The 141,638-nt window shown below is 50.4% G+C and overlaps 3 protein-coding genes across 11 annotated transcripts in view; 1 reads left to right on the top strand and 2 right to left on the bottom strand.

Moving 5' to 3' along the window:
- CD81 (CD81 molecule) overlaps positions 1 to 31,535 on the bottom strand; it is a 34,881-nt gene extending 3,346 nt beyond the window's left edge. Inside the window, exons 1-8 of the mRNA XM_082316734.1 lie at positions 31,402 to 31,535; positions 20,322 to 20,436; positions 7,764 to 7,861; positions 4,695 to 4,769; positions 1,831 to 1,938; positions 1,267 to 1,368; positions 845 to 934; positions 1 to 140 (exon numbers count right to left, since the gene is read on the bottom strand). The exon at positions 1 to 140 is cut by the window's left edge and continues 3,346 nt beyond it. Of these exons, the coding sequence (XP_082172860.1) occupies positions 78 to 140; positions 845 to 934; positions 1,267 to 1,368; positions 1,831 to 1,938; positions 4,695 to 4,769; positions 7,764 to 7,861; positions 20,322 to 20,436; positions 31,402 to 31,467 (717 nt within the window). The 5' untranslated portion in view covers positions 31,468 to 31,535 and the 3' untranslated portion in view covers positions 1 to 77. The remainder of the gene's footprint in view (positions 141 to 844; positions 935 to 1,266; positions 1,369 to 1,830; positions 1,939 to 4,694; positions 4,770 to 7,763; positions 7,862 to 20,321; positions 20,437 to 31,401) is intronic.
- A 9,428-nt stretch (positions 31,536 to 40,963) lies between these two features.
- TSPAN32 (tetraspanin 32) lies at positions 40,964 to 72,622 on the bottom strand. 9 transcript variants are annotated; one of them, XR_014228934.1, is made up of 9 exons: positions 72,509 to 72,622; positions 70,315 to 70,429; positions 68,885 to 68,982; positions 62,199 to 62,273; positions 49,409 to 49,510; positions 47,812 to 47,904; positions 46,110 to 46,193; positions 42,474 to 43,840; positions 40,964 to 41,106 (listed from the first exon to the last, which is right to left on the bottom strand). XR_014228934.1 is itself a non-coding variant. In XM_082318822.1 (9 exons), exons 1-8 carry the CDS (start codon positions 72,572 to 72,574, stop codon positions 43,745 to 43,747), a joined length of 729 nt encoding a protein of 242 aa, XP_082174948.1. In that variant the 5' UTR covers positions 72,575 to 72,622; the 3' UTR covers positions 41,121 to 43,597; positions 43,717 to 43,744. The 9 variants fall into 9 exon arrangements, 8 of the variants coding, with proteins under 8 accessions (XP_082174948.1, XP_082174950.1, XP_082174947.1 ...); XM_082318822.1 differs by lacking the exon at positions 40,964 to 41,106 and having other exon boundaries at positions 41,121 to 43,597; positions 43,717 to 43,840; XM_082318824.1 differs by lacking the exons at positions 40,964 to 41,106; positions 72,509 to 72,622 and adding exons at positions 71,046 to 71,207; positions 72,092 to 72,150 and having other exon boundaries at positions 41,121 to 43,840.
- An 8,067-nt stretch (positions 72,623 to 80,689) lies between these two features.
- ASCL2 (achaete-scute family bHLH transcription factor 2) lies at positions 80,690 to 81,208 on the top strand (the record flags this gene model as incomplete). The annotated part of the gene is made up of 1 exon (XM_082318801.1): positions 80,690 to 81,208. One exon carries the CDS (start codon positions 80,690 to 80,692, stop codon positions 81,206 to 81,208), a length of 519 nt encoding a protein of 172 aa, XP_082174927.1.
- Between the last annotated feature and the right edge of the window lie 60,430 nt (positions 81,209 to 141,638).

Below are 141,638 nucleotides of genomic sequence, written 5' to 3'. Positions count from 1 at the left end.
TGGTCACTTGGTGGCACTTGGGGTCCCCTCTAGCGCCATCCGCCCTGCTCCCCCCTTCCCCTCCCTGGCTCTCACGCTCAGTAGACGGAGCTGTTCCTTATGCCACAGCACAGCACCATGCTCAGGATCATTTCGAAGATCTGTCGGGAGACACAGGGCACCAGTGAGGCGCCGACCAGTACGATGCGGGAGCTCCCCCTGTCCGAGGTCCCCCACTCCACATAAACACTCTCATGCCAGAGATAAGGGCCGAGATGCTATGTCTTTGCTGCTGTTCATTAGGAGTTGGACAATTTGAGATAAGATGATGTTCTCCCCTCTCTTGCTGGCAGCAGTCGTGGCACGTTGCAAGCCTCCCGGCTGCCAGCTACACAGCAAACACTTCCAAGATCCCTCTGCCATTACAGCCCAGCCTTTGCGCAGGAGCTGGGTTACCAGCCCACGCCACCCGCTGCTCACTGGGGAGCAAACCCACCACTGCAAAGAAAGCAAACCCCTTCCTGCTGCAGACCCCAGTGACAAAACGTGGTTGAGAAACAAGCGGTTTTGCAGGCAGCGAGGAGGCTTGACAGTGCTCTGCCCTTCTGGATGGGGTTGCAGGTGCTCCTGCTTTACCGCGCTCGCTGGGCACCTGCCCTAACATCCCGACCCCCAGAGGGATGACGAAGCCCTCGGTCTTGCTACATCCCTGAGCAGCTGGGGTGCAGAGGGCTGGCGCTGCATGCTGTGCCACAGGGGCATCTGGAGGGGAGGGACAGATCCAGCCCAGCTGGAACAGGACCAGGGCACCCCGAGGTAGCTTTTCCCATCCCACAACAGCAGGGCACCGAGCAGTCACGCTTACCATGATCACGGCGACCACGATGGCAGCGATACCGATCAGGTACAGCTTCCCAGAGAACAGCTCATCAATTTTTTTGTGGCAGTTCGAGGGCTGAAGCAGAGAAACATGCTGGTCAGAGAGCCCGCTCTCCCCTCACCCACCCCCAGCACCCAGAAAGGCAGGTCTGCTTCCCCCCGGTCCTGCTCGCGTTCCTGGGTCCTGGCTGTAGGACTTCCCACCAGACTTCACCCCTCTGCGCCTGCCAGCCCCGTTAAGCAGGAACAGCAAAGGAAGAACTGCCGGGAACCTCTGACATCCCTCTGCATCATCCCCAAATAAATGAAATCTCTACCCTTTATTTAATTCCCAACAAATCCCCAGATTTCACTGGCAGCTGAGCTTCCTCGCAGGAGCTATGCTGAGTGAAGAGCAGCCATGCCTACCTCAAGAAGGCTTTTCAGGGAGGGCTCCTTCTTTGGGCAGAGGTCGTCTCTCCACAGGTGAGTGACAGTTCCTATTGCATTATCGGGACCACAGCAGTCCAGCTACATGGAGAGCAGAAAAAAAAAACACCAAACAAACAAAGAAACAGCATTAGCAGACAGCAAACACTAGTGAAATGCTCCCCCACCATTAAACATCCTTGAAGCCACACAAGACCGAGGAGGCATCTTGGAGGGGGAAACAAGGGAGGGGGTATAACTCTCCAAATTTTTTTTCTCTCCATGCAATGCAGCTGCTTCCTACAATAGTCCCAGACAGGTCTGGCATTGGTACCCTGGAGGACAGTGCTTATTGCCTCTGCCTCAGTGTGCAGTGCAGTCGCAGTGGGGAGGATCAGTCTATGCACAGCGACAGTCGCTCCTCACCACTTACCCACTGGCAAACCGCACGCAGAAGTTAACCGGGTGTAATTCGCAGCACGCAGGATCCTATCCGTTAGCGGTTGCTTTGGCCAACTGCACGTAGCCTAAGCAGAGTGTGCAGCAAGACCGCCGACGTCTTACCGTTTCATGAAAGGTCTTCACTACAGCTTTCCCGTTGTTCGTCTCCGATTCTGCCATGAGTGCTTGTTGAAACGCTTGATCGTAGAACTGCTTCACATCTTTGGCTATCTAGGAAAGACAGGCGAAAAACTCCCTTTTAGCCAGAGGAGGAAGAGGAAACCCATCCAGCAGATGTGCCCTCTAATGGCACTCGCAGGTGGATCAGCAGTTTTTAAATAGATTTGGACCCCATTTATTTGCACAGGTGTGTGAAAAAAGGCCTGTCTTTCATAGGGCTCAAGTCCCTCCAGCCGTAGCGTGTTAAGAGCAGCAAATATCAAGAACCTCACCCACCAGCCAGCAGGTTCCAGCCAACACTATCCAAGTGCTCCACAAGCTCTCTCTAGCAGGCAAAGACAGCCAAGGCCTGGAGAGTGAACCACAAGATCTGAGACAGCCTTCAGCCCATGTGGATTTGCTGTTGGGCTCAGGAATGCAGAAACGGCTTGTTGTGAACCACCCAACACATGGAGGCAAAGCAAGCAGGCAACACGTTTCCCACCGAGGCTGCAGAAGCAGGACACGCTGGGGAAGTCAGGAGGAGGTGGGGGGCGCAAGCAAGGCCATCTGCAGGCATGGGCACCTTGACTCACTGTCTAGCTCAGAGGGGATGGCAGGAATTTGGGAGAGACTGCTCACTAAAGCCTAGTGAGGCGGCTCATTTGGGTCAGGAAACAGGTGCTTTTAGATGGATGTCAAACTCTGGCTGGGTCCCTACCTGGAGCTGGGCACTCCCATCCTGTAAATGGTTATATGAGAAGTCTCATCCGTACTCTAGCCCTGCCACCTGGGCTGGTAAACTGCAGCCACCCATGGGGGGTCTGCTCCACAACGCAAAAAAACACTCATTTTCAGGGAAACTGGCCTTGTGGCTTCTCCTCTAACATGCTCCAATAATTTGGGAGAGACAGATGAAAGGAGGACATGCGAGAGAAGCAAAAGAAAAAAATACAAGCAAGTACGAAAGGGAAAACGCTTTCCAGAACATCTGCTCTTGGCGGTGCAGGCTGGATTAGCACATGAAAAAAGAAACTGCGGCAAGAAGGAGCATGATTTCAATCAATTATCCCAGCATTTCTCCGTCACTGCTCAAAAAAGTTTGCTTTGGAGGGCAATGTTCTCTGGTACATGGGAAAAAATAAAATAATAATCCTACTTCTTGCCTCCCCATCCTGTATCTAAAGCATCTCCAAGAAGGCAGGCTGAGGGAGAGACTGCCTCCAGCTTTGTGGAAGACCATCCTGCGCCTGCATGGTAGGAGATGACTGTCCCCCCAAGGGGCTGCAAACCCAGGCGGAACGGAGTCCCTGCTGAAAGCAGCTCCCAGTGGCTGGGATCATTCAGCGCTTCCCTCCCAGCCCGTGTTGCTCTGGAGATGGCCCCTACCGAGGCGGGGAGAAGCAAGCCGCCTGCCTTGTGAGCGGGGACTTCCAAACAGCCCGTTCATCATCAAGGCTGCAAAAGCAGCTGAGGCCAACAGACTGCCACTGTTCATTTTAAACTGCAAAATTAATTTTAGGGGCTGAGGTAATTGCTCTTCTATTGGCAAATCCTAAATTTCTCAGCTTTATGCTCTGATGGCCAACTGCCTTCTCCCCAGCACGGAAAGCAACAGCCACGGGGTCCCTCCTTACTCAGGCTTCACTTTTTTTGCTGTTGGTTCAGTCGCACATCTTGGACTCTTCAGGATTCACAAACTAACATCTGCAGGAGGCACAGCCCCTCTGCAAAGGTTAATTAGCTGGCCAAAGTTGCTAGGAAACAGCACCCTGCCTGCATAATAATATGTTTAGCCACGGAAGAGTTTATTCCGGTGAAGTCATGCTCTCTCCGCTGAATGACTACAAGGGTGTTCCCATTCAGGGCTGAGCTGGTCATCTGTGGCCTACATGCATGTGAAAGCTGAGCAGGCCACCACCTACTTACACAGCTGGCTTACAGCTCTTAGTAAACACATCTCCTGCTCTGCCAGGGAGTCTAACCTTGGCTTTAAGCACAAGCAGTCCCCATCTCTCCTCCAAACCCTCGATGGCTGAGTGATCAACACCCAGCCCCCTGCTTGCTGCAGCACGGCCATGGCTCCCATCCACTGACAGTTTTGCTCTTCGAGACCAAACTCTGCATGCGTGCGAGCACATGTGACCATAGTGAAGGGAAGGTGAGCAGAAGGGGAAGGTGAAAAATTGCAATTTTCAGTCCTACCCTTTTGCTAACCCCCTCCAGCCAGAGGACCTCATCCGAGCAGTCCCTAGCAGGGTGCCTGGGACAGACAAGTGACTTCTACCCCTCGTGCGTGCAGAGCATATTGACCAGCAGCAAGTTCAGTCCTGGCAAGCGAACAGCCCACAGCGTGTTATATGATACTGGCAAAGAGCAGGAAGCATCAAGCAATCCTGTTAATGCAGACGCAGGCTCTCCCCGTACGGTATTCCCTCGCTTTGGGGCCACGTGGCTGGGTTCACTCTTTGCTCTTTGGCACCTAGGACGTGCAGATGGCTTTCCTTCATGACTTCATACATGAATCAACTCACACTGTGACTGACAGTGTGGCAGCAAGGAGGAGACCCAAGCGAGACAGGGCTATTTTTATTCCAGACATTGCACTATATACCGTAAGGGACAGCTGTTACCATCAAGTGCTCACATTTAAAGTTCATCAGCCCAGCCAAGAGGAGTTAGGTGACCTGCCTGGATCACACAGCTAATCCAAGCCCCCATGACTCAGTCTGGGAGCAGCTCACGAGCAAAACAGCTCATGCCGGGATCTGCTGCGGTTCTGCCCCTGCCTCCCGGTCCCACAAACACAAGTTTTGGAGTTGTCTTACTTGGTCTTTGTTGACAAATCCCCAAATTCCAGCCGCAACTTCGCAGGCAAACAGGATCACCAGGCAAGTGAAGAACTGCAAAGACAAATCAAGAGAGGGACACTTAACGTATCTGGCTACAGGCAAAACCAGCAATTAGGTGGGTAGGAGTGTGGAGCGGCACTTCTACTGACGGAGATCAGAACAAGGTGTTGCCTGACTTCAAACCATTTTCTCTCTCATACACGTGCTTAGCCCAAACACATTTTCCTATAACTCATCAGATGCCACCCCACGTCCAGACTTCCCACTGGGATGGCTGGGCACGGATTAGCTTCACACACAGGGACTGGCAGGGATGAGGATGCCCTGTGCACCACAAGTCACATTGCTCCTCTTCATGCACCTGCAGGACCGTCCAGACAAGCTTCTTGCTCTGCCACAGATGCTCCGAGGATGGGAATTAACCAGGCAGGGTTAAAAGCACATTTCAGCTGCTGAGGAGCTGCGGGGCGTCATGGTGTGATTTATGGCCAGCTCTCTTGGCATCCACAGCCCTGCAAGGCTACTGCAGTTTTTTGCATAAATACTAACACTGATGTTTTCCCCACAGTCCCACCCTGTTCGTGCAATTCCAGCACTCCTCCCTGCCATCCCCCCAAAGCCTCCCTCCATCTTTTTGTTCGGATCTGGGAACACGTTGTGATGGTCTGTCTGTTAGACTGGGAACGGGAAGCTGTAAAGCTCATACATCAGAGTCAAGTGGGAAGGCACGGACAGGCATGCTCCACACACAGCCAACATTACCTCCGCGACATCACCCTCAGTGACTTCTTCCTGAGAAAAGCCCCAAATTGGGAGAGTTGCCATGGAAGTAAAGAAGCAAAAGAGGTGAATGCAGTCAGGGGAAGATATAAAGTCACGGTATGGGGTGGGACAACAGCCCCTGGATCCCGGGCAGTCTCTGTTCCAGACATATTCAGGACATTTTCTTCAACCACAGAGGAAACGGGAGTTTCCAGAATGATGCTATGACCTGCCTCTCATGTGCAAGAGCAAAGGGTTATCAGCAAAATGGAAACAGGACTATTGACCTGATGGCAGGAAAGGACTTCCAACATCCTTGTCCAGTCCCAGAACAATGAACTGCTATTTAAACACCTATCTATCCCTGATTCTTCAGGAACACCTTTAGGGGACTGGGTCCCACATTCCCCCCAGTGAATCACATCACCATAAATCGTGGGTGCGAGGCCACTGTAATTCTCTGGTTCAGCACTAGGGCTCACTCTTGCAGTGGTTACCCTCCAGTGAAGGATGGCTCATTTATCCCAGATTTGGAGGTACAACTTCGCACAGACTCAGTTCTGCGAGCTGGCTGCAAAACATCAGAGATGCAGCTTGACGCTATGGGAACATGGTGGTGTTCCTGGCCTGGTTCGGATGTGCCCCTGCCCCTTCCTGGGGAGCAGCGCTGCTCCATGCCAAGCGGCTCCCTCCCGCCTTCCTCGGGTCTCGCCACTCAGCTTCCACGCTGCCTTCAGCACAGGATTTTGATAGCCTGGAGGTTCCTGGTACTTTCCCCTTTTGCAATATGCCTACAGTCACTCCATTAGCTGGCTGCAGGAGAGGGGGGAGCGGCTGCTTCCCTGCAACTCCCTAAGGACGCTGCCTGGAAATGTCCTTGGAGCACGGTGGGAGCCTTGGCCAGTGGAAAGCGTCATCGCGAGGTGTCTCCAGCCTTCTCTTGGCAAGCCAAGGTGTGAGCAAACACAGGGAGCGCACAGCAGCTAGAGCTCCTAATTTCAGCTGAAGCAGCCGGTTTCCCTGTCAGGCCTCAGGTATGTTGTACCATCTGCCCTTCTAATCCTCTTTCCAACTTCAAGAGGGAGTGAGGGGTAATTCAGGTTCTGTAATCGCTTGCGTTAACAAAAAAAAATAATCCAAAGCTGCCAGACCTTGCTACAACAACCCCTGTCGGATTTGTGCACCAGCTCCTCCTGTTCTCAGCAGCAGTGATAATGCCTGCAAACTCCTGCAGCAGCTCTCATCCACCAACATTCAGAAACGCTTTATAAAAGCTGGTGAGAAGCACCCCCTTCCTACTGGAAAAGAGAAGCAACTAGAAGTGAAGCCATCTGCAAGAGTGAGGGAAAGCAGCTCCATTTCCCTCTGTCCCAGTTGAATCCACACCCATGGGTCACTACACCACCACCAAGAATCTTCCAGCCCAGCGAAGCCAAGTGCTGGAAAGTCCTTCCAATTTTTTTTTAATGTCTTTTTAATTTTTTTTTTTTTTAATGTTTTACCCCTCCAAATTTTTTGGTTTTGCATTGACTTTAAAGCTGAACCACATGTGAGAACTTGCTTTAAATAAATGGGTCTCCCTTACTCCTAAGGCAAAAGTTTTTGGTGTGGCTACAGTTTATACAATTAAGCTTATCCCGTGCCAGGAATCCTGAGCTGCTGCCTCACATCAAGGACGCCCATAGCACTTCAGTAATGGATTTTCCAGGATGCACCTAGACGTCCTCACTAAGATATTGTGGGAAGTCTTCGCTGTTTCCTTGTCCAAACAGATAAAAATAGTAGATGATTCCTTAAAAGAACTGGGATCACCACAGGCAGCCTTGAAACAGAGTGAAAGGGGAAGCCGTAGGGGACATCAGGTAAGAAAGAGAGTTTAGCGGGTGCTTGGTAAGACAGCCAGACCATGGCAGGGAAAAAAGCATGGCGGGGGTTTCACATACAACAGAGAAAATGAATCTCCGAGAATCCTGCTGTTTGCACCTCTTCTGCTATGCTGCTGGCTTCAGCCTCTGTCCTGCAGCCAGGCACAAGCAGGAGGTTGCAGCGTGCCTGCCAGCTCAGCCGGAGCTCCAGCACGCCGGGCAGAGATGCCCTCAGCCAAACAGCGCTGCCTTGCTCCTTGCAGAGGTCACCTAGTTCCCACCCACGCGCTCACGCATCCTCCCAGCCCCGTTTGTTGCAGAGGTCTCCGGCAAGGGAGGCACAGCTGCGTGTCGCCCGGCAGGGACACGGCAGGGACATCATGGTGCCAAGTGGCGTCCAAAGCTTTGCGCCTCTTACCGTCCCCAGAAGGCACTGAGACTCCTGAATAGCGCCGTAGCATCCCAGGAACCCCACGAACATCATGACAGCTCCGACCGCAATCAGGATGTAGATTCCTGCAAGGGAGAGCGAGAGGCAAACGTGTTACTGCAGAGCTTTGTACGTCAGCACCCTAATGCCCGGCCGGGCATGCTGGCTCCCTGGGGCGGCTAATTAAGGGTGTGCAGAATTAAGGCCTAGGAGATATGAATAGAGGTGATGGCAGACACAGCAGAACATCATAACATACATGAGTCAGATCTCAAAATGTTCGAAGCCGCTAACTCCAAAACTTAAAAACCCCATCACCCCCAAAATCAGAGGAAACACAGAGAGCTCGGGCAGTAATAGGCAGAGGACGTAGAAGGCAAGACAAAAGCTTTACAGCATCCTCAAAGCTGCAGTACGGGAGTTCCCACGGCATACATACTGTTTTAAATATTTAAGCAGAGGAGTTGAAAATTATTAGTTAGCATATGTTTTAAAATAAACAATAAGGCATATGGTTTGTTTATGTTAAACATCATACAAATGTTTATCTGGCTAACATTTTAAAGACAGACAAGCTACAAAACTAAGGGAAAAGCACTCCTTAACCATCTAATTTAATATAACCTGGCTTTTGTTTGTTATAGGTTCTTCTCCAGAGAGGGAGACATTTTTTACTTCAACTTATTAAATTTGCACAGTTAACTTACTCCATAACTAGTTCAAAGCTTGGAATCTAGGCATTGGGGGGGAGCTCGCAAAACAGAGGGATGAAAGTTTATTCATCCAGGAAACAAGAGCTTAGCTCAAGGCTCGGGTCTGCTGCCGCTGGTAACCACCATGGCCTCACCAACCATGAGATTGGTGAGACCATGGTGATTACTTGGCCAAATGCCACCAGCTCAGATAAATTTGTTTCCTTTTCCAAAAACATAGCTTTCACCTCATGTATCCCGTATATTTTGTGCATTTTTGGTTAACTAATATTCTCAAGTGTTGTGATTCTACTGCTTTGTAAGTGAGTCCTGCTTTCCATCCAAAAGCAATTTGACACATGCAAAAAATAATCAAAGAAATAATTACAAACGAGGCAAGACTGCAGTCACCATTTTCAACTGACAGTGAGGGAAAAAAAATCAGGATGAGAACAAATGTACATGGGGCATGCCAGAGTAAGAGCGATACAGCGCATCTTGCTAGCGCTTGGGAAACACATCCCTTCAATTAAACATTTTCTTTTGCTACGAGTCAAAATGTTTTTATAGTTCCAATCAGTCTGTCAACTCCCCTTTAGGAACAAAACTAAAGCATAAACAGAGCTCAAGATTAAAACTGCTTGTACATGCCTGCCATCTTTAAGGTTTTTCTTATCTTTGTAGCTTTTAAACAATCTTCTGATAATTAAAGTGCAAAGTCCAAAGGGCACGCACTGAGAGCAGAGTTAAGCCAAGTTAAAGCCTTCTCTAAAAAACCAGATACCTAATACAGTCTTGACTTGTTTAAAATCCCCTTACAGACACGTTAAACTTCTGAAAGAGTCAACTTTGGCTCCCACTTCTTCCCTCTTTAAAACAAAAGTCACCAGCACCCAAACAGCACAAGGACCAACGCAAGGGCCGACTCAACGAGAGGCGGTGACGGAAACACCGCCCCAGCAGCCCCGGCGCTGGGACCCTCCGACGGCGCTGGGACCCTCCGACGGCGCTTCTCCCCGGCCCCGCGCTTGCACAATGCCTCCCACTATATTTAGGCGCCGCAGGAGGGAGGAAGGCAGCTGCAGGGGAAGCGCCGGCACAATGGAGCGCGCTGACCCCGCAGGAAGCCCCTCTTCACAAAACCTGACGGGCTCGGCAGCCGGAGACACCGACATCCTCGCGGCAACGCTGCCAGCAGGAGGAAGAAAAAAGCGCGAGTTGCACCTCCTGACGTGTATTGAAAGGGCTTCAGCAGCACCCCGGAGCCACAAAAACCCAAAGGGCATCTGGGTTATTGAAGCTCCCTAAGAGGGGACGGGACACCTTCTTGCTTGAAGGTGCAAAGAGAGGGGAAAAACAAGCAAAAGAAACCCCCCAGGAGAGTTTCGTGGAAAGGACAGGCCAGCAGTTAAAAGTTTTGTGGGACTGCCTGGTGTAAAATTAGGTGATTTTATCCCAACAGTTGGAGATGACGTGGGGTGGAGGGACCGGCGGTGGCAGCCGGGCAGAGAGCCAGGGTGGCAAGCAGCGGGCTGGGGTGTGCGCAGGGAAGAGGGGCCCCAAAGGGGCTAGAGGTGATGGGAAGGCATGAATGCATCCTGTAAAATGAAGGCTGTCTGCTGGATGCCTGCCAAGCTCCAGAGAGGCTGATGGAGATTTTCGGATGCTACATAACTGCTGTTTCAAGAAGAACAATGTATCAGTAGTGGTCTCTCAAAAAAAGTCTGCTTATTGTCACCAGAATCCGCTAATGCCCGAGAACCACCTCTCACCACTCCAGCTTGTACCAGTGATGCTGCTGGTTCAGGTTTTCAACCCAAACCGTGGCAGGTTTTTCCATCTTACAGCCTTGGGTGGCTCCGCTAGAGAGTCTTCATCACAAGTGCCTTTGGGAAAATCAACCTTGCTCATCCCTGAGTGCAGCAGCTTCTGATTTCTCCTCACATTAGGTCAGCAGAGCAGAGACAAAGCTGGGCTGGGGGCAAGTCATTTCAACGTCTGAGAAGTCACCATTCATGCTAACCACCTGGTGGATGGGTAACAAGCAGATGCAGCACATCTGGAGACCAAGCAGCACGATGCTGCAGGGACCCCAATGACCAGGTCACTCCTACGGATGGACAGAAGACTTTATTCTCGAATTCTTTAAAATAAAAACTGAAGGCAACTTCCAGGCTGAACAAATATAGTCAGGAGATCACAGAATCATACAGCAGCCCACATTGGCAGGGACCTCAAAACATCATCTGGTCCAACCTTTTGTGAAAAAGGGAGCCTAGATGAGAGTATCTAGCACCCTGTCCAATTCTATCTTGAAAATCTCCAGTGATCAGGACTCTACCATGGCCCTGGGGAGCTCGTTCCAGTGAATGATTGTTCTTACTGTAAACAATGTCTTTCTTATATTGAGATCATCAGGAAAACGTAAGAGCCACTGGCAGCTAGGAAAGTTTTTCTCTGAAAACTAGGAGATAAAAGCCCAGCGAGAACCTCAACTGATGGAGGAGACTAAGAGGGAACAGGGACATTTGCCGTTTTATAGAAGTCTTCTGGAGGTCTCTGTACTTGCTTCTTGCTGGGATTTGTGCAGCTTCAAAAAAACAAAAGCAAACCTGACCTGCTGAACTCCCACCCCAGACAGGCTGTGCAGACCTTAGACAGACAAGCGAGGTCCCAGCTTCCCACTTCTCTCCTCACTCATGCTTCGCCAGCTCCTCACCAGAGCCAGCACCGCTGTCAAGCAAGCAAACAGCAAGAAGTAAGGGAGGGAAGGGAACAAGACATTGCACCATGTGAGGTTTCCTGACCGGAGCTCAGCGGATGCGACCAGTGGGGTGGGAGCAGCAGGAACGCGCAGCCAGGCAGGGGAGAGGGCAGCGATGACTGGCCTGAACTCTGAAAACCACAAAAAAAACTAAAAGCCTTTCGGGATAAAGGCCAGCTTCATTCCCAGGCACAAACAAGCGGCTGTTATGGAGTTGCCTTTTGTTACTGAGGGCCGGAGCACTACAGCCTCCTGAGAGGCAACAGAGTGGGACTCTGCCCCGGAGTTTATTTAAAAACAAGCACAAAATATTTAATGCCACAATAGTGTCTTGTACGATGAATGCAAGCGGTGTTTCTCCACAGAAATGCCATGCTGAAGGCTGCAAAAGCAAACGAAGGCAACCAGAGCGCCCAACCACAAGCTTTGGATGGTGTTTGTTTTCCCACACCTATCTTTCCCCTCAAGGGATGGGGCCGGTGGGGGGGTCTCTGCCTCGAGACTGGGTGCCAGGCAGCTGGGGGGCTATTTCTCAGCAATCACAGCCCAGACGGGAACGACCAAGCCCTTTTCCCAGAAAGCAGCCTGAAACATCTTAGCTTTCATTCCTGGCAGGCGGCAAGGATGACGGCCAGCATGGTTTTGGGCTCTGCGTCTGTGAGCAAGTCACCTGTCATCCCCATCCTGAGTAGCACACTATCCGCCTTAAAGCCAGACGAGACTTCCCCCCAGCCCAAGCCTCCTCACTATTTAAGCATCAGAGATGGGATTAACTCCTGCTAGCCTGTCCTGGGTGGGAAGCTCTTCACTGAAGCAGCATCCACTCCAGGGCTCCACCCAAACTGGCACAACTCTTCATGAGCAAGGCTCCATCTGCCTTTCACATGCCACTTCCCAGCTCGTTTGTATTGCAGCTTTCTCAGGGGTTTTAAAACAAGAAATGCTGTTTGCCATAAACAAAAAACAAAATCAGAGAGGTAGAAAATGTAAACTGCAGTGCCTACAGTCATGCTGCTCCATCCAACAGCAGCAGAAGACAACCCTGGGAACAGCCAGAGCTGCAGCAATAGGTACAGCGAGCAAGTAATTTCTAGGTGTTCACAGTACCAACATGCCTCCACATCCTTGAGTGACGTTACAGTGTGATTTCTAACCCTACGGCACAGTTCTCGGATAAGGCAGCAGTAAGCACGACTGCTAAAGCTGCCACATGTAACCAGCTGCCCACGAAAGCAAGCCGTGAGCTGCAGGATCTGTATCCTGGAGCTGGGGAAGTCACGGGAGGACTCGCAGGGACGGACAGATGCTGTCAATATTGCCTGGAGTCCTCTATCTTCCTTTTGAGATAGAGCCTTAAAACAGAAAGCTTTAGGAAAGAGGGCCAACCAGTCTTAGTTTCACCTCCTTGTTACAGAAAGATTCAGGGTCCTGTCTGAATTCAAAGCAGGAGCACAGCAACCGTGATAGGACCTCTTCACTCAAGAACATCAGGATGTAATGCATCAGAAAAAACAGCAGCAATGGACCAAACATCATCCCCCCCTTCCCTGACACAACCAGGGCACGTGCTGCTTTGGGCTGTGGGGACCTCCTAAAGCTTTAGCCACATGGAAAGCCCCCAAAGATCAGACCCAGGGGACCAATAGTCAGTGAGCATGTCACTCTGGATGGTGCTAGGTGAGAAAAAAAAAAAAAAGCAGCCAAGAGACCAGCTTAGCTCCCAGCTCACATGGATGATACCTCCACGGAGGGCCCTTTGCCTCCAGGCCAGGTAGGAAGCGGGATGCTCAGTTCTGGGAGCAGGGAAGGGAGAGAAAAAGGAAGTATTCAATGTCAGTACTTGCTCTGGCATTAAAGCAGCATAGCTGGTGCCTGCAGGGTTGTAAAACCCATGTCCTGTCCCTGCTGAGAAGTAAAAAACCAAGTAGAAAAGACAGACTTAAAAAGAAAATGAAATAATGAAAAACAAATAAAAGGAGGAACAAGCACAGCAGAGTCCCTCTAAAACAAGCAGGGAGCAGGGCCAGCCCTGGCCAGCCCTCCTCCTGTGTCCCCCCATCCCCATCGGAGATGCTGTGGAGCTCCAGGCATGGGCATTCCCAGGCAGCGCCCTACCTCTCCCCCCGTTCCGCTCCTCTCCCAGCAGCTTTAACTCATTAAGCTAATGGAAGCCAGTCTCTTCCCCCAGGTCACCATGGCAATGTTTCCAAAAGACAAAACAGAGGGAAAAAAAAAAAAGAAAAAGAAAACCCCCCAGCACCACACCATGCTTCCCAGGAAGCCCAGGCGGCTCTCCCCGGCGGCTCTCCAAGCCGTGCCTGCCCTCTCTGCCGGATGCGCTTTAAAAAGGGGCCGAGAGCAGAGGGAAGAGAGATTTTCGTGTTTACCCTCCCGACAGACAGGCTCCCGGGGGGAGACTCTGCACATCCAAGAGTTCTGCAAGCCTCGGCAGGAGGGAGGGCGGGCTGCGGTGCCTACCCTGCCGTGGCTCCTGGCCTGGAGAGGCTGAACATCACGGGGCTCACCACCACCCCTGCTGCAGGGAAGGGTGGGACCATCAGACAGTGGTGGGAGGGAGACTCCTTCCTACGCCACACCACGAAGCCTGGAAGAATACCCTCTCTGTGCCAAGAAGTCCGGACTACGATATGCTTCCTTGTGACTTGGGTACAAGATACAGGCAGGGAGTGGAAAGTCCCTCCAGGACGGGGGTGGGAGTGGGAAAGGGGTGGCTGCACCAGCCAGCCAGGGAGGGACGGTCTCCTGGACATTTTTGCCTAGCTGCCCAGTAGAATTGGCCCAGCAGAGCCGACAGTGTTTTCTTGGAAGTGGGGCTAGAGAGAAGGGGCAGAAAAAGAGAGGGTTTGTTGGAAGACGACAACTAGGAAGCCCCTCCATTCCCCTCCACCCCCTTTCCGAACAAAAACATTGCTGCTCCGTGGCTGCTAATGACTTCCAGATGCAGCAACAGTGTCACAAAGCATGGAGAGCTCTCCTGAGGCTGCATGGCTCACACGGGGAGATGAAAGGCTGTACATGCTGCCCTCGTCTGCAAGAACAAGGCAAGAAGGAAGCAAAGGACACCCCTCTGTCAGAAAAGCAAAGGGGAGGTGGAGAAAACCCCAAGCAATGTCCTTGTGTGTGCACACCCATACCCAAACAGACTCCACACAGAGATGCCACAGTCAGATTTCTTCTCTTCTGCCTACTTGGGAAACGCTGGAAAGAGGCTTTAGTTTCATAACGTCAGCGTGTCTGAGAGCTGGGAGGAGGTCTGCTGCACACCTCCAGCACTGGGATGGACAATGGTGACACAGCACAGGAGACCCAGGCTGGACGTGCCAGCCCATCCTCTGCTGCCCCAGCCCACAACACTTTTGGACATCTCTATGTGTCCTGGGGTCTCACCCACTGACAGAGCCCAAATCCCGCTGGAGGATTTCTTGTGGACTCTGCGTGCCTAAACATGTGACAGGTTTTCAGAGGAGAACTGTCAAAGCTACAGGTTTAAACAGCTCTGAAGAGCAAGAAGCCACCTTTGGCACAGGTCCCCAGTGCCAGAGCCAACAGGAGGGGACAAAGGAGGAGGACAACTACATTATTTGTAGTTGGATAGATCTGAACCCAAAATAACCCGATGGCACCAATTTATGGCCTTAAGTCATAACCAATTTTAGTCTGCCGAGTAAATGAATCTTAGGAGCTGGTCACAATGAAGGTAGACTGAATTACAGCTAAATACAAATTGCAATACAAATTGTACAAAAAACAATACAAAAAAAAGATTGTTTGTATTGTCAGCTATACGGTGTAAGCCAGATACTTAGAGGGAAGTACTGACAGTGTTTCACCTCAAATCTACTATTTTAAAAAGAATTCCACTATTAGTGAAGGATTTGATCTGAAAGTGATTAGAGGAAAATCTAGAACCAGTAAATATCAGCCTTTTTTTTTTCCTTAAGGGATTAAATAATTAAATTGCCCTTAACTGTAAATAAGTTTATTTCCAAGAGAGAAAAATGCATGTACTTCTATTTAAAAAAAAAAAAAATCCACATATATATTATTTTTTTAAATAATCCATATTGCTCACTGTAGCTCAAGGCCAAATGCAAACCTTGGTTTCCACTCCCAAGCACACAAGCCTGGCCACAGCTTGTGTCTCTGCTGGTAAACCATCCCGACACACAGAGCCTTGAAGAAGTAGAGCACAAATGGGTGAGAGAAGAACCCAGTGCTGAACCAGCCGTGTGCATCCGCAGGGATTGCTGCGGCCCCTCACACCAAAACAGAAGGTGGTAAAAGCCCACCAGTGTTTATTACAGGACCGAGAGCCCAGGACTCTTGGGCTCTTCTCTTGCCCTTTCACAACAAGTTTAGCAAAAGATTAGCTGTTGAATCTAACCCCACAATATACAGAAGTTGGCACCACCTTTGCAAGATGCCTAATATTTCTGGAGGGATGGGGACAAGGGTGGGAGCATGAAGAAAAACCAAGAACTCCTCGTTGCTCACGGCAGGTCCGTGCTCACTGTGGCACCGCTGGCTTCCACAGCCTGTGCACCACACCAGAGCTCAGTGCAACCCCCTCTGCAACAAAAAACATCACTGCTTTTTGTCCAAGGCAGTTCTGAAAGGGCTAATTAAGAAAAAAGCTGCTCTTATGGATAGAAGGGACAGCTCCTCCATGACCGCCTAGCCAACACAAGTCAGTCTGGATGATGTGTTGGGATGCTCTGCACTGCTGGCCACATCTAGGACCCACGGCAAGATTGGCTGAAGCATCCTCATATGCCGTAGGTACAGCGTCCCTCAGGCAGGTGTCCCAATCCCTACCCATGTACACACTGCCACTTGGCAGTCCCTCCTCTCCGCGAGGGTCAGACCCCGCTGAGGCCTGAGCCTCACAACAGTACTTCCAAAAATCCCGAGGACAAACAGCGATGGACGCTGCGCTGACTTCAAGGACAAGCATGCAGATGTGATTGCCGTTCAACTCCGTTGTGTGCTGATTTGTGAGAAAAATTTCAAAGCATCCCTGTGCTTTCTGGCCCATTTCTTCCAGCTCAGTCTGCGTAAAAAGCAGCTTGAACTCATTTCCAGGGCAGAAATTATTATCCTGGATTGTACTTGTACAGAGCAGGAGGGCGAAGGGAGTCTGTGATTCACCTCGTTAGAGAGCCTGTGCTCCCGTCAGCCAGTCTCCCGCCCAGCGTTACCGCAGCACACCGCATCACAGGCACGCTCACCGCCTTAAAATTAGCCCAAAGCCACTGCTGCCCCCAGCTGTCCCCCCCTTGTCTCCCACAGGCTTTGCTTCCTGACCTGCCTGGGAGCCGGACCCACAATCATCAGCCTGGTTGCTAGGGAAAAAAACCCCAAAAATAAAAAAACCTGTTACCTTTCTATCAGGGCAGCGATACCCAGCAGGACGGTGGAAAAAGGGAGTGGCAGCAGCAGCCTCAGTGGCCAAGTTTAACCCGCCACTGCATGCCTGTCCGAAACCTTACACCCCTCCCAAGGTGCCGCCGTGCTCCGGGGAGGAGACACTGGCCAGCAGAGGATTTACTAATAAAACATGAAAAAACTAAGGAGCAAACCCACCCCCCTCCTCACCCCCAAAGCTACATGGAAAACTGCACCCCAGCTCTGGATGCCTTTGCGCTCTTCCTCGCCGCTGGCCCTGCTCCAAGGGTCGAGCTAATTAGAGCCGCAGGTCGCGTCGCCCTGTCACTTGCTGTGAGCAGCCGGACACAGATTTCCTATTTTGGATCTGGAGGGCAAAAGCGAAGCTGAGACCATCCGGCTGCCGCGCTCCGCTCCTCGCCGGGCAGCTTCAGGGAAAGCAGGAGAAGGGCAGGCAGCGGCAATAAGCGCCCAGAGATGCTCCCAGCGCACAGGCAGCCCAGCAAAGGGCGAAATGTGAAATCCATGGGTGGGGAATTAACAAGAGATGAGTTTTTTTTTCCCCACCCTGCTGAAAGCATTTCACCCACAACAGCTGGCTCTGGGCATCAGATAACCAAATACCTGAAGGATGGGGATCCTGGCTTTCCTCTGTCCCATTATCTTCACTATCATCTCACCAAGATGGGACAAAAGCAGTCCAGTGTCACTTGCCTCTTCAGGATCCCCAGGGGCTCTTAAAACCAGTGACACCACAGCACCAACTTATTATGGAGAGATCAGACTGCTCCTGTTTGTACTGGTATCTGCAGAGATGGACCAGCTCAGCCTTTTCCCATGGGCTCTCATAACTCATTGAATCACAGTTCTGTTTTTTTTAAAAATGGTACTTTATGTGTAGGGTTGATAAATACCTAAGAAGTGGTTCACCAGTTGTTAGCATCCAACTTATCAATGCCTCTAGCTATCTTGAAGGATGTTTTCTGACCTGCTATCAACACCTTGCCTGGCCTCCAGACACGCAGAGCACTTCAGACGCAGTGTTATGCAAGGGCAAGAGGCAAGACAGATTTTAGTTTTTCAACTACAAATAAAGCAAATAAATGCATATTAGACCATAAGCCTAGCTCAGATGAAGAGCAAATATCTTCCTTTATAGTGACAAAAGCATGAAACTACAGTGCTCCAGCTATCTCCATCCCTGGTACCGCCTGGTCTTTACAGCACTGAAGCAGTTAACTGGAGCGTTGGGTCCACAGCCAAAATGGAAGTGCCAAAAGCCAAGACTGCAACAAGTGGTTAGGGGATCAGATGGTTTGCGAGCCGTGCTGAGGAAAAGCCCACGAACAAGAGCTCATTTAATACCCTCCCAAGCCAGCCCACAAGACGACTCGTTGGATGCAGTGCCAACATGCCGGGGGGGCAGTACCGCTTGCAGGAAACCCCAGCCCCAGGAGCTCCCCCCTCGCAGGCTGGATGGGTGAGTGGGGGAATGGTTGCCTGTGCCTGCGGGGGCTGCGAGAGCAGCTGCCTGCAGCCGTCCGGCTGCAGGGGAAGCCGAGAGCAAGGACCACTCGTCTCCTCCTGCTCTCTTGTGTGGCCAGACCCTCTCTGTCCCAAGCAGCTCTCCCCTTCGCCAGCAGCAAACTCTGCAGTGGGGCCCAGAGGAAGCCCAATCCATGAACAGGAGCTGCAACCTAGAGCCCTGAGTGTCAGCTTGCCGTGGTGAAAACCTGCCTTATTTCTGAGGAGAGATTAAGCCCTGCAGCAGGCTGCAGGGAAATAAGCATCAGGCCTGGTACCCTGGTAGCTGCCCTGCTCCCCACATCCTCCTTCCCCCACTTCCCCATTGCCATCAAATCCCACGCACCAACCGGCTGTGTTAATTATTTTTCCTCTCCTGTAACACACAGACACCCTGGGAAAACAGCGTTTACAAAACAGCTTTAACTTTGGGGCAGAGGAAAGGACACAGAGAAACCAGGAGACACCAAAGTGCTGCTTTCCCACTCCCCCTCCTCACCAAGTACAACCCCCATGGCACAAGTTTTCCTCCTCTGACAGTTTTTATTGCTTTCCCCCTGTCCTGCAGCACCACGGCAAAGCCTGGCCAGCCTTTAAAAGGCTTCTGACAGATCCCGGGACCAGCGCTCCGTGCCAGACACCAAAAAGTGGTTTGCAAGGGGGGCAGGGGTGGAAAACCCAGCTCTGGAGGCCAACCCCCAAGAGGTTCCCGCTCCCGAAGCAGGAACATCGTGTGCATGTGTATGTTGGATGCCAAAGGAGAAAAAGGAGGGAGTATCTGTTGGGGGAGCGGGGGGAAGGGAAAAAAAAGGAAAAGCAAAAAGAAATCCCAGCCTTCAGACTCCAGAGGGCTGGCTGGGAGAGGCAGCAGCTGAAAGAAATGCTCTGCTGTTATTACTGCATGGAAATTACAGCCGCCAGAAGGAATCCAGGCTGATCTGTTGCTGAATATAACTTTAAAAAGACAGCCAGCATCAAATCATGGGCCGTTCATGAGCGTCAGAAAGCCAGCGCGGTGGTGGGACCCGTGGTTTGTTCCCTTCTAAATAGCAAAGGCCAAGGACAAAGACAAAACAAAGAGGGGTGGAAGAGCAAAAGATGCCCAACAGGCAGGAGGGGAGGACTCAGCACCCGTGCTCCAGGTCCCCCGGGTTTTGGGAGAAACGTGTTAACTAGGGACACATCAGTTGTTGGCCCCCAGAAGAAAGAGGATGTTTGGGCTGGTTCCTGGGAAGGAGAGAGTTTAACTTCTTAAGTTCCCTTTTCTCTTTTAAAAATTGAAAATCTACAAAGGGGAAATGCTGTAAATACAGCTCTGGGTGCGAGGCAGGGGAGGGGAGACAGCAAGAGAGGAAAACCCACGCTATTTACAGCGGGAGCATCTACTGTAACCAAGCACAGCCAGGGAGAGGGCTCAGGCATGCCGTTTCATGGGCAAGCATGGAAAACCAAAGGAAAACCCTTTCCAGAAGGTAATTTCAGCTACAGGTGAGAACAGGACATTGGATCAGACAGGTCCTTGCCCCAGCCCCAGCAGCTTGCACTCCAAGCCGGCCCCTGCCTGGCAGCCAGCTCCCCCTGCAAGCTGCTCCCCCTCGTCCGTGAGGGATCGTTGGAGAACAGGGCAAAAATAGGGGTTTTCATCTTCCAGCAAGCCAGCATGCTGTCAAATTAATACAAATCATGCTAAGCTTAGCCATAACACAGAGAGGCTCCACCTGCCCCTCCTGGAGAACATGAGTCACGAGCTCGACGAGCTTCACTTTCCACTGCCAGCCACTCCGTCGGCTACTTTTATATCCCTTTGGATAGGAAACGAGACACACTTCCAAAGACGTCCCCGCTCTTCCCAAACATGCCCTGGGGAAGACTGCAGCAGAGAATGGCACTGGAGAAAACCCGCTATGCTGTGACATGTCTTTTTGCACTTTTAGCCACCGTGACTTTGGATTCTGCACTTGGCCCACAGCCAACATTTAGTGAACGCTTTGACTGGCACGGCAGGGGATATTTTGGGGAGTATGGGGGGAGCGGGAGGTATTTTTACTCTGACCTCCTTGCTGCTCACCCAGAGGTTTCTGCCCTGCTTTTGGGCACGCCACGGTCCACCCTGGGGCATGCCGCCCACGCAGCGATGCCAGCACCCCCAGATCTACTTACCAACGTAGAAGGTGTTGGGGGCCTGCTTGTCCCCCAGCTGCAGGTAGAGAATATTGGTCGTCTGCGAGTCATGCCGGAGCCACAGGGCCACTCCCAGGATGATGCCTCCGGCCAGCTGGGGAAAAAGCAGAGGGAAGCAGGGGTTATCCACTGCTATGGCCACGCCGGACCCAGAGCAGCCATTTTCAGGCGTGAGCAGAAGGCTTGCTTTTCACCTTTCTGCAAATTCGTATTTACTCCTTTCACGTACAAGAACATCCTTCCTAACCATCGTTCCACCCCTGCAACGTGCTTTGCGCCTCATACCACGTGAGCCACGCGACCTTCCCTGCTTTATGAGAAGACCCCTCATTCTGGGGATGGGCAAAGCCCTTTCCAGTTCCGTGGGTGATTTCTTTCCTAAGAGCTATTTTATTACTCTGTTAAAATGGAAGGCTCAGCCTTACCCAAGAAGCACAAGATGTGTGACTGAGGCTCTTAGGAGAGCTTTTCAACAGAAGTTAGGATGAGCACCAGTTACTCCCTTTTCCCAAGGGGCTGTTATCACCCCATTTCATTTCTCTGTGATGTACAAACAGGGTTTTGTTTGATCTGCTGAGAACTGGGTAGGAAGGATAGGGAGACTGTGGCTCAGAAAGCATGGGGACCATCAGTTTTTCCCTCTGCTCCCAGTCTCATGTGCACATTATTTCCCATCCAGGGTGAGGCTTCCAGTCTGAGCAGACCTAGTGGGAGAGAGCTTTCTGCACCCCCAAAAGCTGCTCTGCCTCAGGGGAGACTTGTCCAACCAACACAACACCAAAAGGCAGTAAAACTGGGAGTAATGCAGAGCAAGAGCAGAGACATCGTGGCTTTGAACTGCTGCCGCACCCACTCACAGGGGATCCAAAACTCCTTCACCCCCCCACAAAACACACTCTTCACAATGTCCACATCTTGACATTTAGCATGGCGTTTAAGAGCACACAGATGACTAAGAAACCACACTCAGTGGGACTTTGTAACATTTCCAGCAGCATCTTTATGTTATATCCCATTACTCCCCTCCCCATGGGTCTCAGGGATGTCCCACGTCAGGAGGGCACAGACAAGGATTCGCACCAGCTGCCCTCACAGCATCGCTTTGATTCATATCTAGTCTTCTTCCAAGGTGTCCCATGAGCACGGGAACCCCTGTGGACATCATGTCCACTGCTCGGTTCACTGCCCATTTAATTTCATAACGCGACAGAAAAAGAGAAACCGTAACCCAGGTCCCCGTGGGTGGGCTGTGAGCTGGGACCGCGCTCTCCTGCTCCCCTGGCACGTATGGCTTTCCTTAACATCCTAATACAGGGATTGAAGCAGAGCAAAGCCTCGGTTCAGGCCAAGGCACAACCATACCGCTTTTGGAGGCTACCATGAAGATGCTCAACAGAGCTGAGCAGCTCTGCGAGCCAACGAGGCTGAAGCCACTGCCTTGCCCATGCTGTTGTCCAGCAGAAGAGCGGAGCACTCGCACACGCACGTGCGCACACAGACACGCACGACGGAGCCCCCAGGACAAGGACAAAAACGTGCTTCAAACACGGGAGGAGATGTTCCGCGTATGGAGCTTCAACCCAGCTTAGCACTGGCATATTTATGTCCAAATAATGGGACATTTTATGACTGACTTCCTCACTGTTTTCTCTTTCAGGGAGGGGCTGGGACTGGCAGCGGAGGATGGGTGCAAATCGGGGGCACTGCAGCAGAGAAGTGTCACTGAGAGGAACTCAAGCCAGAGCATTTACAGCAGGACTTGCTGTGTTCTCCATGACACCCCCCTTCCATTTAAAACCATGAGAAAGAGCGGAAAAAAATAAACACACATGTAAAAAAAAAAAAAAAAAAAAAAAACAAAAAACCCAAAAAACCAAAAAACCCACCAACAAAAAATTTAAGAATTCAATAGCGCCTGTTCAAATGCCAATTTCATTTTGAGTGTCCTAAATCCTCGAAGCCATTCATCTTAAAAAAGGGGCAATAACTACCAAAGAGTATGGAAGCAGAAACATGTTTTTTTTCAAAAGGGTCTGAGTCAGGTCAGCTACAGGCATGAGAGGCACCATGAAGGTCACATTAAAAAAAACAGAGAATTTGTTCAGTGAAAGTGCAAAGTCTCCAGCTGTGCAAGCGCAGCAGAGCCTTGGTGAACGCACAAGGACTGGGACCTGCAAGACAGGCTGTTGGGAGGAGTCCAGCTTTGCCTCTCAGGAGATCAGCTGGTGGTTTTCCTCCTTGCTCATTTCTGCAAATCCCAGCCAAGAGATTTTTACAGGGGTGCCATCAAAGCTGGGGCACAAACACACAATTTGTGCAAAGCTCACAGGGCAAGCTGAGCTCGGGGCTTTTCCACTTACCAGAGGGAGAAAATCCCCACCAACTCCCTGAAGAGGGAGGGAAGATTTTACAAGCCTTTCTCCAATTTGACACTAAAATAATCAGCTTTTAACACTTCTCCCACAGCGACCAATGCAACTTCCCCACTGGCATGGTCCCTCATCCCTCTTGCGCTTGGGAGAGCCTGAGGTTCTCCAAACACGGGCTAGGGAGAAAAGTCACAAAAGCTGGTCCGTGCTCAAATCCAGCTCCAAATAAGGCAGCTCATGGCTTCTCTAGAAAGTTACTCAAATCCAGCCTGGCATGGCTTGTTCATTGTCTGAGGACATAACAAAGCCCATGCTTATCCTCTGGGGAGAAGGAGAATGTCCCCAAATTAATCAGTGCCACTCTTAAAGTAAAGGTCTCAGTGGCTCCCAAGGGAGAAGAGACCCTGAGGAAGATTGGGGGTTCTGTGCTGGCTGGGAGAGGTGAAGAAAAGACTGCAGCCCTTTGTGGTTTGGTTTTCCCTCTGCAAGGAAACATTGCTCTGCCCCAGCACGCTGCCCTCCGCGGTACCCACCCCAGCAGCCCCTGCCACCCACGGCGAGGCTGGGGGCACACCAGCGCGAGGAGCGGCAGCTGCTTTCCAATCAAATTTGCCCCCAAACGGCCGACACAGAACCGAAAGCAGGCAAGCTATCCTCAAAATATTTCTTAATCATTTGGGAGCGTCAGCTGAAGGGATAGCCGACTCATCAAAGCCACCCCAGTGGTGAGGTCTGCCTACGGCTGAACCATCTCCAGATGTTCCCGGTGTCAGCCCAAATGTGCCCCAGGAACACTCCACATCCATCCGTCCGTCCGTCCGTCCATCCGTCCGTCCCTCCCTCCCTCCCGCATCGCCTGACTCCATTTGCTTTTCTAACAGAGCACAGAGGACCTCCGAATGGAAGTTTTAATCCAACAGCAGCTGGATTTCTTAACAGAAAGCAATGTTCGCTTACTAATGAAAACAGGGTTTAGGCTACGATGAGTAAATTTTTCCATGAAAACCATACATCCTTCCATCACCAGGAAGCTTAGAATGTAATTAAGCCATCTTTCTTCCCAAAGGAAAGAAGACAAGAGGGAGAAAACCTCACTGGCTTGCCACAGTAACCCTGCTTCCACTGCACCGTGCTTGGGATCATTTCATTTTTAACACAACAACTTGTTCCAGATATAAGCTCGGTATTTTCTTCTCTCCCCATCCTACAATCGCTGCTGTTTGCCAACACCAGAGCCAGAAAAGCTCCAGCCACCGATGGCAGCATCACACTGGTCTCCAGGCTGCATATCCTCATACATTAAATATCCCTTTTTTTTTTTTCCCCTGTAGGTATCCGTGATCTCGTGCAGGTTACCTCATTGCTCTGTGCTTCCCCAGCTAGTGAGTCAGTAACGTTTCAGAGGCTGGGGCCATCACTCGTTGCAGATATACCCCAAGTGCCCAGCACAGTTCCCCATTTAAATTTTTGGGGACTGCTTTAGTGAAAGCAATAATCTAAAAGCTGCAACTTCTTCAATGCCAGCACTGCATCACTTAAAACTGCTTTCCACAAGCTGACCTCCCCAGGCCAGCCCTTCCCCTGCCGACACGAAGGCGCTTGCAGAGGTGGATGCTGCTGAAACAAGCAACTGCTCAGAGTCCAACTCAGAGCATCCAGATAATTTTCCAGCATTTTAAGTGCTACTAACTTTCTCAGCTACTTTTACACTTGCACTTCCCTTTGCTGTGGACTGTTTTAAGTTCTCATTCTGCTGCCTTCCCCTACCTGCACTTTTGCATGCCTTTGTTTAAATAAAAAAAAAAAAAAAATCCCACAGACATACCCCACCAAATCCCAAAAGAAAACCACCCCTCCACGAAAATAACACCTCCTCCATCTTCCTTGCCCCTTCAAAAATCCACTGCGAGCCTAGAGGGGCACCCAGTCCACAGCACAGTATCCCCGCTGCATCACTAGCGCTGCCCAGACGGGGCTGACCCCGGAGATCGCGCCCCAGGCAGCCAGCCGGCACAGCAGAGGTGGCGCGGCAGGCTCCAGCATTTCCTCTTTACCGCTATTTTCCAGCTTCCAGAGATTTATTGCTTCTTCCACAGACAGCCAGACTTTTCCAGCTGGATCCTGCCTGCCCAAGGCTTGCTTTTCGCAGGGACGCCAATCTCGCTTAGCACGGCGGGGGGAAGCCCCCATCGGATGCTGTCTAGGGGAGAGAAAAGGCAGCCCCCCTGCCCCCTGAGAGGTACCCCATGGGACAGGGTATCACTGTCTGAGCATCGCCATGATGGCGGGTGTGCAGCCCCAGTTTGCTGCCCCATCCACTGTGCACACAGTGGGGCTCCCTCCTGGATTGAGCCTCACCGACTGATATGCCATTCACCCTAAAGTTTCCCAGATCCAGCTGTGGGGCAAGGGAACAAGCCCGTCTTTCACAGCTTAGTCACTCCTCCCCTCCACAAGAAATTCCAATGATTTAGGGGTGAAAGGAACAGCCCCGTTCCCCCCTTTAATGCAGGGCACCCCATATCTGAGCTGCTCCCACCTTCGCCTGCTGCTCCCCAGATATTTGCGTATGCCAGGACGTGCATCACCCCCGGTCCCTTCCGCTGCCCCCAGCCCTCTTCCTCCTGCTCCCTTCCCTCTGTCCCTCTACAAAATAGGTTTCCTGGAGGGGAGGAGGAGGAGGAGGAGGAAGGAGTCCTGGCTATAGGGCGGCTTGCCGGGCATGTCAAAGCGAAGCAGACATCCTGCAGCTCAAGCCAGTGGAGGAGGGAAGCGGAGGTGCCAGCAGTTGCACAATGATGTATTTTTAGCAGCGTCGCTTCCCGCAGCCACGGCCAGTCCTGCCACCGGGACGCTGCTTCCCAACCTGCACGAGCCCAAGTGCCGGGAGAAGCTCCTGCCTTGCTGCAAAAACGCCGGCGGCGGAGCCCATGCCGCGACGCCTGTGAAATACCACAGTTACTTACAAGAAGCAGGACGCTGCCAAGAAAGCTTAACCAAGTTCAGCTGGTTTATGATTCAGGTAGATGATTAGAGATTTTTAACAAGTTTCCACGCTGCACAGGCTTGTGGCTTCCCTTACACCGCCTGGAAGCTGAGCCCTTTGAGGGGGCGGCACCCACACCCCACTCGGGGAGCCCGCAGGGCTCCCCACGGCTCCTCTCCAGCGCAACCTGCAAAGCAGCTGAGATGGAGTAAAACTGAATTCCCCTCCTTTTAGGCGTGGGGAACTGGGTCACATAAGGACAAAACGACTTCGCAAGGCTGAAGCATCTTGCCACTCAAGAAGCCCCTCGCACGGCCAGGAATGCATTGCTAATTTGGGGTTGAATGCTTTGCTGCCAGGTCATTTGTGGGTCTCTAGGTGGAGCAGCAGATATCATAGTCTCCAATACGTGCAGCGTAAATAACGAAACATCATTTTGTCGCTGCACCTAGCATGAATGGGGAAAAAAGCGAGGGGCTAGAGATTCATAACTTGATGGAAATTACTTTTGGAAGGGCAATACAAGCCCTTGCAAGATGCGTGCTATGACCTTACAGGTTTTGCACTACCACCTCGAGGACCGAGGTGAGGAGCACACGACGGCTGGTGGCAGGCACGCACATACAGGCAGCGCCGAGCCTGCCCGCACCCTACACCTTGCTTTCTGGAAAGCAGAAGTTGAATTTCTTTTCCCTTGCAAATAGATGGGCCCTGCGGAAGCGCTGAAAGGGCTCAGGGTGCAGCAGGGGCCTGAGAGCTGAATGGCAGCCCACGAACCCAGGAACTTTGATGTTGCAACAGTCTTCATGTTATGATGGCGGGACTTCACGCCAAAAATTCACTTAAAATTTTAAGGTGAGAAGCACTACAGACCGCCCCTGCGCTGCTTGTCAGGGTGGACTGTGGGATGCCCTAGAGCACCAACATGTCAGGATCTCCGCAAGACTTTTTCGGGAGTTGTAAGCAGGGTAAGTGACTTAAATCAGACACACACAGTTGCAGTTTGACAGCCACACAAACATAAAAGCTTCTCCGCTGAGCTCGGCACAGGCACTTGCAAACCGCAGCAACAGATAGGACTCTTCTTGGAAAGCGCAGGCGAGGTTTTTCCACTGCCTTCCGCAGCAGTCGCGCTCGACGGCCACCAAAGGCCAGGCTGAAAGCTTGCAGGCAAGGCCTGCCCGGGAATTGCAGAAAGGGCGTCTGCGAGGAGCCCAGCGTTCTGCAGGCAAGAGGGATAAGGCAGCCTGCAGCCCGTGCTCCGCGCCCAGCAGCGCAGCCGCCGCCACCTTCCAGAAGCGGCTATTAATAGAGCTGCCGGCCAGGGCGAAATTCTCCGCTGATGCCTATAGTTACCAGCCCCACAACACTGCAGAGCTTTTCAAAACAAGATCCAGAGGAACACTCCCAGAGGAGCAGCATGCCAGAGGCCAAATAAAGCTTGATGGATGGGAGGAGAGTGGGAATCCAGCACCAAAATCCAGGAGCAGGGTCCTCCAACGGGGAGCACCGAGCCCGCAGGCTGCTCCCCGCCTGCCACAGCCTGATCCCCACTGCAGACAGAGGTATCACTATACATTGACATCTACCAGCAGGGTTTAATTGCCCTCAGCAGAGAGGAAAACAATTTCCGATATTGCTTTAAGATTAGTTTGGCCCCATACTTAAGCATTTAACTACAATGGTAATACAACTGCTTTCCCTTTTTAATAATACAGTGAAAGGCACTTGCACAGTACAGGATCAAAGTGTTTCTCAAGGCATCATATGTGGGTCAATGCTCTTGCAGGAGATAGGCATTACAGTGGTTGATAGCAGAATAACTCAGGAAAACAGAGCAATCCCCCCTCCAGCCACCAGCGATGCTCCCTCCTTGCGACTGCAGCCCAGCCCATTAACCAAAATTGGGTACCCCTGTAGGGCAGGGCACCAGTCTTTTCAAAAGACCTGCTTGAATAACCTTCTGCATGCAGAGACTTCAGAAGAGGTTTCGTAGGTGATGGTAGGACTGTGTTCACTTGACAGAGCGCCCAGAAGCACATCCCAGAGAGCCATCAGCAGGAAAACTTGGGTCCGGGTACTAAGCCTCCTAAGAAAACCTCTCCCTTGCCCTTGAAAGACAGGTATTAAATAGCTGCAGGGTCAAACACACATGGAAATACACTTGCCTGTACATCATCCCAGGATACCGAACCCAAAGTCGGTGGAAGAAGATGCTGGGCCTGCATTACGTCCTTGCTGCTTGCAAGGCTCCTGCGACTCACAGGGAGACCAATAACCAAACCAAACCGCAGCGGAGCGGCCTGCTAGCCGCTATCACTAATAGCATTTCAGCAGTGCGCAGTGCAAGCCTGCACCTGAAATAAAATACAAGCCGCTTTGTGAGTCCAGGGAGTCATTTCAAACCTGTACTTCAGAGCTGCGTGCCACAGGAACAACCAGCTCTTCCATTCTCTGTTTAAACCTGTGAATAGCAGTACCCAGCTGCCCTCGTCGTCACAGCAAAAGGGTCACGAGGTGTCCAGCAGAGTTGTCACTATGGGACCACCACCACAGAGAGCTGCCACCTCCCTCCCCCATCACCAAAGCCAAATCTTTGTGCATGCTTTGCGGACTCCAGGGGACAGCCGACAGATTTTTCCAGCGTCGCACATGAAAATACTTGACCCCTTCCCTTCCAGCCACCACTGTAGAGAAAGACTTCCACTTCCACCTTCCATCAGCTCTTGCCCTTCCTCCTCTTTGCACCCCGACTGCGCCACATCCCCTCAACACAAGCAAGAGAAAAAGAGTTATATGCTGCCTGGAAAATGGCATGAGGAGCAAGCTCTTCCTTTTAATTAGACACCTCTCTGGTAGGGCAGTCAGCGGTGCTCTAGACCTGGAAGGCTGCCACGGGCTGTATTAGCTAATAAGCTGGGCGATCCTTCTCCGAGCAAGCCAATTTCTCCTTGGTTATGTTTAATTACATTTTAAAATAGCTCTCTGGCTTCCTTTGGCCTCTCCAGGGACTCTTTGCAGCAGTGGTCAGTTCAGCCCCATGCGCTGTGCTCTGCTATCGGATTCGGATAATTCAGGAGAGCAGTCGAAGTCCGGCCGTCTACTGAGAGTGGGATGGAGAAGCAGCTCCACCCTGCCTCCTGCCCAGCCCAGCCCCGCTCCAGGCCGCAGGCTGAGCTGGGACTGCCCATCGCACCGGCCAAACCACGCAGTAATGGGTACCACCAACGCAGCACGATGCAGCCTCTGCCAAACTTCGGGCTCTGCCTCCTGCTTGTTTTCATCAACAGCACCCGACCTCGGCTGGGTGCAAGGCAAATGATAAGCAAATGAGCGCCAGGAGGCCAGCAGCCCTTGCATGCTAACCAGCTGGCAGGACACAGGGCTGCAAATGCCCTGTCTTGCACCTCCCTGGGGTCAGAGCTGGGGTCCCGACACGGCCACTCTGCAGCAAGGGTGCTCGGCACCACGTCCAGCCTTTAAATGCCACCCTGTAAAACGGACCTTCACGCTACAGTGGCGACCAAGGCATCCCTCCCCAGCTGGGGATGCAAGGTTGGCTGCGAACCGTGTTCACTTGGTGGTAAACCTAAAATTCTTCTCGACTACTGGTTTAAAAAACAACACAAAAGGGCTTGAAAACTGTAAGACCTGGTGTTCAAGCATGCTTCAGCTGGCCAGCGGCGCAGAAAGCCTCATTAATTCTAACGAAGCCCAGGCTCCCCACCTGCACAGGAGGTGGTCCGAGGGGACTGGCCGCAGGCAAGCCCCACGCTGGGAGGCGTTCTGGGGAGCCGGTGGGTCCCAGCTCACAGGCACCCCTCTTTGGGAGGAGCTGGAGCATCTCCCGCCAATGCTCGCAGCGAGCAGGCAACAGGCTCCCTCCAAGGGGTAGGGCAAGGCACCAGAAGTCGTAACAGGGAAATTAAACGGACCAGCTATTCCTCTTGGAAGCAAAATGCCCATTCATAAAAGATAAGCTGTTTTGCAAACACACACTGAGGCGAGCGAGCAAGCTCGCTCAGGAGCGGTGGCTGTGCAAAGCCCCCCGCATCCTTCCTGCCGCCCAGGAGACCCTTCCTCCCTCGCATCCACACCCGGCGGCTTCAGCGACAAGAATGGCAGGAAATTGGGACCAGAAGGGAAGAAAAAGCCCCAGCGTAAGCATGATAACTCGGAAGGAACAACACTTCAGAGGAGAGCCTACCCGCCTCCGTCCTGCCATTTTAAGGATGGAGGAAGAGGTTAAAAAAAAAAATACCCAGGACTGTCCAGCATTCATCTTGCAGCTGGCAACGCACCAAGTATCAATTAACACCGTTGTCGTCAGAGCTCGTCATCTCTCCCTTGGTCAGTGTTGTACCCAGAAACAAGGCAAAGAGGCCTGAAGTCAGGCCAGATTTGACAGTGCTCGCTCCCACAAAGCGGTAAGTCCTACACCTCCCAGAAGTGGGGACGCTCCAGGAGCTTCACTGCGCACCCCTGGGGAGAAGGCGTCAGGCGGAGGCTCCAGCCGGGCAGAGCAGCTCCCAGTGCCAAGGCAGGGTTTGCTCTGGAAGGCATTGCTCCCCTCCCCACCTCTCCAGCCCTCCTTGCTGCGTTTGCTGTTACAAGCGAACATTAAGAAAAAACCCAAATTCCTCATCATGAGAGCGGAGTGTCAGACAAGGGGCGCATCCTGACCACACAGCCAGCGCTCAGCAAGCGGTGCCTTGCCTCCGTGGAGAGGGGCTGGGCTTGCTTGCGAAAAAAACCAGGATTTTGGGGAATGGAAAACAGCCTACTTAAAAAAAGCAGCCTGCTTGGGCACATTTCGTTGCTCCCAGGCGCAGGAGCGGGGAAAGAGCGTTTCTTGCCACGCCAGCCCCTCGCTGCCGGAGGCTGTTTCTAACCGGGACAAACCCGGTTTGCAGGGAAACTGGGATACGCCGCTTTTTGCTAAATTAGCCGCATGTCTGGATGGATTATTTCATGAGAAACTTGCTCAAGAAAGGCAACCTCTCCAGCCTGGGTAAAATTTGCATCCTAAAATAACTTCCCAGGCGGCGGAGGCAGCGGTCCCCAGCTTGGGCACGACCCAAAGGCAGGCGTGAGGCCGGCGCCCAGGGCGGTGCCAGGGGCGCCGAGCCCCGTCCGCTCCCTGCCCGCTCTCGGGGCCGGGAGAGCAAAACCAGCCTCGATCGCCCGTATTTTTTTTTTAACACCCTCTCCCCTCCGGCTCCTCTGCGGCGGACGGCTGGACCAGCGCCTCTCCTCCCTCCGCCTGGCAGCATCCCTCCCTCCCTCCCTCCCCGGCTGGCTGAGAAACGCCGCTTTCCCCGGCGCAGACCCCCAGCAACAGGGGGTTGGGGAGCGGCAGCCCCCGGGGGGGACGCCGGCCTTCCGCCCTTCCGCTCGGAAAGGAGACGTATAAACGTCTCTCTCTCTATATCTCGATATAAAAATATACATCAATAGAAACGCATGTGCAAATAAATAAATATATATATGCACGCATAAAAAAAAAAGCCAAGGATAAGCAGACACCCCCTCCCCCCCAAAAAGCAACCCCTCAGGCATATCCCAGGCAGCAAGTCTTAACACTGGGCGGAGGGGGGGGGCGAGAAAGAGACGCAGGCAGACGAGCCATATTGGAGCCCCATTATTTAAGGCGCTGGGGTGGCTCAGCCCCCTCCCAGCCCCCCGCCGCTGCCCCGGGGCTCACCCAGAAGATGAAGTTGAAGACGAAGAGGAGGTATTTGATGCACTTGGTGCAGCCTTCCACCCCCATGGCGGCGCGGGCGAGGACGCGGCGGCGGCGGCGGCGGCGGCGGCAGCGGCTCCCCTCGCTCTGCGGCCGGGCTGGGGCGGCGGCGGCGGCGCGGGCGGAGAGAGCCCGCCCCGCCCCCGGCCACGCCCCGGCCACGCCCCCGGCCCCGCCCCGCTCCGGGAACGGGAGGTCGGCACACACCGCCCCCACCCCTTCCCGAAACCTGGCGCCGTCTGCTGCTTTTTCCCTTTTATCTTTCTTTTCCCCCTTTTTCTTCCCCGCCTTTCTTCCTTTTTCCTTTTTTCTTCCCTCCCTTTTTTACTTTTCTCTTTCCCGCCTTTTAATTTTTTCTTTTTTCCTTTTTTCTCTTTTCCTTTTATTTCCCTTTTTCCTTTTTTTTTTCTTTTTTCTTTTCTCTCTTTTCTCCTTTTTTCTTTTTTCTTTTTTCCTTTTTCTTCCCCTTTTTTCTATTTCCTTTTTTCCTTTTTTCTTTTTTCCTTTTTTCTTTTTTCCTTTTTTCTTTTTTACTTTTTTCTTTCTTCCTTTTTCCTTTTTTCCTTTTTCCTTTTTCCTTTTTTTCTTTTTTCTTTTTTCCTTTTTTTTCTGTTTGTGTGTGTTTGTTGGTTTTCCCCTTTTCCTCCTCTTTTTCCCCACCCACCGGGGGCGGCTCACAACAGTTTCCTACACATGACTGGCAGCCACAGGGAGGGGTGTTGGGGGGCTGTGGCACCACCATCTCCTAAACCTGACCACCATCTCTTAAACCTCAGCACTGTCCCCTAAACCTCACCAGGCAGCCCAAGGTGCAGCAGGCTTTGTATTTCTATATACAGAAGTTTTAGGGTGCATCCATGACGGGACCCCTCCCCCCAAAAAAAAACCCCAAAAAAACAAAAAAAGAGAAAAGGATTTTTACATTAAAACTCACAGTTTGAAATTCAGAGATTCAAATTTTGTCATGGTTTAACCCCAACCAGCAACTAAGTCCCACGCAGCTGCTCTCTCACTCCCTCCCCGGTGGGACGGGGCAGAGAATCAGAAGGGTAAAAGTGAGAAAACTCGTGGGTTGAGATAAAGACAGTTTAATTAGTAACGCAAAAGCTGTGCGCACAAGCAAAGCAAGGAATTCATTCACTGCTTCCCATCGGCAGGCAGGTGTTCAGCCATCTCTGCTGCACTGCTTCTTGCAAGGCTTGTCCTCCATTGGTTCAGGTGGTTCCTGCTATAGTGATTCCCATAACTTGCAACTCAGATCCTGGGTTACAACAATTTAAAGGTATTTCCCTTACAGTCTCCACCCTGGTCCCTTTGGACCAGACCATTGGTTCAACATTGCAATGAACTCCTCCCCTTGCCACTGTTACAGGATGTCCTTACCCATGGCTGCAGTCCCTCCAGGGGTGTACCTGCCCTGTTGTGGGCTTATCCATGGCCACACACTTTGAGGTGCTCCAGCATGACCTCATGCACAGCCACTGATGCTTCAAGGTGTACCTGCTGCAGCATGGACTTATCCACAGCTACAGATGCTTCGAGGTGTACCTTCTTGAGTGTGGACTTGCCCTTGGGCCACAATCCCTTCAGATGTATACCTGCTGTGGCACAGACATAACCATGGCCACAGACACTTCAAGATGTACCTTCTCTGGTGTGGGCTTATCCACAGCCACAGACGCTTCAGAGTGTCCTGCTCCCGTGCGGACTCATCCACAGGTTACATTCCCTTCGACTTGAGTTTGTACTGGAGTTCCAGCCTGTCTGGTGCACAGAAACAGCAGCGATGCCCTGCCCATCTGCCAGCCCAGGCGCATGGCCGTTGCTGTTATCAAAATGTTCCCTGGAACAGCAGAGTAAGATTATAAGCAGTACAGCAAGCAGCGAAAGCAAAAAACGGCCACTAACGAGCCCTAGACTCTAATATACAGTGGGGCAAGCAAGGCCCATGGCAAGCACAGGAGTCTGTTCATTAATAGCTAAACAGCAATAACAGCTACAAAACCGATCTGGCACATTCCAATCAAACCTGTCGTTATCTTGAACCCCTCAAGCCCCACGTTGGGCACCACAAAGGACTGTTGTGGTTTAACACCGGCCAGCAACGAAGCACCACACAGCCACTCGCTCACTCCCCCGCAGTGGGATGAGGGAGGGAATTGGAAGAGTAAAAGTGAGAAAACTTGTGGGTTGAGATAAAGACAGTTTAACAGATAAAGCAAAAGCCGTGCATGCAAGCAAAGCCAAACAAGGAAATCATTCACTACTTGCCATCGGCAGGCAGGTGTTCAGCCATCTCCAGGAAAGCAGGGCTCCATGACACGTAATGGTTACTTGGGAAGACAAACGTCATCACTCCAAATGTCCACCCTTCCTTCTTCCCCCAGCTTTATATGCTGAGCATGACACCATATGGTGTGGAATATCTCTTTGGTCAGCTGGGGTCAGCTGTCCCAGCCATGTCCCCTCCCAACTTCTTGTGCACCCCCAGCCTACTCGCTGGTGGGGTGGGGTGAGGAGCAGAAAAGGCCTTGACCCTGTGTGAGCACTGCTCAGCAATAACGAAAACATCTCTGTGTTATCAGCAGTTTTCAGCACAAATCCAAAACATAGCCCCATACTAGCTACTACGAAGAAAATTAACTCTATCCCAGACAAAACCAGCACACATTTCCTTAATCATTTCCCCCTCCTATCTTATCCTAACCTCTGATCTGCTGAACACTTTTAGCCTAAGCTTGCGGCTTTATTACTGCAAGCAATTGCATCAGGTTCAGTAGAACCACGCAGGATGTTCTTCCTCGGTTATTGGGTTGCATGAGCACCTGGGGGGGCTTCAGGGCTGCCCACCAAAGAGATTTGGGTCACACGTGTTGACAGTTCAAGTAAGCCTCACATTATGGCTTAGAAATTTTAGTTAAATTTTAGTTAAAAAACCCCAAAGTTGGGCAACAGAAGCACGATGAAATTTCCCAGTCTTGTGGCCAAAAACCACTTTGGCCCACTTGCTCATCCCTAGAAATACAAATTGTTCTCACCCCACATTATGCTTCCAGCAAGCTCATTCGCTTCTTCTAAGGGCAGGACGGTAAGTCACATAATCAGAGCGTAAGAGGACTTCTGGTAAAGGCAGCAGCCAGCAGCTCCAGCAAAGGTCGGGACCTTACCATGCTAAATATGAACTCAGCACCTGCCTGCAGCGTCGTACGTGGAAACCTGCCCTCTTTCTGCCTGGGCACTTTCCTCTAGCAAAAGCATTTCAGGGAGCAGCTTCTGAGCCAAACATTTTCACACTCCCTGGAGTCTTCCCTGCCATGTATCCTGTAAGTATAAGTGTGCTGTTAGGTAAGCACACATGTACGCTAAAAATGAGGCAACTTGTTCCAAAATTATCCCATTGCCCGCAGGGATGAGTTGGTCCAGGGCTCTGTCGTGTTCATCAAACCCTTCTTTGCCCCTCAGTAACAGCCCACAGCGCTCTGGGGATGAATAGAAGTTGGTCCTGTTCCCCAGTGACTTATGCTGAGTACATCCCCGATTGTGGGCTTGCAATGGATGCATAAACCCTTTGTCTCTAAGCCATATTCACTCATCCAGCCTTACCAACGAAGCTGGAGGTTCACGAGGCTATTTATGCATGTCACTGCTACCCCAAATTATCAGCACGAGCCATCTGGTTATGGCAATAGCTGTAATCCTGTGCGGCTCCTGCTCATCAATGCAAAGGATAACAGCAGGATCCCGAAGCTGCTCACTCACGTAGCATCCCACAACATCTTTTTTTCTGCATCTTCATCCTTTCCAGCTATAAATATGGAAACAAAAATATCCTCCCCACCCCAGCCTAATGGAGAGGTTGAAGATAGGAGGTTACATGAACCAAGGAACCTCTTGTGCACTTAGGTGGCTGTTTCCAGAAAAGCTCTTGGAGGTGCCGCTTGGAGAGTCTGTGCGAGGGAGAAGAAGGAACCAGCTGCAAACTGATAAGGCCTTCGGCAGCAGCGGTCCCACTGGCTATTAAGGAAAACAACTCCCAAATCAACTTTTGTGCACTGGAGAGCGGGCAACCCCAGCTGCAATCACGGCCACAAAGTTGGCATTGAAACTACTTCCAGGGAGCTCAAGATTGCTTTTTTTTTTTGGTCACTGTTGCTTTTCTTTTCTTGCTTTCTGCCTTTTTTCTCTCTTCTGTTGAGAAGTGAAAAAAAAAAGGAAAATGAGAAATAAACCTTTTCAGTCCTGTTCCTGGCACCTTTCTTCAGGCTGCGTTGGAGCCACGTGCTGCCCAGGGCTCAGGTACAGCTGTGGCTCTGGCAGGGGGAGCAGGGGCACAGCCCCACCATCTCCTGCATTGAGTAGCTCCCAGTTACAGTCTAAACTTGGTTCACCCATCTGGCCATACCAAAAAAGTCCTTTCCAAAACTTGGAAGTGGAAAAGGATTTCAAGCTTTGTCCAGATTTTTTTGTTTGCTTTTTTTTTTTTTAAGCAGCTCAGCTGCGTACATGTGAAAACTTTGACCTTAATGTACAGGAAGAAAAAAACACCACCGTGGCACAGTGTCAAGATAACATATACTGTTTCCCAAGATTACGTGTGATTTCAGATGTTGTATATTCATTTGTCATGCTGTACTACTTGCTGTACAGTTCATAAAGTACCAGAATGCGTTTCAAAGGCTCTCAGCGGCTTTATCAGCTCTTTATAAAATGCTGCTGTATAAATAAGTAAAACTAATTTGCACAAATTCAGTTCATGTATCGGTGTCACATGCCGGTATCGAGTGTAAGCGCTATGAATAGGGCTGATGACTTCCCTCCTTAGGAGGACGGGCTGGGTTGGAGTGCTCAGCAGCACACCATGCTAATGCACAGTCGTTTACAGAGCAGCCAGCTGCAGGCAGGTCTGTGAAGAAGCTATCTACCTCCCAAGCCTTGCACCACTGAAAGAAAAAAGTAAACTCTAAAAAAGTTAAAAAAAAGCCCCAAAACCCCAAATAAAAAAATCCCCCTGCCCCCGAGTGGCCATTTCAATTTGTTTTCACAATTGGGTTTACAGGCAGAGCGAAGCAGCAGAGAACGGAGGCACTTGCAGTGTTTTTCCTCTGTCTGCTTGTCTGGGTTGGGGTTTTTTTTTTTGTGAACCTGTTTCTAAAAGTCAGTGTCATGCTTGTGGGTTTTGGCGTAGCTGACATCTATGGGTATGACTCACCAGTCCGTTAGAGCAGATGGGGTTTGAGCTGCCTCCCAGCCTCGGGGTTCAGCCAGCAGTCCCCCACCAGCAGGGCTCGGTGAGCCCAGGCCCCCGGATTTTGAGCCTGCTTCTCCCAGGGAGATGCCTGCCAGCCTTCCAGCAGCTCCACCTTAAAAAACCCTTGTGTTTTATAAAAAGCAATGGAGAGGGATGAGGGGAGAGGACAGACCAGTGTCTCCTCACCTCGTATGCGTGCCTGGAGAGCTGGCAACCAGGGTGTGAACCGATAAGCATCAAGGCAGGCTCTAAACACCTAACACCCAGGGTCTCCAGGAGATGTAGGAGAGCATATGGGAGTCCCGCGTCTGCCGAGAACTGTGGGATGGCTGCTGATGTGGTACTCTGGCTGCATGGCTTAGAGTTGCGTGGCAATCCCCCTTCCCTCCTCACAGCCGGAGCAAAAATGATGGGCAAACCGTGGGAATAAAATGCATGTCATTTTGCGGGTGAGGTCCTAGTTAGCTTTTAACCACCTCATCTTATTTTCCATGGAAAATATGACAGAAATAGCCTGGATTTCCAAGTTACCTGCTGTGGTAAAAAAAAAAAACCAAAAACACCACCAACAGCATCACCAAAAATCTTTAAGTACATTTTGGAGATGCATGAAAAGAAGCTCAGAAATTTATCCTGCAGGGAGGCTAATAGTCCCAAAGCACATAAGAATAACTTCCTAGGCAGCCAACACCCGGCAATACTGCCTTTCAAGGCAGGGACTGAGCGAGGGCAAGCTGCAAGGCATGGACTGGCCTATGGCAATGGGAAGGTGGAGATCCATCGCCCTGGGAGAGACCTGCCTGCACCCCTGGGGAGCCAGCCAACACCTTCATTTTGAGTAGAAAAAATAATATTAAGAAGCTCATCCACGTATCTAAGGGGACATCTCCAGAATATATTTTCTGAGGGTGCTGTTCATCTGAAAATCCCTGTGCCCAGCTCTGCAAATTCAGCTGAAGCACTGTGATAGCCCAGGGGGTCACATTTGCCTTGCGTCTTTTGGGCGGGGATGAGGCAAGCAGAGACCTGTAGCTGTGCCTGAAGTTTCTGTTTCTAATAAACTCAACAAATGGTTCTCGTCTGTGCGGTCTGTCTCTCTGCCATCTTTAAATATTTATGTCAATGTATCTATGGTGATGGGTCAGGTTATATAAGGAGGAGGAAGGGGGGGTGGTGGGGAAGGACAGCATCGGCTCCCGCCGGAGCTATGGCAGAGGGAGAGCAAACCCGAGCGGGTTTCCCCATCCAGCCCAGACGCTCCCTCTTCTCAGCTCAGGCTCTGCTGCTTGCGAGCCTAGAAAGTGAACGTTCATTTTTCTCAGGGCATCAGAGAGGACCAAGCTGCAGCTGGGCTTAGCTGCACTTTGCGAGATGCCATGTGGGAGAGCAAGAGCCCAGCCCATCGATGCAGAGAGCTTCTATTGTATAATCAATGTATAATTCATTAGTAGGTGAATAAAGACTGGAATAGCTTATTGCTGATGTAACGGGGCTAAAAAGAAAGCGAGCACGTCCGTGAGCAAGCTGGTGCACACGGGGGCTGAACAATAGCATTTAGTGATGCTGAGGGGAGAGAGGGGGGATTTTGCCTTGGGATAACATAAACAAGCCAGCTAGCCAGCTGCCAGCGACTCCAGGGAGAGCGATGCAGGGATATGCATCTTCTGGCAAAAATGCTGGGCCGGACCTTTCCTTTGCACTTGCTGGAGTCCAAGGGAACAGCATCTGGTAGATGGGAGGGTATTAGCTGTGGGTGGGCACCTCCGGGCTCGGCCGAAAGTATTTCTCTCAAGATGTGCTGATTCCTCACAAGCTGAGTGACCGCCCTGTATCTCCTCCAGATAGAGAGATGGGTTTTTTTTTCCTCACGACCCTCCTGGCAGGGGTGGATATGCAAATTGCCTCCAGGCATTAATTTGTTTGCTGGACGCCCAAAACGCCCGGTGACTAAAGATAGCACTGGACTTGTGCTGGGAGTGAGAGGGACGGCGCAGCCGGACGTGCAGCAGCCTCACCAGCAGGCCTGCAACTGGTCATGGGTTTGGCAGCTAGGGCTGAAAGCTGCAAAACATGCACCACGTGGGTTTTTTTTTCCCAAAACAGCCTCCGAGGCTGCTGCAGGGCTCCTCCTCCTTGCTCCCACACTCTCCCCCACCGTCCCACCCGGTGCTGCTTCTCCCAGTGGACAGGGTTGATGCTTGCTGCCGGTTGCTCAGCCTCCCAGAAGAGGAACTACACAGTTAAGAAAAAAAACCCTTTTCACCCCGATATAGCATTTTACGAGAGAGAACTGCAACGACGCTTCATGTGAAAGTTGCAGGGTGTGTGTGATCCGTGTATTCAAAGCAGCTTCTGACATTACCCGCCTCCAGCTGTGCTGGCAGAGATCTCCTGCGTGGAGCATCTACCACCCCTGGCTGCATTTCTAGATGAGAATTATAGCCAGCTGCTTTTGCAAATGCATTGCTTCTGCACCTGGTTAAAAAAACCATGTCTATCAACTATTTCTTAAAAAAATATTTCCTATGTCTGCAGTTCGGAAGTGCCACTTTACCTTGGCAGGAGATGGCTTCCTTACCACCCCAGCGCTGCAAAGGTCCACTCAAATTTGCCAACTTACAAGGCTTCGGAAGGACTTGCTCAGCAGTATCTCCTTCAGGAGCTTGCTGCAGGCAGGAACCAGAGTTGCCCAGCAAAGGGGCTGTTGCATGAGGAAGCTGTATTTTGACGGCGGTGAACTGGCAGGCACACGATCAGCAGGGCAGGAAATAGCAAAACATTTTGGAGCCAAGCCAGCACACCACGAAGCTGAAAGATCCCCACTCGCCTCGCCACCAAAGCCCTCTAGAGAGTCAGTAAATTGCTTAACCTGTGCTTTTTGCAAGTGCTCTGGGCTCCTCAGGTTTTTTCCGTGTGCTGAAAAACCCAATTTGCAGAAGCCCTGAGCATCTTTGGCTGCTGTGCAAAGCTGCACCCTGCTCACCTGCAGTTCTGCATGAGAAGTACATTGAAAAAGCGGCTTCTGCTGCGCTCGGAGCAGGCGCTGGGAAAGCTCCCCTGGCTCATGAGCAAGCTGTGGTCGGGCCACCCACGGGCACGTGGTAAGCCCCATGTAAGGCCTCAGGGGAAATTAATGCTCATGCTGGCAGAGCAGGACCCAAGCAGTGCATGGGCAATGAAGGATGGAGGGCAGCACAAAAGGCTTCTTGCCACTGCCATGGGCTGATGCTCCCCAGCCCCGCCGGCAATCACCTAGCCTTAGGTTGCTCCCTCTTCCCACGTCCTCTGATAGAGCTGGGGGTTTGTCTAAAATAAAAGGAAAAGGGTAACACATGAGCACAAGCTAACGCATAGCCATAGAGAGGCCAAACTGCAACTGCCCAGGTGACCTTAGAAGAACTAATTGATAATTGCCAGAGGTAATTGACAATTAATTGGAGCCAATTCACAGTTAAATATTTAACTTTTCACCTTTGGTGTCTCTTTAAATTTTTTTTGTGACTCTTGTCTATGCCTACATGAATAGTATTTCTTTCCCACTGGAGTTTGAGTGTTGACATGCTTTTAACAGCCAGCTTCTGCTTGTGCAAGCCCTGGGAACGCTCAGCGGGTCTGCAGGTGTTTCCTAGCCTGGCTGCTGGCTTTGCATCCCCACTGCTGAGCTCCATGCTCTTATCCCGACAAAATCTCTCTCTTGCTCTTCTCAACACTGGGTAAATCTTGGCAGCGCTTACAAACAGGTTCCTGGGGTTTCGCTCTGGTTGCACAAGAGCTGTAATTTCCCATAGCGAGCAGCAAATTAGGGACTGGTAAGTGCAAGGTAAGTGCAACACTGACTGTAGGACAGGGATTTTTTGTTGGCACAGGTGTAAAAAAACCCGCTCGACACCTGCCTGCCTTGCAGCTTCCATCCAGCCACCCCTGGGTGCTGCCATTTCTATGACTACAACCCAAATGGTAACATTGCACTTTTCCGCAACAGGTTTCTAAAAACCAAGGAGTCGAAGGTATCCACTTTCCTGCTCCTGAAAATGACAACGGGATGCCATCGCAGCGCGGCAGGAGCCCCTGCTGCTGCACACAGCACGAGCTCTGGTAGAAGAGGGTGTCCGGCTGGGCACTGCTCCACTACCTGCTCATTAAAGGTGCAAATGGGAATAAAGAATCATGAGATGGCCAGTGCGTACATACAGAACAAGGTTTGCTTTTTTTTTTAATTATTGTTTGTTGGAGTATTTTGTACCAAAAAAATTACCTAAACTCCATGGTTGGCTATCAGAGGAAGAACGGGAACTTCCAGCTCCTGGGACAAGAAAGTGCACGCTTCCAGTCTGCTGCTTATTGGGAAGAAGAAAGGATGACTCTCCAGGCACATTATCCGCTTGTGAGATGGTTTGGTGCAGGTCATGTTCTCATCCCTGCCGCAAGCAACAGAAATCATTACAGAGGTGTGAAAACAGCAGCTACGTGCATGTACGCCTATATGGCCAGTGCTGGAAAGGTGTCTGCTTCTGCCAATGAAGTTTCGGTGATCACAAGTGATTCAAGGGAAACAAGAGCTAGGGGCGGGGGATACGATAGCCCTTCAGGTTTCTTTATCATATATATGCTACTCCTGGCTGTAATCATACCTTTACATTAAAAATTGACCCAGGAAGGAGGAGCACCTACAGCTTTAGCAGTCCTGGTGGTGAAGCTTTAACAGATATTTTCTACTAGTTGATGAGGCTTAAGCAGGTAACCCACACCTGTAACATAGACTCCACTGATTTCCTCGATCTCCAGTGTTTTTTTTGATATGGCAAAATATCATCAGTTGTCCAGCCAACACCGAGCAGTGGGCAAGACCTGACCACCTCGTGTTTAAAAGAAGTGAAACTGCAGAGATTTCTTTCATATAAATACTCCAGTCTTCATTGCTTAAACATGTCCTTAAACTTTTTTCCTGTCCCTGCTTGCATTACTCCTCGTGAGGTACCTGCCTGCTGCCCCAGCAGCTGGCCAAGGGTAGGATGAGGCTGAGGAGCAGCTCCTTTTCTTCCAAAGGACCAACGCCATCCTCTCCCTCTTGGGTGCTAAAGCACGCTGTGAGGACAGGCAAGCACCAGCTGCCCAGGGAACGTCTCTTCCCAGCACTGAAAGAATTACTGAGGGCTCTCCGTGACACAAACCCCCGAGCAATGCAGGCAGCCTCATGCACAGCAGAAAAAGAGAAGGAATGATGGCCTTTTGCAAGAAATTAGTCTTTATTGAAGCAACTATGAGTCACATGAGCTGCCAGCTGGCCTGAGGAATAACAATAGCAGTGGCCTGGACAATAGCAGCTGGAGCTCACAAGGGAGATTGTCTCTCTCCAGAGAACGATATACTTAACAGTGCATATATACATATAAGTGAATCTTTCCCCACTGCTAGAAAGTGGGTATATTGGCAAATGCATATCACCACTAAATCCCTGCTAGACCGAGACGTGTTGGTAACTGCCAGGAGGTAGCTTGAGTAATACTCTGGAGCAGTTTGAACTTAATCCGGCTTCCAGTGAAGTCAATGGTGAAGCTCTGCTGGTTCCAAGGGAGCGGGAGGAGGAGCGATAGCCTTTTCCCCCACCCCCAACGCAATTCTTTCCAATGCAAGATATTTGCAGGCATGTTAGAATGCTAACCAGGTGCTGGAGGCTGTACTGCTGCTCTTGTACATGTAGCAGCCCCTGCCTGAGGGCCAGGACCGGTCCTGAACATTAGCATGGGGGTTTTCACATTTATCTCGATAAACAATTACTACTTACTGTTTTTCATGGCTAAAAGCCACAACGAAGGGGTGAAAGCTGTTGTTGGTTCAACAGACATTTCACATAGCCATGTAGTTTACAGCAGGTTTTCCAGCAGGTGCTAAATCTATTGCAGCGATGGGTTTCAGCTCAGAAGTGGCTCTGCCTCCTTGCAATGAGGACAAAGCACAACCAGGAGCTGTCATTTCAGCTAGACTGAGAGCCGAGTTCTTCAGTTGATTGAGTCTTTTTAAATTTCTGTTTATTATTGATAAGGTGATGTAAAGAGGATGTAGAGTTGGACATGGCATTATTTGATCTGGCTGGAGATCAGTCCTGTTCTCTTATAGATTTAAACTTCAGTCCTGCGTGTATGTGTAATATCAGTCCTTTTGTATTGCACAGCAGCGTGGTGGGTTAGAGAAGCTAGATAAACACAGAGCTAAGGCTGGAAGTTGCACAAGCCCCTGTGAAATCAGTGTGGCATCAAGCTCTTGGAGGTTGACTAAATCCTAAGAAAAAATAACGGTGTATTGCATTAGCAAGGAGGAATAACAGAGAGATGTCCCCTTAACGCTGGTCATTGGTTTCAAAGCTCATGCACTGCTTTCTAGTTTTTTTCCCTGACCTCTACCAACAGCTCTGTAAATCTGGCAATATTTAAAAACAGGGGAAAAACAGTCAATGGTCGTTGGATGCCTACATACTCGAGCATGATCAGAAACATGCCCAAAGTCAATCATTACGAGTGTCCAGGCTAGGAGAGCACATTTCCCATCAGCAAGGACACACTTTGTGTCCACGTATTTGCCGACAGCACAAGATCGGTCCTGGGCTGTGATCCAAAGCCATCTTCCTAGAAACACTGCATCTTTGGGGGTCACAGGGAACTGCTCAGATGACAGCGCAAGAGAAGTTTGATGTAATGCTGTGATTTTTGTTGGGCTTTTCTCTCCATTTTTATCTGAAGGAGGCTCTTTGTGTCCTGCTGGTGGAGCTACAGCCCATACGTCCCCTGGCGAGGCGATCTGCATCTCTGAGCCCAGGTGTGTGTCTCAGTCCTTGTCAGTTTTCGGCAAAGGCATGGGACTGCTCCTCCTCAGAGCATCGTCCGCTCTGACCAGCTCGGAAATGCATGACAGCTAGTAGTGCAGGAAAGGGAAACACGTGACACGCGTCCCACCGCCTGACCCCACAACGCCTTCCCGGGGGATTTTGTGGGTTACTTCAGTCATCTTCCTGCACCAAGAGCTGGCTCTACCTGGTAGCGATGCCCGGGCGGCAGGTTTCTACCTCTCTCGCAGGATGTATTTGCCTTTCCGGTCCAGGTTGCTGCTGAAATGGATGGAGAACCAGAGGAATGAAGTCAGGATCATCCCATAAATCTAAAAGGAAATAAATGAGACAGGCACACAATTAAATGCTGAACTGATTATGATATTCCATGTGTGCAAATAAGCAATCATAATGTTGCCTGCTAGTCCACTTGGCACTTCTGAATTTATGTATCGGGATGTCACATTTTTCTTGAGAGCCGTTTTCCAGTAAAATGATGAACACCAATTTCAACATGGGAGAAACAAAAACCCCACCAACATGTGGTTAAAGCATTTGATTGGAATTAGCACAGTATGGCTCAAACCTAGTTCTACAAATACCAAGAAATGAGATGAACCCACGAAATTCAGATTTCAAATTCCTGCCACAAACCATTCCTCTATGCAAACAAGCATCTCTCTCATCAAAATAACCTTTTGTAAAGATAGCATAGGGAGAAAAAAAAAAAAAACAACGAAGCCTCATGTATTGTTTGGAATAAAAAACCCAACAAAACAAACCAAAAAACCCTAACAAAACCCACACCCCACTCCATGCACGTGCACGGTTGTGAACGCAGAGGACAGTATAGTTCCTCTGCATTGTGATATTCTGCCCCGTATATCACACATCAGAATTTACACAGGCAATGTATCAAAGGCAAGGCTGCTGTGGGAAGGATAACGAGGGCTGTAACAACGTGCTCCTTCCTAAAATTCTGCCTTAACGTGCAAGTGCCTTTGCTTGCGGCTTGGTCTGGGGACATGTGTGCATTGTTAGCTGAGGGACAGTGACATCAGAGCAGCTATAGCCCTCGTCGCACGCTTCCTTTGCATCCTGCCATCACAATAGTCAACCATGCAGTGAGATTTCCTCCGGCACACACTTCAAAGACATCCACCTTATCTGGCTATAGCATCAAGCTGTGAAAAAAACCATATATATAATAAAAATTCTCCCGCTTTTGTCTGAATATAGCTGCAGTGAATTTCCTCCTATACCTGAGAAAAATTAGAAAGCGACACTAAATATTCACACATGACTTTACATTTATAGCTTCATAGCGATGCCTGATGGTTTTCTTAATTTACTACTAGCAGTATAAAATACAAAAGCGGTTGCTTCTCTGGGTTTCATTTAGATGGAGAAGAGTCTTCCAACCCATAATTGTGCCAAGGCAGGCACAGGTAGTAAAACAATCTTCATATACACATTCAGTCAGGAAAGGTCACTCTAGCTGGGGAGCAGCATGGAGATATCACAGCAGATCAAACCTCCCTTCATGGTGAAGAAACGAGTCTCCTGGTGTGTACTCTTTTCTGGTGTGCTTCACCACACATGCAGGGCCCTCGTGTAGAGGTAGTTACAGTGACACACCTCTGCCAAGCAGTGGGTGGGCATATGAGCAGGCTTGTTTTAATTAACGGCTCTCTCCAGCTCTGAAGGGACCATCCCCATGCAGCCACCAAACCCCCTCACTGCTGAAGGACACACTCCTCTCGCAGCATTTCATTTTTTTTTGTCTTCCCCCAAATAAGACTCAAATTCAGTACAGATCCTTTCTACCCAAGCCATTCTCCAAAGATGATCCTACCCCTCCTCTGCAAGATCCTCCTTCAAAGATGGTGCCTGGGAGCCCAAGCAACACGCTCTACTCCTCTCCTTTGCAGCCTGCTCCTTACAAGCCCGTGCTTAACCCACCCACTGCCCGAGATGCACCTTACCGGCTTCGTTAGTGGTCATCCATAGGATGAGACCTTCCCTTTCTGCACAGCTCTCCAGCTCCACTGCTGGTGCTCAGTAGCTTTCAAGACCTTCCCACTCCGGCCACACAAAGCAGCTTCCCAGGCTGAGCTGGGAGGCAGCCAGTGAGTGCTAGGCAAGGAGAGGCAGCAAGTTTCCTAAAATATGGAGCTTTTACTGCATCTCTTCTTCCACGATTGCTGCTGGCTTCCTACCTGATCCGCAAGCCCTGCATCAGGTGACACGGCCTCTCACTTGCAGGAGAAGATGCGCAGGCAAGCCTGGGTGGGTGAAATGCAAAGGCTGCTGCGTCTGCTCCGCTGCTCCCCACTCCCAGCTGCTGTGGCTAGTTTGGGCAGAAAAATTGTGCAGCGAGCCTATTCCTGTAGGAAAACCCCTCCATCCATCAGCCTGGCCAAGACAGGTCCTGGCCCTTTCCTAATTTTTACCATGGAGTCCACCACTGCTTGTTTCTCTGCTGCTGGTCTCCAAAAATCACCCAAAATCCTAGCTTCTAGGGGCTAATTTAGGATACACTTTCCCTGCTGGAGCTTGCCTCTTGGGGCGAAAATGCAAAGGAACAGACATAGCTACCGTGAAGCCGATGGTGATACCCAGGAGCGTGAAGACAAAGTCCATGTGCTTTTTCAGAAAGTCCTGGATCTGTTGCAGGCAGTCCTGGGAGAAGAGAGACACCCCTTGCAGCACAGCATAGCTCAGTGGGGGGCTTCGTCCCCCCAACAGCACTTGCCACAAGCCTAGATAGAAAGGGAGGCAAGAGGGGGATGCAGCAGTGCACAGCTGGGCTGCTCTGTGGGCAGCTCTCCTTTTTCTGCTGCTTGCTGCAACTTGGGAAGACAAACAGCTGCGATACATTTTCTATTACTACATACACCTATGATTTTCTTGGTATGATGCATTTTGGGCTGTGGGGGATGTGTGTGCGGACAGGTGAGTGTAGTCATGCACAAGCTTTTTTCTTTCCACCCCCTGGAAAATGAAGAGGGAAATGAAAAGATGGAAAAGCAGAGCACACCATAACACTGAATATGTTCCCCAAAGATACTAATGAACAGCTCAATTTTGCAAAGTGTTGCAAGCATTAATATACATTAAGCTTCAGCATGCCAGCGGCCCCATGGAAATCCAGGAGGTGTTAGCCAAGAGAGCCATTTCAAAAATGCAAAAGCATGCTCTTGATGAAGTGATTTGCAGAGCGAGGTAAGAGTGCTCAAAGCCAGAGCGTGAATGTACTGCAGCTACCAAACTGTGATTCCCCGAGTTGCAAAATGCATCCTCCCACCCACCTCCCCCGGCTCACCACCAGAGGAAACACAAGCCGTCAGCGGCAGGGGAGCAGAGTCACCCCTACGGTGCCTGGGTTTGCTCTGCCCTCCCTTCCTGCTCTTTGAGCCAAGTTCAACCCTGCTTTGAGATGTGATGTTCCTGGAGGCAGCGCTTTGAAACGCTGCCCTGCGGGCTCACACGTGCCTGCGCATCACGGCGTCCTGTTAGCGCTTGACATCTTCACCTAACAACAATGTTTTTGTATAGCTGTAGCAACATGGTTTTGTTTTTCCTAGGGACAACATACATATTGATGCTGGCAGCTTTAGCTACTTCAGCTGATTTGGCTACTCCAGTGGAAGAAAAATAATCATACAATAGATTTGCTCAGAGAGTGTGATGTCTATGTTGTGGCTTCAGCACAGAGGCAGTCTAATACTGGTAGCTTCTCCATCAGCCTCACTGAGATACTACAAAGAGGAGGAATGAAGTGTACTTGATGAAGCTACTGCTGGGCATCATCATCCTGCTTCATTTTAATACCTGTTTAATGCCCTGGAAAAAAGGAATTGCAGGAAATTCCACATTTGCTGTTAGCAGGACATTTTTTTAAGCCTCAGAAACTAGTGTCACGTGGAAAAGTCCAACAGGTTTTTCTGAGCTCAGACACATGCCCATGATATCGCACACTCTCTGCAGAGGCAGAGGATGAGGAGGAAGCTGGAGGGAAGTGACAGGCTGCAAACACAAGCACTTTGAAGACTTTCTAGAGCTGCGAAAGAAACCACATCTGCAGGTCTGAGGCCTGCTGATCCACTAGGGCTCCTTCAGCGGGTGAGACGCCTCCTTATTGAAACAACAAAACCCCAACAAAATAAACCCTAACCCATAGCAACCCCAACCCATGAAAAACCACAATTCTCACCAACACTTAAACACCAGTGAGGTTTTAGCAGTTAGTGAGCAGCGGCACAACCCCACTGGGGGTTGGACGAAACCTTTCCCTTACCTGTCCTGCATCGCGCACCTGGCCGGATGGGCACGTCTTGCTCTCGACGTTGGCCGTGTCCCCAAATGGAGAGTGCTTCCCACAGCACAGGAACTGGAAGAGAGGGAGAGGTCTGCCAGCTGCCCGCCGGGGCTCTCCCCTCACCACCAGCTGCTGCGGCGGGAGGTGTTGGCGATGGGCAACCCCTCTTCCCTACTGCCCCAGGCAGGGCTATACAACCAGCGCTGCAAGGAGCGGAGCACATAGGTATGCAATCGACAACTGCGGCAACGGAGGTTAAATTCAGAGGAGGTGGATGGATCTGGCCCCAAACTTGCCCATGCTCCTCCAGGACTGCTGCCTGGGGCTGGGGCCAAGCCCTCCCTCCATGGTCACATCAGCTCTCACGGTGGCTGCTCTGGAAAACCCAGGGATGCACTGAGTCATGTTTCCAGTACTTGTTATGGGCTGGGGGAGACCCCAGCAACACCCACTGTGGAGCTGGTTTCCTATAGCCAGGGGGAACCGGCCAGCTTGGAGCTCTAGCAGAAGGAAGAGAGAAAAAAAAAAAAAAGAAAAAAAAAGAGTAGAAGGACTGTTTCTGCATCAATTAAAGTGTCTAAAATAAGCAACTGATGAAGCTGGGTATTGTGCCTGGTTCTCCTTGCCAGGGGGGAATCTGGGTGCACTGCTCCACAACCCTGCAGAGCACAAACCACCATGCCTGGTCATGGCTTTGAGGGCCACCACCATTGTTGCAATGAGAAACATTTGCCCTTTTCTGCGTTTTTAAGAAGCACAGATGAAAGCAGCTTCGGAAAGTACTTGTTACAATGAAGTATAAAGCGAGTTGCATGGGAGGTGTCTGGAAACAGGCGAGTGGAGCTAACCTTCCCGTCCAGCCCTGCTGCGTGCCATGAACTCACTACCCAAACAGGCCTTGCTGCGCGAGATGGCATCTCCTTTACTCAGTGGGGACTCGAGAGTTTCTCACCACACTCATCTCCTGCAGCCTTGAGGTGCCCTGTGCTCTGGGCAACCCCCCTTGCCCACCTACTGAGCTACAGAGAAGTCTCCTGTGCCACCAGCATCCTGGGTGGTGGTTTTGGGGAGCTTGCTAGCAGCCTGCAACATGGCAAGAGGCCACGTAGCCTCCAGTACTCCTCAGCCATAGGCTCAAGGGTAAACAGAAATAACCAAGTCCAAATACTTCTGCTGGACAATGTGGAATTCCCCCCTTCTCTCTACCTGACTGGGGACACCAGAGAGGTGTGTATCCCCTTTCTCGTACCACAAATAAGGAGCATGGCAGAGGGCCTGCTGAGACAGACAATACATGTATCAGCTACAGTGCGTCAGCTTCGAACATCTTGCACCAGAACGATGCTCAGGTAGGCAGCCCTGTCCTCCTGTTGATAATCTGGTTGGTCAAACCTGGGAAAGGAAGAGTAGGAAGGGAGGAGCAGACTTCACAAGCAGGCTGGAGGACTCTGTTCCTGAGGGAAAACGGCACTGCAGCATCCACGAGGCAGAGTACAGGTGTCAGCCCCAGCCTGCTGAAACCATCGGGAAGATACCCCAGGGCAAGGTTTTCTGCTAAGGCTGAAAGACGACTTACTGCGTCATGGATGGCAGTCAGCTCGTGTCTCCTGAAGCTGGAGGCATTCCTCCTCACCTCCTCATAGACAAGGTCGTACACATCCATCACGCTGTCTTCCACCTGCAATGAAAGCAGAGATCTGTTCATGGAAAATGTTGACTGTGGTTGTCTCTGGAAGGAAATATGCTCCTCTCGCATCCCCCCAGAATGTTGCCCAGGTATAGCGAGACAAGCGCTGCAGCTATTAAATGACCACCATGCAGCAGCAGGAGCTGGTATATGACCCACCACGCACCAATGGGCACCTACAGCATCGCGAGTCCCGTAAGAGAGGCTGTGATGCTGCACGTGTACCACCTTCTGCTACACATGGACCCTTTGGTATCGCGCCAGGGACTCACCAGCTGATGGCTGGAGCTTTTGGCCAGTTTGGGATTTAGGGTCAGAGAAGAACTCTGGTGCGTGTGACCAGCGTGCCTCCAAGTCCCTCTGCCAGGCAGGGATGACACCATCTCCCTGTCCTGATGGGTGACTGTGAGGACAGGCACACGTGACCGTGAGATGCTAAAATAAAAAGGTGAGAGGACCTCAGATGCCTGGTGTTATCCCAGTGATGGAGGAGTTCCTTCAAATAGAGCCAAAAAAATAACAGAGTGATTCAGTGGTGAATCAGACCCTAAATATTTACCGAACATGTGAGAACTCGCAGCTTGACAGATCCTAGCCAACTCCCGCTCCGGTTTCAAAGGAAAAAAATATGACAATTGCCTTCAGGGCCTGGAGCCAAAGCCTTATTTCTTCCTTTCATTTTCCCTTGCTTCCTCACCAGCATCGATCCAAGCGGGCCTGGAGGCAGCGCTTGGCTTTCAGGAGGGAAAATCAATTGGCGAGAGAGACGGAGCGGGTGGCCGTGAGGGGAGGGATGGGCGCTCCAGGAGCAAAGCCATCTCTCAGCAAGGCTTTTAATCTCCGTCTTCAGGGCTTATGCTTGGAAATTACTCTAGAGGAAAAAAAACCCCAACACCATGTGCTTGGGGGTGAAACCAGGGTCATTCAAGGCTATTACAGCCATCACTGCAATATTGCTCTACCCCACCTGGCCGTCCAAAATGCAAGCAACTAACGGAGGCTGATAGCCAGGGAGGGGACAGAGGGACATTGAGAAGATTACTTGTATCCGAGTCGGCTCTGTGCCACCAGGAATAGAGTTTAAAGGCTCACATCAGAAGATTTTCCACGGCTATCAACATGGCATAGAAGGGGAGGAGCTTGAGGGTTTCTCTGCATTTATCTGCAGCAAAGCTGCTGTCCTCCCAGGATGCTCCATCACCTGTCATGGAGCAATCAGTAGGTGAGGCAGGAGCAACCCAGCTTTAACGAGAGAGATCTGATGATGGACAGGGCACAGATATTCCGAGCCAAAGAAAAAAATCCTTCGTAGCAAGGTGCACGATGCTGAGCTGTCCCACACAGGTGAGGAGGGAGGATGCTCATTTTATCACCCCTGTGTATCAGAGTGCATCGAGCAGGATGGGCACAGCAGTAAGACAAGATCTCTAGAAGACTTGTGCACCATCCTTCCCCTGAGCAAACCTTAAACCCCAATAAAAAGGAAAACATCCAAGCTTTTCTAGCGTCTTGTGGGCCATGAAATAGCTTTCCAGCAGCAGCAATTAAATAAATGGATTCAATAAGAAGAACATCCATTTCCACTGAAGAATTTGATTAAGAATAACGAAAAAAAGAATAACCTTTTGACCTCCTCTTGTGGCCTCGTATTGCTGAGGGAGGAAGGAAGAACAGAGCAGCCAGCTTCTTAACCCAGGAAATTATTACCTTTTGAATATCCCAACCTCAGTCTAAGATGCAGGAATAAAAACTATTTTGTGTTGTGACAACATACATATGGATCTCAGTAAGGTAATGGTGCTGCATGTGCAATTTTTGCCTCTTCATATTTATCATTAGGCTCAGAATGCTGAGCTTCCCTCCAAAAGACCTAAATTTCTATTTAAAAAAAAAAAAAGGGGGGGGGGGGGCAATCCAGAAGTTTAACATTAAAGGTCTACTGAACACTGAGCCTGGAAATGCTGGGACAGGTAGCTTTAAGCCCTCTGCCTTGCCTAGGCACATTCCCCAAAACCTCACAAAAACTGGCAAAAATGCTCCTTTGACTGCAGTGAGTTTTGGGCTGGATCTGGCTGCTTACTTTACAACTGTATTCGACTTAAACCAAGGTAAGATGAGACTTAGTCCAGTGATGTTTCATCTGCAAAGACCATCACAGGCTCCCTAGCAGTAGAGCAGGCTCTGACCACATCACCAGAACGAATTCACTATGCAGAAAAGTCAATGCTCATTAGTGTTTTGTCCTGATAATAAGCCTCAGGGCCCAACTGAGGCTGATGTCCTCCTCAGCAGCATCTCAGGTGGTCGTGCTGCACTAAGCAACCTGGGAGGAGGGCAGGTGAGCTGCCCAGATGTTGGCAGCTGCTGGCCGCTACCCATAGCCTGCGGCAGTTGCCAGACTGGCAAGCTCCTGCCAGCTGCATGAAACCATGAGAGGATCAATTTGACCAGGAGAGGTCCTGCCTGATGAAGTGGTGCACATTTGCACCTTCCTGATTAGTTTAGGTACCATGCAATGACATGAAACATTGAGACTAAGGCTTTTGAAGGAAAAGAGTGGCTAGGAAAGAATTGAAGGAACAAAAAGCTATGGCAGAAAATTATTCCAACCATTGGAAACAATAAGGGAGGAAACCACGACCAGTCACCATTTCACAGCCAGCTCGACTACAGTGATGGCGATGATGATGAGGGTAATCTCCAGGTATGTAATGACTACTAAAGACTTCAACTGCACTCTGTTTCTGAGCTTGCTGGTGGGCTGGATTCTCAGTTACTTACTGATTTTACTTGTTTTGTCAAGCAGCCTCCAAGAACTGAAAAGCACGAAGGACTAAGTGTAAAATGTTTTATAGCAATAATTTCCTTTTAGAATGTGTGTCTGGGCAAGCCTAAGAGTACAATTTGCTGTTAAGTTGTTCTCAGCATTTCTCTCCAGCAATTATATCTAGCATTTATATCCAGCTATTATCTGAATACACTATTCAGGTCCTGGTAAGGGAATATCAAACTACAAAACAATTTTTTAAAGACTGAATTGACTGTAGTTCCTCCACATCATCTTTCTGATTTTTTTCTAGGATCATTTGATTTTGGAGGGGAAAATTGCTGTCTTCATACAATGTGGCAGTCTGTTTTCAAAGATTACTGCAGAGAGCTTTCTCATTTAAATATTTCAGAGGTAGGTATAAGTACTAAATCTCAGTATTTATCACTGGCTGTTTCCTTCTGTGCAGAAGATCGTGCCACAGAGCATATGAGAGGTCTGATTTAACAAGGAGACATACAAGAGCAAAAAAGATTGCACTAATGAACCATCATCTTAGCAACTTTTCTGCCTGGGATGGGGTTATGTTCATACTCAGAGCTGCAGCTGAGCTCTGAAGCACCAGTCACGCATGGCAGTATCTATCCAGCCGGAAACGGCATGCTAACTCACGCATGCCTAATGATGTAAGAAATAAAACCTGAAAACATGAGACAAAGTAACCAGGTGGTTTCATGACCTATCTTTATTTGCAACATTATTTTATCCAGCAGGCGCAAGTTAGTCCCTGTGTTCTTTGATTGGGACATAACACAGCGAAGAGCTAGACTGCAGCACTGCTTTGTGCCATCCTCAACAGATTCCCATTGCCCACTCCACTGACAGGCAACTTTCAGTTCATTGCCTCAAAATAATTTTCTTTTTCTGTTCCTTACACCAGGTGTTGGAGAAAAAAAAATTAGAAATCAGGGTGCTTTCTCTCACAGTTAAGCAACAGGATGCCTTTTGAGTTTGAGTGGTTATGCCAATAGTGTTAATAACATGCTTTAAGAAAACCACAGCTGTGCCCCATCTCTTAACTCAGACGATAGTTAGCATGTAATGGACCAATACAGCTAGAGAAAAGAGAGTTTGTCTGGGCTTCTTTTTGAAAGGTCTTACACTCCCCCCACACATTAGCATCATTGTGGTCAAGTAGATTTTCCTGTTCCTAGTGACATGCTGTGACCCACTGCTGGAGGAGTATTTCTGGATGAAGCTCTCCCTTGGAAGGAGACTGCCCGTCGCCAGTAAAAAACACCGAGAGCTGAAAATGAAGCATCAGCTGGGCTCTGGCTTAAGAAAAATCTCCAGGTTAAGTGATATGGAGGTCACACCTCACAGTCATTCTTTTCCTGGAAGATGCTGGGTGAAGTGTTCCAGCTCTAAATTAGTCAAATAATTGCTGCCTCCCATTTCTGTCTGCATTCCTTAATGAAACGTTCATTTAGGGATGATATTGATGGGTTGTTGGATACAACAAATGGAAAATCACCACCGAGATTGATGCGGCTGACTCTTGCTGCCTCAACAGAGTAGCATTTTTCACTTAAAGTAGGAGGGAATTTTGAGATTGTTTATCATCCTCTAAATCCTTTATCCCCCAAGAAGCAGAATTTATGACTGCAGGAAGACATTCACTCTAAGCCATTAATGTTCTTGCCCTTGGCTATTAGAAACTAAAGCAAATTTCAGTCTTGCCTCCTTCAAGAGGAAAATTGACATTTTTGACTTGGGTTATTTATCAAGGATAATTTTTACCTGTAACTGGATTTGGAACAGAAAGATCAGACAAGGAGGTCAGCCTTCAGTTCCTGATCCCTTTCAAGCCAGAGGTGTCAATGAATCCCCCTCCCGCTGCCAGTGAATACGCGTGCCTAGGCAACCTGAGCTAGTCGCTTTGATTTATGCTGGAAAACTAACATAGACTCATACCGAGAAGAACAGTCTGTGACCTACTCAGTGAGCCATCTTTCCAACAGTTGCTGGCCAAAAATCTCTCCAAAAAGCTGGAGCTCAAGGAGAACATGGTGAAAGGAGATGTCAGGATTGTCTCAAAGACAAGCCCACCTCTCTCCTTTCTGCTTAACAGGAACTCTCTTGACATGGCAGAGGAGGAAGGCAAGCATGGCAAGCAAAAGGAGGATCCTCCTCTCCTGTGGCTTTTCATGCCTTTGAGCTACCAAACTGAGCACACACACCACAGCCTCAGAAGAAACAGCAACCTCAGCACTTCACATTCTTTCAGGGTCGCCAAGAGGGATGTACTCACTAGCACCGCTCAGAAATAGCCCTTCAGCAGCGTCTACCGCAGACTCCCTCGCTTAGCTATAAACTGCAAGTTGACGCACTCGAAATCCTTCCTTGCTCCAGTACAAAAAACACTTCTGCATTTCACTACCTCTGTCTTCCCTTTCCTCCCCAGGATGTCAGAAAGGATGGGGAGCAGATGCAACTGCTTGGGTTTGGATAAAGCAACAATGCAACTGCAGTGAAACAGAGGAGGGAAAACTGCTCTGGGTGCTTTAGCCAGGTTGCAGAGCAACTCCCACCACGTGGTGTGCTCCCATCATTCAGACACACGACTCAGCAATTTATGAACCTCCCAACATTGTGGTCAAATAATGTCAGTCATTCCCCCTCTCTCACCCATAGTACCTGAAACCACTGCCAGGCAAGACTGCTTCCTAACAGGAAGCGTTGAAAAACATTGAAAAGAGTTCTAGCTTAAAAAAAGTTGTATCAGCAATAGAGCTAACCCCAGGGCATCACCGTCACCTCCGAGCTGGTGGTGGCTGCCCCACTGCAGCGAGCATCCTACAGCCACAGGAAGGTTGGATGTGCCACGGTGACAGCAACCATCCGAGTGGCCTTGGGTACCACAGCTGTCGCTGCTGGAGACGAGAGCTCCAGCTAGCACTCTGCCATGGAAAGCAGCAGAAACAGGGCCGCGCGGGTTCAGCGTCAGGGCAGCGATAAATTATAAAACCTATGAGTGCAAATGCCTGTGTGGCACGTCAGACAAAGGATGGCAGAGTCTCACTGCGGGGAGCAGGCTGTTACTGTGTGATGAGAACATAAACGCCAAGAAAGAGTTACAGTATTTAAAAACACTAAGGAAGAGGAAGGGGTTTTCCCCCTTTTTGTTTCTTCCGTAGACTTCAGAGACTGGGAAAAGCTCAGTGCCTACTTTAAATTGATTGTGCCCAGCAGAATAACAGCAAGAGCAAGGGGAACATCAGATTATTCACAGTGTTTTGGCAGCCAAATCACTGCTTTTTGAAAATGCTCTTGGAAGACCCCTGTGAGTGGCTACAATCCTGATCCAGCCCCACTGAATCAGAAAACAAAAGGATTCTACCTGTATGCTTCGGGTCTGGTTTCAGACAGCACCTGAACACACCTTCAGCTTGTGTTTAAGTCTCATTAAAATCTCTAGGACTTAAGCCTACCTTTAAGCATTGCCTTCAGATGAGACAGACTGGACCCTGTAAGAGTTTGCCCCAACACACACCGCTTGCAGGAGCGACAGAAACAAACATACCCTGGAAAAACCGCAGACTTGGTTTGCCACTGAAAGGACCTCTACAACCCCACTTAAGAAATTACCTGGGAAGTTCTGGGTCACTCCTTGTATGCCTGCAGAAACAAGCAATGCATGTGCTGGTTTTGAGAATGCAAAGAGAGAATTCGCCTCCTGGGGACCCAGGCAATGCTGTGTCTGGGATTGCAGAAGTGCTGGTTAGGAGGAAGAGCTACAGGCAGAAGATCAGCACAGATCCCATACGCAGGAAAGGGAGCAGGGAAGCTGCTCTTTTCAAGAATGGACCCCGGGTGTGGCAATGCTCATTATTTAACAGCTGCAACTGTTAATCCCAGCTTTGCACCCTAGGCCCTATTAGAAAATCATCACCTCAAAAGATAACCACCTTGCTCACTAAGAAAACATAAAAGACTCTTGTTTCTCCTTCCCACTATGTGGGGGGAAGAGCAAACAGGTTCCTCTGAAGAAAGTTTCAAACAGAGCAAGACTGCAGGAGAACCAGAGTGTGCACAGGTGGTTTGTGTTCTGCATCCCATAAAAAGCTAAATCCTCACATTTATTCTCCGAGTACATGCAGTGCAACACAGAGAGGCTAATGCTTTTCTATGCATGTGGAGCCAAAAGCTGTTGGTGAAACCTCCTTTAGAAATCACCCAGGAACTTGAGGCACCAATTGAAAACTAAGAGATTGCCATATCATTGCAGCCAGTGCAAATCCAAGCAACCTCTTCATCCAAAGGACGCTGGAAATTGGGCCTTTATGCCAGAAGTGTGGTCAACTATTTGCACCAGAGCTTAGTTTCAAATTTTCCCCTGAGTTGGGAAATCGTAATTTAATCAGTTTTAAGCTAATGTTTACCTTCAAACAAATCTCTGTAATTAAAAAGCTCGTTCTGTTGCCAAATTCCTTTCAAGTTGCAGCAATTTTATTTTTGCCGATTGACCCTGCCGTCCCGACCGGCTTACGGGGCCAGCGTTGCAGAGCTGCTGGAAGGTTCTTCTAAGCTGCTGCAGAGAAGGGGAACAGCAGAAGATGACGTGACATTGAAACTCCTCTGGCCTCTTTCACAGTGGGGGCCCAGAACAAAACCCCAAACCTATTTTTGTGTTGGCTAGCAAGGGTACCAAAAGTGTTTTATACTGCAGCTGCAAGGCTACCCTTTCCTCCAACCTCTGCAGGCAGGTTTTTAAAGCAGCAGTTAATGGCTGAGGAGAGAAGGAAAGCTGGGGAGGAGGAGGAGGAAGCAGCAGCCTTCCCCAACAGCTGTACCAGCTGTGGCATAAGTCTCTCCTACCTCCTTCTCTGCATCCCAGGTCCCAGCTGCATTGGGCTGTGCTGGGAATGACTAAAAGACCTCACCTAAACAGGCAGCGGTTTGTGGTAAAGGAACTGCCATAAAAATAACTTTGGAAAACAAGACTCAGCTCTTTGGCCTCAGGAATCAGGACTTCCTAAGGTGGCTGAAAACCAGCCGAAAAACTCATCATTTCTGTGGTTACCACAGCTGTTGCATCAAAGGTGCTCGTGTAGAGGTCATCCTCCCTGCCCTCTCTTGTACGTCGGTCTCTCATCCGCGTTGATTGCACCACCAGTGTCGATCCTCAAACAGGTTTGTGACACTTTCTTACCAAAACCGCGTTTTGGCTGGATGGCCCATAGGGAGGGGGGCAACCAAACATGCTCCTCACCCTTGTGGAGACCCTTGTCTGCGCTAGGTTCGACATGGAAAGGGATCAATGCTCTCAAGTGATTCAGACCAGGCAGAAATACATACTAGAGTTTCACGGGGGCTTGGAGGCTGGGCTGGGGTGTTTCTGGAGCCACGGGCTTGAGAGTGTGATGAGACAGAGGTGAAGGAGGAGTGTTGGGCACAGCAGGTGAGGATGGGGCTCAGGAACAAGCAAAGCTAGAAAATACTGAAACATGAATGGCTCAGCACTACAGCTATCAGGAGAAAAGGTCCTTCAACAACCTCCAGATTACAAATATTTTCATTTCAGATTTTCCTCCAAGCAGCTGACCTGCCCAGAGAAGTTTTCACACCTCTGCAAGTGACAACAGCACCCTTTCTGTTGGCACCGTTGGCTAAGAGGCAAAGTGTTTCTTTATAAAGTGCGGGTAGACTCTAACAGAAAGGCTGCATCATACATGCCAGCAAGACAGGGAGAGGATCTGGGATGTTACGCTGATTTATTTGTTCTTCCCCACTTTGTTCACCATTTTCTTTGCAGAACCTATCAAGCAAACGTACTTTGGGAATGAGTAGTTTATTAATTCCTTATTAAAAGTACTTTAACGCAGACGGATGCAAAGCAGCCTGAGAAGACCATATGGAGGAGGCCTGGACCTCACAAAACCCATTCATTGGCCACATAGATGGATTAAGAGAGCAGGAATATTTATGATGCTGAACAGAGGGATCAACCTTGTAGGGTAAAGCACAGTAAACTTCAGATTCATGATTTTTGCATGTCTGGTATAGGTTATTTTAAGAATAAAGACAGGTGACACTGAGTCTATCGGGGATGTAGGTAACTTGAAATTAAAACACATGGCATCTGTCTGAAAGAACTCATTCAGGAGCTATAGAAGGTCACAAAAGCAGAAAAGAATGGGAAATGAGAAGATTCACATTTCGTTTACAGTGCCCAGGTCTGAGAATATAGAATATTTACAAATAACTCCTCTTCTTCTCCTGTCCTGTGTAGCTTCTCCGTAAGAAGTACTGTAAACAGGTTTCTAAATGAATCACAAAGGCAAAAAGGGCATCTTGCTTTCATCATGTTCAAATGACATTTCTATCTACCGCCTCTTGAAAACAACCATCAAAACAATTTTTCAACTGGAAATTGGGCTTTTCCACTTTAGATGATTTTCTGTAAGAAGGATCTGCTTTATGAAGGAAATATAGTTTTTGGGTTTGGTTTTGGTTTTTTTTTTTTTTTGGATCAAGAGGAGTAAACCCCTGAGAGCATCTGCCATTTTTTGGTGCAGGAGGGACCTCCCATCTCCTGGCTTGCAGAGGGAGGGGAGGGCTCCACTTTCAGCGCTGCCTGTGTTCGGCACCTTGCCTGTGGGGAGGGAGAGGATGGGATCCAACAAGGCCAGCTCCCAGCTGGCATTTCCAAACAGAACAGGCTGATTTTCTATCTGGCTTTTCACTGGGAAGGCAACGTATTTTGCATGGGAAAAATGCAAGTATTTGTTTTAGCCATGAATGCGAGGGCAGTAGCCCCTTGGTGCTCTCGGAGGCACCGATTCAGGCACGTGTAATGGGCATATTCATCCGTATTCAGTTTTACATCCCCAGATCCTCTTCCTTTCTTGGTAGCTGGGTGTACATCCCATCAGGCTTACAAGACACCCATCAATTTGGCTGAGTTTGATTTTTCCCCCCGTATTACCACAACTATTTCTGACAGTACCGACACTCAGTAGGCTGGGGAGGACACCTGCTTTAATTTTGCTCTTTACATTGAGAAAGGCAGACAAACAAACGGCTCTGTAATGAGACTTCAGGAGTCTTCCCCCTGCTCCATTTGGTTTTCTGTGCCACTACACTACTTGTCTTTCTGTCCTGGAGGGGCAGTCATATCTGCATTTCTGTCTCACATCTGCATTTTTCTCACTGGTGAGATGGGTTACCTTTCAAGCGAAACCAAATTTCCATATGTTTTGTAAGTAGCATGCCCAATTAGACCTTTCCTCATTTATATTCCCTGTTTCTCTTTTCATTTTAGAAACCAGAGAAACCCGAGATGATCTCTAATGGTATTTTAATTTTTCTGTTGTCAGAAACACTGCTGGTTTTCTTTACCCAGAAAGTAAACATTTTACAAAAAAAAATCGTTTTGCTTAGTGGAAACTGTTTTGCCTAAAGAAACCCAACCAACTGCTAAAGCTAACCACAACACATGGGTGCATTTATGGACAGGGCACTCAAAGCAAAAAAACAGGAAAATAATTTGAAGTAAAAACAGATGTAGTGATTAAGAAATACACAGAGAAAGTAATTCTCCTTTAAATATTTTCAGCAAAATATTTTTCTGAATGGCACATCCCTGTATTAACCCGATATACAACTTTTTCTTGCAGCCTTTTTACACCCTACTCCATGTTTGTGAATTAAAAAGTATAAATAAATAGTCGATTTGGATAATGCAATTTCACAAGACCAACCAGACACACTTTCTGGTGCCATTTCTCCTTTACTAACACAGCTTTTATTTCAATCTCTCATTATAAACTTCTGCAGAAGGACAAAACTGTGCTCAAGGCCTCCCTTCTGTGTTGGTAATGAAAACAAAATTATTTCCATATTAAGTTGGTAGTGTGAAGACAACAAATTTTGACAGTTTTGCCTGAAATCAGGGAAAATATATGCAGAGGCTGTGTAAAGACTCTCTTTCTTGGATGTCTCAGCTCTGATTGAATCTGCTTCAGCCAGGCAAGTGTACAGATAAAAGATGCTGCTGTGCCATCAGCACTCACCCTAACGTTTCTACAGCTACCTGAAAGGAGGGTGTAGTGAGGTGGGGGTCGGTCTCTTCTCCCAATTAACAAGCGATAGGACGAGAGAAAACGGCCTCAAGCTGCGCCAGGGGAGGTTTAGGTTGGATATTAGGAAAAACTTCTTCACCGAAAGGGCAGTCAGGCACTGGAACAGGCTGCCCAGGGAAGTGGTTGAGTCTCCATCCCTGGAGGTATTTAAAAGAAGGGTAGATGTGGTGCTCGAGGACATGGTTTAGTGGTGGACGTGGCAGTGAGAGATTAACGGTTGGACTCGATGATCTTAAGGGTCTCTTTCAACCTTAACGATTCTATGATTCTATGATACCTCTCACCTTAACCTTGACTTTGCCCTTTAGACTTCTGCTTCCATAAGGACTGGATTTTAATTTTTGCACAGGACACCAAACCATTATGGGACAGGGCTTCTTGTCCCCGAGAAACGCAATTGCCACAGTCCTAGCATGGATCGAGTCTGGGGTTTTGATGGAGTGCTCCTTCAGCACAAAATGAAATCCCTTCTGATGTCCTTTTCCTGACACACTGGTCTTCAATCTCCCACAACGTCTGCAACCCTAAAGAGATGAGCTGGCAGCATCAACACAACCCTGATCCATCGGGATGATGTTTCAGGTCACCCATATCCTCATGGCTGGCCAAAGCATTGGAGGTTGCGGCATGTGCCTGGGGAGGAGCAAAATGGAGATGGGGACTGACCCGCTGCACGAAACATCTATCAAAGTCCCAAACACTTATCTGAATTACTGTTAGATAATTTGGATACTTGCCTAAAATATCAGTGTTCTGCTTTCAAAAAAAAGAAGTCATGATTTTTTTGCACTCCTATGTTTCTTAATTTTTTTTTTTTTTTTTGAGTGCAGGGATGCAGGAAGGGGAATTAAAATCAACCAGCAACAAATTCCTCTGAATGGGAAGAGGAATAAATATACAAAACCCAAATGATATTAGATTAGGAAAGGGTTAAAAAAAAGCCTAAACTTCTTTAGGCTACTAAATATTAAGTTCAATTTCTGCTTTCCCCAGCAGCCTGCTACCCTGGGGCATCCCAGCCCCGGGGTAAGGGTACCCGCTGCGATGCGCAGGGCTGTCCTTTAGCAGCTCTGCGTGCCTTGACTCCACTTCCTCAGCACCTTGCATCTCCAACACCATCCATCTACCACAGCACCAGCAAGCTCTGCATTAACAATTCAAAACCCAACTTTCTGGCAAATTTGACCACGTACAATGTTCTTTTTCTGGTCCAGCGTGGCAGTGACCCAAAACACCATTTTTCACACTGGTGTTTTTACTGTACCACTGCTGCCGGTTAATAAACGCATCTCCTGGGTGTTTCTCCTGGCCATTGCCAGAGACAACCTGAACAGTCACAACGTGCCACCGTCTTTGAATAGAGGCTCCCAACTGACGTTAGCAGGAATTAGAGCTGTCTGGAAATGAGTTTTCAAAAGTCAAGCGTCTCATTTAAAACAAAACAAAACAGAACGAAACAAAACATCCCCTGCAAAACAAATCCCAAAGCTATTTAAAATGAGACTTGCATTTGTTTTGCCTTCAGGACAAAGTGTTTGCCCTGCATGAGGGTTTCCGTGGCTTCCCCCTTCAGATGAGCCCATTGGAGAGGCAGCTGATGAAGGCGGCCCCGTTCTTGCAAAGGACGGATGCGACAGAGCATGCATCGGATAGACCTCAGCATGGACTGCTTGATTACCACCAGATGTCCCTTTTATGGGAGAAATCATTGCTACAAAAAAATCATCTGACGAGATGCTAGTGGTATTTCCTAGCAGCCAAGGCTTACCTCTGTGCTGTGCGTGTATCTCCAGCAGGCAGCGGGGATCAATCCGCAGAAGGCCAGAGCAAAACAGAAAAATCCCTGAGGATAAAGAGGAAAAATATCATCAGTTACAGTACAGGGAGAAAAACAGCCATTTGAAAACACCGTTGGGACACATTTAATATGCTCATTTGAGCAAGTTTAGTTAAAGTTAGAGCTAAACATCCCCTTCTTTTAACATCCCTCATAATGCTGGTTACTTAAAAGAAATTAGGTGGATAATAATGTGATTCTCTGTCAGGAGCCCTCTAATTACACTGTGGCTGTTTGAAGGAGTTGACCAAAAAAGCACCCGGCTTCCTGCAGAGCAGTTAACCTGCTCTGCCCAAATTCCCCTTGGGGGAAAAAAAAAAAAAGGCGAGAAAAACATTATATTTACAGTATGCTCCTCTTCTGCAGCAGGACTGTGCCCCAGAGTAGCATCTCCTTACTCAGGGGATTCAATCCCCCATATTTAAAACTCAGCTGTTGGTTTCAAAGAGGGGAAAACCCACACAAATAGTCCATAAAGAAGCGAGTAACCGGGATGGAGAGCAACCTGCTCTGGAAAAGGAGCTGGACTTTACCCTGTTAGCAAGGTGGCAGCTGCACAGCCAAGCCACCTTCCTTAAATCAGCTCCATCCTAGTGAGACAAAAGGATGACAGAAATATAATCAAGGCCAGCAACTGACCCTGAAGCGTCTAAACAATAACGGCAACGACGCAGGAGGCAGCTTCACTTTTGTCTTCTTCCCTAGGCTTGCAGAGCTGGAAGTTAGACGCGTTGTCTCTTTATTTGAACAAATCTGATCCAAAAAAACCCCCTGATGTAAACAGCACTTGCCTGTTGTGACAGCTGGACCAAAGGATCTTGTTCACATTAAAAAAAAAATAAATAAAAAAGGAAGAAAAAAAGTGCCTGTAAAGCATTTGAAGGCTCATCAAATATGAATCCACAGCTTAGTCTTGGAATGGCAAAAGCTGATGAATAAGCACCAGTTGAAAATTATTGCCCTTACAAGTTTTTCCGTGAAACTGTCCCTCTTCCAACACAAAGTTATGTAGCAGGGGAAAATTACCCAACTGACTGCAGCTTATTTTGGTTTCTAATTTTTTTCTATGAGTGTTTTAATAGTATGATATAGCTGAAATCACTTTAAAAAGATTAAATCTATCATGAAAGTTTACCAAATTCAAGCTTAAGGTGAGGAAGAAGAGCGTTGCTGCTACCAATTCTGCTTCACTAAAAAACTTTTGCTTAAAAACCATGGTTTAAAAAAAAAAAAAAGCCCCAAACTCCTCCATATGCAGCAAGAAAGGAAAATGTGTTACTTTAAATCCTGGAAATGAATGTGAACATGCCAATAAACTGCCTTTTGCTGGTTCTTGTCCATCTGCTGCCTGCTGTGTTTCTCTGCTCGCGGCAGGACGATGCCCTGGCTGGGGGCTTTGCTCCAGGAACAAGACTGCCGTTGGCATTTCACCACTTTTTGGGGCTACCTTGTTTCAGACTCCACATCAGACACTGGGGAAAACCCTGGTACGGCTCTTATGAAAAACCTTAAATTATGTACGTCTGATCTCTCCTTTTCTTTTACGTTTTTGGCAGCTGCCTGGCCATATAGGTGGTGAGATCACGCGCTGCCTTGCCAGGAGCTGAAATGGGATAATGGGAGAAATGGGACCCTAAAAGAGAGGAAAGTCTGATCAAACGCTGACACGACAAGGGGGATACAAGTAGCGAAGATGGGGAAGAGCATGCAGGCTGAGATGCCACGGACCAAAGCACGGCACGACCAAGCCCGAACCCAGCCGGCGTGGGCAGTACAAGCCCTGCAGGTACAGCACAAATTGGAGGGGAGAGGAGGTGAGGTTACGCGGGCATTGCAGGTTGCTCTCCGCTAGGACCAGACCCTGCATTTTGCACCTCCTCCAACAACCTCCCCCCCAAAAAACAGCATAAAAAAGTAAACGTTTTCACCAAAATCAAGCTCAAAGGCAAGAAAAAAAGAGAAAATTATGGCAGATGAAAAAAACAGCACTGATGGCAATGTGAAAGCTCTTCTGCACATTGTTCCAGTAAGGGTTTAATTGAGAGGACCCACCATGAACCACCCAGATTTCTCCCCTCCAGCCCTGTGCTCTCCCTTCCCTACCCCACCAGCTCCAGCACTTACAACATCTCTCTGGGGCCAGGAACCCCAGCAGATTAAAATCCTCCTTCTCATCTTCCCTTCCTCAGCTCCACCCCACATCTCAGTCCTTCACCTCCAGCATCTGCTCTCCCTTTACTTCTGCCTAGCTTCTCTGGGAATACTGAGACGTGGCCCTTTGGGAAGCTCCCCCTCCAACCAGCCAGCGTGGAGCAATTACATGGCTCCGAGAACATCTTATAAATGAATTATAGGCTCCTTTTTCCCTTCCCAGCCAAAAGGCTTTTGGAACAGCAACTTTCTAATTACATTATAAGACATTTGGAGGAAATAAAGAAAAAGGCAACACATAGTTTGCATACAAAATGTGGAAGGGTCGAGGCTGGTTCACCATCTCCCAGACCCTTGGAGCTCCTTGGAGCCGGCTGCGGGCTGCTGCCTGCTCCCTTTGCAGGAGGCAGCCACATCAGCCCCGCAGAGGTCTGTCACCGGCAAGACATCAATTACTCTTTTATGAATGACCTTGTTTCCATCCTTGCTGCAAGGAACAATTTGTCTTCGAGGGACTTGGCAGAATCCGCAGAAACAGTGTCTTGTCTGTTAGCTGGTATATCTTTTAATTCACGTTTTTGATCCTTCCCCTTTGGTTAAGAGGGTCCGCTTTGGATGAGGGAGGGACCCTTTAGCTCAGACTGGGATCGGTAGCTCTGCCACTCCCAGGGAAGGAGCCGACCTGTGCCCTGCTCAGCTCCAGCTGCTTTTTGGTGCTGCTGGGGCCATTGTAAGGACCAGCTCCCTGCCAGACTTTACAGCTCAGGGGGAAGGAAAGGGGGAGCTAATTTCAGATTGCATCCATCAGGTTGCATCCCTCCCTCCCTGACCCAGTTCATCTAAAAGCACACAATGTTTTTGCCTTTCCATGTAACAAACATGAGCTAGTGATCTCAGTCGGAAGGAGGAATCCGTCCTCAGCTCCAACTGAGCACATCAGCCCTGCCCGCGCCTGCTCCCCGGGGACCATCAGCGCACGGAAGCCTCGCTCAGGAGTGCTGCACCACAAGGGAGAGCACGGAATACAGATTCATTGCGAAAGCAAGATGCTGAAGTGCGTTGCGGTGTTATTAAGGACCCTCTACACACTTGCCTACAATGATACACCTGGGAACAGTAAAGCAGACAGCCTGTGCTGTGTGCTGGCCCTACTGGCACATGATTCTCAGTGAAAAACTGGTTTATATCGGGCATTCGCTAAGGCTTTTTTACCACAGAAATTGTTTGGAACTGGTACTTGGAACAGCTGCTCCATCCTGAACACAAATTTTGCTCTACACAAGTGTTTTTTAGGCTGGAAAGTTCAGGTGTAAGAATTTCAGCTGGGATATTCTGGTTGGCATGTTGCTGCCTGCTTTTTTTTCTCCCCTCTCTCCATCTGACCAGATAACAGCACATGGTGCCTTAAACCCCACAGGAGCCAGAGTCTTTCCTGTGTACAAGCAGTACTAGCAAAACTGCAGTTTTCCTTCCTTCTCCTCCCCTTCAATAGCGACATGGCCTTCAGAGGCCGTGAGAGCTGCAGGATGTTTACCTTCAGCACTGACTGCATGATGGACCATGGATCACCAAAAAGCAGGGTTTACCAGAACTATAGCCGGAGGACAGTTGATAAACCTGTCACTACTCTCCCTGTTTAAGAGGAGCTTTGGGGATAATAGTCCAGGATTTTAGAACATTTTTTTTACCCTTAAGTTCTCAGTTACTCTCTAGAAACCAGCTTCCTCGCAAGTGTCAGTGGATGCACAGGGGCATCTGTCAGGTTTGGTGATGCTGCTACTGCAGCTACAGGATGAGCTCCCGAGATGTGTGTGCTTTAACCACTTTGACCTGTTCTGGTTTCTAACCACTGTGCACCCATTATCGTTATTAGGACAGCACCAGTAAGGCCTGCAAAGACCAAGGCCCCTCCTCTGTATACACACAAACCTCCAGATAGCCAGGCAGGGTAAGCACTTATAATTTAAATAGACAAAAAAAAAAAAAAAAGTCAGTAGGGAAACAGGCACAAGAAGGACATGGGATCCACCCAGCAGCTCAGTGACCAGGGTAATGCTCCTCTAAGCCCACTGGCATCCTGGCTAACATTTCCCCAGGGTAGCTGGTTTACCAAGCGGCATTGTGGTGGATTAGCCACATTGATGCAGACATCCCCCCGAGCAGGGCTCGGTTTCCTATACAGCCACAGATGTCAGGCACCAATACTCTGGTGTCTTCCCTCTTTGATTAAAGAGTGAATTAAATGGTCTTCTAAACAAGACATATGCTTTGCAGGGGAGGAAAAGTCCTTTAAAATCAATAGTGGCGGAAGGTGAAAAATTCTCTCTAGTAACAAGCACAAAGAAAGCTACAAGCAAGGGGGCCGATCACGTCTGCGAGCTGCAGCCCAGCGGGGATCAGCAGGGCAGGACATGACACCGACAAGTTTCAGAGCCCCACAGGGCTGAACCCCACTCCTGCCCGCGATTACATCTCACCGCAGCCATCAGGGGCTGCCTCCCCCTGCCTGCATTTCTTGCTTGCAGATCAGAGATTAAATATGAGCCTTGGGAGGGGGTAGGAGCTGGTGGGAAAAGCAGCAGCAGGCTGGCCCTTGCTATAAGATACTGACAGTTAGAGCGGGGGGGGGGGGGGGGGAATTTATAGGAATAAGCAAAGCTCCCCTATGTGATTTCAGATGCTGATGAGCCGCTTGAACAAGGAGGAGCAGAGAATGAGGTTGCTGGTGACCAGCTCTTGGGTACTCCCCAGGGCCCCCCGTTAGTGTCCGAAGGGCTGGGGACAGGCCACCCCCAGCAGCGGTTACGGTGGCCGCTGCCTCACCCCGCGCCTTCCCCCGGCGCGGCGGAGCGCGGAGCTCGGCGGGGCCGCGGCCCCCTCCAGCGGCGGCGGCGGCGCAGCGGGGGCGGCCGCGCCGGGGCAGCGCCGGGGCGGAGCGGGGCGGAGCGGGGCGGAGCGGGCCCTCGCTCGGTGCGAGCTGCCCCCTCTCCCCGTGCACCCTGCCCCGCACCTTCACACGCCCTGCCGGCCCCTCACGCTGCCGGAGACGCTGGAAACGGAGCTTAAAAGCAACCGAGGGGCATCCCGTTATCCCCTGCTGAGAGCAGAGGGAGATGGACGCCTCATTGCTACTGCCGCGGGAAAGCACCTCGCACCCTTCCTCCTCTTCCCCCAAGGAAATGACATCGTGCCTTCACTGCAACGGTGCCATCAGAGATCCAAAATGAAGACGGCCACCTCCCCTAGAGGACCCAAACTGCGCTAAAGCAAAGTGAACAGGATGCCCTAGGAGCCACAGAGAAAAGTAAATAGCTAGTTTGGGGTTCCTGCCAGCCAGGGGGTTTTAATTTTTAACAACCTCTTTCACCTAGTGGCGTGTCCTAAACTATACTGCACACGGAGTAAGGCAACCAAATAAACATTACAGAGAAGTTCAACTATATTTTCAGGCAGCCCTGACAATCTCCCCTAGCCTGTACATACCCATCTGTTGTTTTAGATGTGGCAACTGCAGGCACACACTAAAGTATACTTCAGCAAAAGAGAGGGGAATTATACGTACTCTGCTAGCAGTATTCATGGGAACTGTGTCACTCAGGCCCCTTTGAGCATCTCAGACAGAGAGAGGAAGACTGCGTATTGAGAAGGTGAAAACATTAACTTCAGTACCTGCTTTGCACTAGGTTTTAAAAGCGTCTGCTTCTCATTTCCACCATCAGTGTCGTTTTCCCCAATTACATAGATTAGATAAATCTCTTGAAAGCTAGTTTATGTATGACAGCAATGCAATTATTTTATATTAAGCATGGGTTCATGCACAGCAACCTACCTGTTAACTCCTGCCCTTCACATAACACAGGCAAACATGCAGTGAGCAGCACTTTTCCGCTCATCCCTCCAGCCCCGAGGCTGGAAGCTGCTCCGTTCAGACTAAGCCCTGCGTGCAGGCTGTGCTTTTAAATGGAGCTGAGAGCCCAAAGCCCCCGTGCCTGCTGCCCTGCACCACCACTGTGGTGGATATTTGCAGCGAGGGGGGAAGAAGTGGGGCTACCTTGGCTGTCACAAGTCAGAGGAACTAAGTGGGACTCAAAATTGCACTGCTAAGGTTTCCCCACCCAAACCACATGTTGACTTGGTGAGAAAAAAAAATACGCTGGGAATCATCATCGCTGCAATTGCTTTGGCAGATAAGCATCTCCTTTTGACCCCACTCTGAAAGCTGCATACACAGCACCTTGGCAAAAGAAACAAGGTGCAGGAGGATGCAGCCCTCAGCTAGAAGAGCTCTGCAAGGTCATGCCTTTTACAAAATTGTCCCCTTGCAGCACAGGGTGGAGCAACAGGACGTCCTTCCCTGGGCATGCACGCTCCCACACACAAGGCAAACCAGCTCCAGCACCACATTTTAAGGATATCAGCCCAAGGGTACAAAAAACCCCTCCCGGGCAGTCCCTCCCAATACGCACCATGGCGGTGAGGCACTGGGATTCCCGCACCGTGGCGGCAGAGCTCAGCAGGGCTGCGAGGATCAGGGTCATGCTGAGGCAGATCCCAAAGTAGAAAGCTGGAAGGAAGTCAGACATGGGAGCTGCGGTCAGACACCAAGACTTCAGGGCTAGCAGAGGCCTCGTCTGATGCTTTCACCCAGAGAGGGGCCAAAAAGTGCATTTTGGGGAGCTGGTCCAAGAGGACCAGGTTGCAGAACTGGAATTGGTTTATAATTTATTCAGTACCTCCCACCTGCGTATGCTTTTCTTGTCTGGCAGGGGTGTAAACCTCTGAGCAGTTCCCACAGCTCCAGCAGAGCAAAGCACCCTCAAAGGGTGTTGGTCCACCCCTCAGACCACAAGCTGTCAATCATTTCAGCACTCCGATAAGGATCCCCTGACTGGGGGGTGCTGATGCACAGCAGCTGTCCCACGGCCCCTATCGGGACTTCGTGCGCTGCTAATCTGGTGCAACACTCGCCCTCCCGTTTCCTCCTGGCTAAGGCAGGGTCACAGCCGGTACCCGCGGCAGGGCTCAGGGACCACAGCGCTGCAAAGGGCTTTGCAACCCTCACTTCGGGCTAACCGTGCAAAGAGTTAACGCTTGCAAGGAAAGCAAGTGGAAACATCGCTGGAGAGGGGTGGCTGGGAAGGGAGAGCCTGCAAGGCTGCATTAAGTGCCAATCTATATAGCCCCTGGTATGTGTAGGAAAGGGGGAGGGTTGTACCTTAGCTTTGGACTAACATAGTTTTTACACCTGCCTTGTTAAACTGAAATTGAGAGCCAGAAGCTAGAGAGGGTGTGAGCATGTTTAAGCCCACAGTATAACTTGGGAGAAGCAGCAGATACGAGCGCAGCAGAGGCGAGCAGAGTATTTTAGTATCTGGGCTGTTCTCATCTCTTTGCTCTAGCCTTGTACCTGAGACTCAGTTTATATTTCTCCCTTGTGTAGGGAAAAAACCCCACATTTCCTCCAAAAACAGGTGTTTCCATGCATTTCTCCTCCCAGCCTCAATTTTCTATGCTCTGCCTCAACTCCTGTAACAGGCCCTCTTCCCACGCTCCCAGGGCCCTTCCAGCCCCACTGCACCTTTAGATTTGTCTTTGGCTGAGCCCCCCCTGTGCTTTCACTGCAGCAGAGGGGAAGGATGGGAAGATGGTGAATAGAGGGACAGGAGCGAACACAGCAGCACCTGAGCACCCTGTGCTCCCACAACACCCTTCAGTGCCAGACATGCAGGTCTGATACAGAAAAAAGTGTCTGTGGGACTGTGTTAGCCCTAGTGCATCCTCCAAAAGCCACCCCCTGCCTCCTTCTGCGATGCCTCTGCATTTCCTTCGACTGCTCTGGGGGATTTTGCAGCTCCTGGGTTCACAAAGGTCTCACTGGGACAGAACTGCAACGTACCTGCATGGTGGATGACCCTGTAGGAGTTGCTCTCCAGGGAGATGTCGCTGATGAGGGTGAAATGAAGCCCGTAGTGGGTGACTGTGCTCAGCGTGGCAATGGATAACCCCAGCAGCTGGAAAAGAAGGTTTATAGGAAGGCATTGACAAGGCAGGAGCTCCTGCTGAGCGCGCACAAAGCTTTGAGGTGTATCTGGATACTCCGGAGCTCCACACAGATGCAGACAGCCTGATCATCCAAAGACCACCGCATGTACCCCAAAATGCACATAAAAGGACAAACCCTGGACACTTAAACATACTAAAGCTCTTTTTCTCTCCTGCATAACATGTGCACGTGACACCACACAGCCCACGGTCTCTTGGCCAGTGTCCGTGGATGAAATTCCCACCACGTGAAGAAAGCGCAGAGGATCAATGCTCTTGCAGCACATCCGTGCAGTCCCACTCCACTCTGCAGAGCGCGCACGTGCAGTTTTGAGGGCTGCCAGCTTCAAGAGTGGTTTTGGGCAGGGACGACGTTCTCTACTTTGCTCTTTGCAATGCTAGTCCTGTTGCCTGCTGTTGGCTATATTTCCTATTGTAGAGTGCAAAGAGCTGAGTCTTGTACTACTCTTAAGTAATCTCTGCTGGTTTCTGTCTCCGCAACATGCTGCCGGGCTTTCCGTGTTTCTGTCCCATCCCTGAGAGCACTGGTATACCTAAGGCACAGGGTGCCTACCAGCACGTTACCCTTTGTGTTGCCCAGAGCAAGTCCAGGTGATGGAGAGGGAACATTTCTGATGGCACCTGGCTCTAGAGCGGGGCTCCTTGCAGCATGACCAGTGGCAGAGCTGGGACAGAGGCACCAACAGCAGGACAGGTAAAACCAGCTCCAACTCTAGTGTAATGAACCTAGAAAATACAAGATGTGAGGCCACTCCTAGGTCCCAAGATAAGGTTTCAGCATTTTGTGCCTTTACAATAGGGAACCATAAGGCAGCTATCCCTGTGTCAAATGTGACAGTCCGGTGTCAACATAATCCCCACTGTATGACATTTTCTTCCAGAGCAGACTAATAGCTATTGCTGGAGAGTTATAGTTTCAGAGACTAAATGCACCCAACCGTAGCATTTTCTGCTTATAAGTCACTTAAGTTGTGGCACCTACTTACTGATCCTTCACACTGTGCATTACTGCGTATCTTGATCCATGCCCAGCAAAATGCTAAGTGCAACACCAGTTAGCTCAGATTTCTGAGAAACACCAGTCTAAAATCCTCCCAACAGCAATAACGTGATTCTTGCCATCCATGATGGCTGTGCCTTAGCATCTCCTCTAAACACCTTTGGTACCAATCCTCCTTTGATTTTCTCCAAATGACATATTCTGCTATTTGGAAGAGAGAACAACGTACAGCCGCTACAGCCAGTGGTCCTGAAATGTTGAAATTTGGACAAACTATAAATCTCACGTGTGGCCCAAAATAAGGTGTCACCTTTTAATTACACTCTTTCAAAGCCACCAACGATCTTTGAACTACAGATTATTATTATTTTTTAAGCTTGCAAGTTTTGATGAAGTGAAAAGGCAACAAGCACATACAACTCAAAAACACCCAGCAGAAGCGTTCCCCAGTTTCCACCATTTCCCATCAGCTCTCACAGCAAATGCCAAGACGCTCCCCTTGAATTTGCTTCAAAAGCTGATAAAAGGATGCCTAGAACTGCTTTCGCTTTGTGGTGCAGATCCCCGGGTCTCTCACATATATTTCCATCGAAGCCTTGCGGTTTCATACCCTCACTGATCCCACCTGCAGCTGACCATCCTCCCAGCAACAAGTGTGACTGCAGCAGGTCCAGCCTCCCTCTTTTGCTCCAAGGAGACTGGAGCAAATATCTTTGTGCTGAAAACCACCCGTTCTGCCGGCAGCGACCTTTCCTTTCTCCTTCAAGGCAGCCGCTGAGTTGTGAAAGAGCTGCAGCAGTGTGACAGCCCTGAGAAACCAGAAGTCTATCAGCGGAGGGGGGGTGATGCTGGAGGCTGGTGATAACCACCCAGGGCACAACGATAACTCAGGCAGTTGGCTTTGCTTGCCCTCCACCCGTGAAAAACAGAACGTGGGAAAACCCGACCCTCTCCAAGTGGGGATGGGAAAGGCAACAGTTTGCCTTGCCCCAATTCTGCAGAGATCCCCCCAAACTTGCCTGCTCACCATGACACAGAGGCTGGTCACCAGCTGCTGACACTTGGTGGTCCTCATCCCGCACCTCAGTCCCATGGCTGCTTGTCCCCAGAGAGAGCTGGCCGTTGGTCCCTCTAGCTCTTGATAAAGCCTGGGTTTCCACCAAAGGGAGGCATGGCCACAGCGGGGCCTCTCGGGAAGTGTAGTCCCCACCACGAGCCGATGCACCTCCTCCTGCCCGATTATTAAATCCTGTTTAGAGCAACCGCCTTCTGCCCGGGCGCTCGGTGGGCTGCCGTCAGCTCCGACATGCAGCCAGCTGGGAAAGGAAGAAAGGCAGACAGAGAAACAGCCTTTCACGGAGTTTGGAGCAAAGCTCCTTAAAAAAAATTTTTGAAACTGTTCAATCAAGAGTCTATCAAAATACCCTGGTTTTTGCTTTCACTGGGACACAGTTTTGCTTAATGAACATTGTCACTAACTTATTTTTAAATCTGCATAAATAGTATCTTGGGAAAAGTTTAGGAAAATGTTATTTAGAAAAAAATAACCTGTTTAAAGAAGACCTCAAAACCCTCAAACAGATCTGCATAGGAGTCTTCCCTCCCCATTTAAAAACCCCCACGTGGCAATAACCTTTGGCTGAGACTCTATTGAAACTTTTATTTGCAGATGAGGGAAAAAAAATCCCTTTGGTAGTATTTTATTCAGGAAAATGGCTATACATAAATATAACCCCCTGCTCAAGAGACCCTCGCCGTCCATGGACATTTTGACTCTGTCCTTTCCCCTCTCCTAGCACTGAAGACCCCATGGACCCACAGCTACAGAAGACTCAGGTGACTTCTGGTGACTTCTGGTCTTCCAAACCAGCTGCCTGCTGGATGCATATTTCCCAAAAGTAAATTGCAAAGAAGTCTCAAGAACAATCTGGCCAAAGGGAGACTGAATGACTGAGTGCCTTAATCATCCTTAGTTTCAGAGCTAGACCGGTGGAAAAGAGGTGAAACAGAATAACGGAAAATAGTCGCACTCCCCTCAGGCGGCAAAGGGGGGAAAAAGGTAAAACCATCCCACATCAGTAACTGTAGCTACAGGAAAATGACAAAGAAGGAGGAGGAGGGGAGTGGAAAAAGGAAGGAAGATGCATTTTGTAGAGCAAAGAGAAGCAAGAGAAAGTGAGTTGCACAAAGCTGTGTGCACAGGAAAAAGCATGTCATGATTTTCTGACTACATCGCTATCTGTCTTGCAAGCTTGCTTGTGAAACATCTTGGTTGCAACCTCCCGAGACACCAATGAGAGCTGCCACGGCTGTTTCCGAAAACAGGTGCCCTCGTGGGGCTCCCTGATGCCCAGCAGGAGACACTGATGTACCCATGTGCACACAGAGACCTTCCTACTCCAGCCACCAGCTGGAAACCACCTGAGAAAGACCAACAGATGGACAGCATGGAAGGAGAGCAGTGGGGAGAGGGCTACAGAGAGAGGGCAACAGGCTGGGGAGGCAGCTGATGCCCAGCCACACACGTCCAGGAGCAGCAACCAGACACCATCTGCAGCAGCGCAGACCCCCCAGGGACAGGAGTACAGCTGCATGGTGACCATGTCCACATGGTCCCCACCATGGGCCAGGTGGGGAAAGTGCCTTATAAAGCACTGTGGTGGAGTTAGGACTGCATCCAAACGCAGAGCTGTCAGCACCTGTTATTTCTTCTGGCGCTAGAGGACCGACGGTTGTGTTGTCACCTGCATTTTCAAGGGGAATGACCACCAAAGGGGCACGGGTATAAAGGCAGCAGGTCTGGTCCACAGGTGGAGTTACAGGTTAAATCTGAAAGGGTTGCAAGAAGGTATGAAGCACAGCTCTGTGTGTAAACCCAGCTACAGAAGCCTGACCAAGAGCGCTGGTGAGTTAGAAGCGAGGGTGCAGCCGTGGTGCGCACCGTGAGCACACCTGCAGCCTGTTTCACAGCAAGGGACATGAGAAAAACCATGCAGCTCATCTTCATTTTCCCCTAGACCCCAGTTTCCTTCCCCAACCCTAAACGCATGCTACCGGAGACCTGTGCAAAGCCAGATCTCACACTAGAGGTCCCCACAGGCCAGCAGAAACCCTTCCCGAAGGCCTGGACGATTCAAATGGGCTTTCTGAAGGGAATAGATGGGCAGTTCCCTTCCCAGCTCCACAAAGGTCTCCTCTGTCCATGCAGGAGCCTGGCAACTCACTGCAGGACCACCTGAGAGGTCCCAAAAATCATCATCTACACCCCTTGGTAGTGCTCCTAGTCTCTCCACAAAAGATGCTCTCTACCTCCTTTTGTCTCCAGCTATAAAAACAGGCACCTTCACTGCCTCACCAAGCTCTTAAAGCAGGTCTGTAACTTTAAACACCTGGGTTTAAACAGATGTTTCCTCTGGTTTGGTTGCCTATTCCTGGCTAGTGTGCCCATGTCCTCTGATGCTTCAGATGCTTCTCCCACCTCCAGCACTCAGCGCTCTGCCTTCATGCCTGTTACCTGCTCCAGCGCCGTGCTGGATTTGGGGGTGGAGGCATTTTCTGCTGTTTCTGTTTCCTCTGTCTTACAGTTTATCCCACATAGGTATGGCTTGAAAGATTTCTCTTTGGGACAGAACATATGTGAATTTCTAACATCAAAAAATAACAGAGAGCAATAGAATTTACTCCCTCCCCCCAAAAGAAAATCAATCGTAGGAGCATTAGTAGACCTGCAGCATTAGAGGTTGGGCTCTGATTGAGGGAGGCACATTTGGCACATGCCAGGGCACTACCGAAGTCAGGGCAGGGGGAGCATGTGTGCTCCTCTTAACTGTGGCCATCAAAAGGGGGTCTTTACAACACTTTCTCCGGGATTAAACTTCCTCTGGGTGCTGTGTCACTGGTACATGCCTGCCTCGGCAGCTTTCTGCCCAGGGAGCCCCGGTGAGAAGCAAGCTGTCCCCCCAGCCCCATCCCAGTGGGAAGAGAGGCAGAGCTGGAGGCACGCCGGGGAACCATCCTTGCAGCTAGCGCACGCACTGGACGGCAGCGTGGCTTTTCCAGCAAGACTCGGCCTCCTGCCCGCCCTGCTGGGTTTTATCAGTTGGTCCCCTTTGCAAGAGCACAACTTATCGCTCCCAAACGCGGTGCAAAAACCACAGGTGACCACAGCTCCCGCCTGTGGCTTCCTCCCTTATCTCTGGTTATCAGCTGGAGCATGGAAAGAGGGTAGTGAGGCTGAAAATACCCCGGGGAACCCAGGTGCCCTCTTCCTCTAGCCTTGTGGCAGCTTGCAGCCTTCTGTTAGCCTGTGAAAATACATACCGGCATCCCCAGCTGCACGGGTGTTGGAAGGACGTGCCACCTCGTCCAGAAGGAAAGGACTGATTTAAAAAAGGGAACAAAGCCAGATCATATTTTTTGCAGAGCTGAAAACCTCCAACCCTCTTCCGAGCCGGAGGGAAATGCTGCCCACACTGCCAGATGGACATCTTAAAAGAGCTGGGGGATTTGATGTGTTAATGCTGCATGGGGTGAACTGGGGAGACTAAATGTAAGTGGAGGAGAAGAGGCTGAATTCATGCTAGTGCTTTCTCGTCGTCCACTTTCCTGGCTCTCGCTCTGTCGGTGCAGCCACCGATGATGCAACAGCAGCGCCCCAGCCCCAGCTGCTTGAACTCCATCCAGGCAGCAGGTAAGAGAAACCTCCCCCTCGGCTTTGGGACGCTGCTGCTCGTGCTCCTGCGAAAGGATGGGCTGGAGGCAGGGGAGAGGAGATTGCTCCAGGAGGCAAAACTACGCCCATCGTCCAGGCAGGACACATCTGTGCCATGTTCCTGCTGCCTCTCGGGATCCTCCTCCTTTGCCAGCCCACACCACTGTTAGGGAAAATACCTCTCCTCCATGGTAGAAAATAGCTCCAAATGTGGCGGATTTACAAGTGTCACTGGCTCAGCCCATTCTGTCCCTCAGCTACGGCCCGTTACGTGGCTATATTCACCCTAGTGCTCGCTCGTAAATAAAACATGCCCATATCAAACCGCACCAAAGCCGTATGAATGACGGGAAGCCAGGGAGACCTCACAGCCCACATCTGCCTTCCCGGGCGCATCACAAGGATGCATTGTAAAGGCTGCTTAGCATTCATATAACACATACGCACAATCAAAGCTAAAAATCAACTTTTAAACCCGGGGCTGTCTCTTTTCAAGAAGGGAAGGAGAGGAGAAAAGGGGGAGGTGCTGGGCTTTGCCAAGCTTCAGATGCACCATACAACTCTGCTGTGAATGGGAACAAGGCTGGCTGGAGGCTGCCTTGGAAGAAACAAAACCGGAGAGAAATCATAAAATCTCCAAAGGACTTTTTTATTTATTATTATTTCCAACGTGTGTCTCAGAAATCCTCCAATGATTCCCAGGCATTTTGAAATAATTTGCAGGTGAGCAAAAAAAGCGTCAGAAGAGTCATTAAAAAAAGTTCATCAAGCCCAAGAAAGATTACATTCAAAAAGAGCATAAGCTGAAGATGAGTTCCCTTCAAAGAATAAACTCAAATAAACTGCTTTCCCCCCGAAAGTGAAACAACTGTACTCATAGCTCTAAAGCACACCCCCCTACTTAAACTAGATTATTTTTTCTTTTCCACATGGTATCTAATTGCAAACCACAACTGCCCAGGAGCCAGCTGTGCTGGTGATAGACCTACAGACACAACTCTAGCCCTGCTCCCAGCAAAACCAGTGCGAGCAGAGCCCAGCCTGGCAAGCAGGGACTCACCTGCTCGCCAGGGAGAATGGGGCTGCTTGACTGCCCCTCGCCATTTATTTCTGGCGTTTGCTCTCTCGAGCCTTATCACCATGGGACCTCTATTGCTTTCCACTGTGGTCCAGAAAGTTTTGGCAAAAAAAACCCAGAAGCTCATGTCAGCTGCCTGCGTCACGGCGGGACGGACCCAGCACCTCGTCTGCCGCGTTCCCACGACACACGTGCCAACTCAGGTGGCAGCATTTTGCCCTCACCTTTGGCAGACACAAGAAAGAGCATGCAGCGTCAGGGCTCAGAGGCCCTTCACCGCAGAACTACTCTCTCTCCGAGCGGAGTTCGCCCACCTTGCACCGTGCTGGCCGAAGCCACACAGGGCTGCGAGGTGTCCACGCCAACCATGCGCTTACCACTTTTGCCTTAGCTGTGCCAGGAGAGGAGAATTTCTTCTCCCCACCCTCTGGGGATGGGTAGCGCATCGCTGGATGCTCTCTCTCCCCAGATTACCATCAGGAAGTTGATTGTGAACACAGACAGTGTTTAATGATGTCTTGTTCTACTGGATCTTACATATAGTCATTAACTTTATAAAGAGATTTCAAATAAGATTACATTTCTCAGAGTACGAGATGTACCTACCTTTCTTCAGACTATCAGGAAACCAGCTCTATTGTTAAGAAAGCGTAAGCAATTGCTTTGTGCTGTGCTCAGGCCCAGACCCGACAGCCACATCTGGCTGGAAACACGCATTGCCATCAGCAGCCCCGAAGCCAAATCGGCCAAGTCAAGTTCGTGGCCGAGCTGAGCGTGGAATCACTGGGGCTGGAGGCTGCACGCTCTCCCTTGAGACTGGATTTACTGGCGTTTGAACTGTGCGTTATTAATGAAAAAAAAATCCCTCTAGTCATTTTTGTACGATAAAAATCCAGTTATTACTCTTGAGCGTGGCTCTTCGATACAGAAGGTTTTCTCTTGAAAAGCTTCAAAGACAGCAACTTCCTCTTTCCTGTGAGAAAGGCTTGCATCAGAAATTAAAGACAGGGTAATAAAAGAACATTGACATTACTCCATTGCAGTAATGCCCTTTCTACCTAAGCCACTATTGCTAGTGAGCGCAAAAGAAGCCCACTGCGCCAGCCACGACAGCTTTGCAGATGCTGAAGACAAGCGCCGGCATTACATGGCTTGAGCTGAGCAAGCGATCCTGTGACCACTGGCGCACACAAGCACGTTTATACGCACAAGCAGCTCCCCTGCGCTTCCCAGGAACCCACCAGGCAAAACGCTCCCGCCTGCGCCGCACGCCACGAGCTGCTCCTCTTGGGCCAAACCCTTCAGAGGAGCTGCGTGGCTGCTCATGGATTTTCCCCCAGGTCTACAGCACGGCCAAGAACCTCTCAAAAACCACCGAATTTGGGTGCTAAGCCTGATGCGTGCTTGAGTGGGATTACCAGAAATGCGAAGCACTCGCAGGCCTCGTCCTGTCACTTCCAGGAATTTCAGCCTGGCTGCCTGCGATGCTGCAGCGGGGCTTCCTCCTTCAACCCGCTGCCGTTGCAACCGATCCCTGGGAAAAATACTTCTCTTCCAACGTGGTGGAGCCTTGCTGCTCCCTAAATACCCCACGCAGGTAGAAAAAGGCCCCCTCCGTGTCACATCTAGAAATCATGGATGGTTCTTTGTATTACTATTTTTGGTTTAAATACGCCCTTGGAGCAGCACCAGAGTGGCTCAGGGTAGCCAGGGGGACAGAGATCCTTACTTTGATACCTGAATCGTGCTGCAGAGCCTTGCTGGCAACTATGCATGCGGTGGCAGCTCTGCCGCGGGCATGCACACATCCCTGCCACCAAGTTGCTGCCAGAGACTGTCTTTGAGCATCTTCCTGAGAAGGGGTTATGCTCCCTGCTAAAAAATGAAGCCCCACAACTGAACTGCCTCAAACCTCCCTGCCTGCACACCTCTGGGTGGAGGGAGACCCTGCAGAAGGCAACTGGCACTTCTCTTACTCTAATTACCAGCTGCTGCAGACCCTCAAGTGGATGCGCACCCTCCACCTCCTGCAGAGTCACAGCGAGGGGCCGCACGAGCACCAGCTCGGCGGCGGGCACAGGGGTGAGGCAGAAAGGGCCTGAGCTGACCCCACCGAAGCCAGTGAAAGGGTCTGTAGGAGATGTTTCAGCATCACGTTGTTGGGTGTTGTTTTGCTGTTTTTTAAAGCCTGGGCAGGAGCAAAGCCCCGCGGACAGCACACCTAGCAAGCCACGCTGAAGCCAAGAGCGGACTGCAGCCCCTGGGCAGTGGGTGCATGTAGCACCCTCTCCATCCACCCTGTTCATTTAGCAAAACACCATACAAGTTATTTCTCACCACAAGCTCCCGGCATACCTAGAAGCAGCTCCTTTGGCCTCCCCATGAAATTCAGCTGTCCGAAAGCACCTTACCCTGCTGCTCTTCCCCCCGGAGCTGGAAGCAAGGCTTGCTTGCCGGACGGCCAAGCGGGGTTGCTTGCCATGGCCAAGGGAAGCCCCGGCGCAACCCCTGAGCCACGAAAGCTTTGCGTTTTTCTTCTCCTCTCCGTGCCTTTATCCTTGAAACTCTCATTTAAGCCTGAAAAGTCAGCCTGCAGAGAACGGCCTTTGCAAGCTGACTCACGCAGCGGCTGTACGTTTTTATTGTAAATTTTCTTTCTGGTACGTGTAACAGAGCAGAGTCCCGGCGCAGCCCTTCGCTTTGCAAACCGAGCGCCCCCCGGCAGCCAGGGGCCGGCCCCGCCGCTCCCGGGGCCGCCGCCGCCCGCCCCGCCGCCGCCGCCCGGCCCGGGGAAAGCGGCGCGCTCGGAGGGAGCGGAGCGGGACCGGCACCGCGCCGGGGGCAGGGGGAGCGCCGGCTGCTTCTGCGGGCCGGTGTGCGGGGGGGCGGGGCGAGGGGGGAGCCCCTCCCCCGAATAACAATAAAAATTAAACGAAAATAAAACATTACCAATCCAGAAGCAGAACGGGCGATGAAAGGGGAAAGCTGCAAATGGCGGGGCGGGCGCGCGCCCCGTTCCGGCGGGCGGGGCGGCCGCGGAGGGGCAGCGGCGGGGGGGGGGGGGGGGGGGTGTGCCGGGGCTGGCGGCGCCACGCGCCGGGCGCGCGCGGGGGCGGGGGCGCGCGCGGGGGAGGGCGGGCGGGGGGCGCGGCGGCGGCGGGCGCGCGTGGCGCGGCGTGCGCGGCGCGTGCGGCCGGCGGGGGCTCGCGAGCGGCGCGTTGATAAGGGCCGCCCGGCGGCGGCGCCCGCCGCAGAGGCGCGGAGCGGCGGCGGGAGGAGGCTCCCCCGCGCTGCCCGCCCCGTCTCCCTTTTCCCCTTTGAATTCAGGTTTTCGCAAAATCTCGCCTGTTCGACGTTTTTTGTGCATTTCAAATTTCTTTCGCGCGCTTTCCGCCAGCCGCCGCCGTGGCCGCCCGGCGATGAACGGCGGGGCCCTGCCGCCGCTGCCCCCCGCCGCCCCCCGCGGCCGCCGGCGGCCCGCCTCCCCCGAGCTGCTGCGCTGCAAGCGCCGCCTGGCCTTCGCCGCCCTGCCGGGCACCGGAGCGGCGGCGGCGGCCGCCGTGGCCCGTCGTAACGAGCGGGAGCGCAACCGCGTGCGGCTGGTCAACCTGGGCTTCGCCGCCCTCCGCCAGCACGTCCCGCACGGCGCCGCCAGCAAGAAGATGAGCAAGGTGGAGACCCTCCGCTCCGCCGTCGAGTACATCCGCGCCCTGCAGCGGCTCCTCGACGAGCACGACGCCGCCGCCGCCGCCTTCCCCGACGGCCGCGGGCGGGCGGCCGTCGGGGAAGGCGGTGGCGGCTACTCCTCCGCTTCGCCCTCCTTCGCCTCCTCCGTGCCCGGCTCGCCGTGCTCCTCCGAGGAGAGCGGCTACGACGCGGCGCTCAGCCCCGAGGAGCGGGAGCTGCTGGACTTCACCAGCTGGCTCGGGAGCTACTGACCCGGCGGGAGGTGAGGGGGGAGCCGGAGGGGAGGGGAGAGGGGGGCCGCTTCCCCGTCCCCCGGGGGAGGGGGCACGTACCCATCGGGGCTCTTCGCACATCTCTCCGCAGCCGCGCTCAGCCTGCAGTACCTCAGCGCCCTCGCTCTCCGCAGCAGCCGGCACCCCCCCAAAAAGTACTCCCCCCCCCCCACCCCGGCAGGACCCCGCTGGCTGCTTTCCTCGCCGGGTTCACCCGTCGTCTTCGGGCTGTGGAACGTGCAATGGTGAAAAGGACTGGCGGGGCTCCGCTACCTGCTCCGGGGCAGCGGCTCCGCCGGGAGCTGCCGGCGGAGAGGAGGCCCGAGGGACCCCGCTTCCCCCCGCGCCTGCTGTCGGGTGTTGCTTTGGAGGGGATGGAAGAAGAAGACATAAAAACACTTGATGCTTCCTTGTTTCTGGAGGGGGAAGGGAATTTTTTTATCCTGTCAGATTCTATTTTATATGTAACTTGAACTGCCTATGGGAACACTGGTGTATGAAGACTTATTTTTGTACAAGAAACCTTAGAGAAAAGGGGTGAGGAGATGGGTCTATTTTTAGCAAGTCCTATTCCCTTGTTCTTGAATGCTGCCAGCTAGAATGTTTTGGGAACGTACACATTTTAGATAAAAAGGTGGGGTGTTTTTCTCTCCAAACACTTTAGTAAAAGACTGTAAAGTTATGTTGTGTCTTAACGTGGTGTCCAAGTTTGCCTGGTGTGAAGGTCCACTTCTCTGAAAACTGAAGTTTTTTTAAAAAAAAAAATGTATTGAAGGCATTTTTGTATGCACTTGCTAGGATTTCTTAAGTTGTACATATGCAGTTTTTAAGAGAGTATCATATTTTATGTAAATTGACTTTATAAATAAAAATCTATTTATAAATGGCTTCAGGGCTGTAAAGTGCATGTGTTTGCCAGAAATGCCCAAGGTAACTTCTGCCTGAGGGGGCGGGAGAGGGGCATAATGAGGGATAGAGCTGAGAGGCAATTCTCCTGGACCAGATTTCACATGCAGAAGGGAATAAGGAGCAGCACAGCATAACCTCCAGGCTTACTCCCCCCCCCCCCCCCCCTTCAAGTTTTATGAACTCAGCACCTGGTGCAAGTACTGCAGAGATGATGTATGGGGACATGCAGATGTGCATAGGAGACAGCAGGTTCAGTGCTGATAATTCCTTTTGGGGTATGCAGAAGGTGCTGTGCTGCCCTTGCCTAGAGTGAGGGGAGAGTCACAGGAAGGTAAGGAGGGAGCAGGTATCTGAAGTTTGTCCTGGCAGCTACTCTCAGGAGTTAGGCTGGAGTGCCTTTATTCAGGGGAGGTGCATCTCTGAGAACAGCGCTGTCATTTAAAACCCACACATAACCAACAGTGTCCCACTCTGACCTACTCTAACTTCAGCTGCATGTACATATACTTTATCTAAAGGCAATAAGCGAACATGAATTGCACCGTAAAAGCTATTGTCAGAGACTCCTAAGCTCTGTGCATTACTCATGGGCTCATGCTGAAGACCTGCTTCAGTGCAGGTGAGCCAGAGGTAAGACAGATTGCTGCAAAACAAAACACAGTGATGATGGCACAAAAAAACTACAGCAGAGGCTGTTACTTCCCTTAAATAGCTCTAGTGAATGTTACTAGTCAAATGGAGCAAAATGGGCTGGCCTGTAGAATATGCTGAGCATACACAAAGCAGAAAGGGTTATTAAAATTGACCTACTTTGCACAGACTGTGCATATAATCTTTTTGCTGTGTTAGTACTGGGAAGGTAGAAGTTTTCAGGAGTGTGATCACTGAGCAGTCCCAAATTCAGTAATTGCAGTGGGTGCTCTGTAGTCCAGATCTGCAAGTGTATTCCACATACATGATTCCATTTGCAAAGCAAAAAAAACCCACTGGAAAATGCAGGCTCTAACAGCAAGTACCATTTAGAAGCCTGCAAGCAAGAGCAATTGTGCTTCAAATTCATTCCCCAATCAAAGTTGCTCTAATAAACATGCCTTTTGAAAGGCCCTGAGAATTGAAGTGCTTAATAAGTTGATTGCAAAGGTTTTGCCCTGTGCTGCTCTTCAACAGCCCCACAAGTAGCAGGAGCTGTGAGCTGACCTGGGTGTTAAGTGATCTGCTACACTTGGCAGCAGCAGCAGATCAGGCTGGAGGGGTAACATGGTACCTTTCCCCAGTGGGGATTTAGGGGCTTCACCCTCACAAATGCTCTCCAAAAATTCAGTCAGGCATAAACCCATGCAGATTCCCAAGTACTTATTCTCAGCTTAAAACAACAGCATGCCACCCTTCCCAAGCAATTTAGAGAAATCAGGACTGCTGTGTGTATCTGCACAAGTGTCCCATTATGGCAGAATGCATTTGTTTAGGGAGTTTTACTACTGCTTGGCAGGGTGCGTGTTTTCTTTCCTTAGGAGCACTGACCATTTTTGTATTTCCAAAAACAATATTTTGCTCTCAGTCAAGTAATTCCCAGCATCATTACTAGGTTAATCAGATCACCCAAGATACTGTTGCAGCAACATTAAAGCAGCATCAACTGTAACTGTATTGGCAAGAAATTAGCTGTGAACAGTTTTCACTTAAGCAATACTAATATTAGAAAAAAAAAAAAGAGCACTTAGTCAGCATCACAAGTTACCTTAATGCTGTCAGCCAGTGTTTCAGTAGAAACTAAGTAGGGGGAAATCAAGAATGTACAGTTTACTTTGGAAAAAAAAAACAAACAAAAACCCAAGGTGGTCATGAGTCTTCCAAACACTTGAGGGGAAAGAGGGTGCAGGGAGAAGGATGTATGCCTGTTTTAGAAACACAAGATGGACAGAGGGACTTTTTTCCCCAACCATGGCGACCACAAGTCACTAGCAGACTCTCAGATCAAGCTGCTAAAGAGGCTACACCAGAGAGAAGGGTATTGAGTCATTCCACCCTTTTAAAGAAAACATTAGGGAGGATGCAAGGTAGGTTCTTTGGCAGTTGCAAAGAGAGCAGGTAGCTGTCTTCAGCCAGCCCGGCTCACTCCCCTTCAACTGCAGCCACCTGAAGACTGCTTGGACCAAGTTGAAAAGATTCCTGACTATAAAAGCTCACACCTAGACCTCTCTGCTCCATGTATGCAAAATAGTGCCCCAGCAAAGACTTGGGAGATGAAAGCCCTCTGACCATGAGAGTCACCTGTAAGCAGCAAGACTAATGCCAGATCTGCCTTCTCAGCCAGGTGCTTCCCCTGCCTGGAGCAGCCACTTCCACGTGACGGTGGGACTTTCAGTGTCTGGGTTAGCTACCATCAACCAAGGGCTGCTGTGGGGGCTTCCAGGAAGCTTGGGTGCCTGCCTAAGCTGCTACCCAAAACACTTGTGGCAGGGATGGGGAACGTCTCTGATGAGCATATCATTTCTCTTTAGATGCATAACTAGAAATTCAGTGCCTGAAGAAGGAAGACACAAACCCAGCCCTAAGTACAGGGCTGCAAGAGAATCAGATTCAGGCAGAAGAAATATGCTGAGGAACTCCGAGAATTAAAAAAAAAAAATGCTGCAGTAAGCCAAAGGTGCCAGGAGGCACAGGCTTGTCAATGTGCAGCTAGAAAATGCGCTTCTGTAAACATCTCATATCTACATCCACCAATGGGTTCCCATTTTCCTGGGCAGCATTTCACACATCAGACAAGTCTAATGAAGCAGAAACAAGTGCAGGATGGTGTCAGGATTAGCTGCCCCTCTCCCTGGGCTGAAAGAACCCTTCAATTTTCAACCACATTCCCTTCCTTTGGCATTTTGAGTTGCTCAGGCTGAAGCTTTTCTTGTTACCCAAAGCACATAAAGCCCAGCACATGGTAAAAGTAGTTCCTTGCAATCAACCACGCATTATTGCGCTGTGGTGTTTAAATGGTGTTGTCACCCCTCATGGGCAACCTCAGGTTCAGCTCCGTGGCTACACTCCTTCCAAGTTTCTTCATGTTATTAAAAAAGTAATTTTGTAGGAAAGGGCTATGCATCCTGCTTGAAGGCTTGTGCACCACACGAAGCAGGCACGAGGGTACCCTGCAGCATCTCTGTGGCAGGATGGCATTGCTGGTCCTTCTTGCAGGGCAAGCGGCTGCAGCAGAGCCCCAGCACTGCAGGGGTCTCCAGGAGATCCCTGCCTCAGGGCACTTTAAGAGATAAGAGCCCAATGGAAGTAGGCTTTCTCCTGTTCCTACCACCACATAGTATCACCAGCAAATACCAGCTTTACCACAGATCCTCCTGCAGAGAGGAGTTGGTTTCAATTTATAACAACTCACTTCTACGTTAACACCTCATAAAGATCTTGCTGCCTGCTGTGCTTGGTCTGTAACAAGGTGAGCTTCTGCGTATCAGCTTGCTTCTGCCTCCCCTCCCATCTGCGGGGAGCAGCCGCCAGGAAAACGCTGGTCTTGCCAGCCTTTGGTCTGCGTACCAAGACTTTTCGCCTGCCATGGTTTGTGGGCAGACGGCTGTATGCTAAGACTAGTCCTGAGGTCATTTCACTCTTTTCATGCAGGTCACAGAATAGCTGGCTAACAGTAACAATTTTCAGTCATTTCTTATCTGGATTGGATGTGGGCCAGGAGCCTGGGAGTGTGCATAGTTAAGAGAGAAGGGCAGCCCCTTGCACAGTCAACGGCAGGCAGAGCTGGCCTGGCTTTGCCCAGCTTGGGCATCGGCCAACAAGGGCTCAGTTTTCTTCCCAGAAACTACCATCAATGAAGCATTAGTCAAAGTTATACCTGGGAGTAATGGGACCAACAATATTAAAGCAGCACCAGCTGTAATTACCAGTTAAAGTTGCACCCTTAAGAGGCTATTGGGCAGTATAACAAATTACTTAAAATTCTGGGGACACCATGAACCCCTGGCTCCTTTTGAGCTCTGTGCATTCCCTGGCACACATGAACAGAGGAGCTCTGCTAGGTGCTCTCAGAGCATTCCTTGGGACCTCACCACAGGGCTTCTCAAGCTAGTCCCTGGGGCTTGCTCTGGAGAAGTGAGTGGATGCTCCTGTAGCTGAGTCTGAGGACAGAGAGGTTTTATGCTTACCAGTACTCAGTCTTTTTATTATATTCAAATAACTTCTTCCATCCATTATTTTCCCATAATAAAGATCTACTGAGGAAGAGACTAAAGCTAGTACAAGAACAGGAGAAGTGGCATAGCTAAGGCACTTCCCAGTAAAAGGGACTGCTTTGCACCTCTGCTGTCACCATCATCAAGAGAGGAAAATTGAAGGGGAACGTCAGCATCCTTAGCTTAGGGAACATGTGGCAAAAACATCAGAAACTGGGATTTCTGCTGTATTTTAACTGGAGATTCTCCCCTGTTCTTGAGCACCTACAATCAGATTGAGATCATTGTTCAGATCAGGATGAATAAATCCTCATTTTCTGCAGAGTGCTGCCTTCCCCCTCACTCCTGTTGTCCCCACTCTCTTGTCCCAGGGCACAAGAAGGTGGCAAAAGAATAAGGGAAGTGACCCACACAAGTCCTAGCACAGCTCTGTTACATACAGGTGAGGCAGGAGAGATCCTCAGAGAAACCCCAGCCAGCTGGTAGGCTCCAACACCAGCATCCACTCACAATGAGCAGGAAAAACCCAAGACAGACATTTAATATCTGCCCAAGTTATCAGTGTTGTTTTACAATGGAAGAGAAATAAACTGTCATGTAGAGGAACATGGAAATGAGAAGGAGAAACAATTGCAAGAAAGTGGTCAGCAGTGGAAGGCATAGTGCATTAAATCAGAGCAAGAAGCACAGAGAAATGCCTTCAAGTATTAGGCTGTGACAAACCCCCAACTCTATAAATGCTTCTGTTTATGGGTAGATGTTAGTAAGATCAGAAGTATAAACAGCAGAAAGGGAGAAGCTTCTGGTAAGACGATTGTTTGGCTGCAGGGACCAGGGCAGCACTTCAAGCTTTGACCTATGAGCATCCACCTTGCTGCTGGAGAAGCCTCAGTTCTCTCCTGTCTTGATCTCCTTTCATCTCCTGGCCTCAGCCCCACCACTTAAAGCCTGCAGTACAATAGTTATCCAGTCACCAGACCCAGTAAATTGTGCTTGCTTTTTAAGTTGTTTGTTTTTTTAAAGGCAGAGAAAAACCAACAGAGAGAGGCATGATAGCCCCAAGGGGAATTTTCTGTTAAAGTCACTGCCAAAAGAATGACCAATTTGTAAGTGAAATGTTGACACTTTTATAACACAGCAAATATCTTTCCCTTGAGTGAAGCACTTCAAGATTCTTTTTAAAGAAAGAAAAGATGATTTTTGTCAGGATATTAAATACTAGGAGGAAGTGGTGTAATACTGTAACGCATTTTCCCTTTCTCTCTGTTTCCCACACACAGTTCCTTCAAGGCTCCACAAAGGAGCCACAGTTGCTTTAGCAGAACCATACACAGAAAGAACAGGTGAAACCCACTGGGTAAATAAAAATCTAGTTTAGAAGTATTAGTAAATACCATCATCCTCTTACCAGCACAGTAGTGCAAAGCCATCCTCACAGGCTGCTGACTCCTACATCCCTGGTACCAGCCTGCCTTCAGCATGGGCTTGCTTATATTGAAGGAAAGCCAATTGGTGTCAGTGGAAGGGGCTGCTCCCCTTGGTGAAGCACCTGCGCACGATTCCCTGCCGAGGGGGCTCTGTGCCGGCCAGCCGGCCCCCATCACTGCTTCTCCTTGCCTGGGAGACACCTGGCACCAGAGCAAACTGGGCAATGGAGAGGGTGAAACGTGCTTTAAGCACCTTGAAGTTTGCAGCGCACACTGTATTTGGGTCTGATTTGAATGGAGGCCAGGGTGGGGACCGGGTCTGGGTGCACCCTGGCATGGCTCTGCACCATCTCCTTGCCCGATTCCCCCCAAACCCCTCTCCAGCAGCCTGGAAGGCTGTCTCGCAGGCTGCGTCCCCACGTGCTGCACGGACCTGGGACGCTGCTGAGATAGTTTATACCCTTCGGTCTTTGGTCTTGCTAGAGGACAGCCAGCAAAGAGGGGTGAAAGCAGAGAGGCTTTTGAAGTGGGGAGACCACAAAGCTCATTTAGGATGCATACACCACCAAAAAAACCCCAACCACCAGACAGTAATAACTTCAAACCAGTGCTGACTGGAGTTGAAAACAGTGATGTACTGGCAGAAAAACTAGCACCTAAGCCAAGTTCAGACGTGGTGTAAGATGAATTTGACTCTGTTTATGATGCTGAAGAGAGCTAATGGTTGCCGGCAGGCAAGTCTTGCTGTTAAAGAGATGCACACAGCTTATTAAAGGGACCTCTGAGCACTCTTTCAGGCCCAGCAGAAATCATAACCAACCCCCTCCGTGCAGCAAAACCCGCTGGAGAAAGCAAGGGCAGTGTCCACGTCTTGCACATCCTATGGCCGGTTGGGCCTGAGCTACGTGAACAGGACCCTTGGTGGGATCTGGGGTATAGGACAGGAGCTGCACTTGGTGTGCACGTGGCAGAAATCACCCAGAGCTGGACAAGGAGCAGAGGACGAGGGCTTCTCGGGCTGCCAGGGACACAGGCTGGGGCAGGAGGTGAGGCAGGCTGCCTGCAAGCTGTTTTCTTGCGCTGCATTTGGGGATCAGGATTGGTGACTGTGCCTTGTGAGTGAACCAAACAGCCACCTGCATTGTGCTGCCACCTTCCCATCCCAACTTCTCACCACCATCAGCCTTGACCCGATGAAGTAGCATCATCGCTGTGTCGGTGCACCATTGCATCACTGCATCCTTATACGATAACCAGGTGTTGCGGCTGCTCTCTTCAGCCACTGTGGAGGGCACTTGGTACACAGACAGCAAGGAGCAGCTTAGGCGTTGCTGAAGGAGCTCAGCGCAGGATACTTCAGCCCGCTAGAAAGCCACGCTGTGTGGCTGGATTAGCCCTGGCTGCAGAGCGATTTGTTGCTGCTTTCTTTTCCCTGGTAATTTATCGTCTGAATGGAGATTTTTTTCCCATGTTCCTTTTTTTTTAGTAAAGAAGAAGATGGAGTGAATAAGAACCATTTTATAAATGCAGCACTTGGGTTACAAAATTATTTATTTTGGGAGATGTTTGGATGGAACAACTTTTGATTCCAAAATGCTAAACATTTTATTGAAATCTCTGAAGTTTTGGATGGTCAAAATGTGAAACAGATCATTTGTTGAAGCAAAGACTCCACTTTGGGTCAGCTTATTTTAAAATTTCAGTTTTCTGGAAATTTTGAAGCATCTCTGAATTATAGCATCAAAGTACAGCAATGACATCTGAGCTACCAGAAAAATCCTGGGCTCTGCCTCTTTCTTAACAAAGGGCTAGCAAGTCTGTGTTGCAAAAACTCAGGTGGCCAGCCAAAGACCAGCAGGTTGGAAGAAATAACATGTATGGTGGGGTTTTGGTTTTGTTTGCTCGCCTCATGTCTTGACTTGAGGCAGGAGGACTTTTGACCTCCTTCCTTACTGAGGGGCTAGAAACATCAAGGAGATTCAAGCCAGGAGTGAGCCTGGGCAAGTGAGGGGCAATGCCCCAGGCTGCAGCCACCCCCGCATCAAGAAATTTCCCCCAGCAAACCCCATAAGAGCAGCTGGGGGCATCTGTAGAGGTGTGGATGCATGGGACAGCTTGTCCCCAAACTCCTCCAGCCATGGGGGTAGCCTTGATGCTCCAGCTTTATGCTCCTAAAGCCTCTCAGAGGGCAGGGGCCCATATGGCGTACCAGCCCCAAGCACTTTCTGCCCACGATTCAGCCCTGCCATAGGATTTGCAGTGCACAGCTTGCACCAGGGCCCAAAAAACGATGCTGAAACACAGACGTCATGCCTCGTGTGTACGGAGGGGGTCTCCTCGTAGGCTCCCTGAGCGCATTTTTCTTCACCACTGCCTTCAGTCTTCCCCTCCTCACCTCTACTTAAAATTAACTTTGCATCGTATATCACCCCACTTTCTTTCTCAGTGCTTTCACCACGGGAGAAAGAGCTGGAAGCAGGAGGTGGAGCAGGGGAGTGAAGGAAAGAAAGAAAATGGAAAAAAGGGAAGAAAGTGAGAGGCTGGGGGAGTGGGGAGGAAGGGCTTGAAAGGGCTTGGGAGGGGACAGGGGCAGGCTGGCCCCCGGCTGCCCGCATTGTGCCCGGCTCTATCCATCTAAATAAAGGGACTGTCACGACTTGTGTCCCAGCTGTTGCCTTTCGGGTTTTGGTGTCGTCCCCTCCCCCTGTTTGCTCCTCCTTCCCCCCCCCCCCCCCCCCCATTTCATCCAGCCTGCATCAAAGTGCCCCCGTCTCCCCGGGCCTTTCCGCCCCCTCCCCGGGGGCACAATGTCCCCTTTTGTGGCCACCACCCAGGCGACCTTTTATACCTCCTTATCCCCATTTATCCCCGTGCCCGCGGGTAAATAAAACCCGGGGCGAGGGGAGGCTGGAAACTGGGAGGGAGAGTGCTGGCACTGGGGCAGATATGCCCTTTTGCACCCCCACTTGCCCTGGTGAGGCAGAGGTGGCACCGGGGGACACAAGCATGGGGACCTTATTAGGGGGTTGCACGTGCCCGTGGGGGGGAACAACCTGCCCAGCATCCTGCAGTGAGCCAGGGGGTGCAGAGAGCTTTTGCAGATTTGGCTCTAAAAGAGAGCGCATCCCCTTTTCCACTTTATATAAATGCTCATAGCAGCTGGCCCTGCGGGAGGAGGCAGAGGCAGGTTTGGGTTGGGGTGGCCGAGGGCACTCCGGCATGGGTGCGTGGGCCTTCGTGGAGCAAATATCCAGCCGCAGCCTGCACCAGGGATGTTTGCTGGGGGAGAAACAAAAACATTTGATGGTCTGGGTGCAGCAAGAGCCTGCCCACAGCTTGTCCTGTTGTGCCTGCAGGCTTCTCACTTCCCTCCTGGCTTTTCTCCCCCCCCCCCCGCCCCCCCATTTATTTCCTGCTGGTTTATCCATTAGTCTCCGCTCGCTTTGGCAGAGCTCAGTCACCTTTGCTGGCTGCAAGGCACGGCAATGCAATGGGGTCCCTTCAGCAAGCACTGCGAACAGTCCCACCATTCCTTTTTTTCATTCTCAGGTCACCTGAGAAACACACCCTGTCCCGCAAGCCCCTTGCTTGCAGGCAGGCAGGCAGGCAGGCAGGCAGCAAGGTCCTGCAGGGCACCGCGCTTTCCCACTTACCAGGCAGGGATGAGTCTGCCCATGGGAAGCTGAACCCGCCATTGGGAGTGATGGCACAGCATTAGATGTGGTGAAGAAGGTGGTCTTGTTCACAAGTGTTTCCCACGGGGTTATTTTTCTCCCAGAACAGGGTTTAAGCATCCATTGCACTGAGCTCTCCTGGCACGTAATTTTTAAAGCTGCTGAAGGTATTTAGAAGTGATGCCCTGGGCCTGGTGTAGCTCCGCTGGAGGAGCAAGAGGCACACGGGTCTGATCAGCCAGAGACAGGGCCATGCTCGCTGCTGCTGAGGCTGCATGCCTAGGGCTAAAGCTCTGCATTAAATGGAGTCAGCTTTTTTCTCCAGGGTACTTAACAGGCATCAAGATCTCCAAGAGATGGATAACAACCTATGCCCTGAAGTTTTTACGGTGGGTATTTTCTTTTAGAAAACCATGAGCAGCTCTCTGCTTTGAACCCTGCATTTCCCAGCCCCCCCCAGCCCGGCATGTGTCCCTGAGCAACCACAAACGCACAGAGGCACGATACAGTGCTCCAGCTATGAAATCCCAGTAAAAGCCCTTATTCTGCATGTTTGATGCTCTCAGGCCTTGACATTCAAGTGGCCGTGCCTCTGCTGAGCTCTGCTCCAGCTGTGCATGCTGGCTGCCCTGGAAAGGCAGGGCTGGGGTGGGCGCATGAACACCTCCTGTCCCCCGGGGCAGTTGGGGACATCAGAGTGGGCTTGAGTGGCTCACCCCAGCTAAGCATCTGGCTCGTGTTTCTTCACCGTCTTTGTTTGTAAAGGGAGAGCTTGGATCCATGCAATGCCCCAGGTTGTCCAAAACAGAGGAGAAATCTCCAGCCCGAAGTCCTTGTCTCCATGTGTTTCAGATCCTATTATGGCTGCCCAAGGTGATACAGTCAGATCCTAAATTAGCCTCTTATAATCTAAATTGAATTTAGACCCAGAAAATCCCCTGCTTTCAGATGTTTCTGGTTACACAATAACCCTGGCTCTCCTTCTCAGAGGAGTGAAATGGCAGGATTTTGAAATTCCTTGTTGGTTCATGTTTGCATATAAATGCTGATTTTATCTTTTCTGTACACAAAGTAAACACAAAGCTGTTTTACAATAATGTTGCCGTTGAAACATGCACCCAGGATGGCAAAACAACCCTGACTTAGAGATGTTTCCAGGCTCAAGGACCATGCCTCCCTTCACACAAAGAAGCCGCCCGCTCTGAGATGCCCAGCCCACCCTCAGCCCTGTTGATGCAGTTCAACAGGCAGGTTTCATAAGGCAGGAGTAAGATCCAGAAGTAAAAGTGAGGCAGTGATGGTAACAGCTGTTGATTCACCCAGCCTGCCCCAGCCAGTGAGCAACCCTAAGTGTCGGTTTCCGATGGAGCTGAATTTTTCCGTAGACCTCCATGAGCCGTGGACCAGGCTAGAAGTGCCCAGACCCACTGCAACTGGGCAATGATGGCACTCACTTTAGCTGGGACTTATATCTCTTATCTTTCTTTAATGATGGTCTACACAGGGAATGTAATTCAGATTGAAATAGGGGCTTGAAGTAAAGTAGCTATTGATTATTAACTCTCTGGGAGAAAACTCTTACACTAAAACATCCTCGTTGTGAAAGGACTAAATGCAGTCCTGGACAGGAGCAAAGAGAAAGGAAGAAGTGCTGCTGGCAGGAGATAACTGACATTGAGTAAATTAATTCAGCATAATCCCTGAACTACAGAGCCCTACCTGGGGATCAGAGATGGCTATACCTAAAAACCAACCACGTCCACAAACCTGACAGCCTTAGTTATGGAAGGACTGTCCTAAAATCAAAGAAAACCACATTTTTTGATGATTTCTTCTCTGTCAGTGGATGTTGCAGAAACTCCATTTGAAAGTCAACAGCCTCTGGTGAAAGAGGCACTCGGGTGCAACTGGAGAGGATAAAAATCCAGCCCAAATATCTCTCTTCGGCCATCTAGGAGTGTGGTGTCTACTTTAAGTTAGTCATTTGACTAGTCATCTACTTTAATAGTCCACGAAGATAGAGGCATTTTCTGAGAGCAATTCATTCTGCTTGCTGTAGGATGACTATTCGACATGGGATCAACCGCCCCTGGGTGATGCTTGTCCCTCCTGACTGCTGTAGGTGGGTCCATGGTGAGTAGATGCATCAGTCGTAGCCAGCTTTAGGTGGCCATGAGTAGACGAGTTGCCTTCTGCCCTATATATCTGAGTGCTCATGGAGGCTGAAGCACTTTCCCCCATCCAAGAAGTCATCTCTGAAATAACACGTATTCAGCCCAAAGTTCACTGAAGTCCAGGTTGCTGTAGCTTTCAGTGGCCTTTGCATTGTGTCTGTAGTAATGCACCTGAGGCAGTGTCAGAAATGGGCCCTGCTTTTCTGCTGGTGGTCACTGTACCTGATCTACAACATGGATCAGACTGAAAAAGCCTGCAACCTCATCCGCTGGCTGTCAAGTCTTCATCTTTAAATGGCACTAAATGCATCCAGCAAAAGCTAGGTAACATGTCTTTCATGCCTTAGCAGTCATATGGGATTCAAATGCTATTGCCTTTGACATTGCAAGAGCAAAACCTGAAAATGTCACACAGCTGTCTCATGTGAAACAATTAAAAAAGTGAACTTGCAGGATATTGCTGTTAGAAACCACACTTTCCTTCTCATTGCTTTGGACAAGAGGCTTAGGAGAAGGATTGCACCTATTCTTGAGGCACTAACTCCTGTGGCCAAGGCCAGGGACATCAGGAGGTGGGATGAAGAAGACAATTGAGGAATGCCAGATCATTTAGCAACATGAGTTGTCCTGCAGCCCATGTCAGAAGCAATTGCAGTGGGACAAGCAAATCACCCCAAGCCTCCTGGCACAGCTGCCCGAGCACGGCTTATACCTCTGCAGTGGAAATCACGGCTTGCTTCAGTAATGCAGCAGGTTACATTGCAGTGTGTCAAGCCCTGCTGCAAGCCCTCGCTATCATTTGCAGCCAGGTAGTTAATGCTGATGCAAATTTCATTGCTACAGGCAGAGCCTCAGCCTGTCTAGAAATGTGAGCACCAGCTAGGACCAGAATGAAAGAAAAAGTATATTAAATTATCAGGAATGATAGGAAATTCACATGCTGGTATCCTGTCTCTAAATGGAGTCACTCGCCCACACAAGTTCCTCATCTGACCTTACTTGGGTGGTTTTTACTGCCTTCATTGTTCCTATAAAAACCTCAGATAGATTCCAGTCCATAAAGAAGATGGAAACTCTATTAATTGCCTTACAGCTGAGAGACAAGCCCACCCCTACCTTGCCCTGAGCCCTCCTCCTTTGCCAGAATCCCAAATCCTGATCCCTCACCAAAAGCCGCAGGGAATTTTAAAGGGTTGGAGAGACTTTCTCCTCTCTGCCTCTGCATCTGTCCTTTCCATTGCAGGAGGGCATGTATCTACCACACAGTGAGTGAAGGGACAGATACAGTTCTCGGCCTTTAAAGAAGCCCTATCACATATATTTTCTGTAGGCGAGCAGATGTGGCAGCTGTGTGTCTCCCAACCCACGCTGGCTGGGTGTCACTGCTCCCATCCTGGTACCCTCTGCCTGTCCCCACAGCCCCCCCAGTGCTCCTGTGTTACCTCCAGCCTCTCTGGGCAGTGATTAATGGTGCCCATCAATCAGGCACTGCTGCAATGAATGCGGCAGGCAGTTTGCGATTAACCTTGGGGAACCTTGTCGTCCCCCCTTGCTCCCCCCGGCTGTCCATCCCCCTCCGGAGCCCCCCGCTGAGGTTATCGGGTGAAATGAGGCGGCATGCGTATGTAGGGGGCCCTGGAGAACAGGTCTCCTGGTCTTTTCATATTGAAATAGCAAGGTCTCAATCACTCCTTTGAAGTTTGTTCTGCAGGGGTAAAAAAAGAAACAAACCAAAGCCCAGCGTTTTCTCTCAATAATGCAGGAGGGAACCAGGATTGGGACAGTCGGGTTTAGTGGCAATGGCAGTGCGGAAAGGAGTTGGCTTGCCTGCCTTGTGAAGGACGTGAGATTTATTTGGAGAAGAGAAAGTGTAAAACTGTGGGACAATTATCATAGGGGACAGAGTTTCACTTGACCTCTCCCTGTTTTCCCTCCTGTCTGGGTAGGATCAAGCGACCCTGGCTCTGCTAGTGCTGTACCAACACAGGATGAAATATAGTCCTTGCTTTCAAGAAATGATGGCAATGATTTCTTAGTTTATTGCAATGCCATTTAATGGCTTCAGCTGGGATTGCTCATCCCTGCCACTGGAGAGGCGTGGAAAGGGAAGGTGCTCCATTTCTGCCTATGCCAAGTGCTTATATTCGGGGTTGCTCAGCTGAACCCAGACTGACGTCCTTGCAAACATCAGCATGGCTTGCCCCGATGTGGCACGGCGCACCTCGTGTGCTGTCAGGACAGATGTAGCATGTCTATATGAAAACAAGTGTCTTGTGATTTTTTTCAGGTTCCTGGTTAAAATGGAGCCATTGCCCTGAGCTCAGCCCAGCCTCAGCAGCATGCACGGGGCTCCCAGGCGCTGCGGCTTGGCACGCTGTGGCAGGCTGAGGAGGAAAAGCCGACGAGACCGTTTGAACTACACCTGCACTTAACACCCGGTGTTTCACTGCTGTGCTCCGTGTTAATGCAGGGTATTTTCTACTTGAAGGTGTTCAAGGCCAAAGTTTATACCTCTGGGTGAGAGGGTTTGCTTGCCTGCCTGCCTGCGTGGTGGCAGCTCATTGCTGGGGTTTGCATTTCTTGGGCAGGCAAGGCTGTGGGTTCGGGGCGAGCATCCGATGGGTCACACACCAGCTGTGGCAGCAGGGGGGTACGTGAAACAGCCGGCACCTTCAGCAGAGACCAACCCAGGGCTTGTAATCCCAGGAGGGAAGCTCTGGTGGGAGATCATGCTCTGGCAGGTGGGATGTACTTCTCCTTTCCCTCTCTAACAGTCCTTAGCGCTCCCTCATTTGCTTATAATCACAAAGAGGCTTTGTTGGTAAGAAATAAAGTGGCACGCGCTCCCATTAGAGGCCTGTGGGGCCCTTTCTGGTCTTGTCCCTTGCTGATAAGTATGCAAATTAACAAACGAACTGCAATTAATAGCCAAATCCCTTTCAAGAACCAGCCTCATGCTCAAGCATTTCTGAACAGGGTTCTACCAAATCTTTGTCTCTTATTTGAATGGACATTATGAACATTTTGAACTGTGTTGTTTGTATATATGTGTATATATATGTATACATGCAGTCCTGCATGCATGCAAATGTTTGTGCATCCAGTCGGTGTTTTGATGCTCAGGAGGAGGAAGGCTCGCTTTGCTCGTGGATTTTGGGGGAGCCACTTGGGTTAGCATAAGTTCAGGGGGCAGTCTCCAGCATTATCCTGTTTCATCTTCTTCTCTGGCCACCCCATCCCTCCTCACCCCGGATTGTGGGCACTTCAAGGGTGCTATGGGGCTGCCCCTTGCAGGCGAGTGCTGGCGGGGAGCGGGCTGACTCGCCGCCCAAGGAGCCCGCCAAAGAGGCTGGAAAAGCGAGGCCAAGCTTCCCCACAGCACCCAGGGAGGTGGGGCAAGGCGGGGAGGGTGCACGGCTATTAAGATCTCCCTTCAAATGTTATTAAATAATATTTTGCTGCTGCAGCACGACAGGTGTGGAGGCAGGTAAACACAGCCCGGAGCGGGGCAGCCCGCCAAGTCTGTTTCCTTACATAAATCTCTCCACTTCAAGGTATGCAATTAATCCCGGCTCCAGCCTCCGTTCACCACAGACCTTCTTTGTACACATGATGTATTAATCACCAGAAAGGACTTTTGCACCTCTGCTATCATTCCTGCTTTGTAGGCTGCTGCAAAGAACTTCTAGGACCAGCAGAGACCCAAGGATGTGGTGGCAGAGGTGGGTTGGCGATGGCATGTCACACCCGACAGCCAGAGGACGAGCGTGCGTGCATGTGTGGGTACATGCACGTGTGGGTGTGCGTACCTCTCTGCCATACTATGGCGTGCTGCAGCCCATCTGACGCTGATTTTGCCAGCAGATCCCCTGTTCCACTTTCCCTGGAGACAGTGGATGTTAATAAGTAACAGCTCCCCACCCTGAGTTTTACAGGGGTGATTACAAGAAGTTCTCATTAAAAAACCAGGAGGACAGCAGATCCCCATCAGGAAGCCTGAGCCTGCAAGAGCCTGCATGTACGTCTGTATCCCCAGTGTACCCAGGCGGCCGGGTGAGCCACAGCCCTATCTCCTGCATCTCAACGGAGGCAGAGGGCACGGCCAGTGGACCGGTGGAGCCTGCCCACACCACACCAGTGCCCAGCACCCCCATCCCAGCCCCGTTTTGGCAAGCCCAAACTCTTCATGCTGCCCAGGGTGAGCTCTGCTGGGAAATGCCTCTGGGGCCACTGTAGTGTCCAGCTTGGACTGAGAGCCCAACACAGCCGGTTGGGAGCTCAGGTGTCAAGAGCCCTCTATTTTCCCTCATATTCCCTATTTTACCCTCAACAATGCACACTGTATATGTTTTACATCCCTTTTTGAACAGGCAGCAACAAGACCCTGGGAATTACATGCTCACCTGGACCCTGGCACCAGCTCTGATGGCCCCTCCGATCCATATTTCCCCAATAAGCCCTGCAGCAGAGCCGAGCATTTCTTGGAGGCCCAAAGCATTTGGGCGATGGCAGGATGAGGCCAAGCAGGAGACACCCGAGTGCTGGCCTTGCTCGTCCGTTTGTCCTGACACTCTTTTAGCCGCAGATGCTGCCTGGGCTCCTGGTAAGGCTGGCCGTCTGCTCTCCTCTCCTTTGTTACCTCCTTACCAATTGCCTTAAGAAGGAGCCCAGGACCTTGCATTTACCTGGCTCGCTGTCAGCAGGTACAGCCCTACAAACCTTCACTGTGATGGCAATGACTGCAGCTCGGATTGGGTCAGCGGGGAGGGATTTGGAGGAAAGCAGAGGGAGAGGGGAGCAGATGGCCGGCATGGTTTAGCGTGTACCCGGAGCACTCCTATCTCCAAGGCCTCGTAAAGATTACAGATGTGCTTCTTCAAAGCAGCAGAGATTGGAGCGTGGCGCAGGCGAACGCCCACCCTGCTCCCAACGGGGCCGCGTGAGCCTGCGGGGACGCCTTTCCACCCCATCTGCTTGTAAGGGGTCAAGGGCTGAGCCTTCAGCCGCCCCGATAAGTGGGGTGGGAGGGAGTCATGAGCAAGGCTGGAGCTCCTTGTGTGCTTCCAGCCATCTCAGCCTGGTGTTCCGTGCGGCCAGCGTAATGTCCCCCACCGGGAATACATCTGCACGGGGCATCTGGGTGGCAGGTCTCCTGCTCCGGAGACTTTACCCAAGTGCTGCTCAAGACTGCCTCAGAAGCCTGGCTGTGACCTCAGGGTGAGGGGTGAGGACTCAACACTAATTCTTGTGGCTCCCCAGCTATACCTGAAGTTTTTTTGGACATTGCCAGCCAGTGCCTGGTTTATGCTGGGAGGTTTTGCAGCCCACAAGTAACCCCCCTGCTCCTGAAACTGCAATGCCCCCTATGCAGCGCTATGCTCCTTAGGGAAACCACGTACAGCATACAAACATGTGTCCCTTGCTCCAGGGGGCTGCCAGCTTTTAACTTCAAGCCATGCATTATTTTATAAGCCTCTTTCTAAGCCTGCTCGCCCAAAACCTTTCTGCTTCTTGTTTTCCTTTGGCTCTAATGTTTGCCCCTGGATGTACTCAGCCTCTATTCCCAGGAAGGTAAAGACAGCTATGGGGCTTCTCCGGCTGCTGTTTCTCTTGTTGTAGCCTTTCTCTCAGGTGAGAGGCAGTCTGCAAGATGCTGGTTCAAAGTCATTTGGTGGGAACTTGAGCGAAAAAGAGACTTTCCCATTTGCACAGCAAAGAAAGACTTGCCTGCCCCAGCCACGGAAGGCAAGGCATGGTGCGAAGGCGGAGCACCAACAAAGTAGCCACTCACCCCAAGATAAAGCTACCGAAGACCAACATTAATTAAACGAGGAGAACATTTTTGTTTCGGCATGTTTATTAATTATTATGATGACTATTTGCAGTTTATATTGCAGTAATGCCTACAGGTCTGAATTAGCAGCGTGGAGTCACTGTGCTGTCCAGTGAGCAAGCACCCAGGCGGGCAGAGTCCCTGCCCTGAAGAGCTTACCCACGAAAACACCGCAAGCTCAACGCAGCTTTTCAGTCCAGATCCTGACAAACCACGCACAAACTGTGCTTTGCACCTTGGGGGGCACCCAAACTGCCCTGTTTTAAGCAGCGGGGTCAGAGGTGTGTCCGTGGATCTTGTCCTGAGGACCACGCTGGACCACTTCTGCCATGGGGCCACCAGTGGGGACCCAGGCTGGGGGAGACCTGCAGAGCTCACTGAGCAGCTGGAAATGAGGTCCAGAAAGGACCATCAGTTACCATGTCACCTATTTTTGCCAGACTCATTAGTAGCAAAAGACTCACCTCCTCAATGCAATGTTTTCTCTCCTCAGGCTATTTTTCACTGGGTTGTGATGCAGAGGCCACAGAGAGGGAGAAGCAGGAAAAAACAAAACAAGAAAAAGGAAAAACCAAAGAGCCAAGACTTTCTAGGCCCTGCAAGCATTGCAAAGTTTGGGAGCCATTTCTTTCCCACCAAGGGAGCCTTTTCTCTTTCCAAACAGGGCCAAGACAGGAGCAGAAAGTGGGAGTGAATGTGAGGGCATCACGGCAGTGTGGGCACGGTCCTCTGCAGTGCCCCATCACCACTGGTTCCTATGCAGGACAGGGTGACAGGGAGCACCTTGCAGGTGAGAGAGTGGCAATGTGGCTCGCTTGCAGGGCAGGAGGCAGCCAGGGGATGAGTGAGTGAAGCCCCACACCTGTGGCTTGTAGCCCTGGGCAATGGCAATGGGTGATGGCTCCTGCAGCCTCTGGGGGTTGAAAGAGCAATCCCAGAGCTTGGGAGATGGCAGAGGCCAGAGCTCCTGCTGCTCTCTGACTTCCTAGGCATCACTAATTAAATTGGGGGGGGTTTCCTCCAGCTGCTGTCCATCACTGCTGCAAAGGAACGCAAGCCCTTGCCTGGCATCCTTGAGCAGTGATGGAGAATTGCTGTTGAATTGTAAAGCTCCTGCATTTCTGACCACCTCTTCCCCTGTCTCCCAGCTTCCCAATGACTTGCTGCTATTTAAAAAGCAGGCGACGGCTTTCGTGGTGTGCCCAGGACAGCGGAGGGACCCGGAGGGTGCTGGCCACTCTCAGCACTGGGGCTATGCAGGCACCTGCCAGTCCTGCTGCCGCTGCCCTCCTTGGGGGACTGCCTGGATGCTCCCCACCTTCCCCCTTCTCTCCCAGGGCAAGCCCTCCTGCCCACAGGGTCCTGCTACCCCCTTCGTCTGACTTTTCAAATCAGAGCTGAGAGGAAAATGTTATCAACCTGTACCTTGAGTCCCTCCAGAATAAAGAGCTGGAAAGCCTCAGGCAACTGTCCAGTGAGGCCATCTTGAAAAAAACCCTAAAAATGGTAATTTTCCTGATTTTTGGTGGTTTTTATTTCATTTGAGACTAGGAAGGAGAATACAGCTGTCCCTGTGCCCTGGCTTTTGGACGACATCCTTGCAAGTGGGGCACGGCTGGGGAAGGAAGGGGCATGGATGCTGTGTTAGCTGGGGTCTGCAGAGGATGGGGCCAGGGAGAAGCCCCCAGGGCCCCTGGCACAGGGCTGCCGAGCGGCTCTGCGCTCATTCATCCTGCATCTCTGCATCCCCAGGTCCCCAGGTGAGATAGAGCTGATCCCAGCAAGGGGGCACCCACCAAATCCTGGGCAATAGCCAGGGACCTCAGGAACAAGTGGAGTAAGAGTATGCATGCCCTCTCTCTCCTTTGCCTTCCTTTGTCATGCTAATGAAGAATTAGTTTTTTCTTTTGAATTCTCTCTCCTCCAGCCCCAAATAACCCACCTCCTCACCTTCTCCCCCCTCTCCCACCACCTGAGCTTTTCAAACTCGGCTCCTTGACCCATGCCTGGCTCCGCACCACCGGCCAGGAGCTGGAAGATCTCTCCTGCTGCCTCCCTTGCGCTGCTATCAGGTTCAACCTGTTCAATTAGTGGTGCCCCAGGCGCTGTGGGTTCCAGCTTTCTCTTTCTGCTTCATTTAATTTGAACACACGCACCTCTCCCTCCCTCCTCCTCCCTGCTCGCTTCGAGGCCCCAGGCTCTGCACTGTGAAAGGCGCGAGGCAGGGCATCACTTACACACCTGGAATATGTTGCAACAAGCCCAGCAGCCTTTTACAAGGAAGTCTTGGGCCCAGACGATGAGTTAGAAAGTCCTTTGCAGAGCCGCCTTTCTTGGGTAAAAAAGTGCGCAGCTAAACCCCATCCACCAATTTTCATTGCTCCTTGGGGGACTGGTTTTCTGCCCTGCTTTCTTCTTTTTTTGGGGGGTTTAGCATTCCCTCGTGCACACGTGGAGAACCAGCCAGCCATGCATGTACACAAACAACAGACGTGCCGAGGGAAGGATTAGCTGAAACTGCTCCTGGCTTTTTTTCTGGTTTCAAAAGGAAGCCGCTATTGAAACACTTCAGTTGCTTGCCTGGTTGTGGAGAGCCTTGCAATGGGCACCTCTCCCGCCCCATCCTGGCACTGGCATGCAGATGCCTGAAGAAGAGGCAGGACGGCTGCTCAAAAGCATAGATCCGACTTGCCCAACTGTCCAACCCCAGGATTAAAGCCTCCGCCTGTGGGGTGCAGCCTGGAGGAACGTTGTGCCAATGGTGGAGGGAGCTCCCTGAAGTACCTCACAATATCAACAGCTTCTCCTCCCAGAAAACACCTGCCCCTGAGACCCATGCAAATATGCACCCAGATGGACAACACAATATATAGGTAATGCACCTCCCCTGGCATCGCCGAGCAGAGAAGCAGACCCCGTGTTGTGGGCACGGTCCCTGTCCCCATTGCATTGTCACACAGGGCTACAGAGGAGGCTGAGTCTTGCTGTTTACCTCTGTGTGTGCATGTGGGCAGCACTATCAGGGCTGGCACGGCTGCTTCTCTCCCCTGCTGTAACCAGCCGAGGAGGGGGGAGCTGCGACATGGCAGCTGCCTGCCTTGTTGGTCTCTGTTCCAGGCGTTACAGCTGTCTTCCTCAATGAGGACCAACATCTTGGTCTGAAAATGAACCTATCATCTGCTCAGCAAGAAATATTTCTGCATTGCAACTGGCCTGTTTCAAGACCCAGCTCTCTGCAAAAAAGAGGATGAGGATTGCAAGAGTAAGGCTACATAAATGATGGGCAGGCACTGCTGGCTCCAGCATGAGGAGGGATGCTGTGCCCGTGCACAGTGTGTTGGAGCAGTGCTGCTCTTGCTTGGGGAAATCTGCTGGTGGCGGGTGGAAGCACTGCGTGCTTTGCGTGAGCAACGCGACCTGACAAGCAGTGCGCTGCTGCCAGGGGCTTCGCTCTGCTGCCAGGGTGTTCAGAGGCACCAGGCTCAAGGGAGTGACTTTGGGCATCTGAGCCGTGCAGTAATCCCCCGCAAAGGCACAGCCCAGTGTGCTCCAGGATGAGTAAGAAGTGAAACTTAGAGCTAAAAATAAAGAAAATAATCTGACCCATGAAATTGCGTGTTCGGGTGCTGCCCGGCATTGGCAGGAAGGAACTGTGGCTCTGGGGGGCTGCTGGTGGCTTGAGAGCCATTTCGCTGCCTGCAAGCCCAGCTGAGAACCTTGGCCAAGCGGAGGAGCCACTTGCAGCCACAAACTGCACTGGACCTATTTTGCTGGCAGAAATGCTGGCTGCTGGGCTAGGACCAACAGCAGCAGCAGCAGAGACAACGACGTGACCATAATGAAGTGACAGAAAGTCATTGGGCCTGTCATATTGAGATGAAGTTTTAAACATCTCTCTTGCTAAAAACCCAGCTGGAAATATTATACCAGTCTGGGTAAATCTCTTCTCCACTGCCACTACACCCAGCTGTCCTGCTCACGTGGTGGCTATACATTGCAAAGCATAAAAGCTCGCATGTTTCGTTTTGTGCTGGGCAGTTTCTCCACGTGGTTTCTTAATGCCTCGGGAGTTTATTCTGCAATATGCCATTTTTTCCTACCAATCAACTTAAACAGCTGTTTGTTTGCTTACTTTACAGGCAGAGAAATATTTGGCCGAGCTATACTGCTGCCACAGTTTATCCAGAGCATCCTTCATTGTTTACCAGAACTCAGTGACTGGGTGGAACAAGAGTTCAGCCCGGCGACCGCTGCTTGGGAGCCCGAAGGAGGAGCTGAGCGGGCGCAGATGCCATTCAAGGTTGCCTTCTCCCTGTGAATGGGTGTTAGTGATGCTTGCTCAGCATTTTGCAACAGACTCCTTCAGACAAGGAGCTGCTGGAAGCCCCCCTCTCCACTGCAGGGAGGAGCATGGGCTGCTGCTGAGCAGAGCCATCCCCAGCACGTGGGGTGAAATTTTGGTGGGGGTGAAGTTCGTGGGAATTTTTACAACACATTTCAGCGCCACCAACTTTTTCTTTCCTTTTTAAAAAAAAACTGTGTGCATTGTTGCCTTTTGTCTCAATCTTTTGCAACCTTCAAACACTGCCTCAAACCTGTTTTGGCTGCTTTCTGTTTTGAAACGGTGAGAAGACAGCCGTAAAGCTCTCTACAATCTGTCTGTCTCACCTGGGTGACTCACTCCGAAATGCCATGGGCCTGCAGCAGTGGATCCGTGGACCCTGAGAGTGACTCGGAGCAAGGACCAGGCAGGGATGGACGAGAGTGAGGGGTGCTCCTGAAGCCTTACCCCTATCCGCCCGGTGCCTGGTGTGAGCGATGGGTAGAAATGTGCACCCAAGCGAGTGGATCTGAAAGGCAATAAAAGCTTTTCATGCAGGAACTTGGGTGATTTTCTTTTGGTAAATCCCTGATTTTGCTATACATACCTCTCAGGAAGGTGATACAGCCAGCTATCTAATTTTTCATGCATTTTACTGTTAAAAAGGCATGCTTTTAAGAGGGTTTGAAGAAAAGAGGCCATGCTTATTCCATTGACCCCATGCTACCTCTTTTTAAACATTGCTGAAAGATTTCTATGGCTGAGATGGGTAACAAAAGCAAGTGAAAGGCTCTGCAGAGCCAGAGCTGGGATTTTTCATGCTCCAGGGAGAGACGAGCATCCTGCATTCCCCCAAAGACTTTGGTTGGAGCTGCCCCACTTCTTCTCACCTCCTTCCCCTCTCTTTCACCCAGGACAACCTGCACTGGTGCTCCCTGAGCTGGAGGAGGAGAGGAGGAGGATGCTGGTGCAGGGGGGCCTGGAGGAAGAGGAGAGAAGGAGGGGCAGGAGGGACGAGGAGGGGGCAGGCAGCCTGAGCGCACAGTCAGTGAGAGGAGAAGGGTGGAAGGGGTCCAGCAAGCAAGGCGAGGGTCCCCAGCAAAGCAGAGGGGACAGGGAGCAGCCCCTTTCACATGAAAGCAGCTTTTCAGATGGAAATGGCGGGGTCAGGAGCAGCCCTTGGACAATAGCCCCCTTTGCTTCGCTCCCCACTGGTCACAAAGAAATGGGGGACTCTGCCGGAGGAGCCCCTCTCTCTGCTCTCCCCTGGCCTGGGGCAGAGCGAGGGGCCGAGGCCTGCTGGGGCTCCCTGCCGCTCCGCAGGCTGCAGCCCGGCTTGTCGCCCAGGGCCCGCGGGGCACGAAAACTGGCTGGAAGAATGCTAACAAGATGGGGGGAGGGAAACGGGAGGGGAAAAAAAGAGGGAGAGAGAAAAGCCAAAAGATTTCAACACAAATAATCTTCAAGGAGTGTTCTGTAAACAAAACGGAGGGCATCGTGCCAGGAGCACCTGCCTCTCCGCATTGACATTAATTGTTTGGGGAAGGAGAAGAAAAAAAAAATTATTCTTGCCGTGTCTGCGACTGTGTGCCTGTGCCCCAAGCAGCCAGGAAGGCGAGCCGGCATGGGGCTGCATCACGATGGGTGCTGCACGCCCGTGGAGGCAGGAGGGGATGCGATGCTGGGTGCGGGGCGTGCACGGGGTCCGTGGGTGCTGTGGTAAAGCCAGCCCTCGCACCCAAACCCATCGGGTGTCAACCCTGCTTCTGCTCTGGCTTCCCCCTACCGCTTCATTCCTGGGTGATGGATGAGGATCTGCGTGCTTTCTAAAGCTCTTGGTGGTTTAAACCTCTTAGTGTCTTGTATCACTCTTGGTTCCCGCTATTGTTTTCTCTCCGTGTACCGTGTGTAATCCCTTGCCGGGTGCTGCCAGGCTCCTGACCTCGCGGCTCTCCTGCATTGCTGAGTTCCTCAGGCACAAGTTTTGTCCTGTTCTGGGGGTGGGTATAAAGAAGCTGGAAGGCTCCTGCACCCACACAAGCAGTGGAGAAGGATTAGACCGTGCATGAACAAGTCCCTAATCATCCGGTTTGGCAATCTCCCGGCAAGCCACCTCACCCCTCCTGGCGGGGAGTTACTCTCCGGGTCTCAAGTGCGTGGCACCTCCAGCAAGCAACACCAGCACTTGCAGGGTCTCAGGGGCAGATGATGCTGTGGCAGCTCTGGTGCCATTTCCCTCCCTGCTTTCCAGCCCAAAACCTGTGCCAAGCTAAGCTGAAGTGCTCTCCATCTCTCATGAGCATGGCTCCAGGGACCTAAAGCATTGACACACCAGTGCATGCATTTTAGGTTGAGACCCTAAAGGCACCACCAACAACAATCTGGGAGCTGCTTCTTCCCTTTTAGCCATGAAGGACATCAAGGCACACAGGGTTGTGTGATGGCAGCAAGGATGTGGGTGGCTGGACATGACGCAAACGCACATGGGGCACAGGGCTGAATCCTTGTCTGGTGCTTGGAGTGTAACTGAGGCTGCCAGAGCTGCCTCTGGCGCACCTCTTGTCTCCCTGCTTACACAAATAATGCTTGCCTGAGGCACACAGCAGGCCCAAGCAAAGCAATCCAGAAATCATCCACTGGTGCTGATGGATGTGTTAGCTGGTGTAAACGGTATACAGGTTTCATCTGAACACCATGGGGCTGATTACACTTGCTAAAGAGCCTTCCTGGCTATTACAGTTAAAGATCTTCCTACAGATGCAGCTAATACCAGCGTAGGGCCAGTGGCTAATGCTTGTTTGCTGCTCTACCTTGGAGCTGGACTGCATGACCGAATTTTGCAAGCATTGCTCAATTGCCATGAAACAGCACATCAAAACCGCTGCATTTGTTCATCTTATGCATGCAGAAGAGTCTGGGTAGCCTGTGCCACTGGAGGTGGCTAACTGTCCAAAAAGTCTGGTTTGGCAGCACAAGCTGAAAAACAACCAGCCAAGGCCCTGTGGTGTGGAGCTGTTCTTGTAGTGCTTCCTCAGGGGAGGGAAATCTGAAGCAAGTATTTGTGGTGGCATCACCCACCTTAAAGTAGGGTTACATGGGTGCAGCAGAGCACAGGGAACAACGCAGTGCTCTGTTGGTGTTACATTAGTCCAAGGTTTCGGCATTGACCAGGTCTCCGAAGCTGGAGGAGAGCTGCTGGAGGAAAGTCAAATGTCTTCTGTCCCTTGCTTCAAACCTAGGTTTTGTTATTTTATGCCCAAACTTTCAGTTTTCTGTTTCCAACTTTCTCCTCTTGATACTCATCCATCCTTACTTAGGACACTCACTTTCTTGGCCTGCTCCTCAGTCTACCTTAACTTTTTTCTCTCCTGCCTGATGTCCTCCTCTGTACATCCTAAAAGCGCCTCTCCCTGCCTCATCATTCCTCTTTCAGGGATGGCCATCCTACCCCATGCCCTGGTGCTAGATGATCCCCAATGAATTGCGTGTCCCCAAGCAGTCAGAGACCACACTCGGGGCCCCAGCCGACAGCAGGGACCCATGCAGAGCTGTGAGCCCCCGCAAAGGATGGGGAAACCTGCAGATTTTGGGGGGCGGGGGGGAAAGGCTGCCTGCGGCTGACACCTCCTTCCCCCCATCCCGCCCGCTCCCAGTTTAACCATTAACAGGCTGGCTGGCCCTGCCGAGACAATGGTCTGTTTGTTTAGCGCCGAGGGAGCTCCTATCGGGGGCCTGGCAGATTTATCAAAGTGGAGTGATTAGCTCTATTAGAGAAGGGATTTGTGTAAACAAAAAGACAGGTGCAAAGAGACGATTCCAGCTGGCAAAGGCTTCACAGAGCTTGAAGCATTTCAGTGGCAATAAAACTTCTTCCAGGAAACAAGAGTCAGACTGGAGAGAGTGTGTGTGTTTTTAACTTATTCGGCTGGCCCTCGCGACCGCTGGCCCTCCCGACTGCTCGTCCTCCCTGGCCCAGGGGAGGGGGATGTGGCCTTTGGTGTCCCCATGTCCCTCACTGCTCCCCCGAGTTTGCAGGTGTCTCCAGGCTTCATAGGTCCTGTCCATCCTGGGTGGGAGGAGGATGGCTTGCAATGCTGGTGCATAGTAGTGTAAGCTCTCCCTTGGGGACGTGCCACTTCTCACCCCTAAGCCAGATGATGGACTCCACTTTGTAGCAGGAAGGCTAAACCCTATCCCGCTGTCCCAGCGGTCTTACTTCCTTCATCTGGGGAGGTCCTCTCCAGCCGTGTCCTGCTGGAGTGATGCTGGACCACTATGGTCCCATCAATCATCAACAAAGATGTTCAGCATTTGCTTCACCTATGCAATGTGGCTTGTTACAAGCCTGGTGCCAACCTCTGCAAGAAGGGATGAAGGCTGAACCCCAAAAATGCACAGACCTTGACCTATCTTGAGAGCTTTCTTTGGAAACAGAAGTGGAAAGCCCTATTGACAGCATGAATACCATAAGCTACTCGTTCAAAATACCTACTTCCATTGCATTTACTAATTTACTGTAATAACTGCTCTGAAACTATTATTCAGTTTAGACTACACCAAGACCAGAATAAGCAAGTTTTTTATGCCCATTGCCAAAGTGGATAAAGCTTACTCATAAGAAACGCGTCAAAGCAGAGCATGCAGCTCTTCCAGGCCAGCTCTTTGAAGCATTGCTGAGCAGGAGCTGAAGTTTTGATTGTGAAAGGTTGTGTGAGTGAAGCAAATCAAAGAAACAGGAGGAACCTCACTATGGGCTGAGTTTCTGCTTCTTTGATTTGAGATCTCGGCAAACCCGACCCAGGAATTATTCAGAGAGGAGAAATTTGTCACCCCCAGCTGCAGTTCATTGTCACAGCAGAGGACTGCTAACAGAAGCCTCTCATTTTTTTCTTCTGCAATAATCTTTTCTTCAATAACAGATACCCTTTCTGCTTCCCATGCTACCTGTGTCCTTAAAAGATCTCTTCAAAGGAGCTATACTGATGCTATAACATTTTACTGAGCGTAACATGGATGAAAACGTTTCTTCAGACATGTTATACTGCCTAAGTATGTATTAGCAATGCTGACTGGGGGCTGGATTTGCTAGCTGATTCAGGCCCATATGGCAGCTGAGCACCTACTAAGCTTTTCAGAAGCCTACTAGATTATAATCTACATTTTTAGGTACTGACTTGTCTGTGTCTTTAGGCACCCAAGTCAACGCTTCAGCCCTTAAAGCTATTTTGAATGCTCCAAAGGCTTCTAAAGCTTTGTTGTGCATATATATAAAGTTTCCTACATGACTCAGTTTTAGAATTTTAAGAAGTCCTTTAAAACAATTTCCTTCCAATTAACCCCAAACCTAGGCAATTTCCCATTGCACGCGTGTCCTGCTGGGCTAAGGGGGAGGCAGGTGCATCCCTGTGCAGGCAGGCTGGAGGGCGGCAGTGCTGCCCACCTGGGTGCAGCTCCAGTCCCGCTCCCTAATTGCACGGAGTTGTGGTGCTTAAGGAAAGACCCCAACAGCTTGGTTAGGCTGGTGCAATTCAGTGGATGAAAGCTTGTCTACAAAGGGGTGAGGCAGCTGTATTATAAATGTGCTCAAGCCCTCCTAATGGGATAGTTTCAGAAAGATCTCTGTGCCCTGTGAAAAATCCAGCCTTATGAGCGGCTCCTGAGACCTCTTTCGCACACAGGTCACTGATGCACCAAAAGCCTGCAAGCAAGGTGCCACACTATGCCACCTATCTGCTGCACAACCTTTGGGACTTTATTCCATCTTCCGCTGCCTTGGCTTTTTTTTATACCAACAGGGATGATAGAGTTGATTTCCATTTGCAAAGTAGCTGGAGATCCTTGGGAGACTGTGCTCTATAAAGAGACTTCATGAGCTATTGCTCTGCTCGCAGCTGGCCACACTCGTAGCTGCATTCTTCGGCTGGTTGGAGGTAGTGTTTATCACCAAAGGCAGCTATAAAATAAAGCCCTGAGGCTACGTTTTCAAAAACAGGTGCCTCAAATGTGGTCACAAAATATGCACATCCCAAAAGTGAGCTGTGCAGCAAGCACTGGGCCCTGTGCACACACTACCCGCACTGCTTGACGGCACATATTTTCACTGCTCAAAGTCTGGTGCCACTTAAAGTTACCCCTTCGGAGTCCAGCTTTTCTCTGAAATGTACAGTTTTGCTGAATGCTACTTTAATAAGAGGTCCAATGGCTCTCTCACTGCTTCTGTGTCTCTGTTGCACTTGCTGTATGAGTGACTTGCATGTCCTTGGGTCCCTGGATGAGAATGATCATCATTTGTCCTGCTGCACTTCCCCCCCGATGGTGACTTCCTAACATCTTGCTCCACACTATTTCTCTGTTTATGGGATATGTGGGGCTAATAGTGGCACCGATGCTAAAAACATCTTTCTAAGCCTAAACAGGTCCTAGCATGTGATTTCCCTCTACCAGGTCTGTGGTGGTGCCTTTTGCACCTTCCTTCCTACTAATACTGTTTCACCACCCCAGAGTGTGCATGCCCTCTCTCCTTCTCTCTTCCCACCTTGCTGGTTTGTGACCATTTGCTGTTGTTCATCTGAGCTGAAAACTGAATGGAGAGTAAAGATATGTGTGTGGGAAATCAGAGGTTCAGGCAGTGAGAGCAGAGCTGGTGTCAAACCAAAGTATGACCTAAGAAGAGCCATGGTGCTCATGCTTTCCATCCAGCAAACAAGCCTCTCTCCGGCTTCTAGCTAAAATCTTTCTTGTAGAAATGTTTCTGTTTTACCGGTATCACATAATTTGCATCGACAATGAGGAGGGTCAGTTCCACTTTGTTTTGGCATTGTATAGCTGTTCAAAACAGAAAGCTCAGAGGCTCTGCTCTTGCATCAGTCTTCAAGGAACAGAGCATATTTCACCCCATTAATGTGAAAGCATCGGTTATCTTCAGCATTCAAATGGCAAAATAGATCCATCAGCATGACAGAACTATCTGAGGGATCTTCCTTTATGCCTCTTCCCCAAGGGTCAAATAATGGAGATGATAGACAAGAACGGAAAGAAAACTGGGCTCATGAAAATTCATGCAATTATTTCTTGGCAAGTCATTGCTACCATTTTGCTTTTGGGTCAGGGGGATGTAGAAATGCTGTTGGCTGGGCAGAGAACCTGCAAACCTGGGCTGCTGGCTGCCTTGCACACCCCACCAAGGAGTCTGAGCCCAACACACTGCGGTGAAGAAATGGCATGAATGGCAAACCTGTGATTTCCCCTAGTCTGCACTCCTTCTGGGCTACGCTTTGCCAAGGGGGTCTTTCATTGCACCGTCAGTCAAAACCTTCGTTTGCACAAAGGCAGGAAGTGAAAAGGAGGAGAAGGCAAATGAGATGTTCTCTCTATGGCTTCTCAACAGAAAGGCTTGAGTCTACTCTGCCGCGTAATCAAATCCATGCAAATGCTGGGCGTCAGCTGTGTCTAATGGTGGCGGTTTCATAGAAGAACAAGGTGCTGTTTGCTGAAACGTGCAACGGCACCTGTACGTTGTAACCTATGGATGACCCGCCAGCAACCCCAAGAATTGCAATGCACGTGCAAAAAGTGCATTTTGCATTGCCTGGATGTCACAGATCACAGCAATTTGATGAAAGCACAGTGGGAATCTTGGGTGCGGTCCTGGAGGTGAGTCACAGCCGACATTGATCTGGGTGGACCTGGGCTAGCTGAGGAGATGCCAGTGGCCCCGTGCAGCCTGTGCTTGACACCCAGTAAGGTAATGTACAGGTTGGTCATGTCTTATTCTGAGTGCAACTTACGCTGCTACCTCCATTTCCCTGTTCCCCCAACGGGTAAATTTTTGGCAACCTGTGAGTGCAAGTGAGCTGGTAGCCTGCACTCACACAGGGTGAGAGATAGGACTTGGGACCACACTGATCGCTCACTGCAGTCAGAGGGCTCCCAGCCTGGGACACCCCTCGGTCTAGGGCAGCTCTGCTGCAATGCATTACTCATTTCACCCTCCCCATGCCAGGCACCAGCAAAGCCATGATTTACAGTGTTTCTAGGAATGGAGCAGTGCAAGTCTGCAGATGCCTTATTTCTGGGTGCTCTATTTGTATTTTAGCCCTCCTTAGGCAAAGGCAAATGACAAAGCAGAGCCTAAGCCTGATGCAGCCTCTCTCCTTTAAAGCCATCCTGGTGCTTCCCAGCAGCACGGAAAGGCAGTAAGGCTCCCAGAGCCCTGCATACCTCTCATCAGGAACATATACTTGTGTGGAGAGGTACAAGTGCTGCCTACTTGGTAAGTGCTCTTAAGAGCTGATTAGAGCTTGCAGACACCCGCAGAAATCCCTGGGAGGATGGGAAGGGAGCTGCCACCTGAACCCCTGCTACTTGGGATTAATTCATGCTTTGTGGCATGTTTCCCTGACGGAGCAGCAGTGGCCCTGGGGATTCATCCTGTGCTTGCTAACCCGCTGGCTGGCCCCAGCCCCGCTCTTCCTGCAGGCAGGGCTGCTGCCCGGCAGATGGACCTGCCCCTGGTTGCTCCATGGCCCCCAGTCCTGGGTTTCCATCAGAAAGGATCAGCTGTGATGTATGGGCTGCGGGCGGGTAACACAGCAAATTAATACCTTTCTCTTCACTGCCTCAGAGGGGTGAGTGTTTCCTAGCATCCTAGTGGTGCCATCAGGATTTGCTATAAGAAAACAAACCTAATACCAACAGCAACAAACCCCAGTGCATGCCTAAGGGAGAACCAACAACGCAGTTCATGTGCCACTGCAGGCTGTGAGAGCCCTTCAAGGACACTCCTAGACCTCAGCCACCCCTGGGGACGTTTGCGGTCCTCCTTCTGGGAGGACAGCCTGGGTCCCAAAGGGCACCAGCACTGCAATTTTGTGATAGAGAGGTGTTGGGCTGCTCTGAAACCCTCCTGCCAGGCACTCGGCACCTTTAGGGGCCATCCAAAGACCTGCTCAAGCCATGATGATTAGGAAGAAAGACTTTAAAAAGAAGATTTGAGTATGTGGAAAGACACAGAAGTTATGAAGGCAAGAAAGGGTTCCCTCACTATCTTTTATGTGCTGGCTTATGAGTCTGGATTGGCTGTTCAGATGGTTTGTAGAGGGTGAGCATCAATGATTGCAAGGGCCTCTGCTGGTCATGATAAACCCCTAAATTTAGATAATGAATCTCTAGCCTTGCTTAGGCTTTCCTTTCCCTTGTCTTTCTTACTTATTAGGGATATTTAAGCAGCTTTGCTTTACTCCTACATAGCAGCAGCCAACCTACAGAGAAAGGTATGTGACAGAAGAGGAGCGTTGCAACCTGGAGAACCAAGCTGCGACGGAAGGGTGATACCCCTTATGCCAGAGCGCAGCATTGAGCTTGCCAGTGCAGCAGAGCACAGCTTCTATTTAGAGAGGGCATGTTCCTGAGTTCCTCTTCTATGCCACGAAATCACAATTACACTCATTGCTTGGTGCAGATGTTGGACTGGAGGGCCAAAGCTAACACGTCGAGGCAGCAGCTCCGGGGCTGAAGGCCAGGGGGGAAGGGGATGGCAGGGTCCTGCTACGCAACACTGATGGAGATGCTGGCAACACAGCTTTGCTCTCATGGGTGTAAAGGTGTCTGGGTGAAGCGGTAGCCCTTACTGAGGCAGTGGCCAGCCTCTCCTTGCTGCAGCATGAGTGCTTGACCAGCTCCCTCATCATCAGCAACCCAGAAACCCCTGTGGGCCCTTCCACCTCCATCCCTCCATGAGTGGCTGCGAGCCCTTCTCATACACACCTGCCATTGGCTTACTGGCTTTTTTTTGTTTATTATTTTTTTATTTTATTTTATTTTATTTTATTTTATTTTATTTTATTTTATTTTATTTTATTTTATTTTATTTTATTCCAGGCACCTCTCCTATGGTTTGGCAGTAAACCCTGGCCCATCCTGGGACTGGGGGGTCCCATCTGGCAAGGGCTTTGCTGGGGACCAGCTCCACGCTGCTGGTGGAGCATTCCTCATCCACCCTTTCCATAGAGGTGTGCATGCCTTTTGTTACCTGCCAGGGAAGTGGAGGAACAGGATTGCTCAATTAACATATATGTACCTTGGCAGGGCACCAGCCCGAATCGCTGGCTCCACCCTGCCTTCCCTTCCCCGTAGCCATATCGCTTCCCCCCTCCTTCTTTGACATACCATTCCTCCTCGCTATCTAGGCTAATCTTCATCAGTCATTGCCCTGATGCTCTCCTGCTCTGACACGCTCCGAGTTTCAGTACAATTCCTGCGGCAGGTCTTGTCACGTCCTCTCACGCCGGCTGCTTTACATGGATCCCCACTGAGGCACCACACAGCCTTGAGCAAGACTACTTCTGCTTGCAGTAATTTAGGGCGTCTTTCTTTATTGCTGGCTGTTCAGCTCCCTGGGAGGAGGAGCCAGGGCTTTCGGTTTGCTTTGGAGAGCTGGCTAAAACACGGCGCAGGGCAGAAACCAGCTAGCGTGTTCCAGCTTGAGCTCCCACCTGTGTGATTTAGACACTGAGGGATGCAGATTTGTTATTTCTGGAATGTCAGAGAGTTTCACTTGGGGTGGTTTTTTGTTTGTTTTCTAGAAGGGCCCAACTGATACCCTGTTTATGGCCAGCACACCGTGCTCTTTTGAGCAAAAGGGGTCTGCTTCTGCAGTGCTCTGCCACATCTCCGCTTCTGCAGAAGGTACACCACTTCCCTCACCAGCTCTATCCAGAGGCAGTGATCGGGGCTCCAGCAAGGGAAGGAGCTGGTCTGTACCATTCGTTCATCCCTCCACTTCCTATCCTGTCCTGCCCTGTGCTTCCCTGCCCACCTTAATCCAGTCCTCCATCCCTCCAGGCCACACCAACCCCTTTTCCTACCCTTCACTTGCGCTCTCTGTTTCTGTACATCCTTCCTCGTTTGCTTCATATCTTTGCAGGGTTGTGCTTTGTCATGTTAGATGACACCTTGCCTTGTGACCTTGCAACTCAGTTGTGCAACCGTCAGCATGGCATATAAAGAGGTGCCACTCTTTTTTTGGTAAAGGGTCTGTGAAGATCTCCCTCCTGTCCACGTGAGCCACATCTTGCTGGTGGAGGTGAGTTTTGCAGAGCACTGAACAGTGCATTGCACTGAGAGATTGGTGATGGGGAAAATCTTGGTAATTTTGATTGTGCAGGTGAAGGAGAAGAAATACCTGAGCCAGGAGAAGCCTCCCAGGTCTGGAGGACACAGAGGCAAAAGGTATCCCAGTATGGGCCACAGGAGCAAACCAGGAGGCTCACTGAAACTGAGCTGGCGTGCCTGCTCCGTGATTGCCCTGGCTGCTGGGTTAACATGCAAAAGAGATCGTGCTGCCTTTGTGTTTACATCTGGTATCACTTCCCCGGGCAAGTCGCAGGGCTGGGCAATGCCTGGTGTCACGGGCTGTAATGTGCGGTCTTTGTGCTTTGTTATATAGCGGTTACGCGAGCTGATATTGCAGGGTGCTTCGAATACTAACAACATGTTTGCATGTCATCTTTTGCCCTAAGTAATTGCAATGGACCTGATAGATGAGACGTGGTGAGAGAAGGCTGCCCTGCAGAGAGGACACGCTGCATGGAGAGGGGTGCAGCCATGGAGATGGGGACCTCTCCTTACCCTTTGGTAAGTTCCCAAAGGAAGTTTGGAGCCAAGCTGAGAAATATAATCAAGTTATAACTATACCAAATTATAGCAGTCCTACTTTAAATTTACAGGTGTTTCTTTCTTGGTGGTGTTACCACTGCTGGGTAGCAAATAAACTCCTGTAGACATCAGAAATCCTCTTTCATTAAGGACTTTGAGTTTCCCAGATCTGTGCCCTCTCTGACCTGGAGCTGTTCTCCCTGTGATCCTTTTAGCTCAGCTGAAACCTTCCACATTTACGCTCTTTAGGGTTATATCTCACCAACAACACGTAAAACTCCAACCCCAAACTGCAGAAGGTGGAGCAGACCCCTGGGGCCCCCAGCTGTCTCATCTGCTCCATCAGGGGAGGGAAAGAGCAGAGCAAGGAGGGAAAGGACACCCTGTCCCTGATGGGCAGTCATTTTGTGTCTACCCCCCCCCCCCTATTTCCACCCCGGTAAGCAGCAGTTACTATTATTTTAATTAACAATAAATAAGGAAGAAGGAAGTTCTGAGTCCAGGCATATAAAAATGCTTGGCGAAAAAGCAGAAAACACACAGAAATGAGTTCGAGGAACTAATTTCCTTTCATGGTGACAGTTTTATCCCCTCCTGAAAAGAAAAAGGCAAGAGAAAAACATGTCTAGTGCAACCACTAAACCACTAAAAAGGCCAACAAAAAGTGGTTGCTTAACAGCTGGTCTTCAAATAAAGGTGGAACAGAGCCGTGCTTGTTGCAGGCCCGTTCCCCTATCTTTGCTCACGATGACTAAGATGTTTATCACACACCAACCCCAGAGCAAGTTATTGCTCTGCATGAGCAACGATGACCCTAAATCTGGCAGTACTCTGCGGTGGTCTCTTTAGACCTGCGGTCCCAAAGCCAGCCTGATGTAGGTGCTTAGCTTAGGGTCGCCAGACCAGCTCTGAAGACCTTTTGGGACCTGCATCCAGCCTGGGCTGCAATCTTGATGACAAGGGACCCGTTGAATCCTGCTCCCCTTGTGCCTGCTTGAGTTTTGGCCAAGCCTGGGCAAGGAGCAACCTGGCTCTGCCCCCTGGCCCCTCTGCTACCCGTCCTGCGCGACCAGCCACTGCCTGGCCCTTGAGACGATGGGGAGGAGGAGGAGGAGGGCATTAGGCAAATATCCCCAACTTCTTAAGATTCCTGCTTAATGAGCACATTTACTCCGTACTGCAGTTTTGCCTCTGTATCAGTAATCTTATCAGGCTGAGCCTGCCTCTGCCACCTGCAAGCAGAGATATCAGAGGGGGGAGCCATAAACCAGTTTGTTTTAAGTTCCTAGGCGCTAAAGTCAAGAACGAGTTTCAAAGTGAACTTATCGTTTTATTTTTGTCATAAAAAAAAAAAAAAAGGGATAAAACACGACCGGCTTGCTTTATGATTCACTGATTGCAGATGTTTCCTGTCGGGTGCCGGGGGTGCTTGGCTTTCTGTTTGCCACTACCAAAAGGCAAAGGCGCTTGGCACTGTTTCGGGCACGTGTCGTGCAACTGTTGAGCCACCGGGCCTTGCACGCTGCCTCCCCAGGGGTGCCAAGTCCTACAGCTTCATCTCTCTACGTGCCTGCGTGTGCGCAAAAGGACTTTTGTATCTGTACTCAGGCTAAAACCATGTTTCCAAAAGGAGTCGTAGGGACTAGCAGAAGAAAACAAGGTGTGGTAACATGTAACTAACTGCCCACTGCCACTTCAAGTGGGTTTTCAAATATTTTCTGGCCAACTGCTCAGACGTCTTACTCATACCAGGTCCGGGCTGCATCCTGACCAGCAAATGGGCAGAGGATTACACTTGACCTCACCTGTGGGCTCACAGAGTCCTGCAGCCTGGGAGCCCAGACACCGTCCAGGGGTTCAGTGGTGGCCCAGGACTACCTTCATCATTAAAAAACAGAACAAAACATAAATCCCTTATTTCTACAAATATATTACAAATATGTAGGACCTCAATTATTTGAAAGTAATCTTGACCAATTCTGTCCTACCTTAAACAGATGAAAATTCTGTTTTTTTAAGAAAGTTTTGAAGCCACATCCTTTTTTCAAGTGGTAAGTTGCATCAAACATCTCAGAGATCTAGAGCGACAGAAATCTCAGAGAAGACACGTGCTGGACACTGTGCTGGTGACATGAAAAATGTGATTTCTCTCTCTTTCGACTGTTTATCTTGCAGATACCAACAGCATCACATCCAAGTACTGCCTACCTCCTTCATTAAGCATGCCATGCCTGCGTCAAAGGCGTGTTGATATGTGGTATATGGAAACAGTGCGTGTTTCCAGGCGTATGTTTGGCTGAGCAGCAAAGCTCAGCATCCACCAGCAAAGCAACACAGCACACATATATGCCTGCCACATTGCCATCGAAGGCACTGCAGTCCGCATGAGCACAAAAACTCACATGCTTTAAGCTCTTTAGCGGGGTCTGCCTGAGGATGAGGAGTGGCAGGGGAATGCAAAGCCGGACAATGAAGCAAGGAGGGGATTTTTGGTATCCAGCCATAACTGCCAGCCCGTGCCTCCGCCCGGGCAGGCATGCCGGTGCCGAGCAGCCAAGCTGCAGGTACGCTGGAGCTCTTGCAACCCCACGGCTCCATGTTTGTGCGCGGAAGTTGCCAACGCGGGTCAGGATGAGAGATGCCAGCCTGATTTTGGAGATAGGGAGGGGGCCTTTTCATTTCAGGGATATCTGTGAGCTACCTTCACAGCCAGGCTCAGGTCTGGGAGCAAACCCTTCAGATGAACATGCTGCTGAACACATCACTGAGTTGCCCTCTCAGAGCCAAGACCTGCATCCAAATGCTGGCTTGCTGCTGTATTTGAAGGGGGGGAAAAAAACCTGAGACAGAAAAATGCAAGGCTCTAAGGGTTGTTTTTCCCCTTCTTTCTCCCTTGCTGAACCATGAGGACACAGGGTAGCTGGAGGCATAGCTTGCTCAGGATCTGTCAGCTCCCTAGCCCTACCCTGTGCTTTAAACAGGACAAACAGGTTATGACATTAAAGTTTCAAAACCTGGGGGGGTTCCTTGCACGGGAGAGGTTAATGCAGGGGCACTCCAGGCCCCTGGAGAAGGGGAGGGGATGCTTTCAGGCTTGAAATGCAGACTCAACTTTTCCAAAATTGAAGCTGGCTCAGAAGAAAACCAAACCTGCTTTCCCCACCCATCTCTCCTCCGGCAGCCCTGCGAAGCGCTGTACCTTGGCAGGCAGAGGCTCGAAAATGCATCGCCCTGGGCAAGGCTGTATCTCACCCTGATCCGAGCAGCCCTGGCTGGGGCAGCCGCCTCCAGCCTGCGGCCAGGCTTCATGCACCCGGCTAGGGAACGCTTGAGCATCCAGCTGCCAACCAGCTGGGGAGGATACTGCGGTCCCCTCCTTGAATACCATCTGAAACAGCCCAAACATACCCAGAGATGGATAGCCTTAAACCCAAAGCCTATGGAGATGCTGCTGGTCAGGTGTCTGTGCCATTCCCACCACCACGGTGCAAGTGATGCTGTAAACTAACAGGCACAATCTGGTCTTGGTTTTATTACTCCAACCACGTGATGGCATGGTGAGAGATGAGGGGTTTTGGTGGGATCGAGGGGAAAGTGCATGCCCTGGGAAGCAGGGAGGAAAGCTCTTGCCCCTGGGCATAAGATCTCTTCCCCTCCATACCCTGAGGACCTTGCACAACTAGCAGTTTATGGAGGGTGGGAGGAAGGAAAACTGCTTTTTGGCTGCCCTATGGCCTGGGGAGCCCCTCAGCTTGTGACCTTGCCTCCTCGCTGCACGTCTGGAGCACAGGGAGGGCACCCCCAAATTCAGGCTGCCCCATCGCCCCAGGGCAGCACCCACCACCATAGTACAGAGCTGGCCTGGCAGGGCCAGCAAGCAGGACCTGGGTGCCCAGGCACCTCTCTGCAGGGTGCATCGCTGCACCCGCTCTGGCAACCCCAGAGCAATCTGCAAGAGAAGCACATTCTCACTAAAAGATGAGAAAAGCCTTGGAGAACTTGGAAAAGTTGCTTGCAAGATATTAACTGAACTGCAGATTGGTCAACATACCTAAGAGTTGCTGCAATGGGAAGGACCTCTTTGGGGTTCAAAACACCGTCTAAGAGACGCCCCGGGATAGCAGCGTCCAAGCAGCCAGCTGGTGTTAGCACATGGCCAGTGGCTCGGGAACTGCCTGTGCTGCCTGTGAGCAAGGGAGAGGGGAAAAAGCAAATTTTGGGGACGAGAGTAACCACTAAGCATATGCATTTTGCAGGCTGCAAGAAGTATTTGTTATACTCCAGCAGCACCCGTGCTAGACTTTGTTTCCTTAAAACTGCTAGAAGCCTTCCCGTGGGATTTAATAGACAATTTTACAAGAGAACACGATGTTTCCACCAGTTTATGGTGCAAAGGTGCATGGTATTAGGAAAGTAAGTGGTGTGCATGGTCCCAGGGCTGTTTGGTGCTCAGGGCACAGGGGCGTAGAGTGGAAAATCCCCAGGGACTCCTAACAGGAGGCTGGCCATGGACCTGGGCTCCCTCCCAGCTCTGACACAACTCCAGGAGGTCCCCTCCTATGGTCGGTGGCAAAACAGTATTTCTTAGCCAAGAGATGGTGTAGTGGGGAGGGAAGCGCTGTGCATGGGTGTCCCTTGGCTCGGCTCAGCCAGCCCTGGGCGTGGGATGCCAAACACGCACCTCTGAGCATCCTGAGCCGCCTCAGCTGCTCTTGGACCGCAGCGGTGGAAAGGGCAAGCAGAGAGAAAGCTGCCACCCTGCTCAAGCATCCCCCGCTGCCCGTGCCCCCCCGGCTGACGGGTCCCCAGGCCCCAGGAGAGTGACACCCTGACATTTCCCCTTCTTCTTCTGTCTCCAAGTGTCACTTCTCAGCACAGCCAAGGAGCTGTCAAGCTCCCTGTCCCCTGCAGTGCTTCGGAGGGCACCCAGTGCAGCTGCTGTGCCCAGCGGGAGGGAGTAAGAGAAACAGGGGCAGAGTGGGGGGGGTGGGGGTGGAGATGACAGCAGTTGGGAACCCCCCCATCTGCAAGAGGATCAGGCTTTCACTCCCAGCCACTGTGGGAACTTCCTCATGGATCTATATACATATATATTTTTTAAAAATAATTTCTTCTAGCTTCTGAAGCCCTCCAGTGCCAAGCTGTCATTTTGCTCTTTTAATTGTATTTTGTGCCTGTGCTGCTCTCTAGGCAAGTCTGCAAGCTGCTTCCAAGCTCTCTCAACACTTAACCATTTACAGCCGGAAAGACACGGTAAGATGTTTTTCTCCTTTCTGGAGGACGGATCCTTCCCCTGCCTTTTGCCTCTCTTTCAGAGGCTGCGGAGCTGGTGCTACAGTTGCAGTTTAGTTGCAGCAAGATCCATGTGAAGGAGCAGGGAGAGCATTTGTAGAAGAAAAGAAAGGCAGTCCTCAAGGAAACCCCCTTGGGACTCCTGGTTTAGCTCTGATCTAGGGCCAAGGGAAGTAAAAACTAAGTATTCCCAAATCTTTGCTGTTCTCAGCAGCTCTCTGAAGGGCGACAAAGACATGAAATGGTGGTGTGGAAGAGAAAGCTAAAACGGATTCAGTAACATGCATTTTCTGTTTGGCAGGTAGCAGTTACCAGAAGCCCCAAGAAGAGGTACCCAGGTCCTGGCACCCCTGCGCTCCTTCAGCTGGGTTTGCTCTGGTGCAAGCTGTACATTACCAGCAGAAATTCCTGAAGCCCAAAAGTCTGCCATATCACCTGGAAGCATGAGCCCTTCCCAACAAGCCTAGGGGCAAGGAGGCAGGATGCTATTTTAGCCCAGAAGATGCTTTTGCACATAGCCTCTGCTTCAGCATTCTCCAGAAGTGGCACTCAGCTGCCTTGGCACATTCGCAAGTGCCAGGGACATCCCACCAAAGAGACATTTCAAGCAGAGACAATACGACTGGTGTGTGTGGGACAGGAAAATAGCTCCTGTGCTTTTTGCTGTTTGCATCGAGTCATATAGAGACCAATGTGAGCACATACCACCTGCTATAGGGTGATATGGGGGCTGTCCCTCAGAGCAAGGGCAGAGTAGTGTTGGAAAGAAGCTCAGACCATGGAATACGAGGTGGATAGCTGCTTTGGGGTACTCAAGTCTCATTTTTTAAGTGATGGAAAAACTGCCTCTTTCCAGATGGAAAGTAGGTAAGGAGGTAGCCCTGCTGCCCTCGGCTCTTTGTGCAAGTAAGCGGCTGGCAGGGCACCAGAGGAGGCCTCCACTTGCACAGCCACAGGGACCCTCATCTGGAGCTGGTGGGAAGCAGAGCATCCCACACCAGCAGTGCCCACGCTAACCCTTTTATGTGCTGCAGAAAGAGGGCTCCCAGGTACTTCAAGGTTGCTGCTCCAGTGTCTGGAAGAGATTTGGTGGGATTTGTACCTCCCTCATCTTCCCCCTGCTCTCACCCTCCCCCTCTTTCAGCTACAGCTCTCCTCTGCAGAGCGGTCTCTGCAAAGGGGGACCTCTGAAACAAGAGGTCTTCCTGCATGTGCCTGTCAAAGTCACGTCCGCTGGCTGTAGCAGCAGTGACATTTAATGCTCCCCAGCCTTGCAAAGATGACACCTTTGGGTTTCAACCCATCGCATGGATCAGCCAGTGGGCTTACATTACCGTAAGCAGGGGCAGATGGTGAGGACGAGCATGTTGCTTGGGTATAAACAGCAGCAGGAGGTGATGAGGAAGATGGTGTACCGGTGCTGCAGGAGACCTGCTACAGGCAATTGCCTGTAAAAAACACCTGTGAGATCCAGGATGAGCTTGCAGGGTTGGGAGTTAGATTAAAAATGTTCTCCCTCACAGGAGAGGAATTTACCCTGTGGCATATCCCAGCCTCTTGCCCCGCAAGATGCACATGTGTCTGGCTACGTAAAATGTAGCTGGGTTGCATCCTTGTTAGGAGCAGTGGCAGGGCTGGGACACACGCCTGAGCCCCCAAACCACCACGTGCTCCCCCACTATGCAGCATCACTACAGCCTCTGCTGCCTTCCCACTTCTTTTAGTTGTGCCCCACATGCTTATCTGTGGACCTGAAAACTTTTCCTGCCTCTCCGACTCTAAAGTGAATAGGTCCTGTTTACTCTTCATTATAATAATTAATGCTATTACTTTTATTACGGGTCTACCTAGAATCTGCCTTCAAGGGATGTATTAGAGGAGACGATGGCTAAACACACGGGACAGGACAGGCTCTGCCCTGCAGACTTGATAGCCAGGGGTGTTCCTCTTCCTTGACTTGGAAATGTGCTGGTTGCACTTCTAATTGGCTGCAGGTGCCAATCTGGTAAAATACAGTTGTCGAACACAGCTTTATGAACATGTTCCTCCTTTTGGATTCTGTTTCCCACTTCCCTGAACGAGTCACAGATAAGAAGACCTTGTCAATGCTTGCCTAAGACTTTCCAAACCTATTTATTCTGGCCTCGTTCTGGTCATCCAAAGAAAGCGCTGCTGGGATGGAGATACTCTACGTGCAAACACATGTAGCAAGAGCAGAGCGAGGGCAATGGCTATCTTTGGACCCCAGCTTTTTCTACAGCAAACCAAAGCTGCTACATCCAATAAGAGTATTTTTAGTGAGCCCTGAGTTGTGCTGGGGCTTTCTTTGCCCTGTTATTGGAGCCCGGTTGCAGCGCTTGAACTCTTTGCTCGCCCGTAGAGAAGGTAAAACAAAAGAGAACATGCTGGGGGCAGGGGGAGTGGGGGGCGACGGTGTGGCAGGGATCCCTGGCCGCCCCTCTCCGTGGAGCTGCACATTCACCAGCTGGAGCCGACGCTATGGGGTGACCGTTTGTCCCCGCTCCTGGGCGTGTGACAAGGGAGCTGCATGCTTCCCAGCAGGCCCTCTGCTTGGCAGAAAAGACTGTGAGACCATCGCATTTGTGGCAAACTTGATGTGGTTTTCCCTTTCTTGCTTCCCCTCCTTCCCTCCTGCCTGATGTCCCTGCAAGTTGTGTCTCACGAAATGGGCTGTGCTCCCCCCCCCGTAGCTCCAACAGAAGAAATGCAAAGGGATGCGGAGAAGCAGCTTGTGCCTGCCACAGCCCTGCGAGCCTGTCTGTCTGCCAAAAATGATGGTGAGGTTTCCTACAATCCTTCAAGCACTTAGACTGAGACTGGGAAACGCTGCTACCAGTGAGGAACAGAGATGTGTGGCACTGTAGCAGGGGATGAGAAATGCATCCCTGAGTGAGAAGGGTTCAAATCCTGCAGTGGTGACAATGGCGTTGGATAGACTGGGCACACGGTTAGAGCTGACTGCTGGGATTGAAATCCAAACCCTCAAGACAGCCTTGAAAACTTTGAAGCATCTTTAAAAAAAACCCCAAAACTTTGAAGCCAACAGTAGCCCTGGTGCCTCTGCCAGCGTCCTGGCAGAAAACGTGCCCTCTTGGGCAGATGTGTCTGCCCAGCGTGTTTACAAAGCACCGGCCAGTCCTGCTGTGTTGGCAGAGGGAGATGCTGTGGCTATGTAGCCCCAAAGAGAGCAGAAACCAGGGATATCCATATTCCAGGCAAAGGCTGCTTTTTCTTGGGGTTCAGAGAGTGGAAGAGCGGGTTGCGAAGAGGCAGGACCATCAAGAGAGGAGAGGTAGTGCTGGATACAGCTCATGGCCATCACTAAAGTGTCCTTTGGGGATGCGCCCAGGTCAGCACTGTTCTGCGGCTGGCCAAGGGTAACGTAGCTGGCCTCATCGGGGCAGCGCTAGCCAGTGTCAAAACAGCAGGGACAGCCTTACTTGAGGGGGACTTTGCTGTGACAGCCAACAGGAAGGGACTAAGGGGTGTCTGAGACATAGACATGTGTGCCCACCTCCTAAGAGCCCAAACTATTGACTGTCATGGCTCAGTCCCTTGAAGCCACCCGCCCCAATGGAGGGGCAGGAGCCAGGCTGCCACAATAAGATCCACTGAATGCCAAAAAACCCATCTTCCCTTTCAGGGCTAATGGTGGGGCCACCAGGCATCCGGGGAGGGACTGCTGTAGATCATCACCCCACTACCTTCTTGAACAACTTGTCACCTCTATACTACCCATCTTTCTGCAGGTCCCCATTGATCAGAAACAACAGGAGCCCAGCAATGGCATGGGGTGCCCAGGGAGGGGAGAGAGCAGAGGGAGAAGAACTGGCTGAATTTTGTAAGTTCTGAATTGAGATCAAAATTCCCCAGAGACTTTAAGGCAGATCATCACAAACAGGAGATAACTGTCAACCTCAGGAGACTGCCATAGGATTAGCAATACTTTGTGTTGTATTTTAGAAGTCTGTCACTCTTGAAGTGAGAAACTCATTCCTTGGGTTATTTTCCCTGCGAAAATAATTCTGCAAGTGCAAGCTGTGCCAACTGGTGGCATGTAAATTCAAAGGAAAAAACCACTGTCTTTGTACCTTGTAGTAACCCATGAAACACTTTGGGTGTAGGCTGGTGTGGGTCTGGAGAGGGTTTTGGAGCTACACCCTTACACCGACAGCAAGAATAGCTGCAAACAGGGACAGCCAGATGGGTCAGCCGGGCCCGTCCCTAACTCTGCACGGTGCACTGCTCTTCTAGCAGAGAGGCTCCCCATTTGTTTGTCATTAGCAAGGCTGGGTGCGTGGTGTGAGCACCGCTGCCTCTCAGGGGCCAGTCTGCCCGTGCTCTCCCTCCTCCCCAGACCGACCCGCAGCTCCTCGAAGCACGGGCAAGCGGCAGGAGGGATGTGCGGGGGGAGGCTGCCGGGCCGCCGGCGGACCCACAGCGCCGCCCGCTGCGCTGCCGCCGTACTGCGGCCCTGCTGCGGCCCTACTGAGGCCCTGCTGCGGCCCTGCTGCGGCCCTACTGAGGCCCTGCTGAGGCCCTGCTGCGGCCCTGCTGCGGCCCTACTGAGGCCCTGCTGCGGCCCTGCTGCGGCCCTACTGAGGCCCTGCTGCGGCCCTGCTGCGGCCCTGCTGCGGCCGCTTCACTCTGCCCAGCCCGGCTCGGCTCAGCCCCCGGGACACCCTGCCCGGCGGGTACCCACTGAGCAGGGGAAGCCCTCGGGCACCACACATCCTGTAACTTCAGTCCCTGCCTTTGCCTTCCCCAGAGTCAAACAGCTTTTGTTGCAGCGGACCAGCAGGACCCTCTCTGCCATGGGCATGCTGAGGCGCAGAGGACACAGCTTACCAGCCGTGAGGGATGGGACTGAGAAGTCCCAACACTCGGTGCTACGTGGAGGCCACAAGATGATGGCATCTCCCCTTTGTGCCCCAGCATTTCCCTCCTGCCCATGCCCCGTCCGTCACAAACGCCCCCCTGCCTTTGTCCAGCTCCACCTGGGCAAAGCGTGTGAGGTCCAGGTGCTGGCGCTGGAGCGCCAAAGCAGAGCACAGACTGCTCACACAGCAACCTTGGCCTCAAAACAGGCTGGGGGTACCTGCCAAGGGAAGCAGCCCATAGGAGCAGGAGGATTTTAGCAAATGTCTCCCTGCTGCTGGGATGGCACCTTCCAACCCCTGCTCCTTCCCCTGCACCTCGCAGCCCCTCGTGGTGCACCCTGCTAGCAAGTCACTCGTTCATCACGGCCAGCTCCTTCCTGATAGTTTCAGACACGCAGAGATTGTCCCTGTCTTGCAAGGGTCATCTGTTTAATCCGTTTTCCATCATAAAACACACTACACAGAAAACTACAGATCCCTCAGTATTCCCTGTACCACCAGTTCATTCCCTGTCTGCAAAGCTTACCAGCCACCATCATTTCCTTTCAGACCACTGGTTAAGGCATCAAACAGTGTTGGACAGAGAGGACGCCATCCTCTTTTTTACCAAGTGTGCTTTGCTTTGGGCTACTTCTCCACAGTTTTTATACTGCACAACTAACTCTTCTTTGCATTTTACCTCATCTCCCTAAACAGAAAAGCTTTCAGCCTGTCATTTGGGGTGTCTTAAATTGAGACTACATTATTTGAAAGGGCTTTGCCATGGGACTGCCCCAGACCAGCTCGGATGAGCTGGTCCCCACAAGGTGATGGTGCAATGAAGACCTGCCCTTGCACCGGGGCAGCAACTCTGTCTTTTTTCCATAAAGAAATCACATCTTCCTGTTTTCTTGCTCCTCCCAACTCCAGCTGCCTCCAGTGTCACAGTGATGTGTGACCAAAAATCTATACTTCTTCAATACCCTGTGCATCACCCAGGAAAGGGCTAATAGGAGAGGCAGACCAGTTGAGAGGCTGATCGATAGACCTGCCTGATTTTGATGGTAGGTGTCTCGCAGAGCGAAGCGCTGTCTAAACCCTCAATTATCCCTCCCTCGCATTTCCCTGCCTTCTGACAACTGCAGCAGTTAAGCCCTCTTCAGCATCTGTAAGTAGACTGCTGCCTAATAAAAGGCTGCAAAATGCCAGCACATCCCTGAGCCACTTCAGGAGGTCACTATTTAATGCTGAAAAGAGATGCGGTGGAGGGAAACTGCCCCATGCCTCCACTTATAAGGAAAATAGGGAAAACAAGGAAGAAAGGAAAAAGCAGTTTTTAAAAAACACATTAAGAGGAACAGGGGGTTTAAGATGTTTGAGAAACAGTTTCAGGTGAAGCCTGTGATCCCAGCTTTTCTGAAAATCAGGTCCGGATTAGTCACTTCAATACAGGTGTCTGAACTGAAGCCTTTTTGGGTGACCTGGGGTTTGACTGTGGAAGAGGGGAGCGGTGAGGCTGCAAGCCCTGCCCTGCTGTGGGGCACATCTGGCTTTGGAGCTGTTCCCTGTCCCCTGCCATGACATATCCCAGGGCTGCAGGTGGGGTTGATGGGGAGGGAGCTGCAGGCACCCATCCGCAGAGATTATCAACAGTCACCCTGAAGTGAAGCAGGATCTGAACGAAAGGATAAAAACAAGGGAGAAAAAGGGCAAGTGAACATGCTGTCATGAGCAGACGAGGGACAGGAGGCTTCTGTGGGCTGGGGCTGCGCGTCCAGCTGGAGTCAGCATGCTCGGCTTCCTGGAAATTTGGCAGAGCAATGAGATTTCAGGCTCCCTTGTGCCATCTCCACCCATTAAACAAATGAGTGTTTACTGAAAGAAGGAGAGCTGTTCCAAGCTCCTCTTGTTTCAGGAAACCACTTGTTCCTTACGGACATCTCCTAGTAGAAGCAGCTGGCAGCGGAGAGGAGCAGACCTGAGAGCTGCTGAGGTTTTGCAATCCTCCTTTGATGCTTTCCCCCACCAGGCAGAGCTTGCCTGGTGTGAGGACCCACGGGAGCAGCTCCGGTTTTCTGCCTCCAGGTTCAACCCCTGGCTGACCACCAGCAACCCACGCTGGGGCAGAGGGAAGGCTTCGGAGGAAGGGTAAGGAGAGACTTGAAACATCAGTGACATTTATGACCAGTTCCTTTTGCAGATGGTGAGTCACGGTGGAGAAGGGAGCTGAGAGGATGGTTTGGATTTCTCTTCTTCCTGGATGTGTCTCTGATTACTGTTCTTTGAGACCTAACAGAGTTTTGATATCACTGACCAAAAGGCAGGGTGAAGATGGCTATAGGACTTTAAATCTGCTTTGCATACAAAGTAGGCAGAGGAGGTTTCTAGACCAGCTTTAGCTCCTATTTTAAGGCCAGTTGGCCCTCAGAAGGAGATTTCAGGTTCAGGACTATCTCCCAGACATCTCTGGGCCACCACTTCTCAAGAAAACATGAGAACAGAGTTTCTTTCAGCCATGCACATGGGGAAGTGGGCAGAAATAAACCACTTCTAGTGTCCTGCGCAGCTGTGGACTCTGGGAGAAGGGGATCTGCTTTTCAGGTCTTGTTAGCAAAAAACAGAAGCCCAGAGACTGACCTACCCATGGTCAGTCCTACTACCTACAGCGAGATGGAGAATAACTGAGATATTACGAGAGCTGCTGAGGCACCAGTGGGAAACACAACATGTTTTGCTTACTGCATGTTGGAGGCCTGATGGGACAACCATTATGGGAAAGGAGCAGCACATGGTGTCGTAATTACAGAATAGCCTTAGAAAAGATGTGAATATGACTTTTCATGCTACTATGGAACAGAAATGCAGCATCTTCCTGTTCTAGGACCTCCAAAGCACCTTGCAGAGGTCAAAAAATATCAGCCATCTTCTGGAGAGGCTCTGGAAGGAAAGGGGGAGCCTTCTGCAGAGATAGCATCAGCCATGTGAGCCACTGTTTCTCCCGGTCTGCCTGTGCCAGCAATGGCTGGAGGATGGGGCAGGGGAGGCTCCCGGGCCATGACTCAGCATGGGGCCCAGCCTGGAGCACTGAGTCACTCTGTGCCACCACCAGCACAGATGACAGGCCACCAGGCACATCGCAAGCAGGAGCTGGTCGCCCATCCCTGTGCTTGCTTGGCCACACCATCGCTCCATCCCCACGGCTCGTGGCTGCCCCACAGACATTGAGGACCTGATGGCACTGAGCAAGGAGCCCTGCAGTTGATCCGGTAGCAACTCCAACATGTCATGGCAATTAGAAGAAAGTGGCGAGGTGTCATATTATTGACAAGAGCACAAAGTGGTCCTTATATAAAAATTTTCCCAGCAAACTGAAAAGTGTATTGACCAGTTAACAGCTGGAGGGAGGGAGACTATTTTTTTCCTTTTTTTATTTTTTCATTTTGGAGGTTTTTCAGGTGGGCTTTTCAAGAGGATCTTTTTCAAGAGCTACTCTTCTAATTTTTTTTTCTTTTCTATTCTCTCCATTGATGATCCCAGAATGGCAGAGTGGTTGAAGTGGGAAGGGATCTTGAGATCACCTGGTCCAGCCCTCTGCTCAGGCAGAGCAGCTGCATAGGGCTGTGTCCAGCCAGGTCCACTAGGACCCTTAGGGCCTTCCATGCAAAGCTGTTTTCCAGCCAGTTGGCCCCCAGTATGTGCTGGTGCATGGGATTATTCCCCTGCAGGGTCAGGACTTTGCATTGTCACTTGCTGAGGTTCCCATCTGACTACTTCTCCAGCCTGCCAAGGTCCCTCCAAAGGGCACCGTGACCATCTGGCCATCCAGTGTGTCACAGACCATCTGAGGAATGGAGGCTAACCTCAGCTGGAATCTAACTTTTAAGCTCTTCCTGGGCATGAGGAGTCCCCCTTGTCCTTTTTAGGACTGTAGAGGTGACTAAGGCCCAAAAGGAGACCAGTGGGAACTACACACAAGGTGTTTTCCATCTTGGGGCACGGACTTCCCTGATAGAGGAGTTCAAAACACATTCTCGCCTGACCAGCCCCAAACATGCTGTAGGAGCTGCTTGCACAGAAGGCCTTTGAAGTAGATCTGGACCAGGGGAAGCTGTTGATTTGGGAAAAGGAGAAGCTAGGAAAGATACTCTAAGGATAACTGGTCTCACCCTGGCACCCAAGCCACCGTTATTGCTCTGTGCCTAAGCTGCACTGCTTTGACCATGCTTTGGTGGCTGCCTGTTGCTCTCTAGGAGAGAGAATAGTGCCAGGAGAGGAGGTCTTACGCACAGCCAGTGCACAGCCATACCCCGCTGCTGGCTCCCCAAATTGTGCTGGAAGAGAAGAGCTTGCTCTTTCTCTGGAGCTTTATTCTCAAAGAGCAAAACGGTGAGCAGCGCTGGATTTCAGCCTCGGGTCTCTGCTGCCTGGCAGCTGCAATTGCCATGGGGACACCCCAGGAGTGAAAACAGGTGCCCCAAGTTGGACGGGACCACGAGATGGAGATAGAGACCAGGTTTTCTGCCCATCCGAGGTCTGGTGTGACCTATATTGCCCCTGCCCTGGATGATGTCCCTGAGACCATGGGCTGCCATGCGAGGAAGGTCTGGCACTGGGAGGGGAGATGACAAGGGTGGGATGGTGACCCAAAACAGACAGTGGGGCCATACCAGCTCTGCACCATTTGCTCATTTAAGGTCCCCAAAGGTGTTGGCCTCCCCCAGCAGGGATGCAGTCCAAACGGTGCTGGCTCTGATCAAACAGGGGCTCAACGGAGACCTTCTCCAGGCACTGCCAGGGCTGAAAAGCAGCCCTGCGTCACGGGGCATGGGGAACAACAGGCAGCTGTCTCTGCACCCGCCCTGTGCTGCTTATCGGCAGGGCAGCGGTAGCATCTCCATTTAGGGATGTGTTTGCTTTGCCTGACTGCGGCAGTGTGATAGGGGCCGCGGTGAGACATGGGGGCCCCTGCCACCTCCTGCTGCCAGTGTCAGTGCTACGGATGCCCACACGCACAGACAGACCTTCGCTGCCATCCCAAACCTCCACCGGGTCCAGCCCATGGCTGTGTGCCCACCTTCTCCATGCTTTCAAATGTGTCTGCACTGCTTAAATTTGTCCAGTCCGTCCCATCCTAACCTCCACCACAGGGCACGGGAAAGCGCCCTTACCACCTCCTAACCCTTCCATCTGTTTGAAAAGCAGAGAGAAACACTCAGATTTTGCTCAGTCATTTGCAAAACCCCGGTGCCAAGGTGAGAAGCTGGTCCTGCATGCGGTGCTGGGATTGTGTCCCAGCCTTGGCCCCCTCGGCTCCCCACCTCGACTCCCCCTCGCCCCATCCTCAGCAATTTCTCAGCCAATTTCAGGAACAAATGGCTGGCTAATGGCAGGGGACTGGAAGGGCTGATCTGGCTCAGTGAGCGCCCTAATGACAGGTTATCAGGCACATTGATCCCACTCCCATTTCTAAGCGCTGGCGAGAAGGCTGCAGCATCCCACAGCCCCCAGAGACGGAGCCCCATAGCAGCCTCCCGGAGCCTGTGTGCCTGGGGCCACCCTGGGGCATCCTCCAGGGCATGGATGAGATGACCCAAGCTTGGGGCTGGATGCTTGTTTTGTGTTGTTGTGAGGGGGACTGACTTTCTGCATTTTGGATGCCCTTTTGAAGCACTGAAATGAGGGGTCTGATAGGGTATTACTTGCAGTGCTGTCCCTCGCCTGCCAGGTGGTTTCTGAACTGATGGAGAGCTTTGATTAGTGCATGTTCTCCCTCAGTGCTGCTGCACTTGTGTCTCTTGGGGATCAAAATGTTCCCTGAGCTTTCTTTAAGGTTCCTTTGTGGAGATGCTACTCAACATCCCTATAAAATAAAATCTATTTTAGTATACAGAAAACTACTGTAAGATGCAATACGTGAGGACCTGGAGGGATAAGTCGAGTGCAGTTGTGCTGAAGCCAATGGGATAAGTGTTTTTACACCCAAAGTAGTAAATTTACCAATATGCTAAAGCTCGTGCTGAAGAAAAATTTGGAAAAGATGACAATCCAGGGAAAGATCCTTGGTTTTTTATCATGGGAGCCTTTGTTTATCCCAGTCATGCTAAATGACTGACTTGGGAAGCAGAGATTTGGTTACAGTCCTGCAGAGCGCTAGATCTGTAACAGCCAAACAAACCGTAGGAAAGTGTTAAACTAAGCTTCTGCCATCCCATTATCAAAAAGAAAAGAATAAAAAAGGAGATAATCCTTGTTTAAATATCACAAGCAGCAGCTGAGTCAGTGGGAGCTTTAGACTGGAAATGTCAGGGAGGAATTTAGATTTTCAGAGCAGTTGCTGCTCTGCAATTATCATAAGTCACTTACAAGGACCCCTTTTCTCTCGTTGCCCTCAGCCACGCATCTGCAGGGAGGGGGAGCAGAGAAAAAACACATGGCCCTACTGGGGACAGATAAGGGAAAAGAACACGCCATCCTACTAAAGGCACAAGGCAAATCCCTTCAGGCTATGGCCGGGCTTCTGCCACTGTGCCGGTCGGTCAGATGTAGGCGGGGAGGCAGGGGAGGCAGGGGACGGGGAGCTGGGGGAAGGTAAACCCACAGGAGAGGCAGGGAAGCAATATGAGAAAGAGGAGATTGCTGGAAAAAACTGCGTGCTGGCTCCCACCCCAGAAAGGCATTTATTTGCTTCTGGCGATGTTTTGGGGGTAGGAATGAGAAGGGAGACAGAACAATGAAGATCTGGGGGGTTTTTAGCCTCTTCTGTGGTACTTTTCCTCCTGTACCAGCATGACTGGTTGCCATCTAGCACGTCCTTGATGTAAATTAAATAAGTGAAAGTACTATTAACTCTCCCGAGACAGACACTGCTTGCACCAACAGGGAAAGGGGGAAGGATGAGCACTCGAAACACATGATTTCCACCATATTAAGTGATGCAGAGACATGCATTTTCCCAGCTGGTACACGTGGGAAGGCTAAAGACTTCCTCTGCAGGGACAGTGTTTTCTTATCTGTCTTTTCTCACTAAAAATGTGAGGTTTCCAAGGCCAGTCTTGGCTAGGTGCAAGATAGAAGGACCTCACCCGTGCTGTGCTGGCAGGAGTTGGTAGGGGTCTACCCTGCCTTCCTGGCTGGGGACAGTAAGTACCCCTGCTCTGGCTGTGTGCTTTGTGAGATGGGTCATCACAACCATATCTCCTCCTGCAGAGCATGTGGGCTGTGCCATCCCCATTAGTCTTACCCTGTCCTGTCTCTGTGTCCGATGGACACAATCTTCAAGTGAGGTACCCATTCTGGTTAGGACACTTCAAGCAGAGGGGAACATGGCTTTCCGGATGCCCATTGGGCTTGCTCACCATCACTATTAAAAATGTATGTCCTACTGCTGATTTGAACTTTTCTTCTTTGCCTAACTTTCAGCTACTGATCTTTTTGTTCTCTTCTTCTCTAGATTAAAGGATCTGTATGTGTAGAGGACAGTCCTATCAGTGGGAGGATGGGAAATGTAATCTCGTAGACCCTGCTTTTCCATCGCGTCGTCCTAGTAGCTTAGGCAGAATTACTGAAGTCAGGCATATTGTACCAGTATAGATCTCAGAGTCTTTTCTTTCTTTACTTTCCATGACTGTTCATCAATAAAACATTGTTGATACACCTTGAAGATCCAGAAGAGAAGCACAGGGCTTTGATGAGTCATCCTCTTAAGCCTGCTGGGTGGAATGAACCTTGCCATGGGTGATACATTTACATTCATCCTCTAAAAAGGAGAGGAAAATATTTTCTCATGCTCTTTCCCATGTATTTACTTGATGACTACCTGTTAGGAATAACAAATGAGATCCTGAGTAGATGTGAATCAATAGGAAAGCACTGACTTCACTGTGAAATGCTGATGACAATTTCCAGTTCAGAACTGGTTGTGTCCCCATAATAGATCTCATCCATTCGATGCTGAATGCAAAACACCTTTCTGCCTATAAACAGAACAATGAATAAACATTTGTATGAAGTCAATATCATGACATTTTCATAGGTCTGAGACCCTTTGTGTGACTCCTAATGCTAAAATCACATCAGACCTTTTCTTTGACAGGTGGATGGTTTTTATCCTCAAGTGCCTGAGGAGACAGGGAAGTGAGTGGGTAAGAAGTTGGCGATTTTCTGTTCATGTGGAAGTAGCACTGAGCTGCATTTTGCTGGTCCACCTTGCTGACCCGGAGCTGCTGTTACAGAAGATGAGAAAGGGGGTAAGAGGAGGGGGAAGGAGATGTATCTACGTCAAGGGAGTGACATGTTCATGAAAAAGGAGAGTGTTGGGCAAACAGTGACAAAGCACTGACAGAAAATCCTTGGCTTCTTCTAGCATCATTTGCTTACATGGCTACTAGAGAGGCGAGGGGTGGGTGACTGGGAAACTGAGGGGAAAACAACACTCAGGGGAATGGCCCAAGAGCAGATGTGGGGTCCAGGCCCGTCCCAGCCACATTGTGCAGCCTTGCAGTGCAAGTCCTAACAGTCACAGGCGACTGGTGGCAATGGGTCAAAGTCCCTTCTGGTCTCACACCAGCAGCGTTGGCTGTGCTAAGACCACACCAACACACAGTGATGTGTTTCCAGTAGTTCTGAAAGGGCAACGGGGACTTGCTTCAGATCCCTCACCATGGCTTGCCTTTCTGCATTCTGATGCTGCCATGAGTTAGATAAATTATGTCTTACTCCGTGGCGTGAGTGGATGAGCAAGAGGGTTAAACACATCAGGCCAGACACCACGATCACTAGCAGTGAAGAGACTACGCGCCCCAAAGCCCACTTTCAAGAATGACTTAATACAGTAGGACGGGGACTTAATGAACTTGGCAATAAAATGGGGACTTGCCCTCAAGTTTCTCTTTTCATCTAGAGAAAGAGTTGGAGGATTCAGGTCTCTGCAAACCTCTTAGTGCTGGGACTTCCAAGGGTCTGGAGAAAAACTAGGCAGTAGCATGAGTCCCTTTTCCACATGTATTCAGCAATGCAAAAGCCTGATGGCCAATCAGACTACAGGCGAGAGGACTGAAAGGAGGCAAGAGCCAAATATTTCCATCGATTTCTGCATCCATTGCCCTCTACTAACTGGTTCTTCGCAGCTGAAGGTTACAGCAATTACCAGCCTCGAGGCAGAAGGCAGGAAACGAAGGCAGTGAGTTAAACGACTTGCCCACGGCCATGCGCTGAGCAGTCAGAAAGGCAGCCCCATGTTTTCTGCGCTGGTTGTCAGCAATAGGATTAGTGCCAGACATTTGATTTTTTTATCATAACGTTTCTGATGTTTTCAGGCAGTTGTTTACCTGTGCAACATTTTTTTTTTCCAGAAAAGCAAATTCACTGTCTAACTCAATGCTCAAAAATTCTGTGCCAGATCTCTATATAATAATTACCATTTCTGGAGGGTTTTTCCACCTCTCTGGGAGCTCCTAGATTCCTCTTTAATCTTTCCTCCCTTCCCAAAAGGGCTGCATTTAATTTTTTTTTTTTAAAGAAAGCTGACTCCGGGAGCTGGGAGTAAAATATTCGGTATCACAGACTTAAATTAAAATCACAAGGACTGGCAGTGCAGGAGACCTGTTGCAATACACATAGGCTACCTTTCCACACGAAGGTGACATTCCCTGATGACCTTGTTAAAGAAGTTGTCTACAAGTTGAAATACAATGGGCCAGAGGTGTCAACAACTAGTTTTACAACCCCACAAGATGGCATGCTCCAAAAGACGGTGCATTTTATTCCACCACCCACTCCTGACTATCTGCTTGCTGCCCACATTTCCAAAGGGAAAATTGCTGCTAAGTGCTTCCCCATTGATCTGAGACAAGTTGGTTGTTTTGGATTCTGCTGCAGCAGGTGAATCATCAATACAATATTTCTGAATTTTCACTCGCCTGTTCCACGTCCATTTCCTGAAAGAGAGAGGGATTGCTGCTGCGCTTGTTTCCGAAAACTCAGGGCTAAATTCTCAGTTCCTGGGGAGAGGCTGATTTTTTCCTCCATCCAAGCAGCCTCCCGTCCCTCTGAAAACCCTTTCCCCAAACCATTCACTATTTTGCTGAAAATCAGATTATTTTCCCCTGTAAAGTTGATTGATTGCTGTAAAAACTTCCCAGAATTGCATTTTCATTGTTGACCAATGAGAGGAGGATTTTGAGGCAAAATTTGAGCAGCATGAGTACAAAATTTTGAATCTGAATGTGGAGATGAAAAGAGTTGTGAGACCAGCCGGCCCCATGCTTCAAAATGGGGGGCAGGAGGTAATTTTTTTGTGGGTAATAGGAATATTCTCAGATTTAGCTAAAACCTGACCCAGCCTTCTGAAATGTGAAATCTTGGACACAGGTTTGCATTTAGCTGCTGAGGGTATCAGCCTTGATCCTTAAGTCATCGGTTTGCACCTGTGGAGCAGATCTATCCTGTGTGCTACACCGTGAAAATGCACTGACACATACTGAAGCAAAAAGGCACTAGAGGAGGTTGCACAGCTCTGCTCCATCTTCTCTAGGAAAGTGTATCTTCTGGCACTTTTTTTTTTTTTTTTTTTAACATAATTCACTTTTTTGATTTTGCCTTGGGATTTACCCACTGGCTAGAAGAACCCCTGCACCAGGGCTCTTCATGTCCCAGTGGTCACCTCTGCAGTGGGAGGAATGGAGGGCCAGGAGCCCACATCTGTCCTGTCCACTGGGCCAGGTCTGAAGCTGTTAAACCTCATCTGATCTGGCAGAGCATTTCTTCCAGTGTGGCAGGAAACATCTCGCTGCCCTTACTGAAGAGCTAGCACATCTTTGCTGCTTGCAGCCCCCCTTCCCCTGGGCTCCTCAGTTGTGAGAGAGCGTGAGCATGAAAGTCAGTGTTTTCTAGATAATAGGAGGCTGCAAAGTTAAGAGGGAGATGAGGATTTTAATTGTCTTTTTTTTTTCTTCCTGCCGCTGCCTCAGTCCTAGGGAGGCTGCAATGATATGGAAGCCTGAGGTGTCATTATGGGTTATTAAATTCCTTTGTGGCACTCAAGGATGTTGAATGAAGCTGTGAAGGGAGAAGAGAAAAAAACATCTCCTGATGGAGCTGGTTAACCCCCCCTATAATTGCTTCATGTGGCAGGCTGTAATTATTCAGGCTGTGGAGGGGAAGAGGGAGAGAGAGTGGGTGGGTGGGAGAAAGAGCAACAAGGGGACCTGGGCACCCCACATGGCCGTCAGAGTTGCCTTAGTTGTGATGGGAGATGGCAGCTTGCCCTCACATCAGTGTACACTGTCCCTTTTTTTGGCCCTTGGTCGGGCACTCTCACAGTGTAAACCCTGTCCCTGCAGCTCCCTGGGCCACTGGAGAGACCCCCACCCTTGCCAGGCTGGGCTGTATGGGCATGGGCCTTTGCCACTGATTCATCCTGGGACTTTTAAGACCATAGGCTGTTGCATGGAGATCTCTCCAACTCTCACAATGAGGGATGGTAATTTGGCAGATGGTGTTTTCCTCTTGGTCCCCATACCTGAGGGGATGATGATTATTGCAAACAATGCTTGAGGATGCACAAAATGACCACATGGATCCAGCCAAAGAAGATAATATCTTGCTCTTCTCTCTGCACCGCCAGTCCTGCATCCAGTGGCAGGTGAAATGAGCCTCCTGAGGACCAGCAGTGCTCTGCACCTTAATGCCATTTCTGGATCCTTTTTGGGTCTGCTTTACCCTTGAGGGAGGCACAGTCAGAGCTGCCCAGTTTATGGGCTTTTCTGTCTGGGGACTAGTGCAGCAAAGCAGTGTCCAACAGTGTTTGCTGTTTCTGCTTTATGTCAGATTAATCCCTTAAAACACACAGCTGGATACACATGGCACCCGCACACATTCAAGGATGGTCGTGTGGATGGAGTGTGAGAAACAAAGCAGTGATGAAGACCCATCCATCTGTTGCATTTCCTTCATAAAGCTTCCTAAAGTCTCCTCTTCCTCATTAGCAAATCAGGTAGTTAGTCAAACATGACAAAAGCTGAGAGAAGCCTGGTTTGGTTTAACCAAACAGGCTCACACCCCCCAGAAGTCTTGTCTGATAGCAGCAGAACTTAAACATGGACCCAAACAGGTGGTTTATAGAGATGTAGACACATGAAGAGATGGAAATATCCAAGATGTGGGTGGTCTCCAAAAAGGTGAGACTTTGCCTGGGAAGGACACAGGTAAAAAATGTGTTAAGGAACTTTGCACTGGACCAGGTGGAAAAAAGCAATGCCTGTCCTCTGGCAGCTATGCTGATAACTGCTCTGAATGACATTCACCCACTGCCCACCTTCTTGACCAAAAGGAGAACTTGCTGCCAAGCAGTTTCTCCCAGGTCACCTCCTCTGTCAGCTCCTCCAGGACAGGAGAACCAAACTGATTTTTCCACTCTTAGCAGAGGGAGAAAGCCTTACCATCACTCATGGCAATCTGGAAGTTTTGCCCTTGGTTGCATGGAAAGCAGGACTTCACTTTGGCTACGTGGAGCCTCCGTGCTGGAGAGCGTTTCTGTACAATGCAGAACTTATCACCAGACAGGGATGGGGGGTGACAGATTAGCAGGGCTTAAAGAAGAAAAGAGTTGTACGCCTAATTTGTCATCCATATGAAGAAGAGGGATTAAAAATCAAGGGCTTTGGGATGAGATAACTAAGTAGAAGAACTGATGAGCTTAAATAAAGCGCTGGATTTCACAAGGAGAGAAACAATATGTAATGAGACAAAAGGAAAACAGAAAATATATTCAAAGAAATTCCATCTATTCATACAATAGTCTTGAAAACTTTTCTGATGTTATCAGCGCTTTTTAAAGCCACTGTTTGTCAGAAGAGCCTTCATATGTGATCATTCACCAATGTTAGAGCTTGCAGGAAGGCTGAGTGACTTGTTCTATTCCCATATTTATTAAAGTACTTTACCAGTTTTCTCAGTTCTTTACATGAACTGACATTTTAAGGCTATCCTTTCAGCAAATTGATTACAAATTTGTATAACTGGAACTTGCTTTGATGGCTGATTTTAGGTTTATCATCCCTGGCAAATGCTGTTCTAAAGAGACCTTTAAACTAAGTCAGTTACAAAAATAAAAGGTCTAGCAAAATGGTTTCTCTTTCTGATTTTAAGGTAAGAAAACAGTATGAAGGAAAAGAGATTAAATTAATGAAATAATTTGAAATGTGCCTTTGTCCTAAAATTGAACTGAAAGCCTCAAACAAAAAATGCTGAAATTCCATATTGTACATGCAGTTTTAAAGGTAGTGCAATCCAGAAGAGTTCATCCAGAATTAAAAGTTTATTATTTGATAAAAATATTCAGATGTAATTCTTGTAACTCTCCTCCTACGCAAGTTCCTTTTTCCTTCCCAAATGAAATCCCGGTGAAGGTGGCCCGATCTTGGCAAGGCCTTTCATTGACAATGCTCATATTGTAACAGTGTAACTAGCAAAGTCTCTGAATCATTTTAATTAAAGATTTCTTGTGTACTTAGCCTAACTATGGCTTTCTGCCCTTAACACCTTCACAGCTTCATCCTAGACTATCTAACATTGCATGAAATGGCCTCGTGTGGCTGTAAAGCTGCATAGGACAACTTCTTCAGCAAAGCAAACATGCAATGGCTGCAAGAGGCATCTTCTTTACTTTCTTTACATGTTTAGTTTACTGGCATTAATGGAGTTACAGAATCCCCAGTGAGGGCTTTTCACTGATGTATAACATGAAAGAAACTTAAGTTTTATTTTTGGGGCCTCTTTTGGAGTTGGTTCTTCTTCCTGCCAGTTTTCATAGATTGCCTTCAGATGACCAATATGGTCTTAGTTTGCTTTTAACTCATGTATTTCCATATGAAATCTACTTCCTACATGCTAAGAAGCACGAACAGCAGAGTGGATTCAGTCTTCCTAAGGCAAGACACAGGTGCAGCCTAGGACAGACATCTGCTCGTTTGAAGGAGCCGTTTCTGACAGTCTACTGACTTACTGCTTGTCTTTAATCCCACCTATATCAGAAAGGGTACTGAAGATAAACTTGAAAACCCACAAAAATCCAAGAATTTTCCCCCTTAGTCTCCAGAGAGGACCAAACCTCTCGTGGAGTAAAAATCAGGATGAACTGCTGTGATTGACTTCTGCGGGATTGTCTGGGGTGGACTTCCCTGTTCGCACTCTGTGGCTGTGATTGGGGTAAGACAGAAATGTTCCAGTATGGGAATGAGCATTATACTGCTTGAAAGTCCTGTCTAGGAGATCCCTGAGAAAAGCCTTGCTTCAAAATGTCAGGACAGAAAGCGGAAACATGAGACAGCATGGGTTGCAATCTACATGAGATCCTAATCTTCTTAAGTTTCATGGAAAGATTAACTTCAGCAGGAACTGGGCTGTGTTTTAAATGAATGCTGTCCCACAGTCATCCCCAAAACCCTTTGTTCCCTTAGCCAGGAGGCAATCAATTCCTGAGCAGGTTGGTGAGCCCGGCTGTCAAAGACAGCTGTCACTGCTTAGGTGACAGCGGTCTCTCGGTGGCAGCACAAAGCAATGCCGATGATCTTCTGTTCTGTGCACCTGCTGGAAAAAACGGGCTCAAAAGGGTTGTGAAAAGGTGCATCCTGCAGCGAGCGCAGCTCAGACGCCTGGCTAAGGTGGCAGTGTGGGAGTCAGCGCTGGTATCTTGGAGCGGTGTTCCCCGCACCCCAGCTTGTCCGGCTACCACGATCCACCTCAGCCAGTGGCACAAAAAAAGTCAACCATAGGATTGTGCTAGTTCATATCCTCTGGTAAGGGGGGCCCCAAGGCCACACCAGCAGCCACAAGGTGACTGAGCCTGCAATGCTGCTCCTTGCCCAGCTGCTGGGCAGCAGGGATGGCTCGGGACCTGTCCCTAAAATGTTTTCTGAGACAATCCTGCAACATGAGGCAGCATTCCCCTCCATCAGTTTATTGGGTTTTTATCTTGTGTTTTGAGCATCCAGGGTTTAGCAGAGGGCAAACAGAAGGTTAGGAGACTCAGAGGGGATTAGGGATGAAATTAAAGCAAAAGCAAGGGCTGCTTTCAGTGTGCAGGGTGGTACCCCATGGGAAGGCACAGAGGCTGGGGGGAGAGGAGCCCCGATGGCTGCTTAACTCCTTCCTCTGGTTTCCACTATACTGAACACCAGGGTGTCCTCAGCACCCACAATAAGAGAAGCTGCTCCACCCAAATTAAAATTATTATTGGCTGACTACTAGACCAGATATTTAGCTGCTGCCGACTGCTCACTTCAGCTTCAGCTTCTACCAACCTCTAGCCAGTTGGGGCTTCCCAAGCTGCGTTGGTGGGGCTGGCAGTGTTGATCATGCTGTCTGTTCCCCGGTGTTTGCAGGAGAGAGCAAACATCAAGAGCTTTGCAGCCTTGAGGAGGTCAATGAGATGTTGATCCTCCAGGGCTTTTGGCACTGCAAAAATCATCAGGATGCTGGCATAAACTCAACTGTCCTGCCACGGGAAGGACAAGCCACCAACGCTAACGAGGTGTCTTCAGCAGATGTCTTCCAAAGCAACACCGCGGTCAGCAAGGTTGTGGGTGAGCTTTCCGGCAGTCAGCCAGTGAAATGCCACCAGCTTCCCCACTGCAGGGATCTGTGCCAGCCAGTGGCCTATCCCCAGCGCGGCAGTGGCTCACATGAAGCAGGACCGTGCATTCCCACAGCGCTTGTTTGGCATGGGAGAGCTGCTGCAAATCCCCTGGGAGGAAAAGGCCACTTTGCTCGCAGCAAAGCAGAGTCCTGGGATGGGTCCTGAGCTGCCACCCGCTGTCACAGCCCCAGAGGTCCTCAGGCATTTGGTCTCTTAGGAATTACTGCAAGAGGAGCAAAGCCCTTGGGAAGGCAGGATTGAGAGGGTTTATTTCCAGGTTGTTTTCTTTAATGCCTTTTTCATCTCTGAGGACTCAAGGGGCCCAATTCTGTAGTCCTGCTGTCAGCATTACATGGCCAAACCAAGACATGAGGTGGTGGGAGAGCAGCAAAATGCAGTGTTTGCAGGGGCCAGGCATTGGGAGGT

This window comes from Platalea leucorodia (assembly GCF_965183815.1).
Source record: "Platalea leucorodia genome assembly, chromosome: 7".
NCBI classification, from domain to species: Eukaryota; Metazoa; Chordata; class Aves; order Pelecaniformes; family Threskiornithidae; genus Platalea; species Platalea leucorodia.
The sequence above is the reverse complement of the archived record's forward strand: the minus strand, read 5'-3'. Positions and strand labels throughout refer to the sequence as shown.

Excerpts from the sequence above, each read along its gene's own strand:
- TSPAN32 (XM_082318821.1), bottom strand. The coding sequence starts at position 72,574 with ATGGGACTGAGGTGCGGGATGAGGACCACCAAGTGTCAGCAGCTGGTG. Across the intron at positions 70,430-72,508 it reads TGACCAGCCTCTGTGTCATG|CTGCTGGGGTTATCCATTGC; the intron begins GTGAGCAGGCAA and ends CTTCTTTTCCAG. Across the intron at positions 47,905-49,408 it reads TGACTGCCATCCATGACGCA|TTCCTGTGCTGTGGGAAGCA; the intron begins GTAAGTCGTCTT and ends CCTCTCTTCCAG.